This window comes from Sphaerodactylus townsendi, linkage group LG04 (genome assembly GCF_021028975.2).
Source record: "Sphaerodactylus townsendi isolate TG3544 linkage group LG04, MPM_Stown_v2.3, whole genome shotgun sequence".
Taxonomy (NCBI): Eukaryota; Metazoa; Chordata; class Lepidosauria; order Squamata; family Sphaerodactylidae; genus Sphaerodactylus; species Sphaerodactylus townsendi.
The window spans coordinates 31,192,938-31,307,111 of record NC_059428.1 but is presented as its reverse complement, the minus strand read 5'-3'; the positions used below and the strand labels follow the sequence as shown (position 1 = coordinate 31,307,111).

Genomic DNA, 114,174 nt, shown 5'->3' with positions numbered 1-114,174 from the left:
CAGAGTCCCTCATTTTAACTTCGTAGCTTTTAGCAAACAAACCAAAACTTTGATAACACTGCTACAAATCCAAGTAAGGAATTTCACGTTCATCTTTACTAGAAAATAACAGGTATTTCAGTTTTAAAATCTTTCCAGTAATGAGATCCTAGCTGAGTTATCTACATTGTTATGGTCAGCAACATTATCATCTAAAGTACTTATTAAAACTGAGCACTTTGGAATACAACAAAAGCAATGAGAAATGTGTAAATCTCAGAAGAAGAAGAGTTTGAATTTATATCCCCGCCTTTCTTTCCTGTAAAGGAGACTCAAAGGAACATACAAACTCATTTTCCTTTCCCTCCCCACATCAGGCACCTTCTGAGGTAAGTGGGGTGAGAGAGTTCTCACAGAGCTGTGACTGGCCTAAGGTCACCCAGCAGGAATGTAAGACTGGGGGAGCAAATCTGATTCACCAGATAAGACTCTGCCACACATGTTGAGGAGTGGGGAATCAAACCCAGTTCTACAGATTAGTGCTCTTAACCACTACATCACGCTGGCTATCCAATCCAATGACTACCACATGATGCCTCCACAGCTTCACCTCCATGTGCACCCCTTGTCTGGATTTCCTGACAGGGCACCTCCAAACCTGGGGAGGGAAACTGGTGGGTGGCCAGAGGCATGAGGCAGAGGCTGTTGAGCCTACGGCACAGGAAGAGGAGGTGCTGTGGCTAAGTTAGATCAATTGGGATGGGGGCTCTTCCTGCACCCCCAAGGAGTCCTGGGGCTTGAGCCTCCCCCCTGCTCCTAGGTCGAATCCCCACTTGAAATTTGCACGCAGATCCAAACCTGTTTGTTGTGAAACCGTGTCCTCTTCATCGGAGTTTCTCCCTCCCCACCACAGTGAGCACACAGCAGATACACCCGGTTGCAGAACTCTTCGCAATCATCACTACCAGGCTAGCTCGCTTCGCCGGTCTCCCCTGATTGGCTGGTGTGCCTTGATGGGGTGGGACCTTTTCCCACTGCGGAAACGTACATTGTAGGGGTGTGATAAAAAACCAGCGTGTAAAAGTTTAACGTTTAACTGTTTAACTGTGCAAACAGTTAATCATTACCTGTGTCAACCATGAATTATTCAAAGTTACGCATTTGACTGTTTAATGTTTGCATCCCCTTCTGCTGGCCAATTGCAGCAGTGGAAATGAAACCAAGGAAAGGCTGTGTGTGCATCGCAGTGCTGATTGGTTGCCCAAATTCTGCGTCACACTCCAGGGCGGGAAATGAGTCAAGGTTTCAACCCTCATCCCTCCCCTTGGATCAACTCTGAACTGTGTTAATGGGGTCTATGCCACTTGCAACCAGGTCCTGCCGGAACGCAGATTAACAGGGAGAACGAGCACCAGAAACGGAGTCTGCCACGCAAGCAATGGGGAGGTCGTCCCTCAAACCTGGTTAGTTTGTGTTCTGAAACCTGGCTAAGATGGTAGTGGGGATTTGACCCTAGTTAAACACCTGCTTACAGCCACCCTGAGCCCCATTTGTTGGGAAAGGATGGGGTGAAAACTAAACAAACAAACTGTCCTAAGAAACATTACACTCTTCTAAGTTAACTGATGAGCTTAGAAGGGCATAATTCTGTTTTGTAGAATACTATTAATCTCTGATCCTGCTCTCTAAAAGCCATGCAGAATTTTGATTGAGGTATCTACTTCAGGAAGGAAGACATTTAAGAAAATAGTGCCTAGATTGGGGTTATTTGAAATGAGAGAATAGTGAAAGAGTACCCAGCAATCTTGAAGCTCACATCCAGACTGTGGAGTTAGTAGTCATTCCCTGATTTTATCCTCCATATCTGATTATTTCAGGTATGCTTTTTCTGAACAGAAATTTCCCCTAACATGGCTCATAACCATCATTAGACCTATCTTGCCCCCTTTCCAATTTAGCCCAGTGATTCTAAATCTCTGAAACATACCCCGATCAAATTACAGTGCCATTCTAAGCATAGTCACCCCCTTCTAAGTCCTCCAACATCAATGGGTTTGGAAAGGCATAATGCAGTTTAGGATGGCCATGTTGGGCTTTTTGATTTCTCAGAATGCTCTTGGTCTACGGAACTAATATTAGGAATGTGGTACATCTGCTGTAGTCTGCTCTCGGCAATGGGATCACACAAGTTGGTTCTGTAGAGAGCAGGTCTCAACATGAAGGAGCAGAGAAACCAGCTTTGAAACCAGAGGTAAAAATAACGATCAGAAGCTGGGGTTATGTGCAGCATAGAACTGATGTCACTTTCAGCTGTACAAGAGCTGCCTGTCATTTTGGTCAGGAATGTCAAAGGAGTGACTAACCCAGCTCCGACTCCAGCTGCATGATTACCACCCAGACAAAGCCTGGGTTATTGCCCTCTTTTTGACATCTTTCTGTGAACTTGGCCCATGAATTTAATTTGTAGTTCATTAACAGCACAATCTTCTGCAGAGGTATTCCAGCCTAAGCCCATTGAAATGAATGGTCATAGATGGGAGTAACTCTTCTTAGGATTGCACTGTAAGACATCAAGAAAATTCCCAAGACTTTGGCTGTTTCCGCATGGCCAAATAGCAGTGCCCTAGGGCCAGAAAAAATGCCGTCTCTAGGGTGCTGTTGCAGCAGTGCCATCCTCGCCTCCCCAAGCGGCGTGAGGATGCTGCTTTTAAACCTTGCTCATTGAGCGAGGTTTTTGAAAAGCGGCATCTTCCCGCCGGCGCGGTGCGAACAGCACCGGCGTGAGGGTGCTGCTTTTGGCCCCTCCGATGTCTGCGAGGGACTTACCTTGCATTCCTCTGCAGCTCTGGACAGCTGGAACGACACGCCCACGCTGCCCTGTGACCCCCGAGGGTCGGAGGGTAGCCTGGGCATGTCTTTCCAGCCTTCCGGAGCTGCAGAGGTAAGTCCCTTGCAGACACCCTGGGCAGCTCCCTGCAGGAACCATGTGAACGGTTCCGACACTCCACCAGCTTCATCAAAGCTGGTGGGAAGCTGCTGCCTCTGGCTGTGCATAAACAACCTTGGTCTCCTGGTCTTTAGAATGGGATGTATACAGTCAACTTTTTCACTCAATCTCACCCAATTTCCTTCCTTACTACCAGCCTCCGTCACACATGCCCTTGTCCATTATCTTCCAGCAGAACCTTTTGGGTGGTCCTCCCTTCTTCACCAGTGGGAAAAAATGGATTGGATCCGACCCAATAAGTTTCTAAACCCTACATATTTCTTACTCTGAGGTGAAAGGGGAAAGCAGTTTTCTAAGTGAGACTAGTAGGAGCAAAATATTCTCATAATATAGCTCTATGACATCTTTCCCATCATGGAAGTACAAAACATCACTATATTTCTATAAAGGAATGGAGTCTCAAGAATCTGACTGCCTCTCAAAGAACAATGCCTGTTTTCCAGCCTGCTATGCCCTTGATATTACTCTGTGAATGAAGACATTAGGGGAACCCTTGGAACAGAAAATAACAGCAAATTACAAGTTGCCTTTAGAGATCTTGTTTTAAGTGCATTTTATGAACTGCTACTAGAACTGAACATTTGAAGATGTCTTATATCAGGTCGTAACAGTGGTCCATATAGTCTATCCTCCCTGGCTGATAGCAAATCTTAAAGACTTTATTTTATGTATTTGTGTATTTATTTAACTTGCATGCTGCCTTTCCCCTCGCAGGCTCAGAGCAGCTTCCAACGTATTATAGGCAATAAAAAACATAAATTACTTTACAATTAAAATCTCAGATGGCAGCTGGTCCATTCACCTGAAATATACTCAAAACTAAACCTTAAAATATCTCGTAGGAACAGAAATTCAAGACCCAGAAAAAGGAGGGGTAAGGGAAAGGGAAGCGTAGGTGGAAGTCCTTAGTTCTGTTCCTGTGGCTCTAGAGAAAGGCTGTGGCTAAGTAATTCAGCACCTGCTTGACATTCAGAAGGTTCCAGGTTCGATCCCTGGCACCTCCACTTAAAAGGATAAAGAGGTAAGTGATGTGAAAGATCTCTACTGAGACCCTGGGAAGTCAAAATAGACTGTGGTTGATTCCCCACCCACCATTAGAGGCACGCTCCTCACGGCAAATACCCCGGGGTCCTGCGGCACTCCCCACTACACCAGCAGTGACAACGCAGTGACAATGCAGTCACCCCGATTCTGCCACTCCTCCCCCCCTCAGCACGCGTCATTTTGGATCCTGGTCGGAAGTACACCTTTCGGAAACCGCCCCTCCACTTTCACATTTGAAGTGGGGAAAGGGCTAAAGTTGACTTTAACAAACCAATGGTCTGGCTCAGTGTAAGGCAGCTTCAGGTGTTCATGTGTAAATCAAGATGTCATAGAGCAAACACGGTGTGCTGTGCATGAGACATTGTGTGCAAGGCCTTTGGTCTATCTGTTAATTAGGAGCCTTACCCAGTGAGATGTAAAGCTTAACATCTAATGGTATCAGCCCTGCGGCTCTCCAGATGTTCATGGACTACAAATCCTGATGGCTGATGGGATTTGTACTCTATGAACATCTGGAGAGCCGCAGGGCTAATTGGCCATGGGCAGGGGCTGATGGGAATTGTAGTCCATTAACATCTGGAGAGCCGCAGGTTGCAGATCCTTGGGTGATTCCCAATCTGGGGTATTCATACCTCCAGGGGTATGCACCAGAGTGTTTGGTGGAAAAATATGTAATAGGTTTGCTAATATGGGGGGTACAATTTTAGGGAAATGGGTTGCCCAGGGGTATGTGAGTAAGGAGTTGGAAACAACTGCTCTACAGAGTTTTAATTTACTTGTTTAATTCCATGAACTGGAACTGTGAAGAAGTCATGAATGGAAGATTTTTAAAAGGAGTCCTTTAACATCTATGAATTGATTAACACCAGAAAGAAAGAAAGAAAAGATCTTCAGTAGGTTAAATATATACCCTTTTCTATGCAATACAGATCCAAAATTGCCCTGGAGGTTGCCCTGAAGATCTCAGATGTTGCATGAAGTCTGAAAGCTCTGAGAATATCTATCAAGCAGAGAAAGTTGTAGAAGTTGGTGTACTTAAAAAAGTCGAAATAAAAGTAACAATAAATACTTCAGAGAGCATCACTTGCCTTTGGGTTTTTAAGCAGGGTCGGACAGCATGTAGCTCTTCTCTTGAGTCGGAGAACCGGTAAGCAAGAGTATGGATGGAATTATTTTTAACACTTAAATTGTTTTATATACGTTTGAAAATTAATGGCATTTTTAATTAACATCAGAACTGACTAGTGGTTAAAATTATCATTAAAAACATAATTTAAAAAATAACTACAGTACAGGCTGTCAGTTTCCAGTAAGAACCCTTAACCAGCAAAACAGTAATAAGCATCAGAAGAAAAGATCCCTAGAAGCTACAGACCTAACTAACTAGGGCTGATTTTTCACGGTCAAAATGCCCTGTTGTTAGCACGGAGAATACTCCTGTGCAGCCAGGAGTTCTTCACGGCTCCTGTTGCTGCAGCATGTCTGCCATGTTGTTGCCCTGGCACACCCCACAGCATTGCCTTTGCTCCACAGCTTGCAAAAATTGCCAACGTTGATGTTTTTTTTTTGAAATGCCCCTTTGTTGCTCCGGTGGCTTCCCCTGCCATCCATCCATTCCTTGGTTGATAAATGAGTACCTAGCACGCAGCTAGGAGGTAAAGAATAGCCAGGGAAAGCAATGGCAAACAAAAACAGCTTGCCTATGAAATCACTGCTTGCAATGGTACCCCAGGGTCGAACACGACTGAAGGGGAAACTTTACCTACAGTATGATTAATATGGTGGTTAATCCAGTCCTGACCACAAGTTCTGCTTGCTTTTGCTTTGGTTGCCATGTTGGACTGCTTCCCTTTCCTGCACATGAACTTTTTTAAAGTGGAAGCTTTGTTTCCTGTCTTACAGGCATGTTATTTCAGTGACATTTCCAAAGATCAGAGAGAGACAGGCTGGAGAGCACATGCTGTTAATTAGAACTGAAACATGTAACTACACGGTAACATTTACATTTGTTGTAAGAAGTAAGTATGCCATGGAGGCAGAAGGTCAATCTGGCAGCAAGTCAAAAGACGTGTTCCCTGGAGAGGTGGCATAAAAGTTTTCAAAATAAATAAATAAATGGGATGGGATGGTAGGGTAGGGTAGGATTGAACACTTGTGCTAACCTCAAAGTAGTGTAACTTGATAGACTCTATCGCCTTTGGTGTTTCCTCTTTTTCTCTTTTGCCATCCTCCTCCTCTTTCTGTTCTGGTAATATGTGCAACTTTCCTCATGTCACTCATGTCAAACATGGGTATTTCATATTTTGCAAAGAGGAGCTTTGAACTTCTTTGATCAGAATTTTCTGAGGGGGTCTCAGTTTCTAAATTGATCAACGGATACTTTGTCACATCTTGCTCCTTAATGTTAACATCCACAGAGAGACCAGTTAAAAAACGTGTCCGTATTTGCTCGATCTTAGAAACCGCAAGAGAATCCGCTAATTGGTCAGAGGGATTTACTGGTTATCCTCCAGAATGTAAAGCCTTAATTAAAAACCTTTTTGCAGCACCGGTTCTTCAAAAATATCCTTTCCCAAATTTGTAACATTCATGTCATGGTGTTCAAAAACTTATCTTTAAGGGTTTCGAAATATTTCCATCTCACAGTGTCGTTTTTTTTTTATTATGGGAAATTTTATTTTAGACATAATGTCAGATTTTTTTTCTCACTGATAAAACTTGTCTATAGGTTTCTCCATTTCTCTCAGTTCTAAGACATTAATGTTTTTTGATCTTGATCCCAAACTATCTTCATTACAATCACAAGATTTATTACAAGTACACCCCCCCTCCCCCCACACACACACACAGAAAATATTATTCAGGGCATTGGGCAACTCATTTCTCAAAACTTCACCTACCTAACCTTGTTGCTGCATGGATGAAAGACTGCTCTGAAAAAAATTGGAGGATCAATTGTAGAATTATCACTTTCCACCTTTAAAACAGGTGGCACCTTAAAGATAAATAAAATTTAGTTGGTCTTTGTAATGCCAATGGCTCCAGTTTTATGTTGCTGCCACAGACTTGACTCAGCTATTAGTGATGAGCTGGGTCATGCCCATGATTAGTGACTCTGCAGCTTTAACCCATGTCCACGTCGAGAAAGCATTTGCAGTGATTTCATCATCTCAGAACATAGGCCCCTTTCGCACATGTAGAATGATGCACTTTCAATCCACTTTCACAATTGTTTGCAAGTGGATTTTGCTATTCCGCACAGTAAAATCCAGCTGCCATGTGCTTTGAAAGTGGATTGAAAGTGCATTATTTTGCATGTGCAGAAGGGGCCATAGTTGGGGTGAATATTTGTTTACATTGAAACATGATTAATTGTCTTGTAAATGTGAGATTATAATACAAAGTACAACTGCATGCATTCAAAGGTACATATTAGGCCACGAGTGCCTTGTTTTCAACAGGCGGTCCAAGAAAGCCCTACTTTATAAAAAATGAGGATTCAAAAACTGTCAGCTGCATTTCTGAAGGTGTCCCTCAGCCAGTTATTGAATGGCGCTTTTGCAGTGCTCTTGATGAAAGGTATGTTGCTTGGTTTTTTTTGACCCATCTGCTTGTTTTGCATGGACATTTGAGCATCTTCCAGCTGATTGAGAGTGACATGTGAAACCTATTTGTGAGTGATTTCTTTGCTGTGTGAGTGCAAGAATGTTTTCTGAACTTTCTACAGAATGGCATGCACATCCCCTGCATTTCCAGTCTACGTGTCCCACCAGTAAAACCAAACCTGTTTTAGCGAGTGTTTATCTAACGTATGGCATATACACATAGAAAATGTTAGAATCCAGTTTTGAATACATTGGAGCCAACCCTTTTTACCACTTTGTTCAAAACTTCCAGGACTTGTTCAATTGTTTCAAGGACTTGTACAATTTGGCCTGGGAAGGAGCAATATCTGTTCTGTGATTGGTGGAGGCAAGGCCACTGAGGGTCCCATGACCAACAGAGAATGTTGTTCTGTCACAAATGAGATTTTTTTTCGGTCAGAGTGTGTCAGCCACCTTACATATAGAATATTATGAAAAGATGTGATGTCAATATATTAAATAAATCCTTGGCTGTTCTTTGACATTCTGTAACAGTGAGTCTGGTTTACTAGTAAGTGTCTGTACCTTTGGCAGTATCATTTGGTAGACTTGTTTTTGGTCCATGCTACTTCAGAATTCAAGAGAAAAAATCACATATTTTAATTCTCCCTCTTCTTCAAATACCTATGCAGAACTATGGATGATTCACATTTGCCAAATGCACGCTACTGTCTTCAGTATTTGAACCTAGGGTTGCCAGTTCCAAGTGGGGTCCAGAGATCTCTCAGAATTACAACTGAGAGAATTACCAGACTAGAGAGATTTGTTTCCTTGGAGAAAATGGCTACTTTGGGGTACAGACCCTACTGATGTCCCCTCCCTCCCCTAACCCCTCCCTCCTCCATCTTCACTTCCAAATCTGCACCAATTTCCCAACCTAGAGTTGGCAACCCTACTGGAACCTGTGAAAGAATATGAACTGGGAGGTGGACAGGTGATCAGAGCCCAGAAGAGGGACGGGGGAAAAATTCTAGGGATCTTGATCATCCTGGAGTCCACTGAGCTGGTCAAGTTGTGTGATTTGTTTTCATATATTTGTGTTGGAAGTCATTTGTAGTGTGGGGCCTCTAAGAGAATTTTTGTCTGAGGCTGAAGGGTGACTCTTGGCTGGCCTGCATGCAATTCCAGATCATCAAAGATGCATAGCGGTGAGCCATAGGCCAAAGGCAGGTCTTTACTGGTTAGATTCAAGATGACTCTATGGCCATTGTTTTTAAAATAAATGTATTTGTCCTTTCCCTAGTTCAAAACTAATATCATCATAGACACAGTATGGCCTTTGATATTCTTGAGAATAAATATTTTAATTCAGTTCATGATGTTGTTTTATAGGTGCAGTAAAGGAAATGAGCACAAAACATACGAAACACAACTTCACTTAAGGGAAAATGAGTGGCTGTTTCATCCACATGTGTGGTGCTGTGCAACTAATGAGCTGAACACTGTTTGCACTGAAATCCACACAATAGGTAATTATATTTGTATGGTATTTTTAGCTCCTTTATTCTGGAAAGCTATATGTTGCCTGCAAAGTATGGGGGGGGGGGGGGGAGAGAGAGAGAGACATTATAAACCTAGCATATCTTCCCCAGTGTGATTCCTGATCCTTTCTACACGCTTTCCATGTCCTCTTTCACACCCTCCATTTTTCTTTGTTCTCCTCTGTCCAGTGTGGTATAGTGGTGTACACCAAGAATAGTGGGCTCAAATCTGGTGAACTGGGTTTGTTTCCCCCTTCTTCCATATGAACCCTGCTGGGTGACCCCACATTTCTCTCAGACCTCACCCCACATTTCTCTCAGAACTCTCTCAGCCCCACCTACCTCACAAAGGTGTCTGTTGTGGGGAGGGGAAGGGAAGGTGAATGTAAGCCACTTTGAGACTACTTAAAGGTAGATAACAGGCCAATATACAAATAAACACTTCATCATCTTCCATGCACCTCCATTGAGGAAACTTATGCCATGTGTTATCATGGCCTAAGGGCCACGCCAAGGGTGTTCTTGGGCTGAAAGTTGGCTCCACCCCCAGGAATCCCCTAACCTTCACCTAGATGTGCCAGCTTCCACCTTTAAACCAGCACGACTCTGCCAGCAGCTGGCTGTTCTGTGTTGAGCATCACCAAGATGTGCAGCGCCCACCTGCCACCCTGTTTACCCTCCACACAGGTATAGGTGCTAGTAAGGCCAGCGAGATGAGCAGAGACACCAGTTTGGGCCCATGCCAGTTCCAGGAGCCCCCCCCCCCCCCCGATCTTTGGATTGGGCTGTAATTGTAGCAATTCCAGCAGTCATTTTAGCAAAAATGCTATTTATTGTTGAAGGCTTTCACGACCAGAATCACTAGGATATTGTGGGTTTTCCGGGTTGTATGGCCGTGTTCCAGTAGTTTTTTCTCCTGATCCTCTGAAGTTGCCAGCCCAGGTGAAACGTCAGGAGGTGAAATGTCAGGAGAAAATACTACTGGAACACGGCCATACAACCTGGAAAACCCACAACATCCAAAAAATGCTATTTCTTCTTCTCAGACACCATTAGGAAATGGATGATCTCTCCTCCAAACCTTCACTCTTTATTAACTATACCATCCTTTGTAACTGTTCATCACAGTGCCACTACCTTTTCACAAAATTTCAAAACTGCCCACAGTTTCACAAAGGTGATTTCCTCACTGGCAATTAATCCTGGGATAGTCACCCGAAATATCCGGGTTCCTTCGAGATCTCTTCACAGCCAAACCACGGAACACAGATCAGTCCCGTTTCTGGAGCTCCCCACCCCTTATCATGGGATTTTCCTGGACCTGCTTGTATAAGCACCTTTTTGGAAAAAAACACCCCAATGAGAACTAATAGGAGATGGGGCTACATATTTGAGGGTCCATAACTTTGGCTCCCATGAACCAAACTTCACCAAACCTGGGTGGTATAATCAGGAGAGTCTCCTACTGATACTCTGAAATTTTGGTGCTGCTAGCTTAACAATTGCACCCCTGACAGCAGGCACTCCCACCCCCAAGGGGCAGGGCTAGATGTCTTCACTAGAAACATGCTGCAGTGAGGCTGTTGGAACCTGGAGAAAAGGTGCCGATTGTTTTGAAACTTGGTTGTATCTAGATTAAATTTTCAGTGGGAATTTGGCCAAAGGTAAAGAATTTTTATTGGTCTAAATTTGGATAATAAGCTTCTTGGATTCATAGAGAAGTCTTCTGTACTGATGGAACTTGCTGGTAGAAGAAGAAGAGTTTGGATTTATACCCCGCCTTTCTCTCCTGCAAGGAGACTCAAGGTGACTTACAAGCTCCTTTCCCTTCCTCTCCCCACCACAGACACCTTGTGAGGTAGGTGAGGCTGAGAGAGTTCTGAAGAACTGTGACTAGCCCAAGGTCACCAGGCAGGAATGTGTAAGACAGTTTTTTCACGGCAAAATTGTACCGATGTTAGCACAGGGAATATCCCAGTGCAGCCTGGAATTTTTCACAGTCCTTGAAGCTGCACTGGGTCTGCCCCTGTGTTGCACCGCCATTTTCCCTTTTCCCCACGGCTTTCAAAAACCGCCAAACTGAGGGTTCTTTTGAAATGCCCCTGTGTGACTCCGCTTGCCTCCATGTGCTTCTGCTGCCGTGAAAACACCACGGAAGCAGAACGGAGGCCATTTTTCCTGCCTTGCCGCTCTGGCCTGTCCCACCAATCAACAGGCTCTGAGTGTTTGACAGAATTGCCCCCCCCCCCCCGGTCTAAACTCCATGTGCGTTTGAGAGAGTCACCCCCTCCCCTTGGGGCACTTTCAGACACCACCACCCCTGTCTAAAATCCATGTGCGTTTGAGAGAATTTTCCCCCTTCTGTTTAGGGAACTTTCAACACCCCCCCACTCTAAAATCCATGGTTTCTCACTCATGCCCTTGAGTCATGCAGAAACAGCAGGGGCATTACATACCGGCCCTGCCTCAACTCCCAGGAAGAACCAGGGAGCTGTGCAGAGTAAAAAACTGTGAAAAAAGCACCGCGGCATGTAAGATCCTTGGGGCATTATGACTGTGCAAAAACAGCCTAGGAGTGGGGAAACAAATCTGGTTCACCAGATAAGACTCTGCCACTCAGGTGGAGGAGTGGGGAATCAAACCCAGTTCTCCAGTCTAGAGTCCACCTGCTCTCGAATGATTATGCCTATTTATAATTATTACTTTGGCAATATATTACACCTTTTTTGTTGGTTTACTTATTTAATTGGACATATTTTTATACTGCAGAGTTACAAGCAACAGAAGAAAGCCTTTTACAGGAATTCTTTCTTAAAGTTGGTGATCCACTTTTCTTAAGATGCCGTGCTGTTTCTCCAAACAGTGCTTCGTTTGTAGTCACATGGGAGTTTGAAAACAAGCCATTAAACAAGGTAACAAAACCGATCATTTTTCTTGTGAGCACTTACTGATAATCATGGTGATTTATTACATGCTAAACTTTATTTACCAATTAGAACCTGACTATTAATGGAATGCACCGTAAGAACGAGTGTCGGATTAAAACTCAGTATGCGTTTGCATCATCAGTGGGACAGTACAGTCATGGAAATTATACCTGCTCATCCACAAAACATGCAAATGGAACTGCTTTAGTTAAAGTTTTAGGTAAGTCAGATGCCAACTAAAGTATACTTACATGCTCATGTTCAGAGTTTGCCATTCTGAGTGAAATCTTCCCTTTGGTGGAAGTTAAAATTAGACAACGCCAGAGTTGTCTGTGTTATGTTCCATCACCCTGCTTCCGATCTAGGAATTAAGATTAATTGGACAAAAAAGGTTACAACTGCAACAAAAATCAGGACCAAAGAATAAGAAGTTGCACAGAAGCAGTGTATATAAATATATATTAACAAAAATGAATCCAAAATATCTCTGTCTACATAAAATATGAAGACAAATCAGGAATGATCAACAAAAATCTTCAATATACATAAAACATCAAAACAGATCAGAAATGCATGACCTGTTGTGTTTTGAAAATGTTTTCTGGAAAACTGCATGAGAAATTCTGAGAATTCTGCAAAAATTTTCACTTTGGTCTGTTTTTTTCCCTGAGTCCTGGTAAAATGCTTCTTGATCCCAGTGGAATTTCCAAAGTAATCCATGATAAGGATAATGCAACAGAGGGCGGGGAAATCCTGCCGTCACATTATGGCTCCAATATTGCAATAAAAGGAAAACTGTAACAACATTTACACAGAATAAATAGAGAGAGCCAACCAAGCTAGGGATTATTACAATTCTACTATATTCTTTACCTGTTAATGCTTGAACTATAAATTGAAGGGAGATAGTCATATTCCTTTTTGTCAGGGACAATTTTTTCTGCCTCTGGGTATACTCATGACCACTGTCTTTAAAGAGGGCCAGAGGGTTAGAAAATTGCACATAAGATGGTTCTGCCAACTTTTAACAATGGCCGATTATACACTGGTGTTCTACCGTGCAGCGAGTGTATATTTCCTTTGTGACAAAGTTCCTGAGAGTGGACAACCGCCAATGTTTCCCCTTGCTTCGATAATTCCACTCTTTCTGGTCTCTTCCCTCCCCACCCCTCAATTCCTCCCAAGTATTTTCAGGGGATAGACTTTCCCCTAAGAAACAAAAATTAACGATAACAAGCCTATGCAATAGCACTATAAGAAATATCCATATGAAATGTAAAGGGCTCAAAAGAAAAAAAAGCCAGCAGTCCAGACCTTGTGAAGAATATTTGCACAGCCCCGTTCGTGCGCTCCCACCTCTTCTTCCTTCTCCCTTTTCCCGCCCTCCCTGCTCCTGTAGCTTTCTCAGGGGGGGAGGAGCAGGGGTTTGCCCCGTCACAGCATTTTCTGCTGCCAACAGTGATTGGTCAAGCCTGACCTCCCTCCCTCCTGAGCTCTTCAGCACTGCAACAGAGGGAGGGAGGGAGGCCGCCCCATGGAAGAAGAATATCAATACAAAATCTACAAGGCTTTTTAAAAAGCTGTCAATCTTGTGATCAATGGGGAGCGACCCAGAAGTGAGGGCAGGCAAGCTGGGCAGCGGGCAGTGGGGAACCTCCACTAGTGTCAGCAAGGGAATGCGAGTAGATCCCACTGCAGAGCGAAGAGCGCTGCAGAAGGTGCTCCATGCATAATCGGCCACTGATAGACAAACGGACCCTCAGCCTTCAAAGGTAGTAGGACTCACACCAGTTGATAGAGAACAATTGGAAGAACTCCTTGTTGATAGGGGGATCATATGGGAAATAGGGTGCAGGACTAAATGAAGCAAGCTTGAATCCATGAACACTTATGCTGCAGGGGAATAAATTTGTGTTGGTCTATAACAGTGGTGGCGAACCTTTGGCACTCCAGATGTTATGGACTACAATTCCCATCAGCCCCTGCCAGCATAGCCAATTGACCATGCTGGCAGGGGCTGATGAAGTATGAATCCATAACAAAAGATACCAAGGTTAGCCACCATGAGTCTAAATGAGAGACTGACTAATTCCCTATTATTTCACTATTATAGACTTCTTCTCTAGACAGGATAAGCCCTTTATTTGGTTCCCACAGAGCTGTTTTGGCATTCAGGTATCTGCAGCCTCATCAGGTGATAAGCTCGGCAACACTTCCGTTGTAGTGGAAAGTGCCATCAAGTCGCACCTGGCTTATGGTGACCCTGTGGGGTTTTCAGGGCAAAAGACAATCAGAGGTGGTTTGCCATTGCCTACCTTTGTGTAGAGATCCTAAAATTCTGTGTTGGTCTCCCATCCAAATACTAGCCAAGCCCCGCTGTATCACTTAGCTTCTGAGATGCAATGAGTTGGTTAGCTGGGCCTTCCAGGTTAGGGCAATCCTTCCCTAGTTGTGTTATAATAAGGAAATAGAGATGTGTGTAATTTCATTATTCTTCACACACACAAAATAACTCCTGAGGCATAATTTTGACATATCTCTGAACAGATAAGGGGTTTATCAATGTCATGGATTCACAGGCGGTATTCAAGGTTGGCTTGGAGGAAGATATTTGCCTTGAAGTCAAACTTAAAGCCTATCCACCAATCAGATGCCTTTGGATGTTTTCCCAAAAGTCATTTACTTGTAATCAAACTTATACGGATCTTTACAGGTAATCATCTTTTTGCTCCAGTTTGTTTTCATTATGAATGCGTTAAGGTTCTTAGATGATAGCCTAAGTCCCACTGACATCTGTGGAATCACAGGTCATTTGTGCATGAGCTACTTACAGATTTTCTAACTGTGCAGTGGGGTTTCCTCGTGACTTTTTTTTACACAGGTTACCCTCTTGCAAAGTGTCCTCAGCTGAGCCAATCCACCATTTCCCCTACCCACTCATCTGCATTCTTGTTGTTTCCATGCAACCTCCATTTTGGGAAGTTGCCTGCTGCCTTTTATTTTATTTTTATTTTTTGCCTTCTTTGGTCTAGCATTACTTCACTAGACCTGCCTTGTCAATGTCACTAGGTTCATTGTTTTAGCGATGCGCCTTCACTGTTCAGTTTTTTAAAGCCCTTCTGATCATCCTGAAATGGTGGTCCAAAGAGTGGGAGGAACTTTGTAGTCTGGGCAGGGAAAGGTGAGGATAAGTAAGAAAACTCAAGGGATGCCTTCTAGGGCTTGATCTCCCTTTGCTTTCCTGCACAAGGGAAAGAGAAAATCTCACTTAAAAGTGCGTTTGGAAACCATAGGGAGGATTCTCTGATCGGCAGTGAGGGTGAAGTACCAAAGAGGAAACATGTGTGGCTCCAATGGAGTATCAAAACCAAAGGCGTGTATGCTTGAAATGAAGGAGGATTACGATGTGTTTACAATAACTTATGTTTAATAGCTTCTGTGTCCAGGTGATTTTCAATGGATTTTTAAAGTATAATTAGTTGTTCTTAGAGCCCTTCCGGGGAAGGGGCCAGTATATAAAATTGATTTATAAATAAATAAATAAATAAATAAATAAATAAATAAATAAATAAATAAATAAATAAATAAATAAATAAATAAATTGTTGTGTGATAATTCCAAGAAAATTAACAGGGGAAGTCACGAAACAAAAGCTCATTCAGCTGCCTGAAATGTTCCCAGGACTTCCATCCTTGCTAGCTCCCTTGTAATATGAATTAAAATGCCAGTCCTGGCATAATACTGAGGTGTTATTCAGGTTGAGCAAGTTTCTATTGATTTCCATAGCATATTTTGAGTCAAGGAGCAGGCCAAAGTTTTCTCTCAATATTAGAGTCGGGGATAGGGCGATATATTAAATCAAATAAACAAATAAACAAATAAACAAATAAACAAATAAACAAACAACAACAACAACAACAACAACAACAACAACAACTTAACAAGCAAATATATAATAATAATAAACAATAATAATAATAATAATAATAATAATAATAATAATAATATGTGTAGTAATAATACATTTGTTATATTTGAGCAGCAGTTTGGCATGAGTGGTTAAGAACAAGGTGTGTACTCTAATCTGGAGGGAACCCGGATTTGATTCCCCAGCTCTGCCAGCTTGAGCTGTGGGGGGGCAACTAATATCTGGGAATTCAGATTAGCCTGTACACTCCCACACACGCCAGCTGGGTGACCTTGGGCTAGTTACAGTTCTTCTGAGTTCTCTCAGCCTCACCCACCTCACAGGGTGTTTGTTGTGAGGGGGGAAGGGCAAGGAGATTGTAAGCCCCTTTGGAGTCTCCTACAGGAGAGAAAGGGGGGATATAAATCCAAACTCCTCCTCCTCCTCCTCCTCCTCCTCTTCTTCTTCTTCTGCTGCTGCCCGCCGCCGCCACCAGGGACACCAGCCACAGGGTGTGCCGGTAGATGCCCCATTGTACAGGAGGTGCTTGTCCCTTTCAAAATTAATTTGAAATTAGACTTAACATTTATTATTACAAGCCCTCCAATACAATTTTTAGTTAATGTGAACCTCAGCTACATTATTGCATGTCGTGTACCCAATCTGTTATGACTATGCAAACATAGGTATAGTGAGAGAAGTGTTGACTTTGCTTATTTGAGCATAGTAGGAAACTAGTAAGTTCATTCATGTGCATCGGACCTTGAAAGTCATGTACTCCTATGCAGTGGTCTTATTGGTTTTTTTGTACACTGACAGAGCACTTGGATTCATTTTTATTTAAAGAACTGTTCCAGAGCTTCTTCCATTAAATTTTTTTTGTTCTTTCAAGTGTTCAGCCTTTATTGAATTTGGTTGACATCTGTATCCATTTGGATCAGTTTGGGTTGTCTGGTGTCCTTCTGCCTGCATCTTTCACGTGGGGTAAACTTGCCCCCATCTGTTTATTTGTTTAGATACTTATATCCTGCTTTTCTCCCCAGAGGGGATCCAAAGGGTCTGACAACATCTTCTCACCCTGCTCCGTTTTATCCTCACAACACCTCTGTGTAATCAGTTAGGCTGAGATAGAGCAGCTGGCCCAAGTGTCACCCTGCAACCTTCCACAGCTGAATGGGGATTTGAACCTAGGTCTCCAAAATCCCAGTCCCACAATCAGGGATGGAGCGAGGGGGAAGTGCACCTGGTGCGTGCGTGCACCGCGTGCCCCTCCAAGCCCCTGGAACGCCCCACCCCCTGGAATGCCCACCACGTCCCAGAATGCCTCCACAGGGGCGCCCACCCGGTGCAATGTGCATCCCCCTGACCCATTGGTGCTACGCCTCTGCCCTCAATCTAATTGCTTCACTGGGTGCATTGTACAAAATGCAGATGCTCTGCCTCTGGGCCACAGCCCCATCCTTATTCCCACCTAGAGGTCCCTGTAGCCAGCATGTCCCACCTGTTGCTGCCCTGCGTGTATGCCAGGAGTCCCCAGCCTTCTCAACAACGTTTGTCAAAATCTTGGTCCCTGGTCATTCCACAGGTATATATACTCCACTTGCTGTACTACCATCAGATCCTATGAAGATGCCAGCCACAGATGCAGGAAAAACATCAGGAGAGAATGCTACTGGAACACAGTCATACAACCCAGAAAACCCACAACACCCTAGTGGATGGCCAGTAGTGGCTTGAACCTTTGGCCCTCCAGATGTTATGGACTACAATTCATAGTCCATAACATCTGGAGTGCCAAAGGTTCACCACCACTGCTTAGTGATTTTGGCCATGAAAGCCTTCGACAATACTTGGATGAACACTTTATATAGCTTGTGGGTTGTATTCAGCTGGGGACAGGGTAGATGTTGCACAAGACTGCTAAACCCTTAATGTTTTGGATCAACTGCTTTGCCTGCTAACCAGGGTGGCAAACATGACACTATTCTAAGGTGACCAGATTTTTTGTATTAGGCGAGTGGCGCCACCCGCCAGCACCACACTACCACTGCTTTCGGTGAGCTCCCCAGTCAGGGGAACAGGGGAGCGCCCCAGAAGATACGGTTCTTCTGGGGCAGCTTCCTGTTTCCTGACACCCAAGGCACCCGCCCTGAATGTCCTACAGAGCCATTAATCGGCTGTCGGGACAATGGCATAAATGGCGGGGACATTGTGACACACTACGCGCCAAAAGCGTGAGTGTCCCGCGAAAATCGGGACGGATGGTCACAGTACACTATTCATATGTTGAAGGGATAGTAATTGTAAAACGACCATACACTGAAGATTCAAACATTAGCACTGAAGATGACCAGCAGTTTTTTGGGGTTTGTTGTAGGTTCAAGTAAGAATATCACCTGTTCCTTCTGCTTTATTCCTGTCAGATCCTTTTTTGTTATTTTTGCTGCTCTTTCCCTTTTGGTCTTTGTTTGCCTTGGATGAAACTGTTCAGGAATACAGAGAATCCATATCTTTTATCAATTAGGGAGAAGAAAAAGAGTTTGGATTTATATCCCCCCTTTCTCTCCTGTAGGAGACTCCAAAGGGACTTACAATATCCTTGCCCTTCCCCCCTCACAACAAACACCCTGTGAGGTAGGTGGGACTGAGAGAGCTCCGAGAAGTTGTGACTAGCCCAAGGTCACCCAGCTGGCATGTGTTGGAGTGCACAGGCTAACCTGAATTCCCCAGATAAGCCTCCACAGCTCAGGCGGCAGAGCTGGGAATCAAACCCGGTTCCTCCAGATTAGATACATGAGCTCTTAACCTCCTACGCCACTGAGGGAGCAATTTGGTTGAGGAAAAAGATTTCCCCTCGCTCCTCCTTTGCTCGAGAACTACATGTGTCATGTGGTATTCCAAGTAAAAAGTAAATTTCCACAGAAACTTTCCTCTCTTTTCTTTGGCCTTTGATTTCAAACCACACCTGCAACTTCCCTTTTTCTTCAGCATGTTCTTGGTTCTTTTCAGTTTTCTGTTCCCTCTTTATAAAACAGAACATGTCTCTGTGTTCAACTTGACTTTCACTTCTTCAGAACAAATCAAGATAATTGCATATAGATTGTGCCTTCCTTTGTCTTCGGCACAAATCAGACTGATTCTGCCGAATGAAATTGTCTCATGAAACCAAAATCTCTGTGTTATGATCATTTTGTTTACCACCTTCTTCCTCACCTTTTTAAATACTGGAACTGCTTTAGATAGCAGTATTTAAAAATAAATTACCATAATCTTGGGAGGGGGGGGCATTTATACAACAAAAATAAACAACCTGTCCTCATGTTTATTGTTATCATTGATTTAGTAAATGTAATATCTTCCTAAAGAGTTCCATTCAGTGATAATGTGATTTTGGGTGAAATTAGAGCCAAATTTGGTCCTATTGTACACACATGTTTGGTAATCTATGTACAGAGTTCATACTGTACATTTTTATATGCACATGTGTACACATCTCTAAAATCAAAGGGTTGAATCCTACAAGTGTTTGATCTTGTCTACTTTTCTCACTGCAGTCCCCATTTTTAGTGGTTTTTGTCCACTTGGGTCTTATTCTCAACATAGTCTTTGCACTGGTGAAAAGTAGATCCTCTGCTCTTTTTCACCAGTGCAAAAACTGGAAGGATCCAACCTACACAATGTGTTAAGAGATCCACATGAATTGCTCAAAATTTCATTTTCACATCTTGTCTGGAGGATCACATCTGTGTGGAATTCCTTCCTCACCTGTGTAAGCACAGTGTAGCCTTTTCTACATTAGACAAATATTCCTCAGCAGCAGTCTCAGAGTAGGGACAACTTAACATTAAGTTTTTAAATGTTAGCCTGTCAGTTCTGGTACCTTATTCATCATCAACAGAAGGATCTTCCTGAAGAATGGACTTTTTTGTCAGAATGTTCATAACATTCTCTCTCTCTCTCTCTCTCTCTCTCTCACTCTCATTTTGATTCATTCACCCAAAGTTCCACATGATCATCCAAGATTCTGTGCTCAACGTAAGAGCGTGCAATCTGTACTTTTGTGTGGTATCTACATTGCAAAAAAAGGCAAAGTGGGATCGCATGACTGTGACTGTTTCTCCTCTGTGCTTTCACTCTTCCTTATAAGTTACCTGCCCAGGACTTGTTCAGTCTGGTTTCACAATTTGCCTTACACACATCTATACTAGCATCTTACATGTGCTTCAAGAAAACTGCTCATCTTATTTTTTAAAAATAGGAAATATTTTAAAGCTCTGTGTGTGTGTGTTCGTTTTATAACTTATGAAATTTCTGTGGAATGGAAAGGGATGCGGGGGGGGGGGTGTTGGTGACTCATCACAGATGCTAAACAATGGTTGTCCTTCAAGACCAGTTTTCATGTTTCAGACTGATCCTCACTGAACATTTGCAGAACTAATTTTTTAGAACTTGCTTCAAGGCAGAAATATGTTTGCAATCCAGTGACCTGGATTCATTCAAACTGCTGTCACCATTTTTTTAAAAAAAAGTTTCATGTAACTTTACCAGCCACTGTGTTGATTTCCTTGAAAGTCTAGTATTGCTGGTTAGGTTGGAAAGGTGTTTTTTTTTATAAAGACTTGCATGGAATGTCTTCCTTTAGTCAATGAAATACTTTCAGAGCATGCATCTCCAAGAGAAGGTGCTGCTTGAACAATAGTAATGGAAAAAATGTAGTAACTTGATCATGATACTATTTTGGGTTCTGATTCTTTGATAGCTGCCTGGTTGGCTTTAAAAACAACCTCTGGAGACATGCTTGAATGATCCTTCCTTCCTTCCTTTATGAAACAGCATCTCTGCAACCCTCTGTGATCATAAATACCAGCCAGGAGAATATGTTTTCTATGCAGAAAATGATGATGAGCGTGTGGAGAGAACATTAAAACTATATGTGAAAAGTGAGTAAAAACACACACACAATTTTTGCCTACATGGTCTTTTCCCGTGTCCAGTTGATCCCATTCCTGACATTGCCTATAGGACTTTCACAGACTATTATTTGCCACACTGCCTTTTGGACTTTTTATAAATGTGGAATAATATCTAAAGTTAAAAATTTGTAGATCTTGACAGCGGAGGAAACAAAATGCAAAAAAAATAGTCCAAGGGGGAACTCCTACATTATCAGGGAGGGATCAAAGGTCACGTATGCACAAGGGCTAGTGAATCTCCAACACAGACAATTAAAGGAGTTCACAAACCAAGAACTTTCCTTCCTCAGACTGCAGAGAGCCCCTGCCAAGTAAGGTAGGTAATACTGGGCTAGACTGACCCATGATGATTTTGTACAAAACAGTTCTGTATCTGATTTCCTGCAGATATGGGCAGCAACTTCCCAAGCTCTGGTGTTGGCTGTTTACGCTTGTTCAGCAGCGTTGTTTAGAAGTTTCATTAATGGAAACAGGGGATACAGAGCAGCACTTTTAGGCAGCCCTGTTACTCACTGGCAGGACATAAGCTTTGTATCTTGGAGGTCCCAGGTCCAACCTCTGATATTCCTGTTCAGGCATCTCATGTAGCAGGGTGGCAAAAGATCCTTGTTTGAGGTCCCAGAGCAACTGTTATCAATAGATATACAATACAGGTAAGAGGAATAGACTGATTCAATGTTGTGCAGAATCACATTTGGATGTGACTGGGTGTAAACCTGATTTCTGCACCCAGCCCGAGACAAGAACGAATATTGCTGACTACTTACATTTTTTCGAGGTTGCAATTCTAAAGAGCTCCGTTGAGGGGGGAGGGCATGAGGGCGTGGCCAGCCTTGTGGCAGCATGTTTATCCTCCCCAAGGCACTTGCCCTGGCCGAGGAGGAAGGCACACCAGCAGCTGCCCACCCTTAGCCCCACTGCGGTGAAACGTGGAGACAGAACTGCAGAGGGGCAGTGCTGGAATCCTTAATGGACACCAGCGTGAGGGGTCAGGACGGTGCATTCCCGGGGTGAAGCAGACATTGGTCAGTTCCCTTCCAGGGTTTCAGGCTGGGACCACAATGCCCCAACCATCAGAGTTACACCACCCTAAGAGTGGCATAAGTCCTGGAAGCCCTATGGAGCTTTCCAAAGTGTGTGTGTGTGTGTGGGGGGGGGGGTGTCAAGCTTTACCCCCCCTACTTCCTGCACCTCCAGAAAGCATCACATTCTGCCACCTCCAGCTTTGAATGGGGCTGCCTGTTGGAAATTTGGGGAAGTTTTGTTTTGACAAAGTCTGAGAAGACTTTCTCTAAAGGATTTGCTCTTTTCATGCTACTTTTTTGCAGAGAAACCTGAAGTATCATCGGTCTCGCTGCCAAATCAAGTGTCCTGCACTACAGAGAGCTTCCCTGCAGCATTTTGGGTTTGGAGGATGTATTCTGATCCTGAAGACGATGAAAAGTAAATCAAGATTTCCACTGCCCCTTCCTTGGATGTCTGTGGTTGTACCGTTGAAAGGGTGCAAAAAACTCCAGTGTGATTTATTCACATTCAGACATACTTTTAGATTTCCATTAAAACAAACTAAATTGTCAAGCAGATCAGAAGATACTGGGCCAGACCCATGGTTCATCTGGCATCACTGTTATTTCCTCAGCTATTCTACACCTCTCCAAGTAGGCGCTGTGGGTCTAGAGCCTAGTAGGTCCAGAGCTTTGTGGGTCCAGAATCTAGGAGCCAATTTTAATACATAGTACATAAAAATGTTAATATACTAAAATTACAACTACTATTACTGTTGTTGTTGTTGTTTGATATCAAAACTGCCAGTTCTTTAGCTGCTTGTTGGCCATGAGCAGCAGTGGTTAAGAGCAGGTGCATTCTAATCTGGAGGAACTGGGTTTGATTCCCCACTCTGCTGCCTGAGCTGTGGAGGCTTATCTGGGGAATTCAGATTAGCCTGTGCGCTCCAACACATGCCAGCTGGGTGACTTTGGGCTAGTCACAGTTCTTCTGGGCTCTCTCAGCCCCACCTACCTCACAGGGTGTTTGTTGTGAGGGGGGAAGGGAAAGGAGTTTGTAAGCCCCTTTGAGTCTTCTATAGGAGAGAAAGGGGGGATATAAATCCAACTCTTCTTCTTCTTTCATTGCAATTCGAGACCTAGAACATTGTAATGTATTGGCATTGAATTCATGCAGATCCCAGCAAGCCTGCCTTTTAAATCTGACAGGTGTTGATTTTGTCAATTTGAAGATGTTTCAAGTGCAGCCCTAGTGTTTTCAGAATGGTACCACTAAGAAGGCTTCAGCTGCTTTGTGGCATAGTTTCTGAATCTCAATTTCCAAATCATCGTCATCATCATTATAGTCCACTCGAATCACAATTCACTTAACACGTACCATGTTTATTTTTTCCTGAAGTACTGATATGCTCAACTATATTATATAGATAGAATGTCGTAATAGTAATAAATAATACAGTTTAATTGTATGCATATTATTTGTATTAAGTATAATAATTGTTTGTTTGTTTATTTATTTATTTATTTATTATTTCATTTATTTATTTATCATATTTATATACCGCCCTCCCCAAGGCCTTCCAGGGCGAACTGATTCACTATACTGTATCTAAGTATACTATAATTGGCTACAATATATACTATTTTTGAGTTTTTTACATGCATTTGGCTTACACATCTGTAATTATTCCTTAAAGTGCTATGACAATGTAGTTCAGTAATTATCCCCATATTCTGGCGGGGGGGGGGAGGGTAGGATGCTGAAGGATAGTACTTTGCAGGAAACACACCTTTGGGACCGCCTGATTCACAGCTGTATCCATTAGGCACTTCTCTGTATTAACATTTTGTCAAAAAACCCTAGTCTCAGTAGAAAATTTATTAACGTTTTATTAACGTTTTGTCAAGAAACCCTAGTCTCAGTAGAGAATGGCAGTTCACATTTTATGTGGCCCCCTTGTGGTAGCCCAGTGTTTGCCACTGAATAGGTAGCAACGTTAGCAAAAAAGCAGTGGACACAGGCAAGCTCCTTTGCGTGTGCCAGTCATGTATTTCCAGATGCTTGGAGATGCCCAGATTTCTTTCACATTGTATATGTTTGGTGTGGTAAACATTTGTCAGGCCTGTGAAGTCACTCTGAGGTATCTTACCTATTACTTTGCTTTGGGGAAAATGGTGTAGAATGCGCCTGAGACTCTAATTTCCACAAGAAATTCTGGAATTTGGTGAGAATCTGCTGTTACTGGCATTAAATGGACCATCACTCATGGTTCTAGTGCATAATATGCATCAGAAATAAAAACAAGTCACAAACATCTGCCCTTGACCAGTGGTGGGATCCAAAAATTTTAGTAACAGGTTCCCATGGTGGTGGGATTCAAACTGGCGTAGTGCCAATGTGGCTGGGCGGGGCACATCGGGGGCGTGGCCGGGCATTCCAGGGGCAGGGCATTCCTGGGCGGAGCTGTGGCAAGGACGCAGCTGCTGCGCCGGTCCTTTGGCGGGAAATGAATGCACGCAGGCGCAGACTGCCACGCACGCCGGTGCACCTCCTGCTAGACTGCTTCAAGTTCTGCGTGCTACTGCTGAGAGGAGGGCGTAACTAAGGCAAAAATCACGTGGCAAAATCACCAATTAGTAACCCCCTCTCGGCACACACAAATAATTAGTAACCTACTCTCGGGAACCTGTGAGAACCTGCTGGATCCCACCTCTGCCCTTGACCTTTTCAGAAGCTTGGGTAAACAGTAGAAAACATAAATACATTTCTTTTCCCCTCAGCTATACACAAGTCACAGATGGAATTTCAGATGACAAACGTGAAGGAAAAACCTTTGGTTCTTGGATCACCAACAGCATTTTACATACAACGGAGGCGCAAAAAGGATTTGTAATTGAGTGTTGTGCAAACAATACCATCGGTTTTTCCTGCAAAAAAACCACCCTGAAAACCAAAGGTATTGTCATGTTACATCTATGGGGCAGAATTTTGTTCCTGTTGTCTGCAAAGCACTGTGAAATGCGGTGACAGTGTTTGCCTTGTAATGTAAAGATATATTGTCTTCCAGGGCCCGAAATAAAGTCTACAAGGAGCTTTGAACAAAACATGTATTTCTTATAGCATGACTTCTTCCAGTCAAGGACTGGATCTTAGAGTTGGACCAGTCAGACTTGTCACCCAGCCTTATTGTTCCTCTCCTTTGCTCAGCAAATTGCTCCTTCCGCACATGCAGAATAATGCACTTTCACTCCACTTTCACAATTGTTTGCAAGTGGATTTTGCTGTTTCGCACAGTAAAATCCATCTTCAAAGTGCATTGAAAGTGCATTATTCTGCATGTAGGGACAGGGCCTTAGGCACACAAGTCCATGAAAGAAGTGACATCTGATCCCAGGTCTCTCAGATCTGCTTCTGTAGCTCTATTAACTGGGAACAAGTGGCCTATCAACAAAATTAGGGACAGCCCATCAAACTCTATTGTTATTGAAGGTGATTTGATTTTAATTGGCTTTTAGCTGTTTTTGTTTTCATTTAATGTATGACCTTTTTTTATCTTCCTTGTCACAAATTTACAAAGAGTGCTCTATTGGAGTCTTGTTGATGGCATGTATGTGAAGCGTGAGCTCAGCTGGTGCCATATTATGTTAAAAAAAAGAATGTGGTGTAGTGGTTAAGAGCAGGTGCACGCTGGGTTTGATTCCCCGCTGCCACTTGAGCTGTGGAGGCTTATCTGATGAACTAGATTAGCTTATGCACTCCGACACATGCCAGCTGGGTGACCTTGGGCTAGTCACAATTCTTTGGAACTCTCTCAGCCCCACCTACCTCTCAGGGTGTTTGTTGGGGGTGGGGGAGGGAAGGGAAAGGAGATTGTAAGCTCCTCTGAGTCTCCTAACAGGAGAGAAAGGGGGGGATATAAATTCAGCTCTTCTTCTTCTTCTCCTTCTCCTTCTCCTCCTCCCCTTCCTCCCCCCCACCTCCTCCTCCTCCTCCGGACAAATAAATGCATTGTGGCCTGAATTTTATGCAGGTTTCGGGTTATTTCCTCAAGTTCAGAAAGTAATAATATTTTCAATGTTGCACTGAAGTGCTGATTTCACATTCAGTAATTTGCCTCTTTTCAATTTGCAGAGGTCTTTGCCATGCTGAGTCATATTGCTTTATATGCAACGATTGGATTCTTTATTTCATTCATTGCAGTGATGCTCCTATTCATTTCCTTCTGCTACAAAAAGGTAAAGGCTGAACCAGCACCTGTCTCGCACACATTCATTTTCTCATCACGCTTCCTTTTCCAACCCATTCACAATTTTCCATTTTTGGTAGCGATTTAGATACATGAGTCAGATGCAGATTATACAGATGGTTGGCCCATCTGATAATGAATACATCTACGTTGATTTCAGTGAGATGGAATATGAACTCAAGTGGGAATTTCCACGAGAAAATCTGGAATTTGGTGAGAATCTGCTGTTACTGTCACTAAATGGACCATCAGACTGATAACCAAATGCCTGAACTGAAAGCTGAAGAAAATCCTTTTCATTTTCATTTCCTTGTAGGGCAAATTCTTGGTTCTGGTGCCTTTGGGAAAGTGGTGAATGCTACAGCCTATGGAATTAGTGAGGCAGGAGTATCAGTCCAAGTTGCTGTCAAAATGCTGAAGGGTATGTTGTAAAAATTATCTGGTCCATTTCTACTGCAAAAACTGTGGGCTATTCATATAATGGTGGGGGGGCGGAGCCTGTATTCAAATCAGCATCAGGACTGGATAGATAGTCCAGCCAAAGATGGAGAAATTGAGGTCCATCTACAACAGTGGTGGTGAACCTATGGCACGGGTGCAAGAGAGAATTTGGCACTTCAGGGAGTCAGAGCCCCGCTCTAAGCGGAGCACGCAGCAGCAACAGAGTGCTACCCCCCCCCCCCATCCTAAGGCTTGTGGCCTGGAGCGTTGGAGCTCGATTTCATTAGCATTAAACCTAAGACCAAGTTTTGGGGAGCCAGTGTAGGTAACCCTGTTAGAAAGCGTGTTAAACCCCACACCGATTGTCAGGCAAAGAACAAAAAAGTGCAATCCCCTTTACCATGGGGAGTAAGCTTCCGGTTTGCTGGCAATGGGGCTTGCTTCTAAGTAAACCCTCCTAGGGTTGTGATTCACCCTAGAGATGCACGGTTGCTTCAAAGCAAAGCCACCGACTACCACCAAGCTTACTCCTGAGTAACGCACGCCTCGGAGCCAACCGTTTTTTCTAAACTAAAACCTCAGTATTCAAGTTAAATTGCCGTGTTGGCACTTTGCGATAAATAAGTGGGTTTTGGATTGCAGTTTGGGCACTCGGTCTCGAAAAGGTTCGCCATCACTGACGTACAATCAAGTTGGGAGACAGGTCAAGACAACAGCAGACCAGTAATCAGGGGATGGCGTAGCTCGGTCATTTATGGTACAGAGAATGAGGACAGTGGGTTGCAGGACTGAAGCTCCCTCTTCTGGCAAAGTGCCACAGTGACCCAAACCGCTCTGTTTTGGCTGCAGGGCACTCTGCATGATGTAAGCTAAGTGTAGCATACTTCTGAAAAGTTTGATGCATTTTATATGGGGCTGCCCCTGAAGGCAGTTCCGAAGTTTCAGCTAGTTCAGAGGACAATATTAATGACACATTAAACATAGTGGGGGGTACTTCTAAGTAACCATGGATGTGATTACCCTTTAAGAATATTATGCAATATAAAGTACGGAGCACATGTTTTTCTAGAGGAGTAACATTATTTATTTATTTATTTATTTATTTATTTATTTATTTATTTATTTATTTATTTATTTATTTTTAAAACATTTTCTGCCCAGATGGCAGCAAACCTCAAACGTTTCAATAGCAGAACAAAATAAAGTGTGTATGAAATGATTCAATACAAACAGAAGCACACATAACAGCAAAACCAGGGAGTGGGGCTGTGACGGGCCCCTCTACCCTCTTACCTTATCTGAGGCAAACTAAACATACTCTGACTGAGCAGGGGGGTGCTGCCCAGGGGGACATATGGGATCAAATGACCCTGGGCTGTGGCCATTTAGTTACGTGGGGGCGGAAAATTTCCCCCCCTCACCCCTCCTCCTTCCTCCCAGGTCCTGGTGCAAAAAAATGTTGTTTGGTCATGGTCGGGGAGGGCAACCACCCATACGGAGGTGGGGCAGAAAACTCAGATTTTGCACCAGGCTACATTTTCCCTATATACGCCTCTGGTCAGACTTCCTGCCTTTCCTTAGGATTGAGCTGGTCAGACTTCCTGCCTTTTCTTAGGATTGAGCTATTTCAGATGGTAGTGTGAGGTTCTTCATGTACTATCATTATCTGAAACAAAGTCAGTGGCGATGCTTGATAGGGCTTCTTCTGTTGCGACCCCTCAGTTGTAGAACACATTTCTCATAAATATTAGGTGAGTGCCAAGTGTAGTAAGTCGCTAATAGAGTTGCAAGTTTTGGATTGGGAAGTTCTGGGAGAATTGGAACTGGAACTTGGGGAGGAAAGCAACCTCTCAGGGTATAATGCTTAGAAACCACTCTCCAAAGCAGTCATTTTCTCCTGATCTCTGTAACCTTAAAATCAGTTGTAATGCCAGGAGATCACCTTTAACAACAGAGTAGTTTGGATAGGGTGTCCAATGCTGACAATTCTTGGTACTAAAGTGACAGTTCTCAACATACTTACCAGGGAGTTCGCCCTGTTGAATTCACTTCTAAGTAAGCAGCATACATAGGATCAATCATAGAGTTGGATGATACCCCAAGGGCCATCAAGTCCAACCCCCTGCAATGCAGGAACACATAATCAAAGCACTCCTGACAGATGGCCATCCAGCCTCTTTTTAAAAAAACCCAAAGAAGGAGACTCCACCACGCTCCGAGGTAGTGCATTCCACTGTTGAATAGTCCTGATGTTTTCCCTGATGTTTAGGTGCATTCTCTTTTCCTTCACCTTGAGCCCATTACTCCTGGTCTTAGTCTCTGGAGCAGCAGAAAACAAGCTTGCTCCCTCACCAACATGTCATCCCTTCAGATATCTAAGCATGGCTGTCATGTCATCTCTTAACCTTCTCTTCACCAATTTAAACATACCCAGCTCCCTAAGTCTCTCCTCGTAGGGCATGGATTCCAGACCTTTTGCTATTTTGGTTGCACTCCTCTGGACCCGTTCCAACTTGTCAATATCTTCCTTGAATTGCTGTGCCCAGAATTGTACACATTATTCCAGGTGAGGTCATGCCAATGCAGGATCAAGCATCACAATTACCAATGGAGAACTGTCAAGTTCTGCTGTTCTTTCTGGGCACCAGATACATATTCAGCTGCTGATTTTTAAAGCTGCTGGTGGTAGTGTTGTAAATCCACAACACTATGCTATTTGAGAAGCTTAAATAATATCCACTTTGTGGTGCCAAGTTGAATTTACCATTGCACACTGAACAATTAAACGGTAGAACTATATGCCCCCAGTGCGTTAAAGATCCCCCTTTATGATGCTGTTATATTCACAGAAAAATACAGCTCTTCCGAAAAAGATGCTCTAATGTCAGAACTCAAAATGATGACTCACATTGGAAGTCATGAAAACATTGTGAATCTACTAGGAGCATGTACCACGTCAGGTAAGGAGCATGTTGCTGAAATATGCTGCGCTCTGGTCATTGCTGTCCTATTGATGAGCGGTTCTTGAACTTCTTAGTGGTGGGACCAAATGCTAAATTTACTTACTTTTTGGGGACCCATTTACACAGTAGCTCCACTCTATTTTCTCCCTGCATGACATAAAATGCAACAACCTCATATCAGCTAATATTTCATGGTTATTCCTTGCTTTACACAGAAGCAAACCCAAATTTGTCATTAAGTTTCCTGATGCCTCCTCTCCAGTGAAAAACAGCATTTTGAAAGGAGTAAACAAAAAAAAGGAATTCTCTGTTTCGTTCAAGAAGCCCTTTTCTACTGCGTCCTCCAAAAGTTTGCTTCCTTTGTTTCTTTTACGGATAGAAGTGCAACTGTTCATTTGTTTGTTTACTCAAATATTCCAGGGCCAATTTACTTAATTTTTGAATACTGTTGCTACGGAGATCTTATGAACTATTTACGAAGCAAGAGGGAAAGATTTCACAAGACGTTGACCGATATCTTCAAACAGCATAACTTCAGCTTTTATCACAATTTCCTAGACCATCCGAGGTAACTATCTAGCCTACTGTAGTTTGGGTAAAGGTATGAAATGCCCAGCAAAGAATGAGTGAGCACTGTCTATGTTGTTCTCACATAGAAGTGCTGTGTATATGTGCAAACGTGAATTCTAGTTTGTTACAACATGTGCATCCATTCTTTTGCCAGCAACATCATTTTCTTAGTTATACTTGAATTGTGTCTGGCAAACACACCTATTTCGTGTGTGTGTGTGTGTGTGTGTGAGTGAGAGAGAGAGAGAGAGAGAGAGAGAGAGAGAGAGAGAGAGACCGACCTGGAACTGGCATCTAACAGCCCACATGAATCAGGGAGAAGGATGGACCTTTATGGAGTCAGACACTTCTACAGGTGTCTCTTGTAGAAGCAAATATTCCATGCCTGAACTCACATGACGCCAGAATCGCTGGCCACTTGTATAGGGAAATGTATTCTTTAGATTAGGATTTCTATCTTTCAACTACTATAAGAACGTGAACAGAATCTACTTGAATAAATGTAAATTTTCCCTTTTTTGCAAATTATTTCTTGGGGGGACTGATGTTTACTGCACTCAATATCATGCGTCCAAGACTGGGCAAACTCTGCTGTTTTACCCCAATATACCCAACCGAACTCTGATCTGAGGCCCAAGGCACCTGATAATAGTTCAAAGAACCATGTGACTTTGTTATATTTCAAGAACCACGTTTGTCTAAGAAAGCCATGACAAACTGGTTTGCTGGACTGAAAGTGTCCCGAGATCTCTTTTGTAGGTTTTGCTGCTTAAAGCAAACACGCAATTCAGTGCATTTCAAGTTCCAGTAACATAAGTAATAAACTTCTGATTAAGAACACCTCCAACCACTTCTATTTGTAAAAACGGTTTATTGACACAGATTTGATTGCTGCCTATGTGTTCTATGGGAGAGGCATGTTCAGTCTTATCCATGCTTTCTTCAATGTAGCCATTCTTCTTAAAATCGTGTTTCTTTCTTTTTTTCAGAAATATAAATACATTAAAAAATGAGTCATATGCACTACTGGAGAGAATGGATGACTTCGGAAACCTGCATGTTCAAGACTTGGATTTGGCCTCTAAACCATCTGACATTTCCCTACTTTCTGGAGAGAGTAAGATATTCAACAGTGCTCTTTCATAGGCAACATAGTTACTTCAGGAGTTTAGACCAAGAATTGTGGGTTATAATAAAAAAAAAAAACTTCTGAAGCAAGGTACCGTGTTTCCCTGAAAATAAGACAGGGTCTTATATTAATTTTTGTTCCAAAAGATGCATTAGGGCTTATTTTCAGGGGATGTCTTATATTCAGGGAAATACGGTACCTTCACAATTCATTAAGGCAGGCTCTCGGCAGCGCCGTTGCTTCCCGGTCACATGTGATGCAAGCCGCATCCTCATTGGCAGGGAGCACCCTGCTGGATCACACCATCCTGATCTGTAACTACCAGTAGGGCTTATTTTTGGAGTAGGGCTTATATTTCAAGCATCCTTCAAAAATCCTAAAAAAACACGATAGGGCTTATTTTCGGCGTAGGGCTTATTTTCGGGAAAACACGGTAGTAATGTGGGGATTAATTCCAGTAACAGAGACTCAAGAGCTAGAGGAATAAAATTATTGTCCTGGCCTTTTGTTTGCAGAAGACATTAAATATGTGAACAGGAGACTGGAGGTTGAAGAGGATCTCGATATATTGACTTTTGACGACCTACTTTACTTCTCCTATCAAGTTGCTAAAGGAATGGAGTTTTTGGAATCCAAATCAGTAAGCTTCCTATGTTATGTATACACAAGGGGGTCCTTGAAAAAGGCAACCAGCATCTCACCGTGACATACCTCTTGGAGGAGGCCAGCCATAGATATGGGGCAAAAAGTTAGAAGCAAAAAGTAGCTGACCGAGGCCAGAAAACATACAACAGCCAGCTGATTCTGTCCGTGGAAGTCTTTGACAATGCAGTCAACATTTCCCACCTGGCCATAGATATTTTAAAAAGCCAATACTTTCGCCTGGTAGAGGTTGATAGAATTAGGCATGATATGGAGAAAATGACCTGACCAGGCTAGCCCAATCTTGTCAGAGGCTAAGCAGGATTGCCCTGGTTAGTATTTGGCTGGGAGACCACCAAGAAGAAGAGTTCAGATTTATTCCCTTGTAAGGAGATTCAAATGGGCCTACAAACTCCTTTCCCTCCCTCTCCCCCACAACAGACACTTTGTGGAGCTGAGAAAGTTCAGAGCCCAGGGCCACCCAGCAGGAATGTAGGAGTGGGGAAACAAATTTTGTTCACCAGATAAGAGTCCTCCGCTCTTAACCACTACACCATGCTGGCTCCAGGGTTACTATGCAGAGGAAGGCAATAGCAAACCAGCTCCATTAGTCTCTTTCTGTTGTTAGTCCCTATGGGGTCACCTGAGTTGGCTACACCTTGATGGCATTCCCATCGCTTTTTACTATGAAGAAAGTAGAGAGAGAGAAGTTTCTCTCTTTTCCAATATTCATAGTTCATGAATTCATGAGTTCACAGTTACCAGTGAAACTGATTCTGGTTCAGATAGTTTTAAAAGACAAATTCATGGAGAATAGGAACCATAGTGTCATTGGTCAGGATGACTAAATGAAACTTCCATCTTCAGATGCAGTATATCACTGAATACTGGGAGACAGTGGTTGGGAGACAATAGCCAGGGTTGGCAGCTTCCTTCACACCCTTCTTATCAGCTTTCTGGAAACAGGTGGCTAGGTACTATGAGAAACAGGTGATTAGACAAGATAGACTCTTGGACTAAATTAGCACAATCTATTTTATGTTTTTAAATGTATATAGTATCTAAATTCCATTAGGTCACTCTTTACCTTTCCACTAGATGCTCCATGTCAAGTGTTCCTAACACCAAACATGAATAACAGTAGAACCAGAAGAACAGTTTTCTAGAAGTATTGAATAGGCCTGAGTAAGAGTCTAAGTCAACCTGTGAAGGATTGCATACTTACAGTACAGTCTAAGAGCTATACTCTTCTAAGCCCATGGACTGCAGTGTTGGGGATTTACTGGTAACCTTTGCCTTCACCCCAGGAGGCTGAACAAACATTGTAGATATACAAAGATATACAAAGAGTACCACTCTCAAAAGGCAGCATTCAGTCTTCTATCTTCCTGTAGAGTTAACAGGCCATAGCTTTAAAAATGCAACCATTGCAAAGACCCCGCAGGCTTCTTCTGCATTTTCTGTATGTGCTGTGTGGCTGCAAGAATTGCTGTACTTCATACCTTTCCCTCAGTATACAAAACATTTATCAAACATATCCTCAGTAATATGTTTCAGTTCCTTCTTTGCAGGATTTATTACTTGTAGGTTTGCCAACTCAGTGAGGGTCAAACCAGACATGGGTGTGTTTAAAGAGCTGTGAGGGGATGATTTTTTTTTTAAAAAAATCAAGAATAAAGGAGAGTCTGTTTGGGTTTGGAAGCCTGCTATGGGGGAGTGAAGGGATCCTGCCTTCTCCAAAGCTCTTTTCCCATGCTGAAACAACATTGGAGGAGAAGATTATTTCCCCATTTTTACTGTTCCGCGTACACAGAATACTGGAGCATCAGAAATGAGGAACTAATCCCCACAGGGCTGTTTCGGTGCGGGGAAGTGGCTGAGGAGAAAGGCAGGAGTCTTTCCTCTCCCTGTGGAAGCATTCTGTGCCCAAATAGGATCCCCTTTATTTTTAATAACCATTCATGGCAGCTGCTGTGTGCCTGCGAGGAACTGGAATTGAGTCCAGGGCATCCAGATGCAACTCTTTAAAAATAAGCACATCTAAAGATAAAGGTTTTTTTTTCAATCCACTAAATATGGTAGCCAGAGAGCATTCCTGAACCTCTTTGTGGCAAAATGGGCTTACTTTTGGTTGGCAGGCCCTATTTCACACTCTGCACCCCCCAGGAGTTGCCAACTTCTCCTGGGGAGGGCTAGCTTTCTCTCTGGGTATGCTGCCACCACCTGATCATTTGAGGATTGACCACTTTGCTGGCCTAATGGCCGTAATAAAACTGACTGACTGAGGATTGACCACTGGGGAAGATCAGGATTTCCCAGCTTCCTTTCCAACTGCGTGAGGCCTCTGCCTCAGTTTCTCTCTCCTGGGTTCCAAGGGGTAGATTTGAGGTCCTGGAGGAAACGCTGCTCAGCCTTCCTCCACCTCCTGTCTAAATATCGTGTCCAAGTCAGTGGGGGATACGTGGTACAGAGAACTGTCCTCCACATCTAAGGTTTTAAAAGATATTTATTAAAAGTAAAATAGTCATAAGCATCTTTTAGCACCGCACCAATGAAGCAAGGGTTTACAAAACAAAGGAGATAAAACGCAAATCCCCTTCCCCTATCACTAATACATACCCTGGCTAGTAGATGGTGGAAAGAAGGGTAGGTCCTTAAAGCTTAGAATGTTGCAATTTGCAAAGAGCTCACATTATCCGGCACATGGTCCAGAAAATGGCTGCCACCTTCCCAGTTTAGGCAAGAGCCCTACTCTCCTCCAGAGAGACCTGAGCAAAGAGGCCTCACCTCTCTTTTCCCCTCAATTTATCAGATCCCAGACCACACCCTCCTTTGACCAGGTCAGGCTGGGTCAAGATATCATTTCCCCCTAGGTCAGGTAGTACTTTCTGATATTGATCTGGGATTTCTAAGTCCTCCAGATCTATGGTAACTGGTTGGAGAAGGGGAGGAGGCAAAAGAAAAAAGGGGGGAGGAGCCATTTCTCCACACTCTTAAAATGAACTTATAATAAAATAAACATTTTAATAATCAAACATTGGTACTTTATAAACAATTAACTCTGTCATTGCACAAACAATTTGGAAAGTGCTACTCCTCGTGTATCTTATTAGCAAAGAAATGTACCAGTTTGATGATTTGAAGAATCAAACAACATTCTTTATTGTTGACTAATTTGATCCTGCCTTGACAGTGTGTTCACAGAGATCTCGCCGCCAGGAACATATTAGTTACTCATGGGAAAGTGGCAAAAATCTGTGACTTCGGACTTGCAAGGGATATTGTGAATGACTCCAATTATATTGTCAGAGGCAATGTAAGTATACGCCTTTTGTAGGTCTTTTGCATCATTCATGTAGCTACTTTGGTAAAATGGCAATAATGATACTTACATCTTGCAGGGCCGTTGCTTTGCCCACACAGAACATAGCCCAGAAGGACTACAATATGCAGAAGTCTCTTTCTAGGCACATATACTGGCATGAAACACTTTCTTATTCCGGGCTGAGGAAGGGAAATATTCCAGTTTGGTCAAGAAGTTTGCACGGTTCCACGTCCTAAAGCGTGTTTCCCTCATCCCGGAATTTTCAAAAATCACCAATTTGCCCCCCTGGTCTCCGCACCTGACGTCATGTCAGTTTTCAACTCTGCTGAGCAGCCGACCGTTGCAGTCCACCCTTCCCGAAACTTTTCCCCAAGCATGTTTTCTGCTCGTGGTATTGACCGGGTGCCATTTCGCCTGGGTTAATCAGGAGTGGAGTTCCAAAATGTCCCTGTTTTCTTTTCTGTACATATACCGGTTGCTTGGAGTGCATAGATAGGGAGATGTGCACTTTGGGCCAAATGTTAGTGGGCATATCACGGGGGGGGGGGGGTGTCCCACATTTTCCACAAAAATATGAGAACGTGAGCGGGCATGTGATGTGAAGCTGTGCCCCATTGTTTTTTTTGCTGCCGCTTGTCACGTTGAGGCCTATGCCGGGCCCTATCCAGAACTAGGAAAAGGAGGGGCTTCGTTTTCCCCTGCTTGTTGTGGGTTGACCAATCAGAAGTGCAACCTTTTTTTCAGCTAGCCATTCAAAAGGCAGGGTGGAGATGTTCATTCAAGCTGCTGCCCCAAAACAACAGCCAATCAGAATGCAGGACATCAGGGATGTTCACTCAGGTGTGGATACGCTTGCGGTGTAAATACAAAAGACCCCTGCTCATGCAAAACAAACTGGAGTATTTCTTCCCGGTCGTCACTCAATTCCTTTACAGAAACAGGCAGCCGTGCGAAGGGAGAAACCAGGATAAATATATATATGGATTGCCGTTACTAATTGCGGCTAACGGCTATTATGTGATGATATGTATGTATGTGTATGTGATAACGTGCGTGCGCGTGCATGCGTGCGTCCGTGCATCCGTGCGTGCATGTGAAAACACCCTCATGGATGATCTGTCTTTCTTGCGGAAAGCTTTTCCGCAAAGAAATGCTGTCTATCCTGTTTGTAGATTTTCCCGTGCAACATTTACCTATACATGTATTTCACTGTATGTGCACATACCAAGAACTACAATTGGACATTACTATGCTAATTCTTTTCCACCAGAAATTCCCCATTTGGCAATTGCATGTCTTCCAACTGACAGAAAAATCAAACCAACATAGACTAATGGATATCAGTGGCTCTCTAACATAGCAGCAAAAGGGCTGATATCACACAAATTAGCCTTGGCAGTCTTTCTTTGGACTAAGTTTGCTCTCCTGTTCTCTTCCCTGGGACTCCAAGCCTTCTGTATGCCAATAAACTACACTTTGCCATCATATTGGAACTTGATTAAATTACAAGCCTTAGTTGGTTCCAAATCAGGATTAAACTGTGATTGAAAATGTGATTTGTAGGCTAGAGAACAAACCATAGTTCATCTGTCTCAGATGAAATGGCAGACTGTAGTTGAATATGGAAAGCTTCCATAATCTAAGTCAAACCATTGATCTGTCAAGGTAAGTAATGTCTCTAGTCTATTTTGACTATCAGGGATTCTCCAGGATCTCATGTCAGCATATTTCATATCCTCTGCTATTATTCAATCATTTTAACTCAAGATATGGGGACTGAGCCTGGGACTTTCTGCATTCGAGGCAGATAATGTACCTCTGAGCCAGAGGTGTAGCTCCAAGGGGACAGGTGTGAGCAATGCACCGGGTGGGCGCCCCTGTGGGGGTGTGGCAAGGGTGTTCCAGGGGTGTGGCGGGGGTGGGGCAGGATGGGAGCATTCTGGGGTGGCGGCGGAGAACGCACCAGTGCACTGGACGCTTTCCCCCCTTTCTATGCCTCTGTCTGAGCCACAGCCCCATCCCAATTTAATCAGGTTTGGCTTGATTTGAAAAACAAAAGCCCTCTAGTCTCAAGGCATGTATGCTGGTAAAGTACTCTGGTATGACAATTTCTAAGGTTTCTTGCTGTAATAACAAAACACTGTTTGCCATTATTTCTGAACGAAGACATCGTTTTTATACCTTCTCCTTCTCTAAGATATACAACTTATGTGCACAAATGAATCTTTTGTTTCCTCTTTCCCCCTGCATCTAGGCTCGCTTACCTGTCAAATGGATGTCACCTGAAAGCTTATTTGAAGGGATATACACAATTAAGAGTGATGTTTGGTCTTATGGAATCTTACTGTGGGAAATATTCTCCCTTGGTATGTTTTGGATAATATCAACTATTACAAACTATATATTTATAAGTTTTATATTCACAAGAGTGGGGGAACTAAGTATTCTTTGTATTGTTGAAGGCTTTCATGGCCGGAATCACTGGGGTGTTGTGTGGTTTCCGGGCTGTATGGTCGTGTTCCAGTAGTATTTTCTCCTGACGTTTCACCTGCATCTGTAGCTGGCATCTTGAGGATCCTCTGAAGTTGCCAGCCGTGGATGCAGGCAAAACAGCCTGGAAAACCCACAACACTTAAGTATTCTTCATTTCAGTGTTTTTAAATCCTGTCTTTCCACTATATAAGGCAATCAAGACAGTTGACCAGATAAATATTAGACAGCCTAAACAATATTTTACTTTGTTTTGTTTACTCACGTAATTATATCATGCTCTTTCAGACGGATTCACTGGGTCAAATTATAATAAAGAATTAAAGCAACACAACATCATCAAAATGAATAATTAAAACCAATTTCCTCATGAGCAATGCAGAAGTAAAAACATGAACAGTTAATTCAAGACATATCAGTCTTTAATATATGTGTAGTTAAAAGGACAGTGGAAAAGGATGGAGGGTTATCTGATTCCAAAAAGATGTCAGCAGGCAGCAGGCCAGTCGGGTTGGCAGAGGAGGTCCAGCAACACAGCATCATTTCAAGACAAGCTGTATAAAAGCAGTCATGAAAAGCTGGCTGATGTTCAGTTTTTCAGTGTTTGTTCCTTACTTTGGAATGTCCTTTCTTTAGGTGTGAATCCCTATCCTGGAATGCAAGTTGACACGAACTTCTATAAGCTTATTAAAAACGGATTTAAAATGGATTGTCCATTTTATGCTACAGAAGAAATGTAAGCTTGGGGGATAGTCATGATTAAATGGCCAAAAATGTATTATAGGAATGGTTTTTGTGAACTTAATTTGACAGACATTCAGACATCATGATTGAATTCCTTGTTTACATATAATATGAGCTTTTGCCAGATCACCTCAATGTCTCCAAAATTCAAATAGAATACCATCTTGACACATTTTGTGCCTATGCAATAGCCACTTTTATAGGTTTGACTGAATGAACTGCTTCCTATGCTAAGAGGGTAAGAAGGTCATACCTTGAAAAAAATAAACTGCAACTCCCATGAGGCTTTGCAAAAGTGGAATGTACAGATTATTTCCAATCTGAATTGTTCAGCTGCCTTTCCTCTTAAGAAACACCAGACCAGGCAAACATGAAGGATGAAAAATACCAGGACAACATAGACTATGCAGACCTGAGTAAAATGTCAATGTTTATTAGGAACTGATTTAGGATAGGAAAGAGGGAAAGATAGCATGCTGCTATTTTACTAGCTAGGAAGAGGCACTGCAACTTCTGAGAAGAATCAGGTTATTAGACCTGAGAGTATCAGAATAAGGACAGACAAGAGGTGACGCAAAAGGATGGCGGCGTCACTAACTTTACAGCCCTCTCTAGCTGACTACTTGCCCACCCCGTGCTATGTCTTCTTCTCAGTTTCTTTGTACATTAGACATGGCTACACTACATCCAGTGGTGGGATTCAGCCTATTTGCACCTATTCGGTAGAACCGGTAGCTAATTTTTTGTCTAGTGCAGAGAATGGTTGTTGTAATCCCACCACTGAGTCCTTTTGGAATCAGTTGTTAAATTATTTGAATCCTACCACTGACTACATCCAACAGCAGTTACATTATTTCTCTCTCCTCTGCTCATTGTTCACAACAACCCTAGTTAAACTCAGAGGCGTAGAAAGGGGGGGAAGCGCCTGGTGCAGTGGTGCGTCCTCAACCCCCATCCCGGCCCGGAACACCCACGTCCTGCCCTGGAACGCCACGCCACGCCCCCGCCATGCCCCCACAGGGGGCATGCCTGATGCATCGTGCACCCCCACCCCCACCCCCTTGGAGCTTCGCTTCTGGTTAGACTCAGTGTTGAAAAGGAGTCCAAAGTCACCCAGCAAGATTCCATGAGAAAGAAGGGATTTGAAAAAGGTTGTCTCTGCCAGACCCTGATCAGTCACTCTAACCATTGCTTCATGCTGGCTCTATGAACAAGGTTTACTCAGTGAATCTGAGGTTAGAAATGGTTTTGGCCAAGAGTGGCTTGTTAACAGCCAAACAAAACAAAGCAACCCAAAACAACACAGTGGAAATCCAGCTAGAAAGAAAATTGCATGGTAATGGCAGAAAGTGAGGAACCATTTTTACCTCTTCTGCTTCATTACCTCATTCTCCTATTCTAGCCTGACTGCAAGACAAAACTGCTTTCAATCTTTTAGAAAAAGATATGCTAGGGCTGCAGCCTGTCTGGAAACACTGACTATCTGATCTGAAAACCCTTTCCCTAATCCCAACCATGCATGGAAACTACTCAGTGATGACAAAAATGTATTTTAGATTCAAAGGCAACCGTTGCCTAGTCTTTGGATGCCAGCCTTAAACCCCAGTAGCAAAAAGACTGAGCACTGGAACAATTTAACCCTGAGCAACTCTGGCAATACCATGGTTTAGAGGACAGAGATGTAGTCTTATGCTGTAAGAGCCAGCGTGGTGTAGTAGTTAAGAGCAGGTGGATTCTAATCTGGAGAACCAGGTTTGATTCCCCGCTCCTCCACCTGAATAGCAGAGGCTTATCTGGTGAACCAGATGTGTTTCCATGCTGGGTGACCTTAGGCTACTCACAGTTCTTCAGAATTCTCTCAGCCCCACCTACCTCACCTGCTATTCAAGTTGACAGAGATACTCTGCTTTGGGGGCAGGGTTATGGAATTATCTGTTGTGGTGGGAAAATCAGATATTTTTGGAACTCAACCTGAGAAAGTGGCAGCCCCACCTAGTGAGGAAAGCTAGCTACAGCCCTAACCACCAACCCTTGGAAGCCAAAAAAGCTTAAGTTAATTTCAAATAGTTTGTAAAAGAATGAAGTCCAATGTGAGATGTTCCCGCTAAACCCATAGGAGTCATAGTTACTGACAAGTTATTTTATTTATTTATTTGTATTAATTTAAACGTTTTTTCCTTGCCTTTCTTTTTCCTTCGAAATGGCTTGTTATGGCTGTAGATAGGGGGCCCCCCCCCCCCCCCCGTGCATCTGCCAAAGGGCAGACTCAGATATTTCCTGTTTCTGTCTTTGTAGATATTTCATACTGTGTGCCTGCTGGGCTTTGGACTCCAGAAAGAGGCCATCCTTTTCGCAGCTGCTTTCCCTTCTGGCGTGCCAGCTGGCCGTTGCAGAAGCAGCAGTAAGTAACCATGTAAACGAGCATAATTTTTTTTTTGCATTTCTGTGCTGAAAATCTTTTAATAGCAGCACATGTGGCAAAAGATTGTGAATGACATCCCCTTCTGCTGACTCAACCCTTTCCAAAAGGTCCCCTGTTTTTCTCCAGGGGAAACTCCAGCGTGTCAGCAGTCTGGTGTTTTCTCCAGCTGCGCAGCGAACGCTTAGAGGACATGATGTTTAAGTAGATATTACTGAGGGTTTTCATCATAGTACTCTGTGGAAGACTGTTTTGTTCACTTTCCAGACAGAGTGCAAGGTGGCCCTTTGTTGTCAACTGGGGAGAGAGTGGCAATGTTATATCCTGGCTGTGTTACTGAAGTTGAGTGTGTTCTTAAGCTGGGGGAGGGGGGGGGCCTGTCTGCTCAGGAGGGAATCTCTCAACAAGATCTTCTGGTGCGTGGTGAAATTGAAAAGTGCCAGTTGACTTGTAGTGACCCTGTAGGATTTTCAAGGCAAGAGACCTTCAGAGGTGGTCAGGGGTGCATCTGCAGAAAATGATGCCCAGGGCAAGCGCTGAAATTTTGTGGGGGGCCCACCCCAGCCCCCGTCTCCAAAATTCAACAGTTCTGTACCTTGGAAGACCAGCTCTCCCGTGGCCAGGTCTACCCATTCATTTCAATTGCTGGTATTCAGCTCGTCATAAAACTGGCCTATCCACCTTTAATAAGAATTGGTAGACCTGGCCTCCATGGAGGTCTACCAACCTTTAAGAATTGGTAGACCTGGCCTCCATGGAGGTCTACCAACCTTTAAGAATTGGTAGACCTGGCCTCCACAGAGATAATAAAGTTTTTTCATGTTTTTCTTTTTATTAATTAATTCATTATATTCCCAATTAAAGCACAGTGTGCAAAACAAACAATAAGAGAAGAGAAAAAAGGAAAAAGATATACAATATTTTCTAAGTCTATCAAGATTTTACAAAAAAGAGAAAAAGACTTGCAACTTTTCTTACATAGAACTCAAAGGTAAACCCTAACCCATCTCCACCTCCAAGATGAAAAAAACTTCCATCTAAAGTACAAAAAGAAAATTATATATAGTAATCACGATCATTTAAGTCATATTAAGTCATATCCTTGTCATATCATATATCCTAAAGTCAAACGATTATTTTCAATTTTCTGTTAAATATATTCAGTTTATAACTTGCATTCCATCTTAAAATCTGCAATCCACTTATCTTCTATATAACTAGTTAGTTTTGCCAAATTTGCTAAATCCAATACCTTATATTGCCATTCATATATTGTGTGTACTTCTGATTTCCATTTCTTCACCCATTTTATTCTTGTGGCAGCAGAGGAATATCTAGAAAGTTCCTTGGCAACTTTTTCTACAGGTCTGTCTAGAATCCCAAGTAGATAAGCTTCCAGATTGAATTTTTTTCAGAATTTTATAGATTTCTTCATGTATTGCTTTCCAAAATTTCTTTGCTTTATCTCAGTGCCATTGGTGGTACCCATCTCTTTCTGATGCAACATAAGTTATTATTGTTATTATTATTGGTCAATTTTGGGATCTTTACTGGGGTTTAATACCATTAGTAATGCATTTTATATATATTTTCTCTAACAAATTAACTATTTGTGAATTTCACTCCCTTTTTCCAAACACATTGCCAGTCTACTAACTGGATATTATGACCTGCACTTCTTGCCCAATTTCTTTAATAAATTCACTTTCAGTTTCTAAAAACAAACATTTTTTGCATATTCTACCAATCAGTTTTTTTCATCACTCTTCATCAGTTGAGTTAGTTGTGAGGTGGACTTCCTTTCAAATCTATATTTATTTTTGTCTTTAATATGCTCAGTCAAGAGCATATTTTTGTCTTTAATATGCTCAGTCAAGAGATAGATATATTAAAAATAAATGAGATTTGTGAAACCCTTCAGATACCAGACAAATATTTTAGCAACAACAGCCACAATGATAATGTTAATAATAATTGGTACCATGAATGGTTTCTGATATTTGTGTTCCCATCCTAAAATACAGGCATGTCAAATGATGAAGAGTGATAATTCTGAACAGACGCTGGTTCCAAAAGCAGCTCACATAGCATAAGGGAAGCTGATTGCCTTCAAAGCACCATTCCACCTTCGGATGAAAATGTTGCAAGGGAGAAATAATTCCTGCTCCTGTTTCCTGTTTCAAAATCAGAGCACCTGCATTGCTCACCTTGGTGAAATTAATAAACAGTAGCCTCACTGACACTTAACCTCAGGGAGATTTTTACCTTATGCCTGTTCAATTCTGAGGACACAAACTTTACCTTAGACACAGTATCAGGTCTATCATTGTGAGCCGTGATATATAACAGGTGAAAATCATGTGAACATCAAGGGAACCTGCTCAGTAAAGGCAATATATATTAAGCTTTTAGAGATGAATACAAATTACAACTGAATTTTTTTTTAATCAGGTAAAGTTTCAATTACAGCTCTACCACAAGGGCAGATTCTGTGGGGGTGGCTAATACCTTTGCAGAGAACTGACAGTTCTGCAGGTAGTTAAGGATTTATTCTAGCCAAGAGAAAGAATTGACCTTAAACCCTATACTCAACAGCTTATCCTCCATTAACTTATCCCAAAATGATCTATGGGAGTCAAACTGAGTCTACCTTAAGAGCTTTGGGAAGAATTCACATTCTTATAAAGAAAGTTTATATGTTAGTGCAGCTATGCAAGCCATAACAGAAATTTGACTGCACCCAGTTTGCAGCAGTAAATTAGAATCGGAAATGCATTTAGGAGCTTGTAGAAGAGTATGCAAGAATGAAACCTGCACAGCCTAGCTCAGTGGTGGAGAACCTATGGCACTCCAGATGTTCATGAACTACAATTCCCATCAGCCCCTGCCACCACGGGCCTAGCTAAAGCTACTGATAGCCAAATAGGGGCTCCATGTAGTAAGAAGGACAAGATTTTTACTCAATAGACCTCCAAAACCCTCAGAATAGATTGGCCTACAAGTTGGAAAAAGAACTTCATGGCTCATTCACACATGCAGAATAATGCACTTTCAAACTGCTTTCAGTGCTCTTTGAAGCTGTGCAGAATAGCAAAATCCACTTGCAAACAGTTGTGAAAGTGGTTTGAAAACGCATTATTTTGCGTGTGCGGAAGGGGCCCATGATAGCAGCTAAGTGAGTTTTAATTCCTTGCAAAACACATGCAGAATAATGCACTTTCAATCCACTTTCAATGCACTTTGCAGCTGGATTTTACTGTACGGAACAGCAAAATCTACTTGCAAACAATTGCGAAAGTAGATTGAAAGTGCATTATTCTGCATGTGCAGAAGGGGCTATAGCTAAGATGAGCAGACCAGGTACTGCAAGCTGTAAAGTGAAATCCAAGATAAGAAAATGTCTTCACTTGCTCAATCACAGCACAAAGTAGATAGTTCAACCCTACTATTGCATAAGATAATGACACAATATTCTCTTCATACAATAAAATGGCAGATAGTGAATATTCAGTTTAGGAAGATGTAAAGATGAATATTCAGTTTAGGAAGATGTAAATCAGTTTAGGAAGATGTAAAATCCAGTTATTTACATAGGGCTGCTAGAACACGGCCATACAGCCCGGAAACCACACAGCACCCAAGTGATTCCGGCCGTGAAAGCCTCCGACAAGATGTAAATTATTGTGATTTAACTTGGTGGGAGTGATTTAACTGCTGGGTGGGAAATAGTTCAAATTTGTTTTGCTGACTTAAAAAAATAAGCTGAATGAATCAATCAAGAGAAGAGATTTGCTGCTGCTGCTGCTGCCGCCACTGAATTTCTGTTGCTCTGCTGCTTCGAATATTGGGGAGGGGAACATTTTTTTACAAGCATCAGTTATTTGCTATTATGCCTGCACTTTCTGCAGGCTAGTTTTAGAAAACTAAACAATTGCTTTCAAACTGCAGCTAATGTTAGACAAACCCAAAGAGTTAAAATTATTTATAGTCCAGTTATTTACACAGGGATGCTTAATGGTATGAGACTAATATTTGCTGTGCTAGTGATTTAGAAATGCTTGGAATGGGATACCCAGACATGCACTAACATAACATTCCAAACAAAAGCATTACATCAGAGTAGCAAGAAAATATATTGGGAGTGGATATTTAAGGGAAACAGTAGCTTTCACTAGATAACTCTGGATCAGTTTGCTGGCCTCACACTACTTTGCTGCTATTCCATGGGCAAGAGGAAATGGACCAGTTATGGCTATCAATTTGCTGCTGCCAAAAATGACCACCCCCCCCTCTCTTTGCCACAAATGCTGTTCCTGGAGGACAGGGGGAAGAACACCATGAATTGATAGTCTGCAGCAGAAGGGGAGGATCAGCCAAAATTGCTACCACTTCCATTAGTGGACGTTTTCTGTAGGATCCAAACCATCGTCTATGAATTGGTTTGATGTTCCATATAAAAAATGTCTCCTTTTCATCAGGGGTTGTACATCCGTATTACCTGCCAGCCTTTTGTCACTGTTTTGATTTTAATACTAGTTATATTCGTATGATGATTTTTGTTATTTTGGCGCTTTGTAGTGAATCTGCACTGCCAATGAGCGATTGTTGTTTTATTTACATAGTTGATATTTTTATATGTTGTGAGTTGGGCTATGCTTTGTGCACCTTTGTAGCAAAGCAGAAAAAATATTCAGTGAATAAATAAAAGGACAAATAAATATGTCTTTAAATTTGCTATTGACTCTGCAGGTAGACAGATTGTTTTCTTCAGTACAAGAAGATGTCTGCTGAAAAATACCTTTAGAACATATGTGCAATTTTCCCAAACCATATAGTTTTTGTTTCTAAAAGCTTACTCAATTCACTCCTTGGGGGAAAAAATGTTTTTGGAAACAGAAAACTATCCCTGCCCCCGCCCCCAACATACATACATACATGATGCATGCATGCATACAATGCAGAGGTGGGGCTAGGCCTGAGTGGAAGAACTCCTGCTTTACACCCAGAAGATCACAGATTCAATCTACAGCATCTCCAGTTAAAAGGATTAAGAGATGTGAAAAACCTCAACCTGAGATCCAGGACAGCTGCTTCCAGTCTGAGTGGACAATAATGACCTTGATGGACCGTTATTCTGACTCAGTATAACACATGAAAACATAAGAAAAGCCCTGCTGGATCAGACCGGCAGTCCATCTAGGCCAGGGGTCTGCAACCTGCGGCTCTCCAGATGTTCATGGACTACAAATCCATCAGCGCCTGCCAGCATAGCCAATTGGGAGCCATGCAAACATCTGGAGAGCCACAGGTTGCAGACCCCTGATCTAGGCCAACATGTTACCTCACACATCAGCCAACCAGTTCCTTCAGAGGGCAAACAACAGGGCATAGAGGCCTTCCCGTCATGCTGCCTTCTGGCGCTGGGATTCAGATGCACTATTAGACCACCCTTTAGTGGAGGCTCCCTTTAGTCACCATGGCTATTAGTCACTGATAGACCTATCTTCCACAATCCCCTTTTAAAGCTGTTTATGCCTACGGCCATTTATACATCCTCTGGCAGCAAATTCCATGTTTTAATCACTCGCTATGTAAAGAAGTATTTCCTTTTGTTTGCCCTGAGTCTGTTGCCCCTCAGCTTCATGGGATGGCCTCAAGTTCTACCGTGTTTCCCCGAATATAAGACAGTGTCTAATATTAATTTTTGCTCCCAAAGATGCGCTATGTCTTATTTTCAGGGGATGTCTTATTTTTCTGTGTTCTGTTCATCAGGCATGCTTCCAAACAAAAACTTTGCTATGTCTTACTTTTGGGGGATGCCTTATATTTCACACTTCAGCAAAACCTCTACTATGTCTTATTTTCCGGGGATGTCTTATATTCGGGGAAACAGGGTAGTATTTTGAGAGAAAAAGTTATCTTCATCAGCTCTCTCTATCCTGTGCATGATTTTATAAACTTCTCATGACCCTCTTAGTTGTATCTTTTCTAAACTGAAAAGTCCCAGACTCTTCAGTGTTTCCTCATCGACTTAATCATCTTCATACTTTTTCCAGCCCTGCAATGCCCTTTTTGAGATGTGTTGACCAGAACTGTACTCAGTATTCCAAATGAGGCCACACAATAGATCTATAGGGAGGCATTATAATACTGACCATTTTATTTTTTAACCCCTTCCAGGTAGATTGTGCCAGGCTCATGTGAGATCATATGTTATTCCGTTTCTCTTCTAATTGCATCTCATCAGCGTTGTCTTGTTTGCTTTCTTGGGTTGGCTAGTGAAGAGATTCACTGCAAACTGCAGGTTTAAATGTATGGCTAGGACTGCCATATCAAGTAACCAAAAAGCCAATTAAATCAGATAATGAGGAAGGATAGAAATGTAATGCATACCACTAAAATACCAAGCATCCTACCACCCAAGGAGGCAGCTATGCATATTTCTGTAATGGTCACTTTTCCTAAGAACCATGCTGGATTAGACCAAAAGCCCATCAAGATCAACATTTTGTCCACACATCAGCTAACCAGCTGCCTCTAGAAAACCCACAAGCAAGATTACTGTATCAGCATCTTCCCTTCCATGATTCCCAGCAACTGATATAAGGAAGCCCACTGCCTCTGATACCCATGGATATCCATCACAGCTAGTAGAAGAAGAGTTCAGATTTATGCCCCACCTTTCCCTCCTGTAAAGAGACTCAAGGTGGCTTAGAAACTCCTTTCTTTTCCTCTGCCCACCCACAACAAACACAGGTGGGGCCAAGAGAGTTTTGAAGAACGGTGACTAACCCAACATCAACCAGCAAAAATGTGGGTTCCCCATATTACAGTCTGCAGCTCACGTGGAATAGTGGGGAATCAAAACCAATTCTCCAGATTAGAGTCCACCTGCTCTTAACCAGTACACCATGCGGGCACCAAGCCATTGTGACTTGTAACCATTTACTCTCTGCCCTAGCCAAATTATGTGTTTTCTGATACCCCCTCATTGAGGTCCATCACACAATCCCTCTTCTTATATCTGGTAAAATTAGGTATCTGTCTTTCCACCCCTACAGTATCCCCAGAACCCTGGGGAGCCTTTCCATTTGGGGACAATCTCAATGACCCTAGTCCATGCTGGGGTCCATGGATACCCTCCTTGAGCAGCTTGACCATGTATCCAAGGAACATGCCTTTATGGTTATGGTTGACTTCAACTTCCCTGATGTGTACTGGGAGACAAACTCCACTGAGCATCTAAAGTCACAAGTTTCCTGGCCTGCCTGGCCAATAGCTTCCTTTTTCAAATATGAAAGGAAGCTATGAAGGAGCTGCCAATACTTGATATTAACCAACAGGCAAGAATTAGTAGATGGGGGACCTTGGGGTTGTAGGGCAAACAACCATGTCCTTCTAGGATTCCTTTTGCTGCAGGGGGCCAAGGAAGTTCATAGCCAGACAGGTATAGTAAATTTAAGTAGGGCAGACTTAAATGAACTCAAAAGCATGATGAGCATCATTCCATGGGCAAGAATGCTGGAAGAGAAAGGATCAAGTGAAGGGTGGGTTCTCCTAAAAAAAAGATTTGCTGCAGTTTTGAGCCTTCACTATTCCACCGTGATGGAAACATGTTAGGGAATCCAAGAAGCCAGTGTGGATGAACAGAGAACTCCATGATGAGCTAAGGAAGAAACAGGAAACGTACTTTTCAATGTTTTTATAAATTATCTGGATATATTATCTGGATGAGGGGGTGCAAATGACACCAAATTGGGAGGAGTAGTGGACACCCTGGAAGATAGACATATAATCCAGTAAGATCTGAATACACTAGAAAAGTGAGCAGGTGTGAACAAGGTGCAACTTAACAAGGATAAGAGAACAGTTCTAAATATGGGTAGCAAAAATGAGAAGCATGAATATTTCCAACTCTATGTTTCTACAGATCTGATCATAGATCACAGATCCTCAGCCTGACTTGTAGTTTTGCACTAGAATGCTGTCCCATCTGGATTCATTTACTTCTCAAAGCAGCCATAAAGGGAAAATTAGTTGTCCATCAAACATCCACACCTTGTGAGCTGTTGGTTTGATCTACAAAGTAGCCTCCATTTCCACCTTATCTACTACTCAATTGTTCCGCCAAGTTGCAAAATTCTTCTTGGCTGCTTGTGCTCTCTGTTTGTGTGATGATCACAAGATGTTCCATCCTAACAAGTACAGGTTGTTGGATCAAGCTCAAATGAAACTAATATTATGTCCCTCTTGGTTTGACCTTGTTAGAGTTGAATCTCCGCCTCACTTACCATTTTGAACACTAGATGGTGCTTTAAGATCATATTTTCCTAGATAGGCATTTTTACAGGGCTGTACAAAATAAATATTTGTGTACACCTTTGCATTCCTCCGAGAAGACAAACACTACGAACTCAAATGTGGTTGTAAATACACACATGCCCATGTTTTTTCAACATTTTAAATTCCAGATACCATTCATTTTATGTGTTGCAGGAAGCTTTAAAAATAATAATAAACTCGGCACGCTGGTTCTTTGAATGTTGTTTCTAATTGTTCTGATCGTTTTTTTTAATATGTTTAAGTTGACTACCTTGAAAACCCTGATTGGGTGGGGCGGGAAGGCAGCATCAAATGTTTTCAATAAATGGCAAAAATGAATTAGTTAAGACAAGATAGCACAAAATGATCCATCCTCCTCTGCCCAATTCAGAACTCCTCATTGAAATAGTTTAATGTTATCCAGCTTAGAAACTGTGTACAATTTTGGCTCGGCCCTAGCTCTGAGTAGTTTTATCAGTGGGCTGGGATAAAATGCCCCATTCATGGAGTCTTAAGGGGATAGTGGTGCTATTTACCTCTACGACAAGAAAAGCTTCACCTGCCCATTTCCATACATTTATTTTATTTTTGTATATGTGTATATGTGTGTGTATGTATGTATGTATGTATGTATGTATGTATGTATGTATGTATGTGTGTGTGTGTGTGTGTGTGTATGTGTATGTGTATGTGTATGTGTATATATGTATATATGTATATATGTATATATGTATGTGTATATGTATATATGTGTATATGTGTATGTGTGTATGTGTATATATGTATGTGTATATATGTATGTGTATATATATATGTATATGTGTGTGTGTATATGTGTGTGTGTGTGTGTGTGTATGTATATGTGTGTGTATATGTATGTATGTATGTATATGTGTGTGTATATGTATGTATGTATGTATGTATGTATGTATGTATGTATGTATGTATGTATGTATGTATGTATGTATGTATGTATTTCTCCCCTGCCCATCCCCGGAGGGTTCAGGGCGGCTTACAATATGATAAAAGATACAACAGCAATAAAAAACAACTCTAAAATGCAATAAAACCCAACATAACAGATAAAAGATGGCAACTTCAACCCCAATTCCCCTCACCGGAGGCCAATGATGACAGCTGTTAACTCAGTTGGCCTCCTGAAAAAGACCGGTGGAAGAGTTCTGTCTTACAGGCCCTGAAATTGGTTCAAATCCCACAGGGCCCTGATCTCACTTGGGAGCTCCTTCCACCAGGTTGGGGCCAGGACAGAATAGGTCCTGGCCTTCATGGAGGCCAGCTATATGTCCTTCAGGCCAGGGATCACTAATAGGTTTTCCTCCAATGACTGGAGAGTCCTAACTGGGTGGGCAATATGGGGAGAGAGAGGCAGTCTCTCGCGTCTGTGGGTCCAAGACTGCTCACGGCCTTAAAGGTCAGAACCAATACCTTGAAAATGACCTGGTACTCGATAGGCAGTCAATGGAGATGGGAAAGGATCGGTGTTATATGGTCTCTGCTGGACATTATCCCTGGACATTAGGGATAGTTGGGATGGGACATTTTTCCCCAGCAGGCACCCTTAGCTCTGAGAAGCAGACAAAATGTCTGCCAAGATCTTTCCTGCAAAACTGGGCACCCCCTGGTTCCTCCAGGGATTCCAAAGAACTGCCCTTGATGCCAGAAGCTATTTTGAACTGTTAAAAAAGCTACTAGCTGAATGCTGTGAAAAAAAATATTTGGAGGAGGGAAAGAACTCATGCACAGAAAAGTGCAGCTAGGAAAAGGTCTGGAGTTTATGAGGGTCTGTTTAATGCAGAGTATGATAAAGCCTGTTGCCGCTGCTCTGATATCTTAGGGCCAGAGCTCTGGTTTGTGTAAAGAAATGTGTGGGGTGGGGTGGGGGGGGAGAAAGGAAAGACAATACTACTTATAGCATAAAAGTAAAGGGGAACCCTGAACCTCCTTTTGCTGGATACAATGCCTGGAATCTCAAGAGTTGCATATCCTGCTTATCTGCTACATACTTGTCCCCTCCCCTCAGCACGTTGCCATTTCCTTTTTAAAACTTCTCTTTAAATCCTCCCAAATTCCAAAGTGGAGCATTTGGAGCAAGAACTTTACCTCAAGGGTGAAATAGCACAGGAACACTGGCGTTGCACTAGCTATCCTGAAATAGCTATTCTGCTAATGCCAAATGGTCTTGAACTTGGAGGCATAAAGAACGGCACGCGTTTTCCTTATGGATACTCTTCTCAAAAAGAGAACCTGAAACTATTTGGATGCACCCAGCCAGTATGCATTTGTGTTCATTTGGTTCTTGGCCAATGGGATTTTTGCCCTTGTTGTATGGCATTATGTGTTTCCTTCACTATATGAACTATTGTGGTTTATTTCCTGATGGTTTATGTTTCTACAACAGCATGAAAAGCAATACAGAAGGTAGAAGATCTTCTTAGATTTGAGCACTAAGAGTTAGCAAGACCAATCCATTCTTCGTCTAGTTCTTAACCAGGAACAATCTTAAGAGTTGTCTGCTTCACCATCTGACATGCAGAATAGAACCATCTTAGTTATAGAACGAAGGTGATGAAACTTACCTTCTGTGAATTTCTTGGCTCCTTCTTTACAGAACTTTAATAGTCAAATTTTAGTGCTGTCAATAGACCCAATTAAATATACAGAAGTTACACAATTAAGTTTAGCTTACACAACTAAATATAAGTCAATAAATAAATGTGTACATCTGACCATTCGGGATAATTTATATCCAGTAATCTCTGATTCTTAATCCTAAGCACCTCCACTAAGAATTTTGCCACAATCTGGTTAATATGAGGATTCTTATCCTTTCATAAGAATCTTATGCAAGGCTGCATAGAATTGCTGCTTAACCTCATCAGCAGAGGAGAAACTCGAATATGTCCCTTGCATTCATGAACTCCCCAACTTCCCACCCATGCATCTAGCTCAGGGGTCTGCAACCTGTGGCTCTCCAGAGGTTCATGGACTACAATTCCCACCAGCCCCTGCCAGCATGGCCAATTGGAGAGCCGCAGGTTGCAGACCCCTGATCTAGCTTTACTCTTTCGGTTATACTCACACATACTGATGACCAAAATGAAACTAAGGCACAGGAGAGAGGAAGGGAGAATGTCTGGGTGAAACAACAAAGAACTCAGCTTCTGTTAGTCTTCACCAAAACTTTGCCTACTTCCCATGGTTGTTGTGCAAATAAAACTGAGAGGAGAACAACAAAATCTGTTTTTGTTCCAACTGGGCACAAAGAAGGGAAATAAAGGCAATCGTTTTCCCAATGCTCCTTGAAATTGGTTTCATTCCTCAGGAAATTTGGTACGTGGATGTTCCCACTGAAGTCTGAACAATGATCCACAAGAAATCCACATATTCCATGCATAGCTCATGAACGTCAGGTAACCTTTTTTGCCCCTGAGGCAGAAAATCCAAATGCTTCTTCCTCAACAACAAGAATATGAAATTAAATATTGGATAGCTTTTCATTTACTGACATACCAGCATACTCAGTGGAATCCTGAATTAGTTTGCCCAACATCTGAACAAGACAACCTTCATCAGATACATGAGAGTGGTTGGCAGTGACGTAGGTATAGATTTTTTAGGGGGTGGGTTCGGGTTCCATTCCATGCATTGTTTCAAGCAAGCCAGACATGTAATGGGAGGGTTTGAACCCGAGAAACCCCCCCTTTACCTACATCCCTGGTGGTTGGTGTACATACTCAAGGAAAGAGACATACAAAACAGCAAAACGATGCATGAAGAAAGACTGTATGGAATGTGAAGGGTTCTCACAGTATAAGCCAGTGGTGGTGAACCTATGGCACGGGTGCCAGAGGTGGCACTCAGAGCCCTTTCTGTGGGCATGCTTGCACAGAGTTCATCATGTGGGGGGGGGAGAATCACCCCCACACACACCCCTAGGCTGGCCTGGGCATGATCCTTTACCTGGGAGTAAACTCAGTTGCTGGCAATGGGGCTTGCTTTTGAGTAAACCCTCCTAGGGTGGTGATTCACCCATTCGAAGCATTGCACGATTGCTTCACCAAGCTTACTCCCCAGTAACATGCACCTCGGAGCCAGCTGTTTTTTCTAAACTAAAACCTCAGCATTCAGGTTAAATTGCCATGTTGGCACTTTGTGATAAATAAGTGGGTTTTGGGTTGCAATTTGGGCATTCAGTCTCAAAAAGGTTCGCCATCACTGGTATAAGCCTTCATCATCCTACCATTTTTTAAAACATTTTCACCATTTGGGTGGATCAAAATAGCAGACCGGACATGCGATTTACTTCCAAGAAGATTTCCTGTTGGAAGGGAACCAATTTGTCTTTGAAAATAGGTGCTTGATGCAAAGGGAGTGGGTCTGAGGTTTTAAACTGTTGTGATGTTTTAACACTCATGCGTCAGCAGCAGCCTTGAGCCACAAGAAAAGATGGGGGTGAGGAGAGGCAGTAGGCTTGGAAATAGATCCTCCTTTAAAGACTCCCACCAGAGTGAAATGTTGGTATTGGGATGTGGGTACCAGGAAGAGGGGGCTGGGAGACAAATGTTCATCAAATTGAGATTTTTTACCTGAGGAAATGTGGCTGAAGCCCATGGATTTGTGCTGGATGGAGAACGTGGCCCTTCAAATAATTCTGGGATGAATATCACCGGTCTACAGTCCTTGAGACAGTTCCTTTGAGGTGCTCTGGGCTGTCAAGAGGGGAAAACTTGGAGGGGGGATTGGAAGCCCTGAGTCAGCTGGAGGGCCCCAGAAGTCAGTCAGCATCCTGCTGCATCCAGCTGAATTGTCTTTCCAACCATTTTCATTTTAATGAAATTCTGGCTGCAGCCACTAGGGGCACAGGGAAGCGTGAGCACAGTCAAAGCCCCCAAAGCGGGACTGACCTCCCTCCCTGCAAGGCTGAAGAAAACTTGCCAAACAGATCATGCTGAGCCCATTAACCAAGGCAGCACTGGAGCAAGGCAAGTCAGCACACTGCATTAATTGGGAGCCTGAAGCCAGCTAACAAGGTTGTTGTCTCCGGCAGCCTAGCCTTTTCATCTTCCTTTCTTTGCACCCAGCTCAGTCAGATCTTGCAAACCCGTACTAGTACGTTGCAGCAAGATAAAACAAACTTTCCTCCTCTTTTTCTTGATTTTTCTTCACCTTTTCCATTCTTTTCTCATTCATTTTTCTCTCCCTCCATCTAATTTTTCCACATCCCCCATGTATGCATCACTCTAATTCATGGCATAGCAAGCAACCTGGTTTGTTTTGATATTCAGTTTGGATCAGGGCCATGGGGGTGGGCAGGTGGAATCTTTGTCTGGGGGGCTGTGGTGGCTCATCATCCCTGGAGTCACTATCTGAGCAGCTCCATTCTCAAGCTGTAACCCCTCCCTAAATTGTTGCCCTTCAAAGTGGGCTCAGTTGAAATCAATACAACTCACTTCCTGGGAAATGAGTTGAGGCCCAAGGTGTCATAAATTGAACAAAACAACCTGGGACATCTTTTGGGAGAGTGCAATCAACACTCAGTAAAGGGGGTGGAAAGGGATGACTCTCCAATTTCCTTTTAGCTACAGGTCTTTGCCTAGAGATGGAACCCAGAGGTGAGACACTTCATTTATGGCTTTCAAAGTAACTTTCAAAAACAGATTCACTTATTCGGTTTATTTTTCACTTACTGATTTCTATCGCCTTTTTTTCTTTTTTCAGAAACAGAAGTGTTGAGATTGTTTTATACTTGACTGCCTGTTTGGAGAGAGATTTGAATTCAGTTCTCCTCTTTGTGTGGCCTTCGAAAAGTCAAGACCTCAGTTCCCACTTTTATATTGTGGGAATAAGGATGAGTTTTCAGTACAAATACTAAACTGAAGGTAGATGATGCAGTGAAATAAAACCCTCATCTTTGGCAAATCACTATCAAACATTATTATTTTCAACTATACCCTACTTTTCTCCCCAAAGTGGCTTACAATTTTCCCCTTCTCTATATTATTCTCACAATAATCTTGTGAAGTAAATTGTGAGGTAAATAATCTTAGTCTCACAATAATATTGTGAGGTAAATTGGACTGAAAATGACTGGGCCAAGATTACCCAGCAAGCTTCCATGGCAGAGTGGGGATTCAAACATGGCTCTCCCGGATCCTAGTTCAACACTCTGATTACTGTACCATGCTGCTCAAAAACTGTGACTATCTATGGAATCTACCAATGAGGCCTTCAAAGTGTGCAGGCAAGTGAATGGATCAATTAATAGATCTCACCCGACATAATAATTAGTTCAGAATTTTCTTTAGCATCTCCAACTCAATTCCATTATACGGGTCTGACTTTGGAATAGCGGGTTGTCATGTGCAATCAATGGGATTTAAGCAATTTAAGGTTTTCTGTAGCCAACATATATGGGCTGTTTGCTTAATGCAAATTCACAATAATTTTGGAGGAGAAATTGTTTTCCACATCATCTGTATGCAATGCATAACTTCGTGGTCGATTGGACCATGCACATGGATAAGGTCAAATCCCTTCATTCAAACGCCCCTCTATCTCCACTTCAAACCATCTTTTAAGAGGGCTGGAAACGATACCTCAGTTTCTTGGGCAACTGCTACCTGTCAGCATTGACAGTAAAGTAATGCTCTGCCCCTTTAAGACAGCTACACAGGCTTGTCCTAATAAAAGCTGTATAGCCAAAAACATTTGATACCTTCAAAAAGCATCCTCATTTTCTTGCTGACTCCCATTTATCATGTCTTTGCCTGACCACAAAGAGTGCAAAAGATGCACTGAGGTGCATTCATTATCAGCCATGCAGTGTTATGGGGTATACATCCTCTTGTAGTATGGATCATTTGGTAATTCGGAGAGAGAAGTGGATTGTGCGGAGTCCGTGGGGTGTAAACATGAAACTAGCAATGGGAACACTTCATCCTTCATCCATGAAGCTTCCTGGATGACCCTTCTCTCCTAACTGAATTTCCCTCCAACAAGGAGAATAATCCTGCCAAGTTAATCTGGGGAGGGGAGTAAAATGTCTTGTAGATTGTTGTGGGAGGATAAATCCCCAAAACCAGCAACTCAAAGGAAGGGGAGGAGGTGCAAACCCAGCCTTCCTTCTCCTTGGCCTATGAGTCTGGGGAAAACAAATTAAGGAGATGACACACGTACATCTACATGGTCTAATACTCTAATTTGTGCCCAGCCATTCCAACCGCTGGCCCACTCAGTGCTCTGCCTGGATCCCTTGGCCCTCCGTTCCCAAAGGTGTGTTTTCTAACAAGCCCAATATCATCTCCAGGACAAAAGTATTGGCTTATTCTGCAATGTAATCTACATCAAAGCCTTGGGGCTAACCAGCTTGAAAAGGCCCAAGATGCTTTTTAACTTCTTATCGGGCCTGTGCTTAGGGGGAGCCATAAATTCCACAAGTCGCTCTCCCACAGGGTTCCTGCTTCTCCCCCCACCCCCTCCTTGGCCACCAAAAGCATTCAGAGAGATTTTTTTTTTGTAGATCCAACTTGCAAACAAAGCCCCCAAAGGAAGGGATGGGGGGAAGGGAAGGGAAGGGAAGGGGAAGGGAAGGGAAGGCAGCTCCAGCCAGGCCTTATCAAGCTGACTTTCCTTAAGCACCCAGGGGTGAAGAACAAAATGTTGCTGGTGGAGAAGAGACCACAGCTGGCAGAGAAGAGGGCACTGACCCTAAGGCAAGAGCTGGACTGCCTCAGTCCATTTCCTGCCTGGACTTGGGTGTGAAAGCCACATATTACATTTTTCTAGATGTGACCAACACACGTTTGCAAATGAAGGACGCCCCCTGCTTTCTCTTCACACCCTCTTCAGTTGCCTCATATTTAAGACCACCTCTGATTATTCCTCTGAAATATCTACATCTCAAGACCCCCTGAGTGACTATTATTATTAAATGGGCTTATATAGTGCAAGACAAGTCTCTCTCTCTTTCTTTCTCACTTTTGAAAAGTAATTGTCCTATATGAATTTGTAATTGTCCTGTAATTGTCCTGTATTAATTCCAAGATATTAAACAAAAACTGACACAACAAATGCTCTCAGAACAACAGTGGAACTTAATTTTTCTTTTTTGGGTCACCATCTGACTCTGCAAATATCTTGTAATGTGATCCAGTTATTCCAGTCTAAGACCATCAACAGATTGGAGAAAGTCTGCATAGGGTTTATCTTGCTCTCCTGAGAAGATACCCCCCACCCTTCAATTGCTGAGCTGTCCTTCTTGCAGCAAATCCTGTGAGAGAAGAGTGTGCTTGGCCTGGCAATATAGAAGAGTATATTTGGCCTGGAGATAGAAGAGTATATTTGACCTGCACAATAGTCAGGATCCACCTTCCACGCTGTCCAGTCAGTCTCCTTTCCTTTTGGCCATGGAACCTAAGGCATTAGAAGAACAGCTACCACAGAGCTTGGCAAATATGGGGCTATACTGAAGAATGTTCTAGGGCTCTTGCATGTCCATCCAGCTATGAATTCTGTGCAATGGACTGAACAGAGCAAGAGTCAGCCGCAGACAGTCCAGGTTTCAAACCATTTTCCTGCATCGGTGACAATGGCAAACACATATTCTTAATATCTGTTGCCAGTGGCTCAAATGTTAATCATTGGACTATTTGCCATTTTTCTCAGTAAAACCAAACATCTTGCTGCAAGGAATAATATCAATGCAAAAAGGAATTCTGATTTGATCCAGATGATCTTGTGCCTGTCTGATGAATGCACATTGGGATGGTGAGTGGGGAGTGTGGTTTACAAAGAGATCAGGAGAGGACGGGCATTTCTAATGTAAACCAATTTTCTTCAACCACAAAGATTTTTAAAAATTGCAAATAATTGTGAGTAGTTTGATTAAGGCTGCAGTTTATGAATGTGCACATGTGGGTTTGTGTTTGTGTGGTTCTAAGGACATATAAAAGCGTCAGCCCTTTAAAAGTTAAACCTTCTTCCTCCATAAAGAAATGTTCAGGCAGGTAGCCTTCTGCAGTAGAACGGCTAGGCCCCTTCTGCACATGCAGAATAATGCACTCTCAATCCACTTTCAATGCACTTTGCAGCTGTGCGGAATAGCAAAATCCACTTGCAAACAATTGTGAAAGTGGAGTGAAACTGCATTATTCTGCATGTGTGGAAGGGGCACAAGATTCAAGTAGAGGTAGGACTGGATCAACATTTTTGAAGGAGGGCAAAAGTTCAAAATGTTGCCTCCATATAATAGGAAGAAGAAGAGTTTGGATTTATATCCCCCCTTTCTCTCCTATAGGAGACTCAAAGGGGCTTATAATCTCCTTTCCCTTCCCCACTCACAACAAACACCCTGTGAGGTAGGTGGGGCTGAGAGCTCAGAAGAACTGTGACTAGCCCAAGGTCACCCAGCTGGCGTGTGTTGGAGTGCACAGGCTAATCTGAATTCCCCAGATAAGCCTCCACAACTCAAGCGGCAGAGCGGAGAATCAAACCTGGTTCCTCCAGATCAGAGTGCACCTGCTCTTAGCCGCTACGCCACTGCTGCATATTTTTCTTTATATATATGTATATAATGTATCTTTTATGTATATTATATGTATGTATCAAATCAAATCAAATCATTTTATTTACGGTCCACGATCAGAACAGCAAAAACAGAAATACATAATTCAGCAATAATAATTCACTAATCAAAGATAGTACATAGTACAAAATATATAGTCAGTATTACTGACTGAGGGGATATTCACAGGAATTTAAATAATTTATATGAAATTTTTTCCTGTGACTTAGGTTTAAAATCCTGTTACACCTAAAATTGCAATACAATGGATAAAAGTACAAAGATTGGGATAGTGATAAAAGTTTAGGTATAAAAGGCCTCTACAGTATTGCAAAAAGGAAGCCAATAAGGACTGGCTAAAAAACTGGACTTCCAGCCAAGTCTAAAAAAACTGGACTTCTGGCCAAGTCTGGCTAAAAACTGGACTTCCAGCCAGGTCATCTAAAAATTAATCTAATCTTCCCTTCCCTTGACTATTCGGCCGCAGGAGATCTCTTTTTGTCTTTATATATGTATGTATATAATGTATAATATACATATATATATGTATATAATCAACAACTCATTTAAATGACAGGACAAATTAGGTTGACCTCTACGGACTATTAATGAATAATTACATTTTTGCATTATTTTATCTAGCTATAAGATTTGAATGTTTCTCAACCCCTCTGCACACATAAAAACCCAACGCAAGGAGAACGTTTTCCAGCCTAACATCTTCCTGGACCTTTTTAAAAATACAGACCACTAATTTTGACATGGGGAACACAAAACATACCGCATGCCTGATAAAGTACAGTCCATGAAAAGCTTCATGTTGCCAGAAACTAAAATGATTAAACCAGTGGTTCTCAATCTGGGGGTCGGGACCACTTTGAGGGTCAAACGACCCTTTCATAGGGGTCGCCTAAGACTCTCTGCATCAGTGTTCTCCATCTGTAAAATGGATAAATGATAGGGTTGGGGGTCACCACAACATGAGGAACTGTATTAAAGGGTCGTGGCATTAGGAAGGTTGAGAACCACTGGATTAAACTGAAGCTGCTGTACTTTAGTCAGTGGAAAAGATAATAGCACTGGGGAATATTGAAGGCAGTAGGAAAAGAGGAAAATCCACCATGAGATGAATTGACTCAGAAAAGAAGCCACGGGTGCTCGGTTTGCATGACCTAATCAGAGGACGTTTTAGAAATCATTGATTAATAAGTCAGAAGTTGTTTGATGGTGCATAACACATGTGAATGGGCCCTCCATTCTCATTCGCCACCCACCCCCCTTCGCAATGTGTAAAATCAGGCTCTCTGGGCAAGGGCAAGCCTATCAGATGAGGGGACAGGCCTATTCATGGTCTTCAGCAAAAGCCTAGCTAGACCCTACGATAACACAGCTCCCAGGTTTAAAGTGGGGTGGGGGAGGTTGAGGTGGGCAAGAGAAGAGCCTGTTCTCTTCCACTCTGCCCCCATTTGATTGCAGGTTGATCCTGGGCTTGCAGCTCCTCAGAAGAGCACAAAGGGGTGGGGGTGGAGGTGGAAAAGAAGGTTACACCAGGCATTCTAAATGATTAACAGTCACCAGCCCCCAAAACTCTTCTCCTCCCCCCCATAAGTGTTTAGAATGCACCCAATGCCACCCCCTCGAGAAGTACTGCATGCCCAAAGCATACCATGGCCACTATCAACATGCAGCCCTTGAAAGGGGAGGCAGGAAGAAAAGGAATTAGAAGGTTCTACAGGTGGAAGAGCAAAGGGTGCCGTGGCTGGGTGAAGGAGGGAGGTTAGTGAGGCCAAGGAAGAGTCTCCCACTGCATAAAAACTGATATCTTTGAACAACTCCAGAAGAAGAGGAGGAGGAGGAGGAGGAGTTTGGATTTATATCCCCTTCTCTCCTGTGAGGAGACTCAAAGGGGACTTACAATCTCCTTTCCCTTCCCCCCACAACAAACACCCTGTGAGGTGGTTGAGGCTGAGAGAGCTCCGAAGAACTGTGACTAGCTCAAGGTCACCCAGCTGGCATGTGTTGGAGTGCACAAGCTAATCTGGTTCACCAGATAAGCCTCCGCTGCTCAAGTGACAGAGCTGGGTATCAAACCCGGTTCTCTAGATTAGAGTGCACCTGCTCTTAACCACTACACCACGCTGGCTTACGAACCTTTAGATTCCCGTCCTCTTCACTCACCACAGTCCCACTTGATTAACAGCTGCAGCTTCTGCCTTATCAAGGCCTGTGACTGCCCTCTGAGGCCTGGGGTCTCCCCCTCCTTTCACTCCACCTTTTAGCAGCAGCCTAATCAGGGGAAAGGGTCATATGCACTGCAGAAGGAGCCATCTCTGCTGGGTAACAGAGCTGCTCCCATCTCTTAGCAGCAGAGTAATTGGAGGAATGGGGCATGCTTGCTGCAGAATGTGTCACCTCTGTTGGGTAACTGAGCCTCCCCACCTTCTGCCACCACCCCCTCTCTGCCTGTTGCCTGGGGCACCTGCCCCCTCGTTCCTCTGTGGATCCAGCCCAGAGCCCCGTAGCACCTTAGAGACTAACAAAATTTGGGTGGTGCAAGCTTTTGAGAGTCAAAACTATCTGAAGAAAGGAGCTTTGACTCTGGAAAGCGTATATCCCCAAAACTTGTTGGTCTCTAAGGTGCCACTCATCCTCCTTGAGGCCTAGAAATGTTGCCTCAGTTTTTTTTAATATGATTGGGATTTGAGTCAAATGCCCACTAAGAGGCTGACTCTGTCAGAGGGAAAGGAAATGAACAGAATAAGCCTTTCCAGCTGCTCATCCAAGGCAGGCCTGGGCTCCTTGGCCCTTTCTTCCCGGTAAGTATGTGGATTTCACAACAGGGCTGTGTGCGTGTATCTGCACCCCAGGGGTGTAGCTAGGGTAAATGGAGCCCGGGGCAAAATCTGAGTTTTGCGCCCCCCCCCCATTTGGGCAGCCTCCCTCCCCCACCACGACCAAACAACATTTTTTGCACCAGGTCATCTCAAAGTCACCATTGCATTATAGAACATGGCCCAACACACAAATCTGAACACACCCAGGGCTCCCTAGTTTAAACAACATTGAAAGTGATGCTATTTTTTTTAAGGAGGGGGAATCCACCCTGAAACAGCATCACTTTTAATGTTGTTTAAACTACAGAGCCCAGATTCTCCTTTTAAATCCACCTTAAGGGGATACTCTGGGCTCCCTAGTTTAAACAACATTGAAAGTGATGCTGTTTCAGGGTAGATTCCCCACCCCAAACAGCATCATTTTCAATGTTGGCTATTGTGGGTTTTCTGGGCTGTGTGGCCGTGGTCTGGTGTATCTTGTTCCTAATGTTTCACCTGCATCTGTGGCTGGTATTTTCAGAGGTGTATCACAGAGAGAAGTCTATTATACACTGTGTCCAGCCTTCTCTTATAACAACAGACTTCTCTCTCTGTGATACACTTCTGAAGATGCCAGCCACAGATGCAGGCTAAAATGTTAGGAACAAGATCTATCAGACCAATGCTACTGCAGCCTCAAAACTCACAACTACCAGTTGAATTCGGTTTTGGAAAGCCTTCAACAATACTCTTTTAATGTTTTTTTTAATTTAGGGAGCCTAGATTCTCCCTTTAAATCCAATCCAAAGGAGGTGGATTTAAAGAGAGAACCTGGGGAAAATCTGTGAGGGTGCCTGTCAGGGGAGCAATGTTTAAGCTAACAGTACCAAACTTTTAGGCTATCTGTAGAAGACTCTCCTGATTGCAGCCACCCAGGTTTAGTGAAGTTTGGGTCTAGGAAGCCCAAAGTTATGGACTCCTCAAAAGGGTAAGCCCCCCATCTACCATTAGCCCCCATTGCTCAATGGAGGATGGAGCACCCCTTTTGGGGGTCCATATCCTTGGATTCCCTGAAATCAAACTGCACCAAACCTGGGTGCTATCAGCAGGAGACTATCCTTATGATACCACCTAGGTTTAGGCGGAAGTTTGATTCAGGGGATCCAAAGTTATGGACCCTCAAAATGGTAGGAATAAGCCGTTTACTATTAGCTCCCATTGGAAATAATGGAGTATGGGGTCACCCATTTTGTGGGTCCATAGCGTTGGACCCCCTGAACCAAACTGCACCAAACTTGGCTGGTATCATCAGGAGAGTCACCTGGCAATAGTCTGAAAGTTTGGTGCTGCTAGCCTAAAAACTGCGCCCCCTGCAGGCCAGAAATGGGAAAAACCCTGAAAAATAGAAAAAGCCACTAACGAACCTGCAATTTTTGCGCCCACCACAAGGTGGCGCCCGGGGCACTTGTCCCCGGATGTCCCCATGGTAGCTACGCCTCTGCTGCACCCGTGTGAGAGAGACTTCCTGGGGCAAAAATATTTGCTGTGGTTACTGTTAAGCTGGCCTGAATTTGCCCAGAGAGGTGTTTTTGGTGCAATTCAGAAAGAACCTAGAAAGTGCTTCATATCCCATAAAACAGTTTATAAATAGTAGTGGAACAGCAGTGAGGAACCAAAATTGGTAGGTGCCCGGAAAGGACCGATTCTGGCTAGGCCAGGAGCCCTGCTTCCTCACCCTGAGCTGGCCCTCTTCCATGAATCCACCTTGTTGCCCCCTCCCTCCAGGAAATCAACTGGGGAGGACTGAGATGGTCTCAGAAGCTACCCAAGGAGGAGGGATCTTTCCTGTCCCCACTACCCCAGCGTGTGGCTCTAGGTGTGGGTGACCAGCCTCTCCTTCACAAGGTGCCATCAATACACTGTGATGGGTATGAAGTTAGTGAGTCCCTCATTTCTCCACCCCTGGAGAGAGTTTGACTCTGGTTTGTCCACTGGCATGCTTTGGCTTTACACGATCAGTGAGAGGCCTCCTCTCTGTCAGTCCAGATGGAAGGAAGGAAGGAAGGAAGGAAGGAAGGAAGGAAGGAAGGAAGGAAGGAAGGAAGGAAGGAAGGAAGGAAGGAAGGAAGGAAGGAAGGAAGGAAGGAATCATTTAATTCATCCATCATTTGTTTAATTCAGGGGTCCCCAAACTTTTTAAACAGGGGGCCAGTACACTGTCCCTCAGACTGTTGGAGGGCCGGACTAAAAAAAACTATGAACAAATTCCTATGCACAAATGATTGTCAAATGTTTGATTTCACCTTTCAGCCTTTCTGTCATGATCTATTTTTAGAACAGTGACCAAAGTATGTCAAGTACAGGGTGGGCTCCAAATATTGTTGGGGAGGCTGTGGAATACCTTCCCCTGTAAAAAAAAAAAGCAGAACTTTCCCAATGAAGCATTCCATCTAACCCAGGATTAGGTATCTTCCTGGGTTCTTCCTCCCTAGCAGCCAGCGAGCGATTCACCAGCCTGGCTGATGCCAATGGGAGTGAGGCGGAACAGAAAGCCTGAGAGCAACACATGGAGTAGCCAAGAGGGAAGGGCGGAGCAGGAGTTGCCACGTGTAAGGTTTCCAACTCTGGGTCAGAAAATTCATGGAGATTGCAATCAACAGCACTCTGGGTCAGAAAATTCATGGAGATTGCAATCAACAGCCGTTGGGGCCGGTTCCTCCTCTCCCTCGAGCCCCCACTGCACATGAATGGAGCCATCGCCAGCCATGCCTGGCGGGCCGGATAAATGCCTTCAGGGGGCCACGTTTGGCCCCGGGCCGTAGTTTGGGGACCCCTGGTTTAATTCATCTAGACCCTGCCTTGTTCCCTGAAGTAGCTTATAGCATTCTCCTCTCTTCCATCTTATCTTCTTATTCCTGTGAGGTAGGTTAGGCTGAGAGAGTGTGATGTCGCAGATCCTAGTCCTCGGGTCTGCAACCTGTGACTCTCCAGATGTTCATGGACTACAATTGGTCATGCTGGCAGGGGCTGGTGGGAATTGTAGTCCATGAACATCTGGAGAGCCGCAGGTTGCAGACCCCTGTCTAGTCTTAACTACTATACCACACTGGTTCATCATTGCTATATTTGCATGAGCAAAAACTTTCATCCTTCTGCCAGGGAATCCCATGCTCCAGTAAGGAGGGCCTGGGAGGCCCCACCCAACAGACCAGAAGTCTCTATTTCATGTCCATCAGAGGGGCAAAGGCCCAGGGGGGCAAGGGGAGGTGAACTATTTTCTTCGAAGGAGCGGATCCAAATCAGGGTGGCTGCACTTGTCCCTTGCCCTGGCTGGCAGGTTTAGGATTCAGAATACGCTTCAGAATTGCAAGAAATGAAATGAAACACTTAGAAGATAAATGGGCAACCACGATATTCCTTCCACCCAGTTATCGGAGGTGTCTTTGACTGCTTATGGAAGATGCTCGCGGAAGGGCTCTGGCGGACCTCCAATACCACAAAGTATGAGGGTCAGGGGACACTCCAGAGCGTCTCCGTCTCCCCCCACCCCCTTTTCTCTCACACACTATTTCCCTTTCCATGAATGAGAAGGCCACTCTCAGCACAAAGCTGGATAAAAAAGTGGAGCAACCCCCCCCCCCATCTTGTCAAGGGAGAAGGGGGAGTCACTCACTTGGCTCAGATAACCTTGAGCAATTTTTTTGCTGTCCTTTCCACTCCCCCCGCCCCCCCCGCCCCCCCCGCTTCGTTTGCCAGGAGCTTAGACAGCCCCATGTTATATTAACTGGAAAGACTCGGGTTGTCCCGACAACTGCCTTCCGGAACAGCCATAAACATGCCTCTTGCTGGAAAGGAGCGCCCGGTTCGAGGCCCCTGAGCAGAAGCCCCTCCACGAAAGGAAAGGGAAGGAGGGGTGGCCGCGACAAGGGACAGCCCACGGGCGGCGGCAGGTTGGCTATCATGGCATCTGAGCGCTTTCCAGGCCAGCTTTGGTGCAGCAGGGCCAGAGGGCCATTCCCTTGGGGATCTCTTGCAGCACAGAGCTGACCAAGAGTCTTGTGCCATCTCCAAGGCGAATCCATTGGTTTGGGAGGAAGGGAGGGAGCTTGGTGGCCTTCAGATCCTCCTGGGCTCAGATGCAAGCAGGCCCGGCAACCGAAGAAAGAAAGAAAGAAAGAAAGAAAGAAAGAAAGAAAGAAAGAAAGAAAGAAAGAAAGAAAGAAAGAAAGAACCCTCGCCCCCCCCCCCACCCCACCCCAGGGTGAAATACAAGGGAAGCGACTGGGAGGGTTACATTATTTACAAAATCAGCGGACTATACTTAAAATTCACACGGAAAGTCCCCTGTGTGGTTTTCCACCTAAGAGCATGCGCAGGTGTCCGCAGTGTCCAAAAGAGAACCTCGGTTTGCAATGTGTTGCAAGGGATTCTGGATCGATAGGTTGATTTTTCGGCCTTACAAACCCGCTGTGGTTGTTTGTTTTAAAGTATTCTTTATTTGAAACATGATCTTTCTACCTGGATTGGCCCCAAGGCAGCGAACATGATTGTGAAGACAGCATTTAAATCAATACACAAAATAATTTAATGAAAACATATCAACGTATAAATGCACAATCACCAAAACCAGGCAACAAGACTCTTGCTAAGGGCAGGCTGAACAAAGCAAAAGAAGTCTACGCTGGCCTGGGGAAGACAACAATTTTTACAAAGTCTTCAGCCCTTTCTCCTTTTTGGTTAAATAGAAATTCAGTTGTTTCTCCTCTTTCCGCTTTATTAGCCTCCCTACTCCGGCATGCTTGAGCGCTGCCAGGGGCGTACCTAGGCAAACTGGCGCCCGGGGACAAAACCTGAGTTTGCCTGCCCGGCGTATGGGCGGCCACCCTCCCCCACCATGACCAAACAATGATTTTTTGTACCAGCTCACAAAACCTCACTCCCAGCAAAACATACATGGAGTCTCCCACAGCTCTTTTCCTAATTTCCCTGGCCCACAACAACCCTATGAGGTGCAGGTTGTTAGCCTGAAAACAACTCAAGCCAGTGCAAGTCCGTATTAAGCATGTAAATCTCTACATAAATCCCACACAGCAAAACATTTGCAAACAAATGTCCATCATCTCTCTGAAAGAAACATCTCCAGTGGAATCCACTTACGAAACGGCATAACCAATGGTGTTTAAACTGGGAGCCTCTCAGATTCTTCTTTGAAATCTACCTTAAAAGGAGAATCTAAGGGTCCCAGTTAAAATAAAATTGAGAAACGGTATATTAAATAGTCCTCCCTGAAACAACATCACTTTTGAGGTTGGAATTCAGATGAAACAAATAGCGAATTCAGCTGGAATCTGGGCACATTGGGCACATTGTGGACAAAAATTGTCCAATTATGTCCTGCCCAAATATGAACAAATGTGAATGCAAGGTATTTAGGTTGGGGGGGGTATTTTGAGGGTATTTTAGGCCTGCAGAGTGCATTTTAAAGCTGGTGGCACCATAATTTCAAGGCATCATCCAGAATTTTGCCCTGATATCACCCAAGTTTGGTGATCTTTGGTTCGAGGGGCAGCAAAGTTATGGATACTTAAAATGGAATGCCCCATCCCCATTGTTTCCATAGGAGCTAACCTGGGATGAGGGCTATCCATTTGAGGGACCATAACTTTGGTCCCCCTATAACCACCAAACTTGGGTATCTCAGAATAGTTACCAGATGATACCCTGAAATTTTGAACCCACTAACTAAAATACCTCCTCCAGACACCCAAGAAATTTACCCCAAGATTCTTTGTTTTGCAGTGACTTTGCTCCCATTTAGCAGCTAATGTAGAGGAATTTCTGAGGCAGGCTGCATTTTTTTGAAGATAGAGGCGGGCTCAGGTGGCTCCAAGGGCCCTTGAGTAATAGCATCAGCGACGAGCTTCCAGCAGGTGGAGGTTGGGGAACTGCAGAAGAACTCAGCCCACAGGCTTTTCATGTGCAGGAGGCCGAGGCTCAGAAAATAAGCACTTTTGGGGGCCAGGGTGAACCCCAGAAGCAAAGGTCTCCAAACCTGGATGCTATTACCAGGAGGCCCTCCTGGAGCCCCCCTGAAAGTCTGGTGCCTCTATCTTCAAAATGTGCAGCCTGCCTACACCTCCAGAAGTCATTGGCTGCAATGGAGCCGTCGCTGCGAGCAAAGTTTCCTTGAGCAAATTCTTAGAGTTGCCTGGAAGGGATGTATTTTTAAAGCTAGTGACACCAAAATTTTAGGGTGTCATCTGTTAACTATTCTTATGATTCCACCCAAATTTGGTGAAGTTATGTTCAGGGACCAAAGTTATGGTCACTCAAATGGGTAACCCCATCTCAGGTTAGCTTCAGTAGAAACAATGGGGATGGGGCACCTTTTAGATCCATAGCTTTGCTTCCTGAACAAACATCCTGTTGGTGTCCTTGATCTTCGGATGGTACCCTGGGGAATTTTGGTGCCGCTTCAGCGAAATGCCCTGCCGAGCCAGATTGATGAAAAACATGGAATTTAAAAACACACAAAGGACCCTAGAATGTTGGCGCCCCCACGTGATGATAGGGGGGGGCGCCGAGACATATAGAGGTACCCCCTGTCCTATGAGCAGGGTGCCACTGAGCGCTGCTAATAAGGTTTTTTACCAGTTATATAATTAATTTTAACTGTCTGTTGTTGTAAGCCTCCCAAGCCCAGTTTATTGGGAAGAAAGAAAGAAAGAAAGAAAGAAAGAAAGAAAGAAAGAAAGAAAGAAAGAAAGAAAGAAAGAAAGAAAGAAAGAAAGAAAGCATTTCCATTGTCCTGAGGAAGGAGCATCAGAGTTTGGGCGCCAGCACCAAGAAGGCCATTTCTCAGGGACATCTTAAGCAGAGATCTGGACAGATCGAGCAGAAAAGTCATTTTTTTGTGCTGCATAAGTCAAGCGTTTGGCATATAAGTGCCAGTCTTTTTTTGCAAGCAGGGTTCCCAGCTGCCTGGAGAAAGGGCCCTGTCCCTTTGACAGAGGCTTCATAGGATGCTGTTCACCAGGCGATCTGATATCCTTCCGTGCCAAGAAAAGCTTCCCTTGCACAGAGGGAGCCCCTGCTAAACGGGACACGACGTTTTTCTCCAGGTCTGTTGGCAACCCGATTGGCATTGCAGCTCACATGGCCACAAGGGGTTTTTATCAGATCGGCCATGCTTCCTGCTGAACAGAGGCCGGCTCCCGAAGAGGCCTGGCAGGAGAAGGAGCGGCCCTTTCCTGGAAATCCAAAGGTTTCCTTTCCCAGCAGCTGCGTCCAACCCTCCTTGGGTGCGTCTCTTAGGTCCCGCGTAGCTCTGGCTGCTCCGTTGGATCAAGGCCGCGCAGCGCTCCAGATCCCGGGGCGTCTGCTTGGCACGGAGCCTGGGAGGCTCAGAAGGGTCCCCGCTCCACTCCTCCTGGGCCAGGGCTCTTGGGAGGCGGGTGTGGGGGAGAGGCAAGGGTCCCGATTCCTGTGAGCCTGGCCCTGTGCGCTGCCCTCCGACAGGGTTTCGAGTTCGTGCCCTGGAGGGGCCTGCGGGGCTCCATGGTCAGCTTTCCTTCCCAAAAAGTCACTGGCCGTTTCAGGGTAGGAAAAGGGGGGAGAGAAGCGTGCTGAGGAGGAGGACCCAGCCCTTTTCACCTTCGCGTTTTCTAGCTAGCCTGCGAACTCCCTGGGTTGTCTTCTTTTCCCCTTTAACATACGCCCCCGCCCCCCAAACGCACAACATTCCTGGCTCCCAGCCTGCTAGCCGGCACTTTCAATCCACTTTCACCATTGTTTGAAAGTAGATCTTGCTATTCCGCCCAGCAAAATCCTGCTACAAAGTGCAAGTAGCTCTGGAAGATGCTCCAATGCTGAACGCTCTTACTCGACAGTAAATCCTGTTCAACTGAGGGAGAGCCCCGTCTGCACCACCCTTGACCCCCAGACTTCCTTGGTATGGAGCGGTGGCGGCTCTCTTAAATAAATGGGGCTTTCTCCCAAGTAAGGCAAGAACTGTATTTTCCAGATTGCCCCAATGAAACTGAAGGAATAAATGTACATCGTCAACCGGTCCCATCGTTAAGCCACAGTTAAACTACTAGCAGTAGTAGCAATTGCATTTGTGTGCAATTCATGTGCAGCAGCCTCCCTCGTACTGGCACAACGACCCTTAGAAGTAGGTCTGGGACCGTCAACCGGGGAGTTTTAGGGTACTCTCCCGAACAAATTGATGTTTCGATATTTGAAATATTGTTTATTGTTGCTTGATATTATTGTTGCTTGATATTTATTGTTGCTTGATATTGTGATTATTTTTGTTGTGATGTTATCGATGTTGTATCATCAGATACATGTTGTTGTACACTGCCCAGAGCCTTTCGGGAGAGGGCGGTATATAAATTAAATTACCAGTTACCAAATTGAAAGTACCTGTCCCCCCCCCCCAAAAAAAATGTTTTCCTCGAAGTCCCTCTGAGAAAACAAGAGTCTGTTTGAAACAAAAGTTTTAGGATCTAAAACTCTAAAGCGTTTTTTGCCGCTGGAGTGAATGGGCTTAGGCTAGGGGAACTGGCCCATCGGTGGGGATGCTGCCCGGAGTCTTAATGGAGTTGGGTCAGCACCCCAGTTTGGAAAAGGGAAGGCTGCATGAATGCTGGCTTCGCAGGAGGATCCTCCCAGTCGCTGCTGGCTGGCGGCTTTCTTGATGTCAGGAGGGTGGAGGAACCCAACTTTAGCGCACCTGTTTAAGGGGTTCTCTGTGAACAACTTGAGGAAGGGAGCGAAAGGAAGGGTAAACCCCCCCCCCCTCGAAAAGATTCATTTCCCTTTTCAGTCCTCAACAGAGTGACACCCTTCCAAGTTAGTTGAAATCGGAGGGTTTAGAAGGGCACAACTATGTCTAGGATGGCAGGGTCAGGCCGCTGTTGAACCCTGCCCTTGAGTCTTCCACAGACCCGATTGCCTGAGGGATGCTTGATACAAGGCAGAAATTAGTAAAAGAGAACAACATTGCCTGAATTCTCCCCAAACACCTCGGAGATCTATTGTAAACACACACACACTGTGAATATTCCACGTATGGTTTGGATTCAATGTATGGTTTAATTTAATTAACATATATTTTTTAAAGTCTGCACAGAGATAAGTGATATCCTTAAATGCAGTATAAATATTATAAGCAATATCATAAGTAAAACTCTGGAACTTTTGTAAGAACCAACCAAAACATCACAAAACAGCCAGTCAAACTTAAAGGAGGGAGTGGTTGCTGGTCCTGAATAAGAATTGGGGGCAGTATGTTATTCTGTCCCCAGCGGACCACTATGGTCTGACTCTGGCCCCTTCCACACATGCAGAATAATACACTTTCAATCCACTTTGAAGCTGGATTTTACTGTGCGGAATAGCAAAATCCACTTTCAAAACTGTGGTTAAAGTGGATTGAATGTGCATTATTCTGCGAGCGAAGGGCCTCAGATGGTCTGAGTGTCTATCCCCTTCTGTATCAAGGTAAGAAATCCTTTGCCTGCGTACATTCTGATGGTCCATCCGGAAGAACTCATCACTACACAGAATTGGCTCAAGGAAATAGGTTTGTGTAAAGGGAAGTTTTCTTCCTAAATGATGACATCACCTGTTCTGCACAGAACATGCAGGTGAATGTCATCCACTGCACGGAACACATTTGGTGATGTAGTTGGGATCCTGCTAGTCTTTGGGAAGATCTGGACAATTCAACACTCACTAAATATTCTCTTTTCAGCATTCTCTAAATATAGACTAAAAATCTACTAAAGAGAGATGCTTTGTATGGTTCTAGCAGGAGGTACTTGGGAATGTATTCATGAGACTCGAGAGACCAGTCCTCAGCAGATCCAACTGGAAGTAAACCCATAGTAACCTTACTTTATTCTATGGGACTTACTCCTACGAAAATATTTCTAGGACTGCAGCCAGTGGCTCTGAAATTCCATTATGTTTTAACTGGCATCTGATGTACAGCCAGCCTGGTCTACCCCATGAGTCTCAACTGACAGGGTATAAATGAATCTGAGGCCAAGTAAGGTGGATTCTCTAATGTGAATGAAATTCTGCCCAATCCTCCTTCTCCTTCTCCTGTCCAAAGCAGAACCCAGGGCAGAACGCACAAATAGGTTGACTCCTTATTGTCCACAGAGGAAGACAAGATATTGGATCTCAAATGGACGTAAGCCTTCTTAAGGCCCCTTCTGCACATGCAGAATAATGTACAGAGTCCACTTTCCCAACTGTTTTGAAAGTGGGTTTTGCTATTCCGCACAGTAAAATCCAGCAGCAAAGTGCATTGAAAGTGCATTAAAAGTGCATTATTCTGCATGTGCGGAAGGGTCCTTAGACTGAGACCAAAATGTAAGCTCGTAGTAGCAAGGATTTCAAGGACACGAGATTCCAAAAAAGTAACTCTGCTGGAACAGTTAATCCTACAAAAAGGTGCCGGTTGGTTTGCAGTCTTTCCAGACTTAGCCCATCGTACATACAGTTTTGCACAGGCAGCCTCTGTTCAGTTTACAAATAAGCGCAAATTAATGCCTCCAGACACATTGATGCCAACCTCATCCGCCACCATTTTCAGTTCTTCCTGGTTTTTATTAATTTCTGCTGGCGAATCAGCTGCGTTCTAGCCGAGCGCGGCTCCATATGCGAGCAGCGGATTCCTCCAAAACAGAGATTCCCCTTTGAAGGTTGGGCGGCACAATTGATAAACAAACGGATGGCCTTTCTTGGCTTTAATTCTCCCTGACAGCAACGCCAAGGGTCTCCAATTAGCATGGCCGCGACCCTTCACTGCACCCATTAACATTTGCCCTGAGCCGCCATTTATCAGCCGAAGAGGCAAGTTATGAATTACGACCTGGGCGAGCGCAGGCGCGATCCTTAACAGTGGAGAAGCGCGCTCTTCTAAGACCATAGAAATCAAGGGGGGGGGGGGTTAAAAGGGGTAACTGTGCTGGGGGCGGCAGTGTAAAGTACCTGCTTGCATCCAAAAGCCTTATTCTGAGCGTTCTTACTTGGAAAAGATTCCTACAGCGTCCAGTCAGAGTCGCCTACTTCCGAGTAAGCGCACATCGGATCCCAGCTTTTTAGCTGACTAGAGCACAACTTGCCTCTTTATGTGTATGTTTTTGTCTTTAGGTTTTGGCCGGTTGAAATCGTTGAGGTAAAGTGGAATTCTTTAAAGAAGCGATGGAAAGGCTATAAAAGCAGACATCCATAATATGCAGGGTACACTTGATACGTGCGGCAGACCTGGACAATATCATAAGCACGATCTACAAATGCATATGCAATGTACAAGCATTTTACAAAATGCATTCTTGGCATGACATTAATGTTCACGAGTACATGATAGGTTTCCACCTGTCTCTCCCACTCCCTGCATGCGAATATTTCCTCTAGGTCCGGGGATCCCTAATGCAACTGGCGCGCCGCCGGTTCGATCCACCAACTCGTTAAAACTGAAATAAACACATTGTCCAGTTATTGGCAGGTGGAGCTCCCGTTACGCACCGCTCGGGGTAACTGAAGGCCTCGGGGCCAGTTTCCAGTCCGGTTTAAACTCCTTGCGGAATCGTTTGCCTTCTGGCGGGTTTTCCCTCCGGCTTGTCCTCTGCGAAACAACCGAATGGAAGCGAAGGTGGTGAACTTCCCAGCTGACCACGTTCGGGGTCGACCCCCCCACCCCACCCCACCCCCACCCCCACCCTCACCCTCCAAGACTAGATGCGCCTGCCTTTCTTGGAAGCAAAGTGAGTTGCCAATGACGGGATCGACCTTCATGCAAACAAGGCGCTTGTTACTGGGTCTGGAGATATACATGAAATGAAAGAACGTGCAAAATTCCCGGGGATTCAATGGAGAAGCCCTCTCTGGCCGGCGTTTTCTTTGCTGCATTTGTCGAGAGCTCCTTCCCCGCCCCAGGCGCGGCAGGTACGGAGCTCTTCAGGCCTGACAGGACGACCTTTGGAGTCATCGCAAGGTAGCCCTTGGCCTTTCTTTCCCTGCGGAATCGACGGCGTGGCCAGGCGGGCTCTCCGGTGCCTTTTCCCAGGCCGACAGACGGAAAGGGAGGAAGCTGCCGACGGGATCTCGGTCCAGAATGATCCCGAAGCAGTGCCGTTCATTCCTGGTGCGCTTTGATCGCACGGGGGCCATCCTGTGGCAACTGGGCCCAGGGAGAGCCGCCGGAAGAACCGGTGGACGGTGGGGGCAACGCACAGCGCAGCGCAACCCCGTCTGGGGGGCGGGGGGAGGGCGGGCTGGGGGCAAGGGCTCTTCTCCCTTCGCCTGGCCAAGATCAGGAGATGGGAGCCTCTTCCCCCTGCAAAAAACACCCCCTGCCAAGAGGCAAACCCCTCATCCTTTGCTAGGAAAGCCAGAAAACGTCCTCTTCCCTTCTCAGCTGCTGCTTTAAGTGTTGACAGGGAGAAACCACCCCCAGCCCAGAATCCCCTTTCCCACCACTTCCCAGGTAGACCCCCTCCCCCAGCAGTTGAACTTCTCCTGAATCGACCTTCTGCTGAATCGACCTTGTGCAAATACCGGCAATAAGTCTCATAGCCCCTTCAGACTCTTCTTCCCCACCACCCAAAAAATACTTCTTGGAGGTGGCTGCCCCAAGCCCAGGAAACTGTTTTCTGAAGACAGAGCTTTGGAACTGGGCTGATCCCATGCCAGCACTTGCAGGGTTCCCTCGCAAGTCTATAACACGATTACTTGGGGGGTCAACCCCACTGAGTAATCTGGGACCGCTTTCGGAGTGAACCTGCTAAAGAGGGGGCTGCAGAATGTCTATTTTGCCAGTAGGATCGTCTGGGGTTCTAAACTCTTTATATGCCAAATAAAAACATTAAAAACAGTTGTATATACGTGGTTCAGCTCCCACGGCAACTTGACATCTTGAGTCAGTGTGTACTTCAGGGCACTTTTGGCGCCCTTCCGCACGTGCAGAATAAAGTACTTTCGATCCACTTTCACAATTGTTTGCAAGTGGATTTGGCTATTCCGCTTAGTAAAATCCAGCTGCACAGTGCATTGAAAGTGGATCGAAAGTACTTTATTCTGCATGTGCGAAAAGTGCCCTCAATGTTTATTTCCCATATCTCGATTCAGTGTATCGTGGATTCCGCACAGCACATTTATAATGATTGCAACCCGTTATAAGGAATCCACTTATATTTTTATTCACCACACATTTCTTGAGAAGCTGAAGAGCGGACAGCCAGTTTAGTTAAACTGCTGAACCAGGATCTGTGTCATGAATCTTGTTGGGGGATCTTGGACCAGTCAACAGTTTTTACCCCGCAAGGTTGTTGTAAGGGTAAAATGGGAAAAGGTGGCCAGTGTAACTCGCATTGAGCTCCTTAAGGAAGGGCCTGATAAAAATATAGTAAGTAAACAAACAGCCCCAATTAGTTCACCAAGGTTTGGCCCTCAAAGGCTTGGTGCCCACGGCTGCCATCTAACTGTCCTGGGAATAAACAGGATTGGGGGGGCATCATTTTACAGGCCAGCAGACATTGCTGTCTCCTGAGCGTGGTGTAGTGCTTAAGAGCAGGTGTACTCTAATCTGGAGAACCGGGTTTTATTCCCCACTCTGTCACTTGAGCTATGGAGGCTTATCTGGTGAACTATATTAGCTTGTGCACTCCAACACATGCCAGATGGGTGACCTTGGGCTAGTCACAGTTCTTCAGCGCTCTCTCAGCCCCACCTACTTCACAAGGTGTTTGTTGTGAGGGGGAGGGATGTCCTGTTTCTTTAATATATGTTTAATGGGTGTCATTTCCCACGCCTCCGTGCCCTGAAAAGGGTCCCCTGCCCATTTCCACACACTTAACCACTATTCAAGGGATAGGAAATGTTTCTCCAGAGGAACTGGCAACCTAACCCTGCCTCGGATGGCTGGTCGGTCAGGGGGTTGTCAATCAGCTGCGCCACAGGGATCTGACAGGGATCTATTTTCACTGCCAAAATAAACTAAACCCTCTTAGAATAAACAGAGTGCATTTTCTTTATGCCACATGTGCGGTTGGTGGGCCCTAGCGGTTTCTCTTTTCTAGAAGGGCAGACAGGGGCTAAATAAATGCTGCTTAGATCACAGACAGCCCTATTAGGTGGGTAAGGATGCTAAGTTACCTCCAGCGTTAATCAGGTACACTAACTGCGGCACCCCTGATCTTGTTAGAGCTCCGAAGCTAAGCAGGGTCAGTCCTGGTTGGAATTTGGATGGGAGACCTTGTGAGATGGAGGCAGACAATAGCAAACCACCTCTGAATGTCTCTCGGCTTGAAATGCCTGCAGCACTCACAACCTCTACACGGCATTGACATACAGGGTGACCTAAGCCAATCCTATTCACCCTTTCCCCTTAGGTTACCTCCTGGCTGTCACCTGGGAGGGTGTGTGTGTGTGTGAGAGAGTGATTTTTGTCATTCAGTCCACTGGCATTGAGACCCCAGTGTGGGTGCCCTGGAGGGCACAGGGTCCCCTTTAACTCCCATATTTATAACGAGTTGCAATTGTTATCAACTCGTCTCCCCTTTGCTTTCTGGCCCCTTCCGCACATGGAGAATAGTGCACTTTCAATGCACTTTCAAGCCACTTAGCAGCTGGATTTTATCGTGCAATAGCAAAGTCCACTTGCAAACAACTGTGAAAGTGCATTGAAAGTGTATTATTCTGCATGTGCGGAAGGGGCCTCTCAGAATTAGGAGAAACTCATTTATAACTATTGCAACTGGTTATAAATATATGCTGTGCGGAATCACTGTCAGCTTCCTGACCTTGGTTCGTGTTTATGGTTGCATCAAATGCAAATCTGCTTTGCAGGCGCTTATCAGGAGAGGGGATCGCCTTCCTTTGCCTGGACCGGGCTGAGTCTGCTGCAAGCCTCTGGTCTTAGAGGAATCAGGAGGAGGGGAAGTGTTGATGCGGGGGACTTTAAAGGAAAGCTCTAAAGCCCCTGCCTTTCACCACCGAAACAGATCCGCAATCCTGCAGGCTGCCCGCTTCTGACTACTTCGTTTCCCTGCTCCCGGAGCTGCTGCTGGAAGCAAGGCCGCTTTGACCCAGGGTGTTTATTTTGCAGCTCCAGTGGAATTGAAGGGGTCTCCTCTTGGGTATATTAATTTCACTTGAGGCCTTATTCAGATCTGGGCGAAAGGCACATGTCCCTTTTGCAGATGTGATGTATGAACGTGAAGACTTCCTCGCAAGCAGAGACTGAAGGGTATCTGATGTAGGCTGCTACTGAGCGTGTAGGTTCTAATTAGCCGATCTGTGAGTCTCCAGGAGAACGCAAGCTTACCTAACCCAACCACACAAAGTAACAGACAAGCCCGTCAGCAGTCAGAAAAAAACCCTTTGTTTACTGAGAAAGAGCAAATCTCACAGACTTCAGTGGGATCTCGCAGACCCATCCTAGCCATGTGTCCCATTGCTTTCACTGGGATTTGCTTGGGGGCGGGGAGAGGGGGAGTGCAATAAGAATTCAAGTAGAATTTAGGTTGGAAGTATAGGCAGCCAAGAAAGTTCCCTAGTTTGTCTGCCGATATTCAAAACACTTGGGCTCATTCCGCACATGCAGAATTATGCACTTTCAAACTGCTTTCAGTGCTCTTTGAAGCTGTGCGGAATGGCAAAATCCACTTGCAAACAGTTGTAAAAGTGGTTTGAAAACGCATTATTTTGCGTGTGCGCAAGGGGCCATGGTCTTGTGAGAAAAGTTCCCATCTATGCATGTAGCTTAGCTGCAGAGTTTCCAGCAAGCTGTGCCTGATGAGTGAAAATGCTTTTCATAGACCCCTTCCACACATGCAGAATAATGCACATTCAATACACTTTCACGACTGTTTGCAAGTGGATTCTGCTATTCCACACAGTGAAATCCAGCTTCAAAGTGCAATGCAAAGGTTTTTATTGGAAATACATTTGACTCATTTATCATAAACAGGGAAACATAATGGGAGACTTCTTTATGGCCTGTGACACCACCAGCCACTTTATTTATTGATTTTATTTATACCCCATCTTTCTCACTGAAGAATAATGCACTTTCAATCCACTTTCACAATTGTTTGCAAGTGGATTTTGCTATTCCGCACAGTAAAATCCAGCTTCAAAGTGCACTGAAAGTGGATTGAAAGTGCATTATTATACATGTGTGGAAAGGGCCTGAGACTCAAGATTGGGTTAAATTAAGCAGACAGTTGTGGGAGCTGGCTCAGAACGCGGACTCTTCCACTCATTCACATAAAGGGATATCACTGCTATTACACTTGCCAGATCACCAGATTATACGAAGAAATCATATCTGCCTCATATCTGCCATAATGCTCACTCCAGAGAGCAGTATAGTTCTACACTTTTATATCACTTTGACTTTCATGGCGTCCCCTACAGAATTCTGGGAATTGTATCAATGTTAAGGCGTTGAGAATTCTCCCTTGGGAATCTCTGTTCCCACACTCAGAATTATAGTTTCCCGCGGAGAAGAAAACGTCCTCCAACCGCTATTATTATGCAAAAGGACACACACTTAACATTTATATAGTGCTTGTTGAAATGCTCTCTTTTTTTTTATATATAATAAATCTTTATTCAAATTTTTGTTTTAAAAACAAACAAAAAACAGACAAACAATAACTACTACCTTCTAATATGCTTCTTCTCCATATCAATAACATATATTTCTTTAAATTTAATATACGTTACTTTCGTAGTTCGTGACTTCACCTTGTCCTTAAATATACTAACTTAATACTTCAATTACTTATATACATTATTTATAACTTAAAAAAAAAAGAAATTTTAACTTTATACTCTTCTTTTCTTACTTTACTTCTAACTCTTAGTTCCAGATTCCTTCCTAATGCATTGTTTCTAAACATTTTTTTTAATTAACATTCTGAAGATTTACTAAGATACATAACATAATATATTTCTGTTTCAATGTTGGTATATCTTTGTCATATCTGTACAGCTATTTTGTTTCATATAGTTCAATAATGGTTCCCAATCTTGCAAATACTTTTCTATAGGTCTTTGCTTGTTGAAATGCTCTCAATGAGGAAATCTGTAATGATTTCCCCCATACAATAAACAAAAGTGAACTTTCAGCATTTGAGGTTTGCCAGAACAAAAATTTATTTGGGGTATGTAAAAAGTAAAACAATTCATCAAGATGAATGAATGGATGAAATAGCTTGTTTGTATTCTTCCTCCAGAAAGCACTGCTTGGCCCACACCATTCATTTCCTCCAGAACAGCCCTATTAAAATGGGGGGGGGGGGCTGCTGCTCTTATCTGCAGTTGGTTTGTCTGGGTCTTTTATTTCCTCAGGATAATTGGGTTTGATTGGTTAGCTGAAGGCTGGTGCGTGTTGTGCAGCCGTATGCAATATAGATGTCTGTATATGCAGTGTGTATACACAGATCAATACAGGTATATTCTTTGAGTGCCTAAAGGTCATCGCAGACTTAGTGATAGGGACGCTGGCCTGGAAATGAATGAGATTGAAATCGAGGAGGTGTGTTTGGGAGGGGGCACTTTGGCACATGCAGAATAATGCGCTTTCAATGCACTTTCACCATTGTTTGCAAATGGATTTTGCTATCCTGCAAATTCAGCTGCAAAATGCATTGAAAGTGGATTGAAAGTGCTTTATTCTGCATGTGTGAAAGTGCCCCAGTGTGTGTGTGTGTGTGAGTGAGAGAGAGAGAGAGAGAGAGAGAGAGAGGGAGAGGGAGAGGGAGAGGGAGAGAGGGAGGAGACTGAAGAAAGGGTTAAAGAGAGCAATAATAGAGGGAATATTTTGGTACAGGTTTACTTTCAAAGCCAAAGTTGTGCAGAATTGAACCTTCCTCTGATATGCATGGATCTTAGACGGGTTTTAAAGCTGGCAGGATGGTACTCAGTAAATAACAGCAACAGATATGATGACCCATCAGCCAGGGCTGCCAGGTATTTTATAAAGGGCTTTGCAAAGTGTCCCAAAGGCCTTCAGCCTCCTCTCTTTAACTGCAGGCTCTCTCTAGACAACATTTCTTGCGGTCTTTACCAGAAACCTGGAGGCATCACTTCTATCAAGGCTCCGCACATGCACAATAATGCACTGTCAATCCACTTTCACAATTGTTTGCAAGTGGATTTTGCTATTCCGCACAGCTGCAAAGTGCATTGAAAGTGCATTATTCTGCATATGCAGAAAGGGGCCCCAAGGTGGGGTGTAGAAAGGCGGGGAGCAGATCGCCTGCGCCGCCTCCCCCCTTGTTCCCAACCCCAAGTGAAAAGTTAAAGCACAAAAAAAGCGAGGGATGGATCCGGGCGGGGTGTCAGCGCCAGGGCGCGCTGGAAGGCCAGCGGCCCAGGCACACATGAAAGCGGCGTTTGCGTGCCTGCTTCAGGGCCTGGCAGATCCGGATTAGGCTGAAAAAGTGCCCGGAGCTTCTCAGTCCCTAAGGTTAAGCAAACAGTCCGGGTCAGGGTCACAGAGACCCGGATAGTATCTTTTCTCACTGAAGGAGCCGCTCCTCCCTTGTCCTGATTAGAGGATTCCAGCGGGATCCTGTTCCACGGGTGCCGCCGGCCCTTCGCCAGGCACAGGGACACCACCGTGCGATCCCCTCCTCCTCCTCCTCGCCTGCCCCTTGGCCGGAACTCCAGAGCGCCCCCCCCCCCAAGAGTCCTCATGCCGCGGCTGGCCTTTGTTCCGACGCCAGGAAAGGGAACCACTGGCCCACTTCTCTCCCCCCCCTTCTCTCTACCTTCCGTCCAGCTGACTCAAGACGAAAAGGGATCCCTTTTGCAAAGCAGCCTAGATGCTTTTAAACTTAAAATAAAGACCACTTTTTCTTTCCCCATCTCCAATAAGGAAGGGCAGGGGAGCAGATGGGGTGGATTGATCAGCCATTCCCTCCACGACTTTGTGCAGAGCGAACTGGGGAGAGCGATAGGGAGAGAGAGAGGAAGAAGAGGAGTAGGAGTAGGAGGAGTAGAAGTTTGGATTTATACCCCCCTTCTCTCCTGTAAGGAGGCTCAAAGGGGCTTGCAATCTCCTTTCCCTTCCCTGTGAGGTGGGGGAGAGGAGGGAGAGCTTAAAAGGGCACGCACCCACACCTAAGATACCTTGTGCCATGATCCCCAATGGCCATCAAAGGGACTTTCCTAAACTCGTTCACTTGATAAGAGAAGGGGGGGGGGAGCCACTCTTGACACACGCCAAAACCCTAAAGAAATTAAGATAATCCCTTCTGTATTCTGAGTTCGCCTTCCCCCCTTCGCCTCCTTCTCCTGGGCTGAGATTAGCCTGGTGAATCGGTTATTAATTAGTAAGCAGCTTTCCCGCGCCTCGCTGGAGACTGCAGCCACCCTTCTCGGGAACCCAGGCCACGCTCGGTGGGGGCTCGGAAAGGCCTCTGTGCAGAGAGGTGCCCCGTTGGGAATTTTAGCCTCCGATAGGATGGCCTCTGGGAACCGCTGGTCTTCGCCCTCGCACGCTGAGAAGTACACGTTTATTTTTTTAAAAAAATCATCATAATTATTATTAGAGTGTTGTGGGTTTTCCGGGTTGTAGGGCCATGTTCCAGTAGCATTTTCACCTGACGTTTTGCCTGCATCTGTGGCTGGCATCTTCACTTGCTTTACTACCATCAGATCCTCTGAAGATGCCAGCCACAGATGCAGGCAAAACGTCAGGTGAAAATGCTACTGGAACATGGCCATACAACCCGGAAAACCCACAAAGCAAATCCTAGTGATTCTGGCTCTGAAATCCTTTGACAATACATTATTGTTATTATTGTTGTTGTTTGATTTCACAGGTGCCAGTTCTTTAGCTAGTTGTTGGCCTTTAATTACAATTCGAGCTTCACCCAGAGGCATAAGAAGTTGTAATGTATCAGAGTAGTATTCCTGCGGTGGTATCATCATCATCATTATTGCAGATTTCACAGTTGCCAGATCTTTAGCTGGTTGTTGGCCTTTCATTACAATTCGAGCCTCACCCAGAGGCCTAGGAAGTTGTAATGTATCGGCGTAGTATTCCTGCGGATCCCAGCAGGGCTGCCTTCTGAATTGGACAGATGTTAATGTTGTCGATTTGAAGATATTTCCAGTGCTGCCCCAGTGTTTTTTGGGATGGTGCCCAGCCATTATTATTATTATTATTATTATTATTATTATTATTATTATTATTATAGGGTGAAGGTGCTCATGGGAGCTGCAGCGCCCTGTGGCTGGGCGTGTTCGCAGGCGCTCCCCCTCCCCTTTGGCAGCCCTTCGGACCCAGTCCTTTGAACCTGCGAGTGGAGGTTAAAGTGCACCAGGTTGCAAAGGCAGGAGGAAGCGCTGAGACAATAAAGGCTTGCCTCCGTGGCGGCGGCGGTGGCGGCGGCGCTCAGGTCGCTGCCCTGGCCCTTATCTTTTTAAATGCAAATCCTCCTCCTCTTCTTCGGGGGCTCGTAGCGGCTATATTACCCTCCGGCCTGCCTCCCTGGCTCGCCCCCTCCCTCCACGTCACCTGCCTCCAGCGGTGGGCCCGGCCCAGCCGTTCCCAACAGAGCCGCTCGCTCGCTCGCTCATCCAGGCCGATGGAGCCGCAGCAGCAGCAGCAGCAGCAGCAGCCCTGAAGGAGCCGCCACAGCCGCCGGCCTTGGCTCGTCCGCCCTCGGAGGCTCTCGACGGCCCGGCCAGGGGGTCGATCCCCGCGCCCGGCGAGGGCAGCGCAGCACCGCCGGCGCCCGCAGCAGCAGCATGCGGAGCAGAGCCGCGCGCCTCCGGCCACCATGTACGTGAGCTACCTGCTGGACAAAGAGGGGCCGTCCATGTACTCGGGCTCGGTGCGCCACGCCGCGGGGATCAACCTGGCCGCCGCCGCGCAGAACTTCGTGGGCGCCCCCCAGTACCCGGACTACGGCGCCTACCACGTGCCCGCCACACTGGGGCTGGACAACGCCCCGTCGCCCGCCTCGCCCTGGACGGCCACCTACGGCGCGCCCCTCCGCGACGACTGGAACGGCTACGGGCAGCAGGGCGCCACGCCCGCCCCCAACCCGAGCCATGGACCCGCCGCCGCCGGCTTGGCCACCTACAGCCCCGCCGGGGAGTACCACACGCACCCGCACCTCCACCACCCGGCCCAGGGCCCGCCGGCGCCGCCCTGCGGGGTCCCCCCCGCCGGGGGCCTGATTCAGTCGCTCAACCCGCCGCCCGGCGCCGAGCAGCTCTCCCCCGGCGGCCAGCGACGGAGTCTCTGCGGCAGCGAGTGGATGAGGAAACCCCCGCTAGGAGGACCCGGTAAGGCGGGAAGCTCGGGGAGGTGGGGAACGAGGAGCGCAGAGGCAGCCTGGCCCGTGGCCCTTCCGCAAAAGCCGGGGTGAGGGGTGGGTGGGATATACACTGAGACAAAATGGGGCTCAGCGCTCCCCCCCGCCCCACAGGTATGGGGACTGTGGATCTGGCGGAGGGATGCGGGGGGCTCGGCCGCTGGGAGACTGCCCAGGCCGGTCCTCGGAGACCGGCGTCCAGCTTTGCTTCTCTGATTGTGCCAGACTGACGCAGGGCCTGGAAGGGGGGGGGGGCACACACACATTTCGGTCCCTTGGTTTGCTTCAGATTCCCAAAGTGCAGATTTAGCGACCTCAGTCCGTGGCTCGGCCCCACGAGAACGAAGGAGGCCGCCTTGCCGGCCGCCCGACAGGGAAGGCTGAAGGAATAATAATAATAATAATAAGAGTCCGCCCTTTCTCTCCTGTACGGAGGCTCAAAGGGGCTTACTTTCCCTCACGCCCCTCGCAACAAACTCCTTGTGAGGAGGCTGCCCGATCCCAGCCACACTTACTCAAAAGCAAACCCAGCTGTTTCAGTGGGGATAGTGAAGGTGTGCTTCACCCCCTCCCTCGTGTCTGATCGGGTCCCGAAAACGTGAAACCCAGATCAGGTCAGGACGATCCGGCAATCTGCAGCCAAGCGGCGCTCCACCACGGCCCCCGGCCAGGGCTGCAATCCCCGGAGCTGCTGCTGCTGCTGCTGCAGTCCCTGCCAGAAACGACCCAGTGACACACACACATCCCGCGAAAGAGGACCCAGGAAACCCATTGGCAGCCGCCGGGGGAGGGGGCTTTCCGAAGCGATGCTTTTCCGTCGGGCGTGTGGGCTGCGGAGCTGCCGCCCCCTGAGCTCTCTCCATGGGCCGCCCGGGAACATCACAACCGGAATCTCCCCCCTGCGGAACTTCGGATGGCGTTCAGGCCTCGCTTTGTCCTCCGGCGGGACCCGGTTCCCGACTGGCTAGCAAAGGACCCGGACGCCAATCCCGGCGGGCGGCCGAGCTCCCCAGGGCTGGCCTCGTCGTGGTCAGGTCCGCCGCCCGTGGGCCTGCTGGAGCCCCAGCTCCGGGTCCAAGCGGAGTCCAGGCAGGTCGGCTTGCGGGAGGAAAGGAGCCCCTGCTCAGCTGCTGCCCGAGCGCCGGAAGGCCGGCAGGGCTGGTGGTTCAGGGCCGACTCCTGCGGAGGCGTCCTTAGGGAACGTTGAAGGCGCGTTTCTATTTTGGAGGTCGCTTTCCTGCGTGGCAAGGGGTTGGACTTGATGGCCCTTGGGGGTCCTTTCCAACTCTATAACTCTACGTTATCGCACTGGGAATGCGGGGGGGGGGGCAAAAGAGGCACCCCAGGAAAGGTTTTCTGTCCCGGATCATCGGCGTGGGTGACTGTAAAAAGGCAAACGACCGGACGTACTTTGCACCCACACTGACACGAGGAGTTGAGACTGCAGATCCCATGCGGTTTGTCTCAGGAGTGGGATCCGACCGCGTTTTCTTCGGAGCGACGCGCTTGGGGAGTCCCAGGAAGCGCCCTGAACTTCCGCACGGGTTCATGGCCCTGCTGAAGACGGAAGAATTGAGGCGGCGGGGGGGGGGGGGGGTTTGCTCCAGCCAGGCTCGAAGCAGCGGCCTTCGGAGGGAGTGTTCTGCGGAGAATCCTGTTGTTTGCAGAAAATCTTGCCTGGAGCAAGAATCAACTCTCTCCTTGACCGCCGTGTTGTCTCCTTGACATTTTTAAACCGGGCATTGGGGGGGGGGGGGCTTGGTGGGTGTCCCGTGCAGAATTGGCCCACACGCTCCGGGTTGCGGCACTGTGAAATACCGCCTGAAAAAACAGCTAAATTCGAATTCAGGAGCTCCATGGAGACCTAGTTTCTTGGAGAGTTCAGGGAAAGTGTCCTTTCATATGCAAGGCCAGCAGACACAGAGGGGATTGGGGGGGGGGGGGGTAACTTGTGTGAACCGCGGGCTGGGGGTCTCTTCGGTGTCGGAAGAAAACTCCACAAACCAAAGACCCATCTCTGCAGATTTTGCTCGGTTTAATGGCTAGAGCTAGGATCTCGGATACCCAAACTGGAATTTTCCCAGGAAAGCCCATTGGCCGAATCGCACTCTCAGGCTATCCTACCTTACTGGGCTGTTGTGATGATGGACTGGAGAAGGGGGGGAGATGTTGCAAGTCACTTCCGTTCCCCAGTGGGGAGAAACATGGGGCATAAATTAAGCAAATAACCGCGAGAATCGCCTTCACTGGCCAGCTTCTTGGGCCAGGCTACCCGCAGTTGCTGCGCTCAGAAGAGTGATAGGAAATCAATGGGGCTTCCGACGTCCACGTCGATCCGTTTTGAAGGACAAGACGCGTGGCTTGCTCGTTTCCATTTGCTTCGCATCCTGCTCCTTCAGCTCCACACTTCATCAGGCTTCAAACGCTCAGATCGGAGCGGGGGCTGAAGTGAAACGCGACTGGAATCGGTATCAACCCAAACCCTGCAGCTGATCCTAAACGCTTCCTGTGTAGAAGCAGGTCCCGTGGGGATTTATTTCCGAGCAACGCCGATGGGATCCGACCGGAATTTAGTGCTTTATTGACTGGAAAGATGCAATGTACCCATTCACAGAGTGGGCTTTTGAAATGCAGCCGTGTGTAGTAGACCCGCTCCGGAGCTTGAATCTCCACTCAGAATGGAAATGCGAATAATTGAAGCGAATTGATAAAACATGTATATTAAATTTGAGCGGAAGCATATTTCTTTCTTTTAAAACAACGTCTGTCTTGGCTTGTCCGTTTATCAAAGGTGGCCTTTATTCACCGATAAGACCCCAGAACGCTGGTTTTGTTAGACTCCAGTAGGATTTTATTTTCTTGGCGAGTGTCATTAATGCCACTGGCATTTAAAACCCAAAAATCCACGCCCAAAGGTGCTACTTGGTGGGAAGGCCACGATCCAGTGCTCATTTCGTTCATGCGCCAGCAACAGCCACAGGTCAGATGGGTGTGGACTCCAGCAAGGAGGTTTGCGCTAAAAGCATCAGGAATTTCACTGCCTTTTTATGTGCTTTTTGCACGGATTACCTTTGGGCTGGAGAATTTCCTGATAATGGCTGGTCATCTTCTCAGCACCCTTCTGAGTCTGTTGAAGGCAGTGGGCTCAGAAAGGTGTGGCTGTCGTCCAGGTGGCACAGGTAAGCCGCTGCTGTCTCTCTGGAATGCAGCCGGGGTGGTCAGTTGGAGCAGGTGAGGAGAATGTGTCAGGCGGGAGCTCGTTTGACTAATACAAAAAAAAAAAAATTCCCCTCACCTAGAAAACCAGCAAGTCAAGGAGAAGAGGTCTAGCTGTGTAGAAGCAGGTCATGTTAGCTTTCAACGTGCAGGGTTTCTTTCTCTCCCCCCCCCCTTTTCTTTTTACTGGCATATCAGTTCTTCCCTGCCCTGGACCCTACTGGAAGCCCAGGCCCCTTCCGCACATGCAGAATAATGCATTTTCAATCCACTTTGCAGCTGGATTTTACTGTGCGGAATAGCAAAAATCCTCTTGCAAACAATTGTGAAAGTGGATTGGAAGTGCTTCCTTCTGCATGTGCGGAAGGGGCTCCAGACCCACCTCCCTCGTTTGGAGGCCCTTCAAGGAAAACAGACTTGGCTTTCCAGATGAGAGCCTCCTGTAGCAAGCGAGAGAACCGGCTAGTAAAGACTCGTCCGCCAGCAACCTATCCGCCTCGTCCTGACGTGGGATTTCATTCTTGGGGGAAGTGCTGACATCCACCCCTCCGCGGCTGCCGGAGGCCCTGCATACAGCCACTTAAAAGATTTTTATAACCAATTACAGTCCTATAAATCATGCTCCGGGGTGTGCTTGGCTGTGCATTAGTTTCTGACTCACTGGGCCCATGCCTTTATATGCCCCACCACGCATCCTCCGGCCCCGCTAATAACCAGCGCTGCGGAGGCAGAGCTCCAAGGCCGGGCCTGTCACTTGGTCCACTGCTGCAATGCCTGTCGCCTCCAAAGGACCTCTTTCCCGCATCTCTCCCGTTGCAAGAGAGCCAGGCCGGGACCCAGCAGCCCTTCAAACGGGGAATGACATTTGCAGATCTCGCCTGGCTTCTCTGAGCTGTTCTTCCCCTCGGGCAGTTGAAGGAGCTCTTATCGGACCCTGTTATCTTGCTACGGCAAGCCGGGCTGAAGCGATAGCCGCTGGATACCTGCCTCCTCGCCTGCCAGTATAGCCTGAGCTTCCTGGGATTTGGGGTTCAAATCTCAGCTCTTTGGGTGAGTTTCGATCAGCCCCAGGCCGGCGGGGTGGGGGTGGGGGTGGGGGAGGATCACCAACTCCGGCTGACCTTAGCAAGTTGTCTCAAGCAATGCAGTAAAGCAAAGATCCATTCCTAGGGCAGGTTTGCTGTGGAGTCCTAGGCGCACGCTGTGTTTACACACGGGTGGCATCCCAAATGTCTGGGGCTGCATGAGCCGCGACTCTTTGACCGACCGACTCTTTGACCCCTTAGAACAAGCCCCGGGAATTGCATGGTTGATTTCTATTTTTAGTCCCATAAACTGCATGGTTGATTTCTATTTCTTTTCTTTCCCCAGTGGAAACCGGGGAGTTTGGATCAAGGGGGCTTAAATTCAAGGAGCTCAGTTTAATTTCGTCGTGACCGAATGGGCCCATCCCTTTCCGCAAGCGAAGCTCTGTTTACTGTAGCCCCCCCCCCCCCATTTAAAAATTCCGACATGATGGTGCACTCTTAAGCCCATCGACTTCAGTGGGGCTTCCTTGAGTGAAGCAGCAGAGAATCGCTCTGTTCAGAACTGCACCCACCACCTGCCACCTCGGGCTGGGGGATGGGCTGGGGGATGAGTAGTGCCGAGAAGGAGCTTGTGGATCGAGGGACTGACATGGTCCCCTTCCGCACATGCAGAATAATGCATTTTCAATCCACTTTCAGTGCACTTAGCAGCTGAATTTTACTGTGCAGAAATCCTCTTGCAAACAATTGTGAAAGTGGATTGGAAGTGCATTGTTCTGCATGTGTGGAAGGGGCCAGGGACTGCGTGTTGTGCGGCACAACCGATTGTGCTATCCACGAACGACAGAAACGCCAGATGGGCAAGAGATTCTCGGGCGAGAACAACAAAACCCGGTCCAAACGAGAGGCCGAATCGCTTTCGGATAGCATCCCGCGCTCCGATCCCTGTTGAATGAGGAGCGCCACTGAGTTGTACGGGATTACTCCCTAGTAACTGTGCAACAGCCCTTTGGGAGCAGGAGCGATGGGCTTTCGGACCACTGACAGGCGGCAGATCGCCATTCTAGCTGGCATGAATGAATGTTCGTGCTCTTTGCCCAGAAGCCCCTCCAAAGTCGAGGGGGCGGAGAAGCAGAGCCCCCCCCTCCCCCAGTCGGCTTGTGATGCTAATCTGACTCTTCAGAGCCAGGCGCTGGCCCTCTCCACCCCCCCCGCCCCCGCCTCCCCTTTCTTTGCGCAGACCCTCCTCTGTCCTGGGGAGGGGGCTTTAAACCCATCTCCCTTTGATATACACCTTCCTCTCTATTGTTTCCCTGCGGCCTGACCGGAAAAGGCAGCCGCGGAGGCGGGGAGGGCAGAAATTTTCGCAGTCAATACCGAAATCTGCCATTCCCTTCTCATTCACTCCCCCTTTCCTGGGTGGGGTGGGGGAGTCGGGTGGTGGGCGGCAGAGGCCTCCGCCTCGGGTCAGCTGGGAAATGCATCCCCCACCCCAGGAAGGGGCTGGGGCTGTTGCCACTCTTCCCCACAAGGATGTCCCAGGAATGGCGCAGTCAGGGGGAATCCATGATGTTACAAATACTCCAAGCTCTGGCTCCTGACCTGCTCTTCCACCTCCACGGCCGCCCATAGAAGAAGACGGTCGAATCCTCCCTTTCTCCTCCCCTGGTCACCTTGGAAATGCCTTGGTTCACTCGTGTTTGGGGTGTTGTGGGGTTCCCGGGCTGTATGGCCGTGTTCCATTAGCATTTTCCCCTGCATCAGATGCAGGCGACACATCAGGAGAAAATGCTACTGGAACACGGCCATACAGCCCGGGAACCCCACAACACCCCAGTGATTCTGGCTGAGAAAGCCTTCGACAACACATCACGCGTGTTTCTTGGGGCCAACGCAGGGGGACTCAGGGGACCAGGTGGGGCTGGCTCTCAGGAGGTCTCTTTTCTCTGTACCCTGCCCAACTTTTTAATATTGGCGCCGGGTTTTCTGGGCAGGAGTCAGCTGCCTTGCCTTTGACTTTACTTGTAGTCCGCCCTTTTCACGGCGACTCAAGGCGGATGTCACAGTGTCAGTCAGTGCAATCAACAGTGAGGAACGTGTTCTCCAATGCACGGAAACCTCGTTTTATTCAATATGATTCAGTCCCAAGTGAAATGTTTCGGGATCGTCGCCCTAATATCGAGTGGAGAGTTGGGTCACTCACAACAAGGCCGGTCATTCTCGCTCGGCCTGACCTACCTCGCAGGCCTGATCTGTGGGTGGAGGAGGCAAAGTTCGCTCCCGATTAGCCTGGCTGGGAGAAGGGCCCGGGTCGTCGCTGGAGTTTCACCGCAGCCCAGGGAACTGGAAACCGTCCGCCGGCCTTTCCAAATCAAGTTGGCCCCGCGCGGTTTCTCGGGGCCAGCAGCGGAGTTTGCAAGCGCTCCAGGGAACGTGGCTTGCCTGTGAGTGGGCCTTTTGATGTTCCCAGATGTGAGACGGGGAAGGCGTGGCAGTTTGGTTGAGGCTCTTCATTCTGGCCCCTTCATACAAAAGAACGCACTTTCAATCCACTTTCACAATGGTTTGCAAGTGGATTTTGCTGTTCCGCACAGTAAAATCCAGCTGCCAAGTGCATTGAACGGAAGCGCCTTATTCCGCACGTGCGGAAGAGACCTCTGCCAAGATGATAGTGGAGAGAAATGCCCTCCACGTTAAGCAAACGCGGGGGATTTCCGACCATCGCTGTGGTTTCCACTGCCTTGGGGTGCGGGATGAAAGCGATCCAGCTCATCTTCGCCTCCCCCACTTTCAAGGGACGAGTAAAAGACACCCCCCCCCAAAGTCCTTGCGCAGCGTGGGGCGGGGAAGGGCCGGCCCCGGCTGTCTCCTTCCTTTCAACCGCTGCCTTTGGAGCCAGCCGGGGCTCCTGTTCATATGCAGCGTAGGGAGGATGAAAGCGCTCGCCGCCGCTTGTTCGGGCCGGGCCGGGCAAACAGACTGCGCGGGGGGAGGGGTGGGGTGGAGGGCCTTTGATAAGATCGCCTTGTCGGGCATTGTTGGCCGGCGCGTTGCCCATTCAGCTGCTCGGGGGTCTGGCCTCTGATCTCCCTTGTCCTCCTGGCAGGGAAGAGCTGGCTGGCCGGCTGCCGGGGGACTCTTCCCCAGCGGAGCCAAGACGACACCCCCCCCCCGCGACTCCAGGCAGACCCCCGACGGGGCGGGCCAGAAGCAGCCAAGTCAGTAGCGCAGCCTAGCCGACCAGGAACGCGCACTTGCTCTTCTTAATTGCAAACCCCGGCGGAGAAGCGCTTAATCCAAGAGTGGCTCTTTTGCGGAGGAAGGATAAGATGCCAGAAAGCATCCCATTTGCCAAAAGAAAAAGAAAACAGAAAGGAGTGTTGCGGGTTTTCTGGGTTGTATGGCCGTGTTCCAGTAGCATTTTCTACTGACGTTTCGCCTGCCTCTGTGGTGAAACCTGCTCTGCATGCCAGCCACAGAGGCAGGCAAAACATCAGGAGAAAATGCTACTGGAACATGGCCATACTACCTGGAAAACCCACAACACCCTAGTGATTCTGGCCGTGAAAGCCTTCGACAATACAAAAAAGAAAAGAACTGAATTTAATATATTAACTTTATTTTTAAAAATTTATATCCCGCCTTTGTATAATCTGTATCTAAGGCGGCTTACAAAAAGGGTATAAAAATGTATCTTTCAAAATATTAAAACAACGGGAACCAGATTTGGTCAGGAATCTCTCGTAGACAAGATCCCCTTTCCTTGGAATAGATTTGTCTTCTCTGGCTAATTCCGCATGGGCCAAAAACAGTGGTGTGAAAACGGTGTGAAAACAGTATCCATTTTCACACCGTTTTCACAGTGCTGTTTTTGGCCCATGCGGAATCAGCCTCTGATTGTCCAGGGCATCCTGCAGATACATTGATTTGGGGGATAGATTTATTTACTTAACTCTTTAAAGTCCACCTTTCTCACTAAGACTCACGAAGGTTACACCATTTATGGACGGAATAATATAATAAAGTCCCACTTGTGAGCACAGTGAGGCACCTCAATGCTCAGCGCTGAAATCAAAGAGCCTTGAATTAAGTCACTTTATTGGTGTGTTTGGGTGTGACTTCGGAGTCAAACCCACAAATAATCCCAGTGTAACTTCATGTTCCATAGTCCAGTTAGTTCCCATGCATGGTTATATTAGATGTTATTTTCCCATCAAAATTACTCCTGAATTTGGACTGGAGTGCCTTATTCTGATGGCTGCTGACATTACAGCTCTAACAATCCTGTTCAGACTGAAAGTGAACTTCTAAGGTCCAAAGGGCTAAAATCTAGATCCACAACCCAGATAACATAGGGAATGCTCCTCCAATCTTCTACATGTGGATGAAATGAAAACAGTGGCCTGAACGACATTTATTTGGAATAAAAAATCTCAGCCCTTTCAAACAGAACCTTATCCTTGGAATGAAGGATCACTTGAGAGTTGAATTTTTTCATGAATAACTAGAAACTTCAGTTGAATTTTAGATCCCAGCTTTCTGATATGGGGCATCTTCCTTTCTGTCCTGCAGCAGCCATGCACAATCTGAACCTTTCATTTTTTTTGATGCTATTTTAATAGCCATCGGAACAATTTTTGGTACCGAAACTGGCCATCCCAGGAGTCTGGGCTGTTGAACTGCGCAGGAATATGAGCTGTACAGTTTCTCCATCTCACTGGAAGACTCCAAAACATTGTAAAAGCTGCCCGGATGGGGCAGAGTTTGGAGAATTGTCATGTGGTTTTATTAGCTGGTCCTAATATTTTGCAGACTGTTTCTTCTACATGTTCCCTAGTGGACCAACATGGCTGCTTGCCCTCCTCCTCCTCCCTTTCCCCCTCCTCTTCTTCTATCAGATTGAGGTATTCTCTTTTAATTCAGTTAAAGGGTCTTCTCCAGTGGCATTGCCATCCCCCCCCCTTTTTTTTTCTGGAAGTGGGCTGCCCTGCCTTTTAAATACTGTGAGATCCATAATCACCCACCCCCGTTTATGCCCCTCTTATGGTGCTAGGAATTCCAGGGAAATACAAAGGCTACCTTCTTGACCTTTGTTTTGTTTTTGTTATACAATTAGAAGAGGCCATGTAGCTTTTTGGTGGCAAAGAAACTCCCCCGCCCCAGCCACCAAGCTTCATTTTCCCGCCGTTAATCAGTAGCCAGTGTCTCAGGTAGAAATGCTTGCCTTTGGGAACAATGTAGTGTGACCTGCCCTTGGAGAAAATAGCTAGCGGGGCTGCAAGGCCTGGGCGATAGATAACCTTGTGTCCCTTGGAAAGACCAGCCGTCTTGAAGCTGCCTCAGGCTCTCTTTTGTGCTTCCTGCAATTGGCCAGCATGTAGGGACTTTGTCGGTGTTTATAGGGACTACTGGGTGTCTCCATTTGACACAAAAGGGCCCCTGCTCTCAGGATAAGCAAAACATGTGTTTGTGGTGTTTGTCTTTGAAAGAAACGGCAATTAAAATTAGCCTGGCGGTCAGCTGTGAACTGAAGAAGCTGCTTCGAGTTGAGTCAGACCATTGGGCCGTACAACCCGCTGAGTATTTGATACATATATAGGCAGCCGTCTCCAAAACATTTGCTCTAGGCGAGTTTTGAATAAAACCAGGTCCCACACTGAACATAACGTAATGTTGAGCCTTCCTGAGGTTAGTGGTTTCAAAGCTTCATGCCTGTGTGGGTATTTCTCTAGAGCCGTGGTGGCGAACCTTTGACACTCCAGATGTTATGGACTACAATTCCCATCAGCCCCTGCCAGCATGGCCAATTCGCCATGCTGGCAGGGGCTGATGGGAATTGTAGTCCATAACATCTGGAGTGCCAAAGGTTTGCCACCACTGGTCTAGAGTAAGTCCAGCACTACCCACTGCCACATGTCTTGGGCCTCACCATGTATGACTTGAGAATGCAATTTGCCACTATTTTATTTTATTAAATTCTAATGCTGCCCTTTCTCCCCTTGCAGTTCTTCCCCCGTGCAGGGCAGCTCACAACATATCAAAAATTACAATATAAAACATGGGGCCAAAAGACCACACCCACTTTTAAATAAAACCATACATAGTTCAGAAAAATCCCAACGGCAGTTTGGTATTTCCTGCTTTCATCCCACATCTCCCCTGATAAAAATTCCACTGAAAAGGCAGAGAAGAGAGAGACCACTTAGCGTTATGGTATTAGAAGAAGAAGAGTTTGGATTTATATCCCCCCTTTCTCTCCTGCAGGAGACTCAAAGGGGCTTACAATCTCCTTGCCCTTCCCCCCTCACAACAAACACCCTGTGAGGTGGGTGGGGCTGAGAGAGCTCTGAGAAGCTGTGACTAGCCCAAGGTCACCCAGCTGGCATGTGTGGGAGTGCACAGGCTAATCAGAATTCCCCAGATAAACCTCCACAGCTCAGGTGGCAGAGCTGGGAATCAAACCCGGTTCCTCCAGATTAGATACATGAGCTCTTAACCTCCTACACCACTGCTGCTCCTATTACCACTCTGACATGGTGTGGTGGATAAAATGTATGACTGGGACTGGAGAGACCCAGGTTCAAATCTCCACTCAGAGAGCCACCATCAGACTAGGAGACCCAGATTTGAATCCCTGCTGTGCTGGGTGACCATGGGTCAGTTAACCATTTCTCCCCCCCCCGACCTACTTCACAGGGTTGTTGTGAGGATAAAATGGAGGAGAGGAGAATGCTTTAAGCTGCTTTGGGTCTCAAAAAGAGGGGGTATAAATGAAGAAAGGGAATAAATACATAAATCTTTGACACAAGTCTAACTGAAATCTCTAGTACTTTCTGTTGATAAGGCTTACTTGCAAATAAATTATTTTTTTATTGTCATCTGCAACAGGCCCAATGACAGGATGTCAAATTCTAAAATAAAAACACAAACTCAGCCGCCTCGGTCCTCACACTTGAATCAGTTCATGTTGGTGTTTAGCTTGGAGGTCATAAATCCAGCAGCTGCTTGTTTTACAAGCGTGCATTGTTTGAAAACCCATTGGAGAGTTTATATTGGAGGAGCAGGGAAACCATATAAGCAGGAGTCCAGACTCAGAAAATATTCTGGGTCAGCAGCAAATCCTTATATCTTTTAAGGCAACCGAAGTCAGTGGGTTAGGAAGATGTCATTCCTTCAGACGCCGGTGAGAATTGAATAAACTACAGGACATTTTTTTAAAAAAAATTGATTTGATTTGTATGCTGCCCTTCCCCTTATGGGGTTAGGATGGCTCCCGGCATATGATAAATACAATACATTTGTCTTTAAAGGACTTGGTGTAACTCTGCTTAGATTTACACTATTCCATACCCATCTCTCTAATTCCCCTTCCTCATTGTTGGAGACTACTAGGTATTTTTTTTTTATTTTAAAAATTTCCTTTACTTTGAATCTGTTTAAAAAACACAACAACACCCCCCCCCCATAACATTCAACATATAAAAGTCCACTATTTGTGCCTAAAGCACTTAACACAGAACAAAATAAGGGAAAAGAAGTGAAACTTGAACATATTCTGTTCTATTGTTAATGCTTATTAAAGTAACCAAAACTTTAACACAGAATGCAGAGAGTGAAAAAACAAAATAAAAATCATTACCCTATTTTTGAGCTCTTGCTCAAGTCAAATGGAATCCTCACCCAATATATCAGAGAACTTGTGCTGCCAGTGTGTTTTGTTGTACTGACTTGTGACTGTCTGTCTCCCTAGTGAAAACCCGGACAAAAGACAAGTATCGTGTGGTCTACACAGATCACCAGCGTCTGGAGCTGGAGAAGGAGTTTCACTACAGCCGCTACATCACCATCCGGAGGAAAGCGGAGCTGGCAGCCACACTGGGATTGTCAGAGAGACAGGTCGGGCAGACTGATGCTTTGCTCTGCGAAATGTCCAAGGTTCCCCAGCAATTCTCTTTGCCCAATTGCTTTGGTTCTTGACCCTGCAAACAATGAGAGATGGTTTTGTTCTCTTGATTGTTTCAGTGCTTACACACTGTGTTTCTCCCCAGTGGAGACCTGTGGAAGCTTACAACATCATTCTCCTCATTCCCCCAACACCAACCCTGTGAGGTAGACTAGTCTAAGAGACAGTGACCAGCCTAGGGTCATCTGGCAAGCTTCCATGGAAGAGTAGGGATTTGAACCTCGTTGTCCCAGATCCTGGTCAAACCACTCAACCTAATTTAATTAACTAGGATATGATTAATCAAAATATAACATGAACAGACCCCTAATGATAAATATTGGAGGGATAACTAATCTGAATTAAATGTCATTCAACTTTTGGGCCTGAACCAACTAGGTCAGTATTGGTGTTGTTGTTTTTTCTGATGCCACCAAGATGTCTGTGGTGGTGGAGTTGCCCATCATTCACTTGGAGAAGGACATCCTTGACAGAGGCTTAATATGTGGAAAGGGAAAATGGAAGCTTTTCTGGGCATGGAGGTAAATTACATCACTTGGTAAATAACACCCTTTGGCTCCTCTGCTAAAGGCACAGAATAGTTTTCCTCCAGGCAGCTGAAAGACCAAGTCCTCGCACTCTGCTTCCAGCTTTCCCTTCCCCATGCTCGCCTTCTGCTTCCATCTCCTGCCAGCAGGTAAAGGTTCCCCTCCTGCCCCCCCCCCCATTTTGGCATTCCTACAATGATCCCTGCTTCCTAACCACTGTTTTTACCTTTTGTATGAATTCAAACACTATTTCTTAACTCTTTTAAAAGTTGTTTCAATGGTATATGTTTGGGTTTGATCGTAATGGTTTTGTAACGCAATTTTATCTTACATGTTTTCTAGGGCCTTAGTGGCCCTTGTAAATGGCAGAAAGGCGGGATATACCTTTTGTTAATAATAGCAATAATTTAAGTTTCTGTTTTCCTCTCAGAGCAAGCAGTAGGGGCGGGGCAATAGGAGGCAAGAGAGTGATATGCGTGCCAACCAATCAGAACAGCCCATGCTTGCATTGAGAAGGGCTGTCTCTCATTTCTGCTTCCGTGTCCAGCATTTTCCCCTCCCTGTCACATTGCTGACTATATCGGCAGGAGCCCTGATGCATTTCAGCTGCTGCTGGTTAGCCTGACTGGAGGGCCAGACAAATGCTTTGGGTAAACTTGCTCTTGAGGAGGCTGGGTGAAGTGGGAGACAGTCATATTGTGAAGCTTATAAGAGAGGGAGGGGGAAATTGGTCTTGCTGTGACCCATCCTCTAATCCCTCCCCCCATGATAGGCAGCTGATCACTTTGCTTAGGAACGGTCACGGCTTCCATCCTGAAGAGTAAAAGATAACATGACAGTCATGGGAACACACACAGAAACAAGGTGATGTGAGAACTGGATGTTTTGATAGACGAGACAAGCAGTCTGAGGGTGTTTTATGACAGGCAAGAGAGAAGCTCTTTACCCACCTATGTGGCATGTATAGGTGAGGGGTACAAACTGTCACTCCTCTCAGCTTTATCTCACTGTACCTTGAAATTTATATATCTCATTTAATATGCCACCCCTCCCCTTTTTTGAGCCTTGGTGCAGCTCACAACATATGTATGTAAACATTTAAAAGCATCTAAAACAACAATAAAGCATACTGTTAGATCCAAGTGGTGGTAATTTTCCAGTTTACAAGACTAACTAATAGCAACACCCATAACTCCAAAGGGCCCTGATGGCTAGATAAAAAGTTTGAGATCAAAGATGGGGGGAGGGGAGAGGCCTAGATGGTTAGCTGTAGTTACCTCAACCATGTATATGCCTGGTGGAATAGCTCTGTCATAAGACTCTGCATAACGGCATTGTTGAGATAACATTCATAAAATCATACAAGGCCCTGGGCTCCTCAGACAGAGCATTCCGCAAGTTTGGAACGGGGCCAAAAAAGCCAGCCCTGGTTGAAACAAACCAGATCTTCTTGGGGCTAGGGACTACCAGTAAACTAGTGTTTGTCGAGAGAGAGACCTTTGGGGAATGTACCAGGAGAAACGGTTCTGTTAGTATGTTGGTCCCAGATTGTTGAGGGCTTCGTGCACTAGTACAAGAACTTTGAATCTGATTTGGTGCTCCACCCAAAGCCAGTGCAGCTGGCAGAGCACGGGTTGTATATATGTCCACCAGGAGGACACCATAAGGACCCTCGCTGCCACATTATGGACAAGTTGAAGCCTCCAGAGCAGGCCCAAGGGTAGCCGTGCATAGAGCACATTGCAATAGTCTAGCCTAGAGGTGACCATTGCATGGATCACGTTGGCTAGATCGTCTGAGAAAGATAAAGCACCAGGTGCTTCGCCTGGCTCAGATGTAAGAATGCTACCCAAGTGGTGTGCACTAACTGAGCCTCCATAGTCAAGGAGGCATCCAGGAGGACACCCAAACTCTTGATGGCTGATGCAGCTGTAAGACATGCCATTCAGGAGCAACAGCCAGCATTCCCCAATCAACTCCCTCCAATCCAGCCACATGATCCCCATCTTCGCTGAAGGCTCTCTTTCATTCATTCCAACACAGCTCCCAGGTAACCGGCCAGAACTTCCAGGGAAGCATCCAGATGGCCATCCAACAACAGATACAACTGGGTGTCATTAACATTTCTTCCTTTTACAGTCCGCTCTTCAAATGGAAATTTGAATGGACTGTCCAAAAGGAGATATTAATAAGCTTTCAAGAGTCAAAGCTCCATTCTTCAGGTATCTGGCAAAAGGAGTTTTGATTCTCAAATGGTTATACATTAAACAGGTCCTCAAGTTGCCACTGGACTGAAGTATTGCTGTTCCACTGCAGAACAATAAGGTCTGAAAACCATTTTACAGGCTACTCTGTCTTATCAGCCTGAAATCTGAGAAGGCGAGAAGTCCTCACTTGGGTGAGGACTTGAGGATGCAATTAAGTGTGAGGGAAAGTAATAGAAAGAGACACTGTTCCTATTTAAACCAACCGGAACAGCTATCCAGAACATGCAACATTACAATATTAAATAATCTGAACAAATGTTTCAATAAAATGAGCCATAGAATGAATAGAATTTCTGCATGCATCTGTGTAAACAATCAACAAACTATCAGCATACCCCAGTAACTGGTTCAGCTGAGATGCAGATAATAAACAAGCTTGATGCCTGTAAAAAAATGTGTTGACTGTTGTCCTTCCCTGCCTGGGATTTCAGAAGTTAAACAGGGTTGGCTGTGGTCAGCATTTGGATGGGAGACCTTCAAGGAATATCAGGGTCTCCATGCAGAGGCAGGCAATGGTCTCTGGACATCTCCCCTTGAAAATCCGCCAGTCACCATACGTCAACTGACGCATTTGATGGGGGGATAAATGTCCTTCCTAGAATGAAACAGTGGCATCTTCACATATTATGTGTTTCAGGTATAATCTGTAAATTTTTTAAAAAGTCATTCCATTGTTCAGTGAAACAGGAGTGACTATACCTTCCAACATAAGTATCTGTGAGGACGGGGAGTAGACTTGTTCAGTGTAATAGAGTTTGCAACATGGGTTGGCTTAAGCCAGTGGTTCTCAACCTTCCTAATGCCGCGACCCTTTAATACAGTTCCTCATGTTGTGGTGACCCCCAACCCTAACATTTATCCATTTTCACAGATGGAGAACACTGATGCAGAGAGTCTTAGGCGACCCCTGTGAAAGGGTCGTTCGACCCCCAAAGGGATCACAACCCACAGGTTGAGAACCACTGGCTTAAGCAGTTTTGGAATTGCAGCTTTCATTTCCACAGGTGAAACTCGAAATTGGATTTTGCTTAAATCTCTCTGCAATTCTAATGTGAAACCTACACACTGGTTTGGATCCAAAGCTTTGTTTTCACAGATAGAGGAACATGACTTTTGCACTCTCTCATTGGCTTATGTGATGTAGTGGTTAAGAGCAGGTGGCGTAGTGGTTAAGAGCAGGTGGATTCTAATCTGGAAAACTGGGTTTGATTCCCCACTCCTCCTGAGTGGCAGAAACTTTATCTGGTGAACCAGATGTTTTCCCACACTCCTGCATTGCTTCTGGCCTGGGTGAGCTTGGGCTAGTCACAGATCTTTGGAACTCTCTCAGCTCCACCTACCTCACAAGGTGTCTGTCGAAGGGGGAGGAAGGGAAAGGAGCTTGTAAGCCACCTTGAGTATCCTTGAGTTCTTCTTCTAACCCAAAATGTCTCCTGAAGTGCTCCTTGGGAGGGGAGGGGTTCAATGACATTGCAGGGGAGGGGAGCACTCTGGGTGGAAATCATTTCACCTATGTAAATTCACTATTAGATCCAAACCACTATAGGGTGTATATTTGATTCTCAGATGACTTGCTATCCTGTATTAACAAAATCTGAAAGTGCTTACCTAAAATCTTGGACACTCCCAAAGGGTATTTTTGTGTGTGATCTGAGGAAAAATGTGAAGAATGGCAGGTTTAAGGCCTAATGATAACGGCAGCAGGCAGAGAGGGGTGGAAAGAAAAAAAATCTGCAAACTGCTGGTGTATTTCTCCAGAGTCATCCTAGCAAAGGCAAAGGCATCATTATCAGATAAGTTGGCTGTTTTGATTGCTATCAAGTCAGAGGTGTCAAATTTGGGTTGGAGGGCCGAGTTTGTCACCAAACAGGTACTCAAGGGCCATGCTACAAAGGTCAACTCCACCCGAATTTGATGTGAAACTATACATTAATTAGAGCCTAACATTTAGAAACTTCTCCTGTCCTCCTAACAAGTTTTCTGTCCTTCAACATGAATAGATATGTACAACATTACTTCTCTGGAGACCACATATATTCATATCTCCCCAAAGACAAAGTATTTGTTATAAACAGCATCAACTGCACATGCTATCCCAGCAAATGGCTTCATCATTTGTGTGGAAAGCTGGTAAAACTCTAACAAGATCCTTTGGAAACCCTTCAAAGGGTTGATAAGGCCCATAGGTCATGTTTACCATTCCTAATCAAGCTGACAAGAATTAATAAACAAATAAACATAACCTTTTTTAACCCAAAGTTGCCATCCCATAACCCATTTCTAATGCTTATTATGAATCGTATGAAGTCCATAACAGTCTGACTGAGCATATGCAGAGTTATTTCCCATCGCTATTGATTAAACAGCTGGAGATCTCCACAAACTTGCGTGGGGGAGGGCATCATCACTTTCTCTTTATTTATTTTTTGTTTAAAACATTTGTATTCCTCCTTTCTAACCAGTTTAGGGCTTCTAAGGTCAAGCAGTCAAACCCCAAGGTCAAACAATCAAAAACAGAGTTTGATAGATGGGTTTATAGGTAATGTTTTAAACAATTAAAAACATATAAATACAGAGACACACAAGCGGAGAGGAAGGTCGGGAAAAGGTCCTTACTCACTGGCAGAGGACAATGACAAAGGGATACAACTGAATCTCCCTGGGGAGGGAATTCCAGCATTATGACCAAGGCCCTTACATGGATCTAGCTTCAGACGGCGGGGGTGGGGGGTGTACATGAAGATTACCAGACTGGTTTGGGTAGGTTTGTATAGGAGTACGCAGTCCTTAAGGAATGCTGGATGTAGAAAAAGTAGAATTCTCCAATCATCCCCTGAGGTACAGAGCAGCAGTGGTCATAGTGAGAGCCAGTGTGGTGTAGTGGTTAAGAGCAGGTGCACTCTAATTTGGAGAACCAGGTTTGATTCCCTGCTTTGCCATTTGAGCTGTGGAAGTTTATCTGGTGAACTAGATTAGCTTGTGCACTCCAACACATGCCAGCTGGGTGACCTTGGGCTAGTCACTGTTCTTTGGAGCTCTCTCAGCCACCCACCTCACAGGGTATTTGTTGTGAGGAGGGAAGGGAAAGAAGATAGAAAGGAGGGATATTCTTCTATAACAATTACTTTTGAACATTCTATTTTCATTGACTGGGCTGTCTTCAGAGCACCTGGTTTGAATAATGCCCAATATCTGTGGGGCTCATTTACTGTGGGGGGGGGGGGTGGACATTCAAAACGGTAGAGTAAAACCTTTTTTTAAAAAGCCAACCAAAACATATTGCAAAATAGTGAACATTCCCCAGAACTTGTCTTCACACTTGTTGAGTACATACAAAGAAAGATGAGATAGGACAGAAGAGGAGATTTCAGAACATAATACATAAGCAACAGTGAAAGCCAGCAGTTAATCAGATATCTCTGGAGCACTGATCCAAATATACCCTTCATAAAACTGAATATAGAATTTCGATTCCTTACAGCTCAATCCAGATGGGGGGGGGGAGGGGTAATAGGTTATGGGAGTGGTGGAGGCTCACTGGAGTAAGGGCCACCTACACCAGTGAGTCATGATGGCCTTTATTGGCATTCCAAAATACCTACACCAGTGGAGAGAGCAAACATGCCAGCAGGCAGGCACTGCACAGCTGTGTGGTGCCCAAACCCATAGGGGCCTGCAACCCCAAAGCTACACTGGCAAAGAAGAGCACACCAGTAAAGTGGGGAGCAGACTGGGGATATTCCCAGGGGTGGAAACAATTTTAGCTAGCTTCCACTGGGGTTTCAAGCCAAGAATGGCTTCCTTCCCAGCTGCAGACCTATGCCACTGGGAAATATTTTCCCCCAATGAGGCTATTCTAATGGTTCTTGGTTTTGCCTTTCCACACCACCCAAAACCCCTTTGGAGGTGGTGCGGCGAAGGCAGCGCTGCCCCTGTAGAGCTCCCCCCTCACATCTGGATCAGGCTACCAAACAACCAGTTGCAAATAATCAAGTCCAGAAATTCTAGCAACCAAAATGCAAAAACGTTATAAAGCACCACGCTGAACACAAATAAAGAGTAAGCATATAAATTCATTCCACTGAAAGTGAACAAGCAATCCAAATAATGTATGTGTGTGTGATGTGTGTGATGATGACACACAATATACATATGGGTGTTTGTCATAACAGAAACTGCATAGACCTATACTGTAGATATACATCTGAAGAAATTTGAGGAATATGATACTCATCCTATTTTGATAGCTTTCTTAATGAGATGAATGCATAACTGCAAAAACTGGTGAATTGCTGTCTGTGCTACTGTAACAAAAGCCCCTCTGTTATTAAATTCAACAACTCAATCCTACAGAGTAAAGCCTCTGACACTGGGAATTCCTGTTAAGCCCTTGAACAGCACACAATGTTCATCATACAAGGCAGGAAAAGAGGAATTCTACAGGTATCCTGTTGAAAGCTTACATGTTGCAAAATGCGCCATGTTTTCAATTGCACACCATATTTGCAATTATAAAGCTGCAGTTAGTCAGATGTCCCTCCAGCGTTAATCAAAATACATGGCTCCCGTTATAAATTAGAATTTAGAAATGAGATTTCTTAGACAACCAGCTGCAGGTGACCATTTTGAAACAGCCTCCCAGCATGTCCAGATGTACTAGGACAGTGGTGGCGAACCTATGGCATGGGTGCCAGAGGTGGCACTCAGAGCCCTCTCTGTGGGCACGCGCAAACAGAGTCCCCCCCCCACACACACACATCTAGGCTGGCCTGGGCCGCTGGGCTCGATTAGTAGCATTAAACCTAAGACCTAGTTTTGGGGAAGCAGTGTAGGTAACCCTGTTAAGTGCTGTTAAACCCCACTGATTTTCATGCGAAGAACTGAAGCACTATCCTTTACCTGGGAGTAAGCTCGGTTGCTGGCAATGGGGCTTGCTTCTGAGTAAACCCTCCTAGGGCTGTAATTCACCCATTGGAAGTGTTGCATGGTTGCTTCAAAGCAAAGCCACCGACTGTCACCAAGCTTACTCTGGAGTACTGCACGCCTCAAAGCCAACCAGTTTTTCTAAACTAAAACCTCAGTATTCAGGTTAAATTGCCATGTTGGCACTTTGAAATAAATACGTGGGTTTTGGGTTGCAGTTTGGGCCGGTCTCGAAAAGGTTAGCTATCACTGTACTAGGAGATCATTTCTGGTACCGTGATATGTGACTTGTTGCTTGCAGCTTCAGGCCTTCACACAAGGAAAGCACCAGGCTGACTGCATCCCAAGTAAATGGAACCCAGTGGCAAATCCAGGGGGAAATGGGCACTCCAAGGCTAATGGGGCCTTTCTTTGAATTGCCATCATTATATAGTTTCAGGTGTTCAGCCGTGCTGGTTTTCTGTAGGAGAGTAAGATTCTAAGTCCAGTAGTGACTTAAAGACCAATATTGACTTAAAGCTGTCTGAGCTGTGGCTCTTGAAACTTTATACCCTGGAGATGTTGTTGGTCTTGGTTCTACTAAAGTTGAGTCTTGCCTCTTTTTATGTGAGACTGGATGGAAGGAACCTGTGACTTTAGATAGTGTAGCCATGCTGGTCTCCAGTAGAACAATTAAGTTTGAATCCAGCGGCATCTGAGAGACCAACAAGATTTTCTGGGTCTAAACTTTTGATGAGATTATACCCTACAAATCTTGCTTGTCTCTAAATTTGGATCTAACTGTGAATTTGAAGTCCTGATGGGTGTCGAGGAGAAGGCTATGTCTTTTTTGGAAGGCTTCTCACAGCATCAGTGCATGGAAAGTTGGTTTTTGGATACTTAGTTTTGAGGAGAAGGCACATCTTACATAATCTTAGAAACATTCTTGTTTCGAATACCCTTATAGCACACATTTCAGGGCTAAGGCAGGGTAACAGGACAGTAGGTAAAAGTGTGAGGCAGGAAAGCCCCTTTCCAAATCGCACTGTAAATTCAGCTGCTGCTTTCCTGTTGAAAAGGGTGTGTGTGTACGTGTGATAATAATTCAACTAAAATTGTAATGCAATCTTAATTAAGAATGAATTAAGATTGTAATGCAATCTTAATTCAACTAAAATAAAACTTGATTGCATTACAAGATTATTGATGGGGTTACAGAAAAACGATACGTGAACCATTCTGAACATTTGAAAAGAAGATTTTGGAGTGGTATTTACTTTATCTGCCCCGGTTTTGGGTGGAGTCTAGGCATGGTGGCGTAGGTTTATGGTGTGAATAGCTTTTAAGTCCAAGAGCACTAGTTCACTGGGTTTATGCACTGGGTTGCAGGGCACCTTTGTATACTAACATGTTGGACATATTTATCCCATTCCACTTATCAGAGGTCAAGAAACATTCCAGGCTACCAATCATGTTCTCTGAGGTTATTGCAAAAACCCCCATTGTAGTTCTCAAAGTCCAACTAACCCACATTTCTCACTCTGAACTCCGCCCATATTCCAGGTGTCCTTGGGTTTCCTGGAAATCAATTAGTTCAGAGTCAGGCTTCCGTGTGAGTAATGGAGGTGCTTTTTTCTGCTGCTTGCATAAACAAGAGCTGGCATTGGGGTGGCTGCCCTATTTGCAAGCATAATCATTTGAAAATTGAAACAACAATTGACCAATTAATCTTTAAAGTGTCCTAACCCTAGATTGATATATTTTGAACATATACTCATGTTGTTGTTTTGTTTTAGATCCTTTTGTGTTGGCTGGTCTATTACTTTTCTGCTACTATATACACAAGCCTTTTCAAAAACATTTTTTTTAAAATGTTGCATTGACAACTTACTTGCTAGGAGTAAACCATTCCACATCCAATCTCATATGCAGCAGGCTTAATAATGTGATTAATTCCTAAACCAAATTGGCTCCCTAAAAGCCAATTACTGCAAATACTGAATAACAACAAACCTGTTCAATGTTAGGATAGCCATAAATTGGCTGCAATCTTTCCTGTGTTCCTTAGACTCCCCATACAGGAAAAAAAAACCTTTTGGCTTATAGGTCCAATTAAATACCATCCTCATCAATTTTATGGGAAAAGTTAAACATGTACTTAAGAGTTGTAAGGACATACAGGATAAAAGGAATTGGTTCATTCCCTTCCCCACTCCCCCAGATGAGTTCGAGCTGGTTTGCCAAGTGCCCAGAGGAAGAAAAATGTCCTGTCTCTTTAAGATAGGTTTAGTAGGCTGTTATTTGCCAGGTGATGTGATTTGCTTCTATGCCACCGAAGGAATCAGCTGCCTATTTCCATGCATCAAGTCTCCATGAAAGGAGCAAGTCGTTTTTCTCTATGTTTTGTTGGCTACCCCGTTCCTTATGTAGTCTACTTCTATCAGAGGTGTAGCAAGGGGGGAAAGCTACACCTTTCCAGTGCACTGGTGTGTCCTCTGCCCCTGCCACGCCCCTATCCTGCCATGGAATGCCCCGGCCCCACTCCAGAACACCCTTGCCACACCCCCATAGGGACTTGTGCCCAGTGCGTCGTGCCCCCCCCCCGTCCCCTTGGAGCTACACCTCTGACTTCTATGGAGATTATACGTTCCTCTGAATTCCATGTCTCCTCAAAGGTATCCAAAGTTCCAGCTTCAGCTGTAGCTTCTATGTCACATATTTGCATTCAGAATCCAACCAGGTACTGCAGCAACTTTTTAATTTACCTGCACCTACTTTGTTTTTCTATTCTCCAGGTAAAAATCTGGTTTCAGAACAGGAGGGCAAAGGAGAGGAAAATCACCAAGAAGAAGTTGCAACAGTCTCAGCCGGGTGGTGTGCACAGCGGATCAGAACCCATGAGCCCAGTCTCCTCTATGCAGCCAGGGACAACTGGTTCAGGCCCCAACGGAGGTGTGTTGGGTGCCCCTGGCCTAGCACCGCCCCCTGCACAGTGACAGCAAATGGGACAAAAGACTTGCTGAATGGAGGGGCTTGTGCACACCAGCCCCCTGGTGGGAATGGCCAGGAGTCCATCCACACAATCTACCGGGCGTGGCTGCGACTGTCCTTCCAACCTGTGCACTAGGATGGACTTCCCTCCACCCTTTGCTTCACATTTGTACAAAATGCACTGCAAGCACTCCACAATTGTCCGGGTCAAGGAGTGAAGGGAGTTTGATTTTTAATTTTGGGGTTTTTTTGCTTTTCCACTTCCATGTTGCAGTAGGGGCCACGTAGCCAACCCTTTTCAACCAACACTTCTCTTCATCATGAAATTACTGAATCTCAGGGAATTGAGCTGGAATGCCTTTTTATTATTGTTGTTTGTTGCCAATGTTGTTGGGCTAATGATAAATTCTAATGGGGGGGGGGAACCCATTAAACCATATTTCTCCCCCTCTTCCCAGTATCCAATCTATACCCAAAGAATGACCCTTTAACTCAGCAGCTCATATAGAAGAAGGCTGAGCTTTAAAATACTTTAAAGCTTTAAAATACTCCCAAGTGAGTTCCTTGAGAGAACCACCGTGGTGAAGTGGTTAAGAGCAGGCTGATTCTAATCTGGAAAACTGGGTTTGATTCCCCACGCCTCCACCTGAGTGGCAGAGGCTTATCTGGTGAACCAGATGTGTTTCTGCACTCCTACATTCCTGCTGGGTGACCTTGGGCTAGTCACAGTTCTTCGGAACTCTCCCAACCCCACCTACCTCACAAGGTGTATGTTGTGGTGTGAGGAAGGGAAAGGAGCTTGTAAGCCACCTTGAGTCTCCTTACAGGAGAGAAAGTGGGGTATAAATCCAAACTCCTCCTCCCCTCCTCTCCTCCTCCTCCTCCTCCTCCTCCTCCTGGGTGATAGTCCCTTGTAAAAGAGCTCATAAGCCTGGTATGGATGGTCACCGAACTAGTTTTATGAGGGAAGGGTGTGTGTGTGTGTGTGTTGTGTGAGTGTATGTAATCACAGAACCTGAAAGAAGGAATTCAGTTTTGATCTAGTCTAGGGCACCTGGCAATCTTTAAACATGAGCTGGAAGGGAATCCCACTCATTCCATCGGAAAAGACTTGCACAATATGACCAGAGTCCCACTGTTATTGAAATGTATTTCATACATAAGAGATGCAATCCTGAAAACATTTACAGATCCATCCTATGTGTGTTTATTTGAAAATGAGTCTCTAGAGTTAAGCAGTTAGTAGTGTCTTAAGATATCCTAATCACATTTGCATGAAATTTTAAGTTTGGTGGTTGGGGTGTGTGTGTGTGTGTGTCTTATTCAAGAGATGCAATCTAGTTTCCTTACTCTGATAAGGCCCATGTAGGATACAGTGCTGTTTTCATTCATTTAAAAACATTCATTCAAGATGCTCAAGACAGTTTATCATAGAAACAAAACTCCTGCAGCTTTCAGCTTGAGACCCACTGAAATGAAAACCAGTTTTTCACGAGAGATGGAGCCCTATGAGGCCGTACCATTCACATTTGTTGGATTTGGGCTTCATGGTTTCCAGCTGGGTTGCATTCACACAACCACAACAAGGCATTGCAGAGGTACCCGATAGCCCAGCTGGCATTTTGAATTGTTTTGTTATGTGTGCATAAACTTTTGAATAGGGCAGTCTCAAACTATTCTCCAGAAATTTGGAATTCTCTGATGAAACATGGTCCCAACTCCAGTGCACCCCATTCTCTTGGGATTTCGGCAAACACTGTTCTTGACCTACTGCTGGACATGTAGGATCTCACATTGTTTCTATTGTATAAGAACATACTCATCAATCAGTAGTAGTAGAGCTCTTCCTCCTCCTTGGTGTAGTCATGTGTACACCAACCTGGTGCAGACATGCCTGGACTCTAATCTGGAGAACTTGGTTTGATTCCCCACTACTCCACATGAGAGGCAGACTCTAATCTGGTGAACCAAGTTTGTTTCCCTACTCCTCCACATGAAGCCTGCTGGGTAACCTTGGGCTAGTTGCCCTCCTCTTAGATCTCTCTCAGCCCCACCTACCTCACAGGGTGCCTGTTGTGGGGGGCAGAAGTGAATTTGTAAACCACTATGATGCTCCTTACAGGAGAGAAAGGTGAGGTATAAATCCAAGCTACTACCATTACTACTGCTGCTGCTGCTACAACTCTACCACCACCACCCCAAGTCCTGTTTGTTTATTTGTTTTATATCCTGCTGCTCTCCTTGCAGGCTCATGGCAGCGACCAACAAGGGCAGCTGTTGAAGCTAGCAGGCAGCAGTAAGACTGGTGAGGAAATGAATAAACAAGTGAGGGATTGAATGTCCTTAGGGGCAACAGCTTGTTATGCTACGAGTGTAGCTCAGGCTAGCTCAATCTTGTCATATCTTAGAGAAGCTTACCAGGGTTGGCCCTGGTTAATGTTTGGATGGGAGACAGACCAACTAGGAATACCAGGGTTGCTACAGAGTCAGGCAGTCACAAATGACCTTTGAATATCTCTTGCCTTGAACATTCTGCAGGGTGGCCATAAGTCGGCTGCAACTTGATGGGGGGGGGGGGGACTCCTTAAAGGTACAGAAAAGTGGGATATAAAAACCAGTTCTTCTTTTTCTTCTTTAGGAGAGGGAGTTGCACAAGGACAAAGCTCCTCTGAGCAGATGCACTTGGTTGTACAGTTTTTTTGGATAATAGCAAAAGTGTTTGGGATGGATGGTGGGAACCATTGTAAAATATGTCTTTGCTTTAATCAGAGCCATTGATGGAATCAGATTTGGTAGCTCTATATCACATATATGCCAATTTCCCTGGTTTCCTGACAAATCACACGACAGATCTACTATAGGAAACGTAAGAGGTACTGAAGTGCATCTGAGCTTGGTTCAGGTTCAAATTCACCTGCGCCAGAATCAAGAACAGATATGTGAGATTCACCGAACAGGAATGCTGGGCTTGCTTGCATGGAGGTAAGTTCTGTTGAAATCAGTGGGTCTCCTAGGCATGCATGAAAGCAAATGCCTTTAAATTCGGTTACCTGTAGCCATTGACATCAATGAAATAATTCTGCATAGGACTTCCTTGTTCGAGCTCAACAGGAACGCTTGAGCCACAAGCACGATTGTTTGCAGTTAAGAAGCACATTTCCTGGATCTTTAGCTTGTCAGAACTTTCTGGATCCAGACAGAGGCTTTGATACATTCAGGAGAAACTCATTCTGCACCACCACCCAAAATGAATGAAGCTGATTCTGCTTTATCTACCTCAGGGAGGAGCTGTGGTGGCTTTGAGGTAGAGTATCTGCTTGGCGTGCGGAAGGTCACAAGTTCGGTCCCTGGCATTTCCAGTTAAAAGGACCATGTCAGGGATACTTTCCTTGATGAACTGGTGGTCTGGTTCAACATTAAGGCAGCTTCATGGTGTGTCTGTCCTGGATGGCCCAGGTGAGCCTCATTTCATCCAAGCTCACAACCTAAGGACCAGCCAAATGGTTAATACTTGGAGACCACCAAGGAATACCAGGGTTGCTCTGTAAAAGCAAGCAATGGCTAACCAGGGCTCTCCCCACAAAAACCCTCCTAAGTTGGCATAAGTTGATGGCACTTTCCACACTACTTAGCTGGCAAGTTTTCACTAGACCATGGGTCTGCAACCTGCGGATCTCCAGATGTTCATGGCCATGCTGGCAGGGGGTGATGGGATTTGTAGTCCATGAACATTTGGAGAGCCGCAGGTTGCAGATCCCTGCACTAGACCTTGTCAAGCACCATTTTGTCCCTGTTTGACCTCGGTGGCCTACTAGAGTTCCTTTACACTTCAATTGATGTTCAGCACAGGGTCATGGACACCTTCCTAGACTTCAGTAAGGGAAAAACGGATCCTACAACCACCAGGACACCGCCCCGCCCCCCCGCCCCCCAGGTTTTAAAACCTCGTCCAAAGAGCCCACACAGCTGGCTTGAAAACCCATCTCAGCTGCTGAGGCGGCTCTGCGGGCCCGGCTGTTTGCAGCCATTCATCACAATGGCTTTCTCTGTCCTCTGGGACGGCCGGGCTGCTTAAGGATCGTGCTGGCCGCAAAGGCGATTCAAAGGGACCCCCCAGCGCCGGCCCGGTTGCTCGAATCGATAGCCCCACTTTCTCTCCCGGCCTCTCTCTGCCCCCCGGAGCTGCAGCCGAGCGCCCTCCCCCTCGGGAGCAGCCTCTGCCAGGCAGCTTCGGCAGCCACGCCCGCAGGCAGGCAGGCAGGCAGGCAGGCGACGGAGGAAGCCCTCGTGTGGCTCGGTTGCTATGGCGCGCGGGTCAATAAAGCCTGTTTGGCTTGTGGAGCGAAGCGCAAGGTCTGTTTGCTTAGTGGTGGTGCGAGGTTCAAAAGTCGGCATTGTCCGGGCGTGGGGGGAGGATCAGGCCCAAGGAGCTCGGGGACCGACGGCAACCGTGTGCGTCAAGAAGGCCCCAAAGGCTCCGACGCAAGTTTGCTCCAAGATGCGTCCCGCTAAATTCTGGAAGTGCTTTCCACAGTGCATATTTATTTACCACTGCAAGCAGTGATTTCATAGGCAAGCCGTTTTTTGTGGGGTAGTTTGCCATTGCTTTCCCAGGGTATTCTTTACCCCCTAGCTATGTGCTAGGTACTCATTTACCGACCAAGGAATGGATGGATGGCTGAGTTGACCATGAGCCAGCTGCCAGGGTATCTGACCCACAGGGGGCTCGAACTCCTGACCGTGTGAGTGGCAGTGCAAGCACTTAACCACTACCCTGAGCGGCTCTTATTTATTTATAATGAGTTGGGATCGTTATAAATACACTATGCGGAATCACTCGCCTTCCGCACATGAAGCATAACCCACTTTCAATCCACTTTCTCGATAGTTTGCAAGTGGATTTTGCTGTTCCGCACAGTACAATCCAGCTTCAAAGTGCATTCAATGTGGATTGAAAGTGCATTATTCTGCATGTGTGGAAGGGGCAGAAGGCTTCGGCTGGAGAGGGATTCAGCTTTGATAGTTGTGTGCAGCTAAGGAGCTGAGGCTGCAGTCACAGTCCTTACCTGTGAGTAAGAACTACTGATTACAGTGGGACTTTCTTCTGAGTAGACATGCCTGGCCTTGTCTTGCTCACGTCTTTCCAGATAGTTGCGAAAGAGAAAAACTGTCCTCCAGCGGGTATTTCCCTAGGTTGCACAACAACCGGGACTTGCCTATCACTCCCTTTCATTTCCCTCCCTGACATTTTTTCTGTCACGTGGGAACAATGGCGCCGTTCCTGATGTGTCATGCTGGCTGGGTGACCTTGGGCCAGTCACACCTAACCAGCCTTACAGGGTGGTTGTTAAGATAAAATGGAGAGGAGGAGGAAAATGTAAGCTGCTTTGACTCCCCACTGGAGGGAAAGGAGGGGGGGGGGTACAAGTAAATTAGGTTAATTAAATACAAATAAAATAAATGAATTGGTCCTGCATTCACAGTGTCTCACTCCGTAGAGCTGTATACATGTCCTGCTTGTAAAGAGGAAAGTGTGAGTGACTTCCATGTAGAAAAAGGATTACCCACCTACGACCAAAGACTGCCAACTTTTCAAACGATGACTTCTGCACAGCAAGGGTGTTTAAAAAAGAAACATTAAAAAAAGAATACCAGCGGCTTCAGGAAAAGACACAGCATAGAGACATGTTGCCAATTGGCCATGCTGGCAGTGGCTGATGGGAATTGTAGTCCATGAACATCTGGAGTGCCATAGGTTCGCCACCACAGAATTATACCGTAGAGCAGTTGTTTTCAACCCTCTTTCACTCACGTATCCCTTGGCAATCCAATTCTCCATATTAACAAGCCCATTGCATATTTTTTCATGTACCCCCAAATGCTCAGGCCCATACCCGGGGGTACACGTACCGCAGGTTGGGAACCACTGCCATAGAGGAAACAAACTATAGGCACCGAGGAGTGAAGAGGAGCTGAATTTCATGCTCACAAAAACATGAAAGGAACCATTGAAGGGGCTACCTTATGACTGGCCAATGGTCAGCTGCCAGTGGGCTCCAGGGTTTTTTTTTGGGGGGGGGGGAGATTTGCTGATGGAGCCCTGCTCTTTCCTAACCAGCTAGCAAGGCAGAATCCACTGGAAGTGGATAAGAAGTTCACCAGAGACAAGTGGAGGATATTTAATGGGATTTTGAACATGCCATTCAACAATAGGAAGTGGGCATTGAGGGTGAGGGTGAGGTTGTTCAGTTACCCAAACTTCTGGTTCAGTGCCATAGCACATAATTTGGAAGAGTGAAGACTCTCCACCCCAGGGAGCAGTTTGCTCCTTGGAAGTCTGATGTTGTTTTGTTGACCAGAGCAAAGGCTGACTAAAATGGATTAAAGCAACAAGAGAATGAATAGACCACAGGTGAGAACTGGAGCCTTCGGAAGGGAGGAATGTTTGGGTCCTTTTAGGGCAACAATTTAGGAAGGCAGGCAGGCAGGCAGGAAGGCAGGAAAGGAAGGCAGGAAAGGAAGGCAGGAAGGAAGGGAGGGAGGGAGGGAGGGAGGGAGGGAAGGAAGGAAGGAAGGAAGGAAGGAGTTCTATGTTGCAAAACTAAGCTATACCATTCTTTCTAGAAAATCAGGATAGAAACATCAAAGGGTTGACAAATTTTGAACAAGCCCAGGGATCTGTGCTTCTCCTAGCAGCTTGAGCATGCAGACATTAGTGGATAATAATAACCATCTCTATTCTGTTACAAGCTTCACCTCTTCATTTCTATATATCAAGCCACCTTTAAAGAAGGCCAGAAACAATATCTTTTTTTTTTGCAGGTGGGGGAGAGATTTGGAAACCCTATATGGGGCAGACCCAGAAAGCAAATGGTTAATAGGTCGGAAAAGAGTCCAAAGAAGTGATAGAGGTGATTCCAAGAAAGCAAGAGGGTGTCCCCCCACCCGCTTCTAAGATTTATAAAATTTCCCCACAATTGCCAACAATCTTCACATTGTAATCGTTCACTGCAATATATACACAATAACATCAGCGTGTTGCTGATTTTTCAATATAGTGCAGGAAAAAGTAGCACTCCACAGATATTTGATGGTACAATTGATATCAACTCCTTGAGACCCAAGTGGTTTTTTTAAAAAAAGAATTGATAGAACAGTAAGATTCCCTCAATGGAGTACTTGTGAGTAACACTGTTGCCCTTCAACATTACACAAAGATGAAAAAAAGTGAAGTTCACACTTTCTACTGTGCAGGACTTGGATGGCAGAGATCTGTTTCTCTCTGTGTGTGTCCACCTCATGCCCTTTAATCTGGCCCTGGGTGGTTATCCATTACAGATAATTCCTAATCCTATCTGCCAAGGAAGCGACCATCCATTCAATTCTGCTTAATTAACAGAAGTCACTTCCCATCCTTTAGAAGTGCCCTCCTTCCTCCAGCTGGCCGTTTACAATCTATTGACCCCTGGTACTGGAAACAATTAGTGTCACAGCATATATATATCATCGGGCACAATTAGCACACTCTCCGGGCTCCTTTGCCCGAATGCAGTAGAGAGTGGCCAAAGGCCCAGTCGCTTTCAGCGGGGATTGCAGGAGGGTGGGAGGAAACAACATCCGAGGGGGGAAAGGTCAAGCAATCGGAGAGAGAACACAGGGCGGCAACAAATATGGTTAGCATAGGGAACTCAAGGGCCTCGTTCCTGGGAAGAATGCTCGCCCCCTTAGTCATCCTCCAGGTGCTCTTTGAAGTCCCAGGCCATTGTTAGCTGCTCCACTCCTTGCCTCTGGGCCAGATCTTCCCTTCCCTTTGGCTCTCCCGACTTCAAAGGGACTCCCAGTCTGGGCTTTTCTCTCCCTCAGCTTGGCTGGAAGGCTGGGAAGAAATGGTTCTAGATAACCAGGCTCAGCTCGGAGAGAGGGAGGTCGCTGCGGTCCACTCAGTGCAACCTTGGAATGAGGCTCAGATGTGCTCCTGTAGCTGCCCTTCCCCAACCCCCCCCCCCAGTCCATATGGCCAGGGGTTTTCCTTTTGTACAGCACTGGGGTTTGCTCACCCATATGCAGGACAGATGGGGACAAAGGCAGGACAGTTCAAGATGAGATGTCAGTTGAATGTTGGCCTGGGCAAAACCACAGCATAGGGGAAGGAGAATTGTTTTTAACTCTCCATTGGGAACAAAGAGGACCTTTCAATAAGAACTTTGCCTCATGAGAATGAATGTATTTGCTTTTAATCACTCCATTTATATACTGTTTCCACCTTG

The 114,174-nt window shown here is 45.3% G+C and overlaps 2 protein-coding genes across 2 annotated transcripts; both read left to right on the top strand.

The window, feature by feature from the left end:
• The first annotated feature begins 5,004 nt into the window (after nt 1–5,004).
• Nucleotides 5,005–55,036, top strand: FLT3 (fms related receptor tyrosine kinase 3). The gene is made up of 22 exons (XM_048494042.1): nt 5,005–5,177; nt 5,933–6,048; nt 7,492–7,609; nt 9,007–9,143; nt 11,925–12,067; nt 12,152–12,302; nt 14,630–14,795; nt 20,823–20,929; nt 22,291–22,405; nt 24,748–24,928; nt 26,101–26,202; nt 26,294–26,426; nt 26,530–26,634; nt 29,504–29,614; nt 30,038–30,185; nt 31,177–31,304; nt 31,823–31,956; nt 35,152–35,274; nt 37,538–37,649; nt 38,410–38,509; nt 40,813–40,918; nt 54,998–55,036. Exons 1-22 carry the CDS (start codon nt 5,005–5,007, stop codon nt 55,010–55,012), a joined length of 2,724 nt encoding a protein of 907 aa, XP_048349999.1. The 3' UTR covers nt 55,013–55,036.
• A 27,437-nt stretch (nt 55,037–82,473) lies between these two features.
• Nucleotides 82,474–106,509, top strand: CDX2 (caudal type homeobox 2). Its single transcript, XM_048494885.1, has 3 exons — nt 82,474–82,984; nt 95,008–95,153; nt 105,712–106,509. Exons 1-3 carry the CDS (start codon nt 82,474–82,476, stop codon nt 105,910–105,912), a joined length of 858 nt encoding a protein of 285 aa, XP_048350842.1. The 3' UTR covers nt 105,913–106,509.
• The last annotated feature ends 7,665 nt before the right edge of the window (nt 106,510–114,174 follow it).

Bases quoted from the DNA above. Each gene is read 5' to 3' on its own strand.
- FLT3 (XM_048494042.1), top strand. From the start codon at position 5,005: ATGAAGTCTGAAAGCTCTGAGAATATCTATCAAGCAGAGAAAGTTGTA. The intron at 26,635-29,503 runs GTATGTTGTAAA...TTATATTCACAG, and splicing joins TGCTGTCAAAATGCTGAAGG to AAAAATACAGCTCTTCCGAA. The intron at 31,957-35,151 runs GTAAGCTTCCTA...CTGCCTTGACAG, and splicing joins AGTTTTTGGAATCCAAATCA to TGTGTTCACAGAGATCTCGC.
- CDX2 (XM_048494885.1), top strand. From the start codon at position 82,474: ATGTACGTGAGCTACCTGCTGGACAAAGAGGGGCCGTCCATGTACTCG. The intron at 82,985-95,007 runs GTAAGGCGGGAA...CTGTCTCCCTAG, and splicing joins ACCCCCGCTAGGAGGACCCG to TGAAAACCCGGACAAAAGAC. The intron at 95,154-105,711 runs GTCGGGCAGACT...TCTATTCTCCAG, and splicing joins TGGGATTGTCAGAGAGACAG to GTAAAAATCTGGTTTCAGAA.